Raw genomic sequence first — 127291 nt, 5'->3', positions numbered from 1 at the left:
AAAGCATAGCAGTGTGAACAGACAACACAGAGTTACACATGGAGTAAACAATTAACAAGTCAATAACACCGTAGAAAAAAAGGGGAGTCTATATACATTGTGTGCAAAAGGCATGAGGAGGTAGGCGAATAATTACAATTTTGCAGATTAACACTGGAGTGATAAATGATCAGATGGTCATGTACAGGTAGAGATATTGGTGTGCAAAAGAGCAGAAAAGTAAATAAATAAAAACAGTATGGGGATGAGGTAGGTAAAAATGGGTGGGCTATTTACCGATAGACTATGTACAGCTGCAGCGATCGGTTAGCTGCTCAGATAGCAGATGTTTGAAGTTGGTGAGGGAGATAAAAGTCTCCAACTTCAGCGATTTTTGCAATTCGTTCCAGTCACAGTGTGACACTCGAAATAACAGAATTCTTGATAAATGTTACGGAAATGTTAAAAATGCATACACAGCTTGAGCCAAACCACCCCTGTCTAACTCTGATCACAACACTGTCCAGCTCATTCCCACCTACCGTTCAGCTCTCGAGCAGTAAACCACTTGTGAAATCTGGGAATGTGTGGAAAGCATAGAACCACTTAAGGGATGTTTTTTGTTTAGAGATTGGGACATTTTTCATGAGTTAGATGTGTACAAGTCAACACAGATTGTCACAGTCTTTATACATTTCTGTGTTGGCTCTGTGATACCCAAAAAGTCAGTAACCGCCATTCCCAAACAACAAACCATACATCACCAGGCAAGCATTGAAAAACAAGGACAAAAAGGAGTTCAACCAAAAGCTCAGGAAGACAAGGAACCAATGGGAAAAATAGTTCCTTACAATGAATTCCAAAGAACTGTGGGAGTCGATGAGAACAATTACCAGCATGAACCCTGCAAAAATAATCCTCGCACACACCAGATGAGCTGACCAAAGACAATTAATTATATGTTTTTCGCGATATTTGATGTACATGACTTCTCTGTTGAGTGTGATAATGTGATTGACATTGTTATTGATGGTTGTGTTCATAGGTTGGAAATCAACCCTATAGTTGTCACTAGAGTCTTCAAGCACACCTGTATGAATAAGGAAACAGGTCCTGATGGTATCTCTGCTTTTCTTCTAAAAACATGTGCAGTGGAACTGACTCTGGCTTGGTGCCCTTTCTTTCAGAGGTCTGTAGACTCCCATGCTGTCCCATCTCTGTGGAAAAAAGGCCATTATCACTCCAGTCCTCAAAAAGCCTTGTCCACAATAAAGTAATGACTATAAACCTGTTGCCCTGACCCTCATCGTAATTAAGTGTTTTGAAAAGATCATGGTGTGTTAGTCTTTGGCTATAAGCAAAGTTGTGGAACTCATGATGCAATCAACACTATTTAGAATGTTGCACCTTATTGTCATTGGAAAATCACAAGGCCTGTGCTAGACTGTTATATATTGATTTCAGTTCCGTGTTTAGCACAATACAGCCACATGTCCTACTCAGCCAGTTAAAGCAGATGGACGTTAACCCCTATAACGTAAAGTGGTACCACTCGTTCCTGACTAGCCTACTCAGCAGGTTAGAGTTAACAGTACCCTCTCTGAGTCTAGAGACAATTGCACAGGGGCCCCGCAGGGTTGTTTTAGTTCACCCATCTTATGCACTAGCAGTAATCCTGAGAACTATATTGTCAGGTTTTGTGATGACACCACCATTCTTGGTCTGCTGTATGTAAGATGGGTGAGCTGTAAGATGCTGATACTACTGTGTACAGGGCAGAGATTCAAAAGGTTTGTCAAGGGGTGTGAAGAGCACCATCTCATCCTTAATGTAACGAAAACGGAGGATATGGTGTTTGACCCCAAATCTGTCGGCGACCACAAGCCTGTGGCTGTCCACAATGCCAACATAGCACAGGTTAGTTCATATAAGCACCTGGGTGTACACATGGACAATGTGCTGAGCTGGAGGGTCCAAGTAGAGAGTGTCTGCTGCAGAGTCCAAAACGCCTCTATTTCCTACAGAGACTCAGGGTTTTTGTAGTTGACCAGAAAATAATGCTCCTGTTCTACCATGTGGTCATAGAGAGTGTCCTGAGACACGGCATCACAGTCTGGTTTGGCAACGTATCAGTCCAACTGAAATCCCAAATTGCTCACCTGATACAAACTGCCATGAAGGTCATGAGTGTGAGGCAACATTCATCCCTGCAGACTATTTTTGAACAAACTGTTATCAGAAGCAGAAAATTATTTCAGATCACTATATGGTCATTCCTCCCTTCAGACAGATGCTATAGGGTCATTCCTCCCTTCAGACAGACGCTATAGGGTCCTTCCTCCCCTCAGGCAGACACTATAGGGTCCTTCCTCCCCTGAGACAGACGCTATAGTGTCCTTCCTCCCCTCAGACAGACGCTATATGGTCCTTCCTCCCCTCAGACAGACGCTATAGGGTCATTCCTACCCTCAGACAGATGCTATAGGGTCCTTCCTTCCCTCAGACAGACGCTATCGGGTCCTTCCTCTCATTAGACAGACGCTATCGGGTCCTTCCTCCCCTCAGGCAGACGCTATAGGGTCCTTCCTCCCCTTAGGCAGACACTATAGGGTCATTCCTCCCCTCAGACAGACGCTATCGGGTCCTTCCTCTCATTAGACAGACGCTATCGGGTCCTTCCTCCCCTCAGGCAGACGCTATAGGGTCCTTCCTCCCCTTAGGCAGACACTATATGGTCATTCCTCCCTTCAGACAGATGCTATAGGGTCATTCCTCCATTCAGACAGACGCTATAGGGTCCTTCCTCCCCTCAGGCAGACACTATAGGGTCCTTCCTCCCCTCAGGCAGACATTATAGGGTCCTTCCTCCCCTCAGACAGACGCTATAGTGTCCTTCCTCCGCACAGACAGTTCCCACATGCAAGTTGAACAGGTATAAGCACTCCTTCATTCCCATGTCCATCAAATACCTAAACAGCAATCAGTAAAGCTGAGCTGTGTTAGTACGCCTCTGACAGAATAAGGGAATATGCAAAGTTTTATGTATGTGGCTAAATGAGAAGGGTATGATGATAAGGGTAACATGCAATGCATGTATTATGAATGTGTAATGCACAGTTTCTATACTGTATACAGCAGTACTGTGTGTTCAAGACAATTTCCCCATTGGGACATTAAAGTTCATCCTATACTATCCTATCACAGACCTCACGAAATGGTCTACATCCCAAATGGCATCCTATTCCCTTTATAGTGTAACACTATGTCCAGGGACCATAGGGGCTCTGGTCTAAAGTAGTGAACTATACTGGGAATAGGGTGCCGTTTGGGGCGCACTCATTTAATTTGTTGCTCTAACTCCTCCTGACTCCTGCTGCCACACTTTGCCTTTCTATCACTGTTCCATCTCCAGCCTTGTTTACCTCTCTGTGTGTCTGAGACTTAATTGATTTACTTTAATATCTCCTGCTCTTTGCTCCCTGCTCTGTATGACTTTCCGAGGCCTCTATAAGTGGCTGTTGTTGTCAGTGTGGGAAATGGAGATGATGTCCATTATGGATTTATCGTCATGATCATCTTACCTTACGTCAGCACAGTTGTTTTTCTGTTTCCAAGAAACAGCTAATTAATGGCATAGTCTGTTTTTAGATGGCAGGCATGTCCATTTGAGTTAGCATGGCTTTTTCAATTTTTTTCAATGCATGTTAATTGAGATGAAAACATGCATGAATGGCATTGTGTTTTGATGTGTGTAATATGTTCCATGTTAACAAGTAGACTAGATGGGGATGCGAAACTAAACACACTTAATTAATGATTGTGTGATGTGAGAGGATATTATGATTTCTATTGTGAGTGTGATAGAGTACTTCTCTAATCACACACATACAGTTCCCTACATATTTATTTGGACTATTCGTTTAGTTCTATACTCCACCAATTTTGGATTTCAGATTAAATGTGGTATGTGAGTCGACATTAGAGAACATCATGTTTTGTTTGACGGTATTTTCATACATATCTGTTTTAACATTTAGAAATTAATGCACACTATGTGTCTACTCCCCCCATTTGAATGTGTCTTAAGTATTTGGACAAATGAACTACTATTCTATTACATTTCGTTAAAAGTTTAGAATTTGGTTCCATATTCCTAGCACACAATGACTACATCAAGCTTGTGACTCTACACACTTGTTGGATGCATTTGTAATTTGTTTTGTTGTGTTTCGCATTATGTTGTGCCCAATAGAAATTAATGTAAATGTATTGTGTCATTTTGGAATCATTTTTATTGTAAATAAGAACATAATGTTTTTGATAACTTCTACATTCATGTGGATGCTACCATAATTATGGATAATCCTGAATGAATTGTGGATAATGATGAATGAGAAAGTTACAGATGTACAAAGATGATGCTTGCCATGTCTGAATCCTGGCTTAGGAAGGCCACCAAAAATTCTGAGATTTCCATACCAAACTATAACATTTTCCGTCAAGATAGAACTGCCAAAGGGGGAGGAGTTGCAGTCTACTGCAGAGATAGCCTGCAAAGTAATGTCATACTTTCCAGGTCCATACCCAAACAAATCGAACTACTAATTTTAAAAATTACTCTCTCCAGAAATAATTCGCCCTCCATCTAGCTTCAGAGTTTGTTCTGTTAGGTGACCTAAACTGGGATATGCTTAACACCCCGGCAGTCCTACAATCTAAGATAGATGCCCTCAATCTCACACAAATCATCAAGGAACCCACCAGGTACAACCCTAAATCTATAAACAAGGGCACCCTCATAGACGTTATCCTGACCAACTGGCCCTCCAAATACACCTCCGCTGTCTTCAACCAGGATCTCAGCGATCACTGCCTCGTTGCCTGTATCCGCTACGGGTCCGCAGTCAAACGATCACCCCTCATCACTGTCAAACGCTCCCTAAAACACATCTGCGAGCAGGCCTTTCTAATTGACCTGGCCCGGGTATCCTGGAAGGATATTGACCTCCTCCCGTCAGTTGAAGATGCCTGGTCATTCTTTAAAAGTAACTTCCTCACCATCTTAGATAAGCATGCTCCGTTCAAAAAATGCAGAACTAAGAACAGATATAGCCCTTGGTTCACTCCAGACTTGACTGCCCTCGACCAGCACAAAAACATCCTGTGGCGGACTGCAATAGCATTGAATATTCCCCGCGATATGCAACTGTTCAGGGAGGTCAGGAACCAATACACGCAGCCAGCTTTTTCAAGCAGAAATTTGCATCCTGTAGCTCTAACTCCAAAAAGTTCTGGGACACTTTGAAGTCCATGGTCCCAGCTGCCCTAGGTAACACGGTCACCACCGATAAATCCATGATAATCAAAAACTTCAACAAGCATTTTTAAACGGCTGGCCACGCCTTCACTCCAACCTCGGCCAACAGCCCCCTGCAGCTACTCACCCAAGCCTCCCCAGCTTCTCCTTTACCCAAATCCATATAGCAGATGTTCTGAAAGAGCTGCAAAACCTGGACCCGGACAAATCAGCTGGGCTTGACAATCTGGACCCTCTATTTCTGAAACTATCCGCCGCCATTGTTGCAACCCATATTACCAGCCTGTTCAACCTCTCTTTCATATCGTCTGAGATCCCCAAGGATTGGAAAGCTGCCGCAGTCATCCCCCTCTTCATGGGGGGAGACAACCTGGACCCAAACTATTACAGACCTATATCCATCCTGCCCTGCCTATCTAAGGTCTTCGAAAGCCAAGTCAACAAACAGATCACTGACCATCTCGAATCCCACCGTACCTTCTCCGCTGTGCAATCCGGTTTCCGAGCCGGTCACGGGTGCCCCTCAGCCACACTCAAGGTACTAAACGATATCATAACCGCCATCGATAAAAGACAGTACTGTGCAGCCGTCTTCATCGACCTGGCCAAGGCGTTCGACTCTGTCAATCACCATATTCTTATCGGCAGACTCAGTAGCCTCGGTTTTTCTAATGACTGCCTTGCCTGTTTCACCAACTACTTTGCAGACAGAGTTCAGTGTGTCAAATCAGAGGGCATGTTGTCCGGTCCTCTGGCAGTCTCTATGGGGGTGCCACAGGGTTAATTTCTCAGGCCGACTCTTTTCTCTGTATATATCAATGATGTTGCTCTTGCAGCGGGCGATTCCCTGATCCACCTCTACGCAGACGACACCATTCTGTATACTTCTGGCCCTTCCTTGGACAATGTGCTATCTAACCTCCAAACAAGCTTCAATGCCATACAACACTCCTTCCGTGGCCTCCAACTGCTCTTAAACGCTAGTAAAACCAAATGCATGCTTTTCAACCGTTTGCGGCCTGCACCCGCACACCCGACAAGCATCACCACCCTGGATGGTTCCGACCTAGAATATGTGGACATCTATAAGTACCTAGGTGTCTGGCTAGACTGTAAACTCTCCTTCCAGACTCATATCAAACATCTCCAATCTAAAATCAAATCTAGAGTCGGCTTTCTATTCTGTAACAAAGCCTCCTTCACTCACGCCGCCAAACTTACCCTAGTAAAACTGACTATCCTACCGATCCTCGACTTCGGCGATGTCATCTACAAAATAGCTTCCAATACTCTACTCAGCAAACTGGATGCAGTTTTTCACAGTGCCATCCGTTTTGTTACTAAAGCACCTTATACCACCCACCACTGCGACCTGTATGCTCTAGTCGGCTGGCCCTCGCTACATATTCGTCGCCAGACCCACTGGCTCCAGGTCATCTACAAGTCCATGCTAGGTAAAGCTCCGCCTTATCTCAGTTCACTGGTCACGATGGCAACACCCACTCGTAGCACGCGCTCCAGCAGGTGTATCTCACTGATCATGCTGAAAGCCAACACCTCATTTGGCCGCCTTTCCTTCCAGTTCTCTGCTGCCTGTGACTGGAACGAATTGCAAAAATCGCTGAAGTTGGAGACCTTTATCTCCCTCACCAACTTTAAACATTTGCTATCTGAGCAGCTAACCGATCGCTGCAGCTGTACATAGTCCATCGGTAAATAGCCCACCCAATTTACCTACCTCATCCCCATACTGTTTTTATTTATTTACTTTTCTGCTCTTTTGCACACCAGTATCTATACCTGCACATGACCATCTGATCATTTATCACTCCAGTGTTAATCTGCAAAATTGTCATTATTAACTCCTCATGCCTTTTGCACACAATGTATATAGACTCTTTTTTACTTTTTTCTACTGTGTTATTGACTTGTTTATTGTTTACTCCATGTGTAACTCTGTGTTGTTGTCTGTTCACACTGCTATGCTTTATCTTGGCCAGGTCGCAGTTGTAAATGAGAACTTGTTCTCAACTAGCCTACCTGGTTAAATAAAGGTGAAATAAAATCAAAATAAATCAAAATGCCTCCAAAACATGCTAACCTCTCACCATTACCCAATAACTAGGAGGTTAGCATTTTTGGGGGGGTCCGACATTTATGATTCTAACTTTTCACTCATCATCATTCATGATTCATTAATGATTATCTGAAACACAGCCAAAACAAACTGCAAATGAATCTAACAAGTTTGTAGAGTCACAAACTTGATGTTGCCATTGCGTGTTTGGAATATAGGACCAAATAGTGAACGTGACTACATTTAATACACTATAAGTGAATTTGTAAAAAATACTTTCAAATGGGGGAACTAAATACTTGTGAAGCGCTTTCATTTCTAAACATTAAAATATGAAAATACCTTCAAAAAAGGTGACATTCTGTACTGTGTCCTCATATAAAACTTTTGATCTCAAATTCAAAATGTTTGAGTATTCAGCCAAATTAAAAGTTTTACCTTCACTGTCCAAATAAATATGCAGTGGAGTGTATTTTGTCCTTATGTCCATTGTTTAAGGAGAAAAAATATATAGTAATTGTATGGAATTTCTACACTACACTAGTTTCATAGAACAGAAAGTGGTATTTTAAATGCATTTATCACAATTTTTGTGAATTGTATTGGAGCATTTCCATGTAAAAGGACCCATGAGCACTAACATGTGAAGTTCATAGGAGCACATCAGATTTCTTGTCAAATGAAAGGTAAGAGTTTATATTTTCTAGAGAAATGAAGGCATACAGTATAGACATTTTCAACCATTTTCCACCCTAAAAATGTGGAATAAGCAGGCTTTTGTTTCTGGTCAAACAGACGGAAAAGGGGTCTAAGAAAACATCTAGCAGAAAAAGTCTTAAAAGGTATTAGATATGATTTAAGGATAAATTATATCAATCCACATCTCTCCTGATTGAACTTTGATACCTTTAGAAACATGGAATACAAATTCACTCCAGGGTTGTTGAACCTCATATAACGGGTCAAGTCAACGTGCTCAGCTCCGCTTGATTATGCAATCCTAGTGAGCAACATAAAAGTCAACCCTTTCAACGACTGGAAGCCAGATAGTGTTGGTGACACCCTGAGTTCCCCCTATCCTGTCAGTGGATGTAACCCTTTGTGACTCTGGGCCACCTGCAAGACACTCAGCATGCCCCCCTCTGCACATTAAAGAGGTAAAAGCAAAACGGCATGGAGGCAGAGGCTGCGCGTCCCAAATGGCACCCTATTCCCTCTATAATGCACTACTTTTGACAAGGACCCATTAGGCTCTGGTCAAAAGTAGTGCACTATGTAGTGAAAAGGGTGCTATTTAAGACACAGACATAGTTTAGTGACTGAGAATATCAGGCAGTAAACGTTGCTAAAAGCCCTTTAAAAGCTGCCACCAATTTACCCGTTGTATGGTGAAATTCTAATAGAACACGTTGAATCTTCATGCAGAGTCTCCTCCTGTGACTATAATAACTACTATTAAAGGAAGCATGACCAAGCTTTTAAAGTTTAATCATATGTTTTGTTGTTGTTGTTTTTTCCCTGGCTCTGACTTTCATAAAATGTTCCTCTGTGGGGAATTAAGTTGTCTACACAGCTACAGGCTGCTTAGGCTTACAGTAGCTAAAATATGGTAACACTTTACTTGACGTCCAGCGTTATAACACATTATGACACGATCATAACCATGTCATATGTCATAACAGGCGACATAACTTTTGATAACACTGGTATTGTGATTACCATCATAACCATATAAGACAGATAGGCCTATCAGGTACATGCCTTAATACAAAAGACAATATCAGCATGTAAAGCACAATATATTTACAAAAGTATGTGGACACCCCTTCAAATTAGTGGATTTGGCTATTTCAGCCACAACCATCGTTGACAGGTGTATAAAATCGAGCACATAGCCATGCAATCTCCATAGACAAACATTGACAGTAGAATGTCCTTCCTGAAGAGCTCATTGACTTTCAACATGGCACCGTCATAGGATGTCACCTTTCCAACAAGTCACTTCATAAAATTTCTGCCATGCTAGAGCTGCCCAGGTCAACTGTTTTTGAGCATGGAAAACGTCTGGGAGCAACAACGGCTCAGCCGCGAAATGTTAGACCACACAAGCTCACAGAATGGGACCGCCGAGTGCTGAAGCCCGTAGTGTGTAAAAATCGTCTGTCCTCGGTTGCAACACTCACTATCGAGTTCCAAACTGTCTCTTGAAGCAACATCAGCACAATAACTGTTCATCTAGAGCCTCATGAAATGTTTTTCCATGGCCAAGCAGCCACACACAAGCCTAAGATCACCATGTGCAATGCCAAGTGTTGGCTCGAGTGGCGTAAAGCTCCATTGGACCTCTGTGCACAAAGTGAGGTCCATACAGAAAAGGTTTGTTGAGATCGGTGTGGAAGAACTTGACTGGCATGCACAGAGCCCTGACCTCAACCCCACCGAACACCTTTGCGATGAATTGGAATGCCGAGTGTCAGCAAGGCCTAATCGCCTAACATCAGTGCCCAACCTCACTAATGCTCTTGTGGCTGAATGGAAGCAAGTCCAGCAGCAATGTTCCAACATCTAGTGGAAAGCCTTCCCAGAAGTGTGGAGGCTGTTATAGCAGCATAGGGGTGACCAACTCCATATTAATCCCCATGATTTTGGAATGAGATGTTCGACAAGCAGGTGTCCACATACATTTGGTCACATAGTGTATACTGTATAGCCACCCTTCCCCCTTCAGTCTATCGCACCAGAAGATGTTGTAATCAGCAATTTCAATGTCCTTATCCATGATACAACTCTTGAGCACAGGAGGTTGGTGGCACCTTAATTGGGGAGGACGGGCTTGTGGTAATGTCTGGAGCGTAATTGGTGGAATGGTATCAGATACATAAAACACATGGTTTTCATGTTTGATGCCATTCCATTCGCTCCTTTCCAGCCATTATTATGAGCCGTCCTCCCCTCAGCCCAAGATATGATTTGAAAACCAAGGGAGTCACCGTTTTGTTCAATTCACGATAGAACTAATAGCACTTGTCGAGTTCATCACTAGCTGCCGGGTTAATCACAAGCTGCCGGATTGGCAGAGCTATTCAGGGGAGTTAGAAGAACATAAATGAGGGTACTTACATTAGCCACACTTGTACGGGACATAACATGCTTTCCATGTCCTCTCTTACTAATTATAATAGGGAGGACTAGAGCGCCAGCAGACCCGGACCATCAGTCTCTAAAACAGTTTGCAATGTTGCTGGAAATATTCCTGGAATCCCTGCGGTTAGGGTGAATCGCGTCTCTTTAAAAAGCGTTGGTTGTTCCCATAGCAAATTAAAATTGTCACAAAAGGAAACATTCTTGTTATTGCAAAGTTCCTTGAGGTATTCATTTTAGGGCAGCGATGCAGCTGAAACGTTTCAAACTCCTTCGAGAGCACGGGAGGGGGCCAGAGATCATTCTTATCTTCCCTGTGCTAATGAGGGTGTTTAAAAGAGCATAACAATTGTTGACTGCTGAAAGTTGTTTGTCATAGAGTCACTATAACAAGCTTCAGACCTCATACACTTTCCCTACTAATGGGTCACTGCGGTGAAGAGAGTACAGGAATTATAGGAATGTCGGTGTCCTAGTCCTGGGCGCTCCACTTGTCTCCAAGTGACTTCTTTGTGGCATGAGTGTTTCATACACAGCAGTATACAGGTAACCAATTAAGCTCTTAATTGACACAAGAGAGAGCTGTGCTCCTTGCTGCCAAAGAGTAGATCCCTTCCTCTTTTTCTTTCTCTCTCTTTCATCTCTTATCAATGCAATAATTGGAGGTCGGTACCTCAGCCCCCACTTTCCAGGGAGAGCAATTGGCACAGAACCCATCAAAACAGATTTGACATCGAGAGAGGTGAACCTTGCATGTGTGCTGTGTTGATGCGGTGCTGCTTGCCAATGATGACAAGCAGAATTTGATGGCATTTGCATTTCTCTTTGATGTTGTGAAAACATATTTTCTCTCATTTTTTTACACATATATTTAGCTTTTTATCTCTGCCCCTACCGATGAAGGCTTTTGCCATAATGCTTGAAGAAACAGATACTTTTTTGAACAAAAGAGAACTTTGGTAAAAAGGCCTGGTTCTGCTTGTGCCCCCTAACCAGACGTATTCCATGTCATGACGTTGGCCTGTTGGGTGAGGTTTATGACCCTCATAAATACCTTTCCCCTTTTCTCTCTCTCTACTTTATAGAGCTGACTCTTGTAAAGCCTTTGTAACATAGAGAGTCTGGTAACATCAAAAGGTGGGAAACGGAACCATATTTTGGTAATCCAACCAGTTGAAAATATGCGTTGGTACTTAATGAATATGATCTCAGATCAGTTGTTGCCTGAGACATTACTACTTACTACTACAGGATGACATAAACTGTATCTTGGAAAGTCGACACATTCTAGTTATCAGATTCACATGGAATTGTTGTGCAGTTTAAATGTTTAAATATGAAACTATTTGTGAAAATATGAAATGTAATTTTAGCTTCTTAAATGAGAGAACGGTTTGTCTTAGAGAAACTCTGCTCACTCAGAGGCCCCGCCTAAGTGAACAGACATTGGTTGTAAACTACGAAACACGCCCTTCTTTCACCACTATATATACCGGTTGACAAAAATTCAACTTTCTGTTCCAAGTACGAGAGGACGGCGGTCCCCACGTTAAAAGGACAAGATCACCAACAGAACTCAGCTAACCTCAGGGTGAGCTCTGGTTGAACGACAAGAAATTAGCATTGAATTTCAACGTGAAGATGATGAGGACAAGAGATCCATGCTGGACAACCCGGCCTTCTATCTACAACCAATCTACTGAAGCGCAGCTCAGATTAAATATTTATTGCATTTTCCTTTTTCAAATGGCTGGTTATTTAGAATGCATAAGATACTATATTTATGATAGCATAGCTGCCTATGGCAGCTATGGTGGAGACACAAAATCTTTTTGTTCCTCAGTCTTCCCGCTCTTTCATTCAAATCCCAAACCCCTTTCTTTGTGTAACCAGCCGTCATATCTGTTCCGTCCGCCAGGAACGTTTTCCTTTATGACATCATTTGTAATTAATGTATGATCCATTCCGTGTAGATGTAATTCTGTGTGATTATTTAGGTATTTAGTAAATAAATAATTAAAACAAATTTTGTATTGCTGATTCAACTTGTTAGCCAGGTTTCGTGAATATTACCAAGAATATACAACTTTCAGATGAGACTGAATAAGGTGAGGATTAAATATTGACTGCTACTGATGTAAAAGATTACTGGGTCTTTAAGAGTTTATTCGGAAGATAACAGCTCTATAAACATTCTTTCGTGGTGCCCCGACTTTCTAGTTAATTACATTTACCTGGTTAGCTTAATCAGGTGATATTAATTACAGAGAAATTATTTTATAGAATAGCATGTCATATCACTTAATCTAGCATAGCCAAAGACACAACATCACGGTTCCCATTTTAGACATGAATGTAGTCTATTGGTTAGACCATAGAGAGATGTAATTTTTCAAAAGCAAAGGCTGTTTGGCTTTTTAGCTCAGCCTTTGGATCAATTCCATGCAATCGATTCCAAGCGAAACTTGGACACAAGTTTAGTCACTCCTCTAGTCACACCGTTTTGGCTGGGACATTACTATTGTTCATTTCACCACAACTCCCCATGATTTTAGAGGTGCTGGTTCATTTACACTCACAGTTGGAGGGCCAGTGGCGCCAACCACTGTAATTGCGCATGGTGAACCACTCTAATCATAGCCTATTTTTCAGGATTTGTGGAATATTTTGCTGCATATGTTCAAAATGTGACTTTTGTGGACGTGGCATACCTATCGTCAGTGTTAACTTAAAAACTTTGTGAAAACGTCCTTGAAATCTGCTCACTCCAGTTTGTCCTTGTTGAACACACTTTTGTTTTCCATTTACTAAGTCCCTGTTATTTTCTAAATTTTTACAGTCAGGCGATATGGCCTCAACAGGCCTTTACCTGTAAGTGCCCATAAACTAACTACCATTATTGATCTATTGGGCTTCTCTTGGCACCCTGTTAAATTGAGGGCCATATTTTTACAGGAACTAATATAGAATAGCTTTTGGTTTGCTTAAAGCAGGGGGTTCAATTTGGCCCTTGGGTGGTTCGAGTAAAAAAATATATAAAAAATAAAACAACTCAAAATACTTTAAAATTAGAAAAATATAAAAATATACAAAAAATATCAGTGCAGCCCCCTGGACCTCGTTGGAGACCGAATGTGTGAAAATGAGTTTGACACCCCCGAATGGACGTGCTCATACACATATACACTTACTAACATGATTAAACCATTTTGGCTTGTTTAGGAACTGTACAATTGAGAACCATATCTATATTGATGCATATAGGAATTAACCTTGGCTCGACTAAAATGACTTCCAGGAAATAGAATAGAATAGCCTTGTCTGTACAAACACAGTAATAGAGGTTTGATTTGATGAGACCCTCGTCTGAAAGAACGATACACAATACAGACCTGAGGGAGAAAAAAAAGAGCTGTCTACAATACACAGTAAATTTACCAATCTCTCTGTACTAGTGACAGTAATGTAAGTAACTTTAAAAGACAGAAATAATCGAGAACAGGGAGCAGTGAAATAACATTTATCACAAGTAAACAGAGAAGAGAACAACAAATATCACTGAGACATGACTGTAATCACTTAAGCCAACAACAAGCCAGACTCTGAGAGAAATTTGCTTTTTTTAAAGGTATTTTTCTAGACTGGATAGAACTCAGCTTGACAAGGGGGAAAACAAAATACTGTTGGCATCCAGACATCTGTTAGTCAGTCAAATGTAATTTTGGATTCAAAAAAAATCATGCTTTGCACAAACAGACACATGATGCAGTCAGTTCCTCTAGCCCTTAGTACTGACTTTAGCCCTCACCTCCCCTAAAGGATGGAATGTCTGATTGTCAACAACTGGGGAGTGTTTGGCAGAAAACATGGATCCTTGGCCCAAAATCACATGGATAAAGCAATAAACATTTGTATTTTTTGCTTGAAAATGTCATGCCTTGGCTACAAAAAGTCAGTCCATGATTTTGTACAAAGATGAGACATGTGTTTTATTGTTTGTTGTCTTACCCCTCAACTGTGGAGTGTTTCTGTGTGTTTGAGTCTGTAGCCTGCATATAGATCCACTGTATGTATCCTGTTCCTGATTCAAACAGTGGCTGTATCATTTTACTGCAAAAAATGCTTAATTCTGCAGGAGTTAATATTAAGGCTATGTGAGAGGTTATAGACCTACAGTCAGTGTCCAGATTTCCTTTTCCATTTAACCCATCTGAACAGTAGGCTACCATTCCCTTGATGTGTCATAGGGCTATTTGAAGTCCCCATCTTGTGACTGTTGAATTTGTATAGCGGCTCACAATCATCACACAACACTGTTATCATCCTCTTTTACCACTTCACCAAATCTTTCCCAAACATTACTTTTCTGGCTCTACCTTCTCTTTATTTTCAACTCTCCCCTGTGAAACGTTTCTCTTATTGAATTAAAAAACTCTGACATTGTCCTTTTTGTCTCAGTGGATCGAGTTAACTTTCTCTGCCCGTTTCCAAAGGTTTTTGGCGATTGGTGTGTAGGTTATTTGGCACACCTACAGCTTAGGTTTACGCACTAATTCCAGATTGCCTAAAATAATGAAAGAAAACCCTCAATGTAGCCTATAGATATGAATGATACATTTATGGATTTTTCAAGGTATTGTTTTCTCTTTATTCAACCCGCCCGCAACCTACCCGCCCTTCATCCACACAATAATTAAGGACCCTAAACCCACCCGCCTTGCAGATATAACCGTGGGGACTGCGGGTTATGAGTCAACCTGCACAGCACTACTACATTTGTATCTCTATGAATGTACATGCGGTTCCAAGTCTAGGGCCAGGAGTCTTTGGTCCCTGTCCCAAAGGCCTGGTGTTTTTTCCAGCCAAGATATATATTATAAAGATTCAGGAAATCCTCCCGCATCTCCCCTTGTCTACAGCGTCTCCTCATCATCATCTGCGGTCATGCTACTGTTGAGTACAGGCAGTGTCTCCTTCAGAGAGATGTCATCCACCTGCTTGGCACTGTCCTCCTCTGGTTCCTCAGGGATGGAGGGGTGGAGGCTGTCTGGGTCTGAGTTACTAATGACGTAGCCAGGCAGGGTGGCATGGGTGCTGAGTGTAGGGGGTCCGTTGCTCCGGTAGACCCGGCTGGAGAAGAGGGTGGTGGATCGGGTGGCAGGGCCAATCCCGGCCAGCTGGGACTGGCTGATGGTGCTGTTGTTGAGCACTGTGAGCACCGAGCCGTAGCGGTACCTGCCACACACCACCGGACCTTTCCAGTCAAATGCCAGGTTCCAACGAGTCCACGTCTTTTTGATCTCTGCCTGGACCTTTGGGGGAGATGAGGAGAGGGTGAGGGGGAGAAAGAGGGTGTAGGTGGGGTGGTTGGGGAGGAAGATGGGAAGAAATAGAGAGGAAAAGGGTTGGGGGGAATCTTAGCCCTTGTTTCTCATATGTTGAAAGAACAGAGATCTAAGGAGCCGCTCTAGGGATGTTCTCAACCTAGAGATGTCTTATGTTGAAGTTACACAACTTATACAGAGTGTAAAATCATCCTCACTCACCTCTCCATTGCAGTAGCAGTAGATGATGGATACAAAGAACCCCTGGAAGAGACAGAAGAGTGTGAGGTGAGAACCAATGTCATAAAGAAGATCAGTTTATTTCTGGGTTGGAGGGGCTTTGCAATTCAATGTTCATATTGTAAATCAATGGAAAGTGTATAGCATTGGGGCTGCAGGTAACCTAGCAGTTAAGAACAGAATAGGTGAACAAATCTGTTGGTGTGCCTTTGAACAAGGCACTTACAGTAACCCTAAATCGCAAAGCCTTTGTCAATCTGGTGACATGTACAGTGCCTACAGAAAGTATTCCCACTCCTTGACTTTTTACACATTTTGTTGTGTTACAGCTTGCATTTTAAATTGATTCACAGTTTTACTGCAGTGGGCTAAATCAGGGTCACACAGAGTGATTATTGGTAGTCTTAAACAAATCTACTTTGAAACAAAAGTATATACCTCACACACATACAGTGGGGCAAAAAAGTATTTGTCAGCAATTGTGTGTTCTCCCACTTAAAAAGACGAGAGAGGCCTGTAATTTATCATAGGTACACTTCAACTATGACAGACAAAACGAGGGAAAAAAATCCAGAAAATCACATTGTAGGATTTTTAATGAATTTATTTGTAAATTGGCTGCATCATGTTATGGGTATGCTTGTCACAGGTTTGACTTAAAATCGTCTTGAAAATCTATGGCAAGACCTGAAAATGGCTGTCTAGCAATGATGAACAAGTAACTTGACAGAGCTTGAATAATTTTAAAAAGAACAAATGGGCAACTATCGTACAATCAAGGATTGCTGTAATCACTGCCAAAGGTGATTTTAACATGTATTGACTCAGGCGGTTGAATACTTATCTAATCAAACTATATTAGTGTTCTATTTTTCATTAATCGATTTTCACATTACAGAGTATTTTGTGTAGATTGTTGACAAAAAATGACAATTTAATCCATTTTAATCCCACTTTGTAACACAACAAAATGTGGAAAAGTCATGGGGAGAGAATAATTTTGAAAGGCACTGTATTCCAGGGGGGAAAAGTGCCCTTTTCCCCTTTATTCTCTCTCTATTCAACACAACACAGACTTCTGAAATGCCATAAGAATGCATGAGATGTTTTGATATGATTCATATGTTGATTTCAACCTTCATTTCTCAAATCATCATTTATAAGAATCATCAATCATAAGAAAAGGTCTTGCATTGATCGGCATCCCTTCTGGTATATCTCACAGCCCATTATATCTGTCCGTCTCTCTTTCAAATCTAGCCCTTTTCTCCACTCTTGCTTTCTTTATGTAAGCAGCAGCACCCTTTTGCTCTCTGTTAAGGTTGCAGATCTATTGCAGTGGTTGGCTTTGCTGTAGACAGAGCTGAGGCATGCATGTGACTTGCTTAGTAAGCAGAGAGCACTAAACTTGCAAAGAACACATGGTGTAATTTACACTCCTTTATCTCATCACCACATTGAGCTGATAAATAGAGAAACGGAATGATGAGTAAAACTAAAATATTGTCACACTGTTAGTTCTCTGCTGCCAATGACTGGAACGAACTGCAAAAATCACTAAAGCTGGAGACTCTTACCTCCCTCACTAACTTAAAGCACCAGCTGTCAGAGCAGCTGACAGATCTCTGCACCTGTACATAGCTCACCTGTAAATTAGCCCATCCAATCTACCTCATCCCCATACTGTATTTATTTATTTATCTTGCCCCTTTGCACCCCAGTATCTATACTTGCACATACATCTTCTGCACATTCTACCATTCCAGTGTTTAATTGCTATATTGTAATTACTTCGCCACCATGGCCTATTTATTGCCTTTACCTCTCTTATCCTACATCATTTGCACATGCTGTATATATACTTTTCTACTGTATTATTGATTGTATGTTTGTCATTTCCATGTGTAACTCTGTGTTGTTGTACGTGTCAAACTACTTTGCTTTATCTTGGCCAGGTCGCAGGTGTTAAGGTTTTCTTCCGATGAAGGAGAGGAGGACCAAAATCGTAACGTGAAAACCCGAAACAGCCCTATCTGGTGCAAACAAACACAGAGTCAGGAACAGTCACCCACGAAACACTCAAAGGATATGGCTGCCTAAATATGGTTCCCAATCAGAGACATCGATAAACACCTGCCTCTGATTGAGAACCACTCTAGGCAACCATAGACTTACCTAGACAACTCTACTATACCACAATCCCATAACCTACAAAAACCCCAAGACAAAACACACCACATAAAATAACCCATGTCACACCCTGGCCTGACCAAAATAATAAAGAAAACACAAAATACTAAGACCCCCCCCTCCCCCCCCAAGGTGCGGACTCCCGGCCGCACACCTAAACCCATAGGGGAGGGTCCGGGTGGGCGTCTGTCCACGGTGGCGGCTCCGGCGCGGGACGTGGACCCCACTCCAGCATAGTCTTAGTCAACTTGCATCGCGTCCTTAGATTGGCGACCCTCGCGGCTGACCTAGGCCTAGTAACCCTAACAAAGGGCCCCACTGGACTGAGGGGCAGCTCCGGACTGAGGGACAGCTCGGGACTGAGGTAGCTCGGGACTGAGGGGTAGCTCGGGACTGAGGGGTAGCTCGGGACTGAGGGGTAGCTCAAGACTGAGGGGTAGCTCAAGACTGAGGGGAAGCTCAGGACTGAGAGGAAGCTCAGGACTGAGAGGAAGCTCAGGACTGAGAGGAAGAAGCTCAGGACTGAGAGGAAGAAGCTCAGGCAGGTTGATGACTCTGGTAGATCCTGGCTGACTGGTGGCTCTGGCAGATCCTGGCTGACTGGCGGCTCTGGCAGATCCTGGCTGACTAGCGGATCCTGGCTGAATGGCGGATCCTGGCTGACTGGCGGCTCTGGCTGCTCCATGCTGACTGGCGGCTCTGGCTGCTCCATGCTGACTGGCGGCTCTGGCTGCTCCATGCTGACTGGCGGCTCTGGCTGCTCCATGCAGACTGGCAGCTCTGGCGGCTCCTTGCAGACTGGCAGCTCTGGCGACTCCTTGCAGACTGGCAGCTCTGGCGACTCCTTGCAGACTGGCAGCTCTGGCGGCTCCTTGCAGACTGGCAGCTCTGGCGGCTCCTTGCAGACTGGCAGCTCTGGCGGCTCCTTGCAGACTGGCAGCTCTGGCGGCTCCTTGCAGACTGGCAGCTCTGGCGGCTCCTTGCAGACTGGCAGCTCTGGCGGCTCCTTGCAGACTGGCGGCTCTGGCTAATCCTTGCAGACTGGCGGCTCTGGCGGCTCCTTGCAGACTGGCAGCTCTGGCAGCGCTGAACAGGCCGGAGACTCCGGCAGCGCTGAACAGGCGGGAGACTCCGGCAGCGCTGAACAGGCGGGAGACTCCGACAGCGCTGAACAGGCGGGAGACTCCGGCAGCGCTGGACAGGCGAAGCACACTGTAGGCCTGGTGCGTGGTGCTGGCACTGGTGGTACTGGGACGAGGACACGCACAGGAAGCCTGGTGCGGGGAGCTGCCAACGGAGGGCTGGTGTGTGGAGGTGGCACTGGATGGACCGGACCGTGAAGATGTACTGGAGATCTTGAGAGCAGGGCTGGCACCAACCGCCCTGGCTGGATCTTCACCCTAGCCCGGCAGATGTGAGGAGCTGAGATGTAGCGTACCGGGCTAAGCATGCGTACTGGGGACACCGTGCGTTCCACCGCATAACACGGTGCCTGACCAGTACCACGCCCGCCACGGTTAGCACTGCTAGGCGCACTGTAGCGCTGAGCTGGCACAGGACGTGCAAGGCTAGGGAGGTGCACAGGAGGCCTGGTGCGTGAGGCTGGCACAATCTTCACCAGCCGACTAGCACGCACCCCAGGACGAGTATGGAGAGCTGACCTAGGTGCCATTAAATCCCCGACATGCTCCGTCGGGCGAATTCCGTGCCTCATGCACCAACACAGCAACTGCCTCATAACTCTCTCCTCCAATTTCCCCATTAACTCCTTCACAGTCTCTGCTTCGCTCACCTCCAACACCGGCTCTGGTTCTGGTTTCCTCATTGGCTCCTTACAATAAACAGGGGGAGTTGGCTCAGGTCTGACTCCTGACTCTGCCACACTCTCCCTGTGCCTCCCCCGATGAAATTTTTGGGGCTGACTCTCGGGCCGCCGTGCTCGTCTCTCTAACTCCATTCTCCTATAACCTTCCTCGCACTGCTCCAGCGAATCCCAGGCGGGCTCCGGCACTCTCCCTGGGTCGACCGCCCACCTGTCTATTTCCTCCCAAGTCGTATATTCCATACTTCGCTGCTCCTGCTGCCGCTGCCTGTCACCACGCCGCTTGGTCCTGTTGTGGTGGGTGATTCTGTTAGGGTTTTCTTCCGTCGAAGGAGAGGAGGACCAAAATGCAGCGTGGTTTTCTTCATACATCTTTAATAAAGATAATGACGAACAATACAAAAAACAATAAACGTAACGTGAAAACCCAAAACAGCCCTATCTGGTGCAAACAAACACAGAGACAGGAACAGTCACCCACGAAACACCCTCAGAATATGGCTGCCTAAATATGGTTCCCAATCAGAGACAACGATAAACACCTGCCTCTGATTGAGAACCACTCTAGGCAACCATAGACTTACCTAGACAACTCTACTATACCACAATCCCATAACCTACAAAAACCCCAAGACAAAACACACCACATAAAATAACCCATGTCACACCCTGGCCTGACCAAAATAATAAAGAAAACACAAAATACTAAGACCAGGGCGTGACAGCAGGTTGCAGTTGCAAATGAGAACTTGTTCTTCTATTTCCCTCACTAACTTTAAACATCAGCTATCTGAGCAGCTAACCGATCGCTGCAGCTATACATAGTCCATCTGCAAATAACCCACCCAATCTACCTACCTCATCCTCATACTGTTTTTATTTACGTTCTGTTCTTTTGCACACCAGTATTTCTACTTGCACATCATCATCTGCTCATTTATCCCTCCAGTGTTAATCTGATAAATTGTAATTACTTCGCTACCATGGCCTACATAAACCACAGGATCATACTCAAACGTACAATATTAAATGGGCGGCAGGTAGCTTAGCGGTTAAGAGTGTTGGGCCAGTCCCTGATTCAAATCCCGAGCCGACTAGGTGAGAAAATCTGTCATTGTGCCTTTGAGCAAGGCTCGTAACCCTAATTTCTCATGTAAGTCACTCTGGATGAGGGTGTCTGCTAAACGACTAATGTTTTAATGTACGAAGGTTTCCACACTTCATATTGTGCTGCATGAAGAATAATGCCTCAGGGTAATGCAGCTATGATGTATGTAGAAACCGGAATAATATTAATGCCCTTTGCTAACTGGAGACAAGGGAAGGGAAAGATATTACAAAACACATCACAAACAAACGTGGAAACAAAAACAAATGGGAGGAAAGCTCTTATCCTCTGGGCAATTCCATAGAAAGACAACCAGACAAATAAGACAGTTCTACATTGTGCGAGGAAAGCCACGCTTTGTAGTCAAATAAAGTGTTTTTCCTATAACAAGGAGGCTAAGATGCAATGAGCAGCTTATGAGGATTAACCAGAGATTTCTAATAATGCAGCTACCAAGCTGTCAGATGTAGCATTGCTCGTTAAAACAACAGTTTGGTGTCTCTATAATGAGCCACTTAAATCATTCAATTCAAAAGCATAAAAGTATGCTTTGAAGCTGAAATATTTCATTAGTAGAATGAGATGAAAATGCTTGGTGGTGAGCCACGACTAAGGCGTCCTACACACTGTTACATTGTCTGGCACAGCTGTGATAAACTGACTGAAAACAGAAGGCTCTCATGTCTGACAGAGTAAAGCTGATCTGAGTGAATTTACCAAGAAGGCATTGAATGTTCCTGAGTGGCCTAGTTGCAGGTTTGACTTAAATTGGCTTAAATCTATGGCAAGACTTGAAAATGGCTGTCTAGCAATGATCAACAAGTAACTTGACAGAGCTTGAATAATTTTTTAAAGAATAATGGGCAAATATTGTACAACCCAGATTTATAAAGTTCTTAGAGACTTACCCAGAAAGATTCCGAGCTGTAATCACTGCCAAAGGTGATTTTAATCTCTACGGGATGGGGTGTCCCTGTCCTGGGATGGTTGAGCTAACATGCACTAATGTGATTAGCATGACAGTTGTAAGTAACAGCAAACTTTCCAGGACATAGACATGTCTTATATGGGCAGAAAGCTTAAATAATTGTTAATCTAACTGCACTGTCCAATATACAGTAGCTATTACTGTGAAAAAAATACCATGCTATTGTTTGAGGAGAGTGCACAGTTATGTACTTGAAAATGTATCAATTGACCAATTGGGCACATTTGGGCAGACTTGATACAACATTTTGAACAGTAATACAATGGTTCATTGGATCAGTCTAAAACTTTGCACATACACTGCTGCCATCTAGTGGCCACAATCTAAATTGCTTCTCGACTCCTAAGTGATATAATAGCCTTTCCCTTGCATTTCAGAGATGATAGAACAAAAAAGAAAATAGAAAATGCATGTTTCTTTTCTTTCTATTACCTTTATCAGATCTAATGAGTTATATTCTCCAACATGAATTTCACATTTCCACAAACTTCAAAGTATTTCCTTTCAAATGGTATCAAGAAGTTTTTTTGTTTTTTTACGTGTTATTTCTTACACTAGTACCCCAGGTCATCTTAGGTTTCATTACATACAGCCGAGAAGAACTACTGAATATAAGATCAGCGTCAACTCACCATCAGTACGACCAAGAATATGTTTTTCGCGATGCGGATCCTGTGTTCTGCCTTACAACCAGTGCAACGGAGTGGATTACATGCAGCGACCCAAAAAAACGACTCAGAAAAAGAGGGAAATGAAGCGGTCTTCTGGTCAGACTCCGGAGACGGGCACACCGTGCACCACTCCCTAGCATTCTTCTTGCCAATGTCCAGTCTCTTGACAACAAGGTTGATGAAATCCGAGCAAGGGTAGCATTCCAGAGGGACATCAGAGACTGTAACGTTCTCTGCTTCACGGAAACATGGCTAACTGGAGAGATGCTATCCGAAGCGGTGCAGCCAGCGGGTTTCTCCACGCATCGCGCCGACAGAAACAAACATCTTTCTGATAAGAAGAGGGGCGGGGGCGTATGCCTTATGACTAACGTGACATGGTGTGATGAAAGAAACATACAGGAACTCAAATCCTTCTGTTCACCTGATTTAGAATTCCTCACAATCAAATGTAGACCGCATTACCTACCAAGAGAATTCTCTTCGATTATAATCACAGCCGTATATATCCCCCCCAAGCAGACACATCGATGGCTCTGAACAAACTTTATTTAACTCTCTGCAAACTGGAAACGATTTATCCGGAGGCTGCATTCATTGTAGCTGGGGATTTTAACAAGGCTAATCTGAAAACAAGACTCCCTAAATTTTATCAGCATATCGATTGCGCAACCAGGGGTGGAAAGACCCTGGATCATTGTTACTCTAACTTCCGCGACGCATATAAGGCCCTGCCCCGCCCCCTTTCGGAAAAGCTGACCACGACTCCATTTTGTTGATCCCTGCCTACAGACAGAAACTAAAACAAGAGGCTCCCACGCTGAGGTCTGTCCAACGCTGGTCCGACCAAGCTGACTCCACACTCCAAGACTGCTTCCATCACGTGGACTGGGAGATGTTTCGTATTGCGTCAGACAACAACATTGACGAATATGCTGATTCGGTGTGCGAGTTCATTAGAACGTGCGTTGAAGATGTCGTTCCCATAGCAACGATTAAAACATTCCCTAACCAGAAACCGTGGATTGATGGCAGCATTCGTGTGAAACTGAAGGCGCGAACCACTGCTTTTAATCAGGGCAAGGTGTCTGGTAACATGACTGAATACAAACAGTGCAGCTATTCCCTCCGCAAGGCTATCAAACAAGCTAAGCGCCAGTACAGAGACAAAGTAGAATCTCAATTCAACGGCTCAGACACAAGAGGCATGTGGCAGGGTCTACAGTCAATCACGGACTACAGGAAGAAACCCAGCCCAGTCACGGACCAGGATGTCTTGCTCCCAGGCAGACTAAATAACTTTTTTGCCCGCTTTGAGGACAATACAGTGCCACTGACACGGCCTGCAACGAAAACATGCGGTCTCTCCTTCACTGCAGCCGAAGTGAGTAAGACATTTAAACATGTTAACCCTCGCAAGGCTGCAGGCCCAGACGGCATCCCCAGCCGCGCCCTCAGAGCATGCGCAGACCAGCTGGCCGGTGTGTTTACGGACATATTCAATCAATCCCTATACCAGTCTGCTGTTCCCACATGCTTCAAGAGGGCCACCATTGTTCCTGTTCCCAAGAAAGCTAAGGTAACTGAGCTAATTGACTACCGCCCCGTATCCGTCATCATGAAGTGCTTTGAGAGACTAGTCAAGGACCATATCACCTCCACCCTACCTGACACCCTAGACCCACTCCAATTTGCTTACCGCCCAAATAGGTCCACAGACGATGCAATCTCAACCACACTGCACACTGCCCTAACCCATCTGGACAAGAGGAATACCTATGTGAGAATGCTGTTCATCGACTACAGCTCGGCATTCAACACCATAGTACCCTCCAAGCTCGTCATCAAGCTTTGATTTGATATGCATATCCTGAGTCCTGAGCTACAAGTAGTTAGATTTGGGTATGTCATTTTAGGCCAAAATTGAAAAAAAGGGTCCGATCCTTCCACAAATCAGGCCTTTATGGTAGAGTGGCCAGGCGGAAGCCAATCCTCAGTAAAAGGCACATGAAAGCCCACTTGGAGTTAGACAAAAGGCACCTAAAAACTCTCTGACAATGAAAAACAAGATTTTAGGGCCCGTTTTTTCAGCAGCAGGAACTCTGAGACTAGTCAGGATCGAGGGAAAGATGAACAGAGCAAAGTAGAGAGAGAACATAGATGAAAACCTGCTCCAGAGTGCTCAGGACCTCAGACTGGGACAAAGATTCACCTTCCAACAGGACAAGGACCCTAAGCACACAGCCAAGACAATGGAGAAGTGGCCTCGGAACAAGTCTCTGAATGCCCTTGAGTGGTCCAGCCAAAGCCTGGACTTGAACCTGATCGAACATCTCTGGAGAGACTTGACAATTGCTCTGCAGCAATGCTCCCCATCCAACCTGACAGAGCTTGAGAGGATCTGCAGAGAAGAATGAGAGAAACTCCCAAAATAAAAATGTGCCAAGCTTATAGCATCATACCCAAGAAGACGTGATTCTCTGATTGCTGCCAAAGGTGCTTCAACAAGTACTGAGTAAAGGGTTTGAATACTTATGTAAATGTGATATTTCTGTTTTTAATTTCTAAAAACCTGTTATTGCTTTGTCATTATGTGGTATTGTGTGTAGATTGATGTTGAGAAAAACTGATTTAATACATTTTACGATATGACTGTAACGAAACAAAACCTTTGAAAAAGTCAAGGGATCTGAATACTTTCCGAAGGCACTGTAACTGTGTACCACTCTTCATACTTTCAAGCATGGTTGTGGCTGCATTATGTTATAGGTATGCTTGTCATTAGGACTAGAGTTTTTTAGGATAAAAAGAGAAGAAGCTAAGCACAGGCAAAGTCCTAGAGGAAAACCTGGTTCAGTCTGCTTTCCAACAGACATTGGGAGACAAATCCTCCTTTCAGCAGGACAACAACTTTAACCACCAGGCCAAATATACACTTGAGTTACTTACCAAGACAGCATTGAAGGTTCCTGAGTGACCTAGTTACAGTTTTGACTTAAATGGCTGTCTAGCAATGATCAACAAGTAACTTGACAGAACTTGAAGAATTTAAAAAGAACAAATGGGCAAATATTGTACAATCCAGGTTTACGAAGTTCTTAGAGACTTACCCAGAAAGATTAAGAGCTGTAATCACTGCCAAAGGTGATTTGAACATGTTTTAACTCGGGCGGTTGAATACTTATCTAATCAAACTATATTCGTTTCATTAATCGATTTTCACATTCACATTTACATTTTCACATTCACATTAGAAATATTTTGTGTAGATTGTTGCCAAAAAATGACAATTTAATCCATTTTAATCCCACTTTGTAACACAACAAAATGTGGAAAAGTCATGGGGAGAGAATACTTTCAAAAGTCACTGTATTCCAGGGGGGAAAAGTGCCCTTCTCCCCTTTATTCTCTCTCTATTCAACATAACACAGACTTCTGAAATGCCAGAAGAATGCATGAGATGTTTTGCTATGATTCATATGCCTATTCATATGCCATATGACAGACAGAGTGCAGCTGATCCAAGTGAACCTGATCTGTCACTAGCACTTGGTCCGGAGAAGGACCTTCCCTGTCTTTATTGGCCTCATCTAGACTCGGCTAGACAGGCAGTAGCAGGAGGGAAGGGAATCTCCCCACCTGCCTGAGGACCTGTCAAACCGCACCAGTCTGAGTGAACTCAACGGAGCGAATGATACGTAGCGAATGCTACACAGCAAAGTAGCTTTCACTTGTTCAGGTCAAACTCCTGTTCCAACTTATTTTCGTGGGATACAACTTCAAAGCTTTCTTTAAAAATTGGATCCTACTTTATTTAATTGGATACTGTTGTATCAGCTTTCGTAGCTACATGTACATTCAACCTTGAGGACCGGTTCTATTGTAGAATTCAAACTGTGTTCTTCAAGAAACAAAGAAAATGTGTAATATTTTTCCCTCATTTAATTTAGCGATTTGGCTTCAACTTTCAGGATATAGTGGCTTATTCTGCCACATTAGTAATTAAAGTAACTATTATGAGCTAGGCCTACAGAACACAGTAAACGCCATCTTCCATTCACAGTGGATGCTATTCAAAAGGAATTATTTAGTACAGAATGTGATTATAGGTGCCAAAAGAGGGTGGGACCCATATGTTATTGACACCACATTTTAGCCAGAGTGCATCCAGAGTGACTAAGAGCGAGTGCATAATTGTTCATACTTTTGTGTATTGGTCCCCTGTGGGAATCGAACCCATAACCCTAGCGTTGCAAGCGCCATGTTCTACCCAACCGAGCAACACAGGACTTATCATATGATTCAGAGCCCATTATTAGCATTACCTGTGGGCCAGGGTTACTGTAAGTATTGCTACTAGAGTACACTAAAGCAGCCTCAATTTTATCAGTCCTAGTAGATTGGCCTTTCTTCAGGGAGAGGAATGCAGGACTAGAATAGAGTAAGAGTAATCTTTCACTATCACCTCAGTAGGAGTATCTCTAGTAGAAACACATTTTCCTCATTTTCCCCCAGGTACTGCATAATTTCTCATACAGGTCTAGACAGTGAGGGCCAGGGAGAGCCAAGGACAAAGATGATACTATAGAAAGTACAGTAGCAATCAGTTGTATTGATCCTCTCCCAATGCTTCTGGCAGAGTTTTGAATCGAGTAAGTGTCACCGACCTGTGGTGACAGATAAAAGTAGAGTTGAAGAAGCTAAATCATACTTTCATTGCCTGATTATTTGTGATGAATGTTGGTGGGACCACAAACAGCCTCACTTTACAGAATAAAGTTCAAGGAGTGTTGAAAAGAAAAGTTCTCCCTGAAGTTATTGAAGTCTCCCTGAAGTTGATAAAAATGTCTTCAACAATATAAGTGTAATACACAAAAAACAAAGTAAAAGTATGTCAGCTTGATAAACCTGAGGGATGTGTACCTCATATCATACATGTCAAGTAACAAATGTAACAAATAACTAATTTTCAAAAGATAGTTAGTTACCTGGAAGGAGTTGAAGAAGAGCTCGAAGTACATCCTGACCTCCCAGCTGAGGCCCTGGAAGGTGTGAGGCATCCCCACAAACACAATGTAGTGGACCCCAAACACCAGCACCAGCACTAGGGTGGACTTAGCTAGCTTCCTGTGGATACAGACAAAAACAGAGGATAGGAGGGGATCAGTTTGAGCAAGACAAGACGAGATGTAGAATTGCTGAATCTTTATCTCATAATAGGTAATTATCTGGGATGGAAGGTGACCAGTAATTGTGCGCAGCCCGACTTCAATGCAATTGTTTTTCTCACAAAAACAAAAGCTGAACATCACCAGTCTTTATATCACAGTGGATTCAGTCATGACATCGACACTCACCAACAGTGTTTCAAGTTTCACAGATGGCCATTAGTCATTTCACATTTGCTGCCTTCTGATCTCCTCTCCAGAGGGGTCTCTGGTGGTTCTTCCCCTCAGATCTGTTCTGCATTAGTTATCTATCCAACCAATCTCCTGATCCATCAGTGAAAATGCCAATAAGCAACAAAATCTACCGGTAATTATAAAGCATTTTTAAATGGCATGTAGGCCGACGTTCCGAACGGAGAATGATGTAAATGGATTGTAAAATGGCACATTTAGTTCAGTGCCTCGTATCAACAGCCATCATCAGTCATGCTACAGTTCAGTGAACACATGACTGACTCCCACAGCAGGGTTGACAGTCTCCAGCAGATTGATGTTATCTGCGTGTGTGTGTTGTGCCTGTGCATGTGTGTAAACGTGCGTGTGTGTGCCTGTGCGCTCCTGTGTGTGTGTACGTCGGCGTCAATGCCTGTGTGTGTGTGTGTGTGTGTGTGTGTGTGTGTGTGGGTGTGTGTGTGTGTGTGCAAACATGAGACATCCCTGGCATCATGTCAGCTGTTAACCGGCCACCTGGTGCCCAGCACTGCACTGTGGTACGCTGCTCAGCAGGGGAGGAGAGGCAGAACCAATTGATCACTGACTATTATTAAGCCTAGCAGTGACGTGGGGTTTGGCCCAACTGCGACCCTTGTGGAAACACTCTGGATCAGTCCCAAATGGCATCCTCTTCCCATTATAGTTCACTACTTTTGACCAGAGCCTTATGGGCCCTTGGCCAAAAGTGGTTGACTATATAGGGAATACTAGAGTGTCATTTGAGATGCACACTCTGAATGAACCCCTGAATAACTATTACCTCCCCAACACACAGCCCTATCATTACAGCGGCTTTCAACATCCACTGTGGACGTTGTTTTTTACCATCATGGGTAATAACAACAAGGCTGATGAGTACATTTTCTAAATGTAAGGATATAGTTAGTACTGAGTATAGGAATTCAACATCCAAATATCATATGGATAAATATGGATAAAATCATAAGGCTTTGGGCCAGGAGCAGACTTTCTCAAAGCATAATGTTCAATTAAGCTTAATTGGTTTTGGTCAAATACACACTGGTACCATAAGTTCCCTGAGGCCTAGAATAAAGAAGATGAAGGCATGGACCTTGCCTGAGGCATGGACCTTGCCTGTGCTCTTCTGTATGCTTTATGACCTATCATCCTATTTTGTAATATTAAGGGGGCACAGAGGAGATTTCAGACAGAACATGAATTGTAAACTAGAGGCAAGACATTTTACACCCTAGACAAAATGTACACCTATCAAGTTATTTTCAAAAGGGAACATGAAAGGAGGAACTAAAGGTCAAATCAAATACAAAACAAAATGCAGAGCAGAGTAAATAGCATATTTAATTTCAAATGTGCAACTCTACAGCCTAAAACACATTGTGCATTTAGAAATAATTAAAGGTAGAATGCCTTCTCTACAGTTGACTTTCATTGGGAAATTCAATTTCACATTTGAATCCATAGCGATTCAAATAACTAGTAGGTCCTTACAGACATCTTACAGAAATATTTGCACTAACTGTAAATTGCTCTGGATAAGAGTGTCTACTAAATGACTAAAATGTAAATGTAAATGTAAATCTTTGCCAATGTCACTGTGACATTGATCTACCCACCTGTACTGTTTTCTTGTGTCGTATCTCCCTGCATTGGTCTCCCTGATCTTTGTCGCCAGCACTCGCACAATGTTCACAAAAAGGATAAAGTTGAGCTGAAAGGACAATTGGAAAAAGTTCTAATTAGCCGAGCCAGAGATACTAGACACTTCATTGCAGAGAGTACAACTCCTCTGCTTGAAACTAATTGCCTCACTTCTTTAATCTCGTCTCAATTCCCTGAAAATACTATTTTCTTAGCACTTAATATCTCTTCATAATCCCATTATAGAGAAAATGGGTTTAACTGTCAGGAAGCAGTTGATAGATTATAGAACATACAGTGGCTGCACTGAAAACACAGGTTCTATCTACCTACCATGTTAATGTACAGTGCAGTACCTTCGGAAAGTATTCAGTCCCCTTGACTTTTTCACGTCACAACCTTATTATAAAATATATTAAATCATTTGTTTTTTTCCTCATCAATGCACACACAATACCCCATAATGACAAAGTAAAAACAGGTTTTTAGAAATGTTTGCAAATGTATAAAAAAAAAAATGGAAATATCACATTGACATAGGTATTAAGACTTGTTGAAGCACCATTGGAAGCAATCAGAGTATCAAATCTTCTTGGGTATGATGCTACAAGCTTGGCACACCTGTATTTGGGGAGTGTCTCCCATTCAGCATCGCTGGACAGCTATTTTCAAGTTTCTCCAGAGATGTTCAATCGGGTTCAAGTCCAGGCTCTGGTCGGGCCACTCAAAGACATTCAGAAACTTGTACCGAAGACACTCCTGCATTGTCTTGGCTGTGTGCTTAGGGTCGTTGTCAAGTTGGAAGGTGTACTTTCGCCCCAGTCTGAGGTCTTGAGCGCTCTGGAGCAGGTTTTCACCAAGGATCTCTCTGTACTTTGCTCCGCTAATATTTTCCTCGATCTTGACTAGTGTCCCAGTCCCTGCCGCTGAAAAACATCCCCACAGCATGATGCTGCCACCACCATGCTTCACCGTAGGGATGGTGCCAGGTTTCCTCCAGTTCAATCTTGGTTTCATCAGACCAGAGAATCTTGTTTCTCATGGTCAGAGTCCTTTCGGTGCCTTTTGGCAAACTCCAAGTGGGCTGTCATGTGCATTTTACTGAGGAGTGGCTTCTGTTTCACCACTCTACCATAAAGATCTGATTGGTGGAGTGCTGCAGAGATGGTTGTCCTTCTAGAAGGTTCTCCCATCTCCACATAGGAACTTTGGAGCTCTGTCAGAGTGACCATTGGGTTCTTGGGTCACCTCCCTGACCAAGGCCCTTCTCTCCCAATTGCTCATTTTGGCCGGGCTGCCAGGTCTAGGAAGAGTCTTGGTGGTTCCAAACTTCTTCCATTTAAGAATGATGGATACCACTGTGTTCTTGGATTTTCAATACTTTTTTTTTGGTACCCTTCCCCAGATCTGTGCCATGACACAATCCTGTCTCGGAGCTCTACGGACAATTCCTTCGACCTCGTGGCTTAGTTTTTGCTCTGACATGCACTGTCAACCGGGGGACCTTATATAGACAGGCGTGTGCCTTTCCAAATCATGTCCAATCAATTGGATTTACCACAGGTGGACTCCAATAAAGTTGAAGGAACATCTCAAGTGTGATCAATGGAAACAGGATGCACTTGTGCTCAATTTCAAGTCTCATAGCCAAAGGTCTGGATACTTATGTAAATAAGGTATTTTTGTTTAGTTTTTTTGTATACATTTGCAAAAATGTCTAAAAACCTGATTTTGGTTTTGTCATTATAGGGTATTGTGTGTAGATTGATGATGAAAAAAAGTAATTTGATCAATTGTAGAACAAGGCTGAAACGTAACAAAATATGGAAAAAGTCAAGGGGTCTAAATAACTTTCCAAAGGCACTGTATATCATTACATAAAGCAATTCAGCACAAGTACGAGTGTGAGTTATAGAACTCCAAATCTAATATAAGGGAGACTATAGGCTTTGTAATGGGCTTCAAGGAATGTTCCGAGTGTTGAGGCAGCATTCGATTCCAAACTCAGAAATATACCTGACTCGTAAACGGAATCAGGTCAATGTTCCATTTATGATGAATGACCGTTTCTCTCTGAGGAAAACCTCTCTGTGACTGGTGAGAATAGCATTAAGAAAATTATTACTTTGGACATATGTGGCAATCAGTTGAATGCCTTTGCCACAATAGAATTAAATTATTGGAAAAATGCAAATAGTCGTTTATGTATTTAGGCATTTCGTTCTGAGAGGGCTTTTGGATTGGGGTTCCTAATGAAACCTAACATCCAATAAACACCATGAGTGGTGAGAATGTTTTCCAAATGCCATACTGGAGAGCTAGTCAGCCCTGAACTAACACACTTTCTTTCAAATGTTCAACTTCTCTAACTATTTAACTAAAAAGTATTCTCCCTGGACCATAATTAAATGACGAGTAGCAGGGCTGGATGGAAATCCTTCAGACCCAGATCCAGTATATTCTCAGAACAGATATAATCTTTTCAGACAACCACTCTCAACCTCAGTTCATTCCTTCCAGACAGATTATTTTAATATGTCCCAAATGGCACCCTATTTATTTTATAGTGCACTACTTTTGACCAGGTAAAAATGGAACAGGGTGCCATTTGGGATTTAACCTTGATCTCTTATTCATTCCACCTAACTTATAGATTCAGATCACCCTCCTCAGATCCCAATCACTTCATACTCCTTCATTTCAAATCAGTGTAATTGTATACATTCCCTCCAGTCTCAGACCCAAAGGGAACAGAGACTGAGACCAAAGCTGCTTACCGGCAGGAAGGATGGGAGAACAACTGATTAAAACAGACAGCCACGAGGCAAAATTAATTTTAATGTAACATTTAACAACGCACCTGCTTTAGAATACATAGTCTGGCTGATCGAGTAAGTGAAATGTGAACAGAAACAACATAAGGATTTAAATTATGTACAGTATGTTATTAATCCTACATGATCCGATCGGGCATTGTGAACTCCCATCGCAAAGGATAACACTTCAAAGTCAGTCAGACAGTCAGTGGAGTGGAAGCTGCAACTGGCAAATTGGCTCTTATGATAAGATACTGTAAGTGTGCCTCCAAAGGAGTTACAATTGCTCACATCGCAGTCTGCATATGATTTCCCAGAGTTAACACAGAGATGACGGGGAAATGGGGGGCAGAGTTGAATGTTTAAACTCCATCAAAATCGATCATATTTTGCCAGAGTGCAATTTTCTTCCAGTTAAAGATTCTCAAATTTCACTAGCTGGCTTCATTCATGCGAGAGACCCCCATAAGACAGTGTAAGAAGCAGACATCGTCATACTGTGTCTGTTTCTTCAGCTTCTGAAACAACTTTGCTTGGTGATGGGTCTCAGCAGGCAGGTCTGTGTGTCTAATCTTTAAAGCTCCCGATAACCCACACACTGACAAAAAAGTAGGTCGTCTGAACTAAATAAATACTGAGGCTGTAAACATACAGTATATACTTCATTGGTTGTCTATATTTTCTCCCAAGGATTTGTGTGCACTGTAGTCATAATTATAAAGTAAGAACAACTCTATAACAAAGGTTAAAACCAATCAGTGAATCAAATTACATATTATATATTATATATATTATATACTCCTACGATAGACCTAAAGTCCCATTATATTCTGGGAATTCGAATGATCTCTCGCTATCCTCCTATCTCCATTTCCTGCCTCTCTGGCCTCTGTCCTGTAGTGTTCGCAATTGTAACACCATGGTCACCCAGGTCATGAGAGACTTCTGAGCTCATGTTGTCCCTGTCTGACATTCATTAGATGCTGCTCAGCTCCTTGTATGGATTTGCATATTAGTGACAATGTTGTTGTTATTTTTCTGGTAATGATATTATTAGACATTCGATTCAAACTGTCAGGAAAAGGAGATGTATTTTTATACTTCATTGTGGGTGTTATCTGCTGAATAATTGGTGGGATCGTCAGATAAGCACATGCACACATGTATACATGCACAAACGTACGCCCACACATACCCACACATAAACAGACGCACACCTGCACACGCGCACGAGAGAGAAAGAGCAATTATCATGTGAACTGAATTTGCCTTTCCTGCCACAGGGGTGTTCAGCTGTGTATTATGAAACAGAGAGAAAAGTTAGGGGGGATAGTTGATCTATTTTCCTGAGGAAGTGTGTCATCCTTAAGCTGCACCAACCCTGAGACTGAGATTGCAGGCAAAAAGCAAAGCATTTCTCTGACTTACTCCGATGGCTGTCAGAATGGGAACCTGGTATATCCACTTAATGTTCCCAGCACTTAACTCCCAGCACCTAGAAAATAGGAGAGTAAAATAGATGGTTAAATAAAGACAAACCATGAGGATAAAGTTAAAGGGAGTGAAGGAATAAATATGGGGTGATCAAAACAAAGAAACAGAAAGAGAAGTGGAGGGATGGAGAGAGTGAAAGAGGTGAAGAGAGAGAGAGATGCAGTGAGCTGGAGAAAGAGGAGAACTGCACTTAACATTCCTGGGATAGGATAATGAACTCCATTAAGAGACTCCTCCATATTCATTACAGTGACAGACAGGGCAGTTAAAGAGAGCTCCATTGAGTTCCATCAGGGCCAATGGCAAAGTCTATGCCTGCCTACCCATTCAATGTGAGAACGTGTTTAGCTTATTCTGTCAAAGGTTTGTTTGAGCACACTTAATCCGGTTAGGGGTGTTTACTTCATGAATCGCAGAACGACAAGCTCTGAAAATAAAACACCCATCCAAAGTGGAGTCATGCTGAGAACCAAGGGAGATTCTGGGTAGACATTCTGCTAACATGATTTGGGAGGTTTTTGAACACACATTAGATAGGAAGCTGTTTGAAAAAGTCTGCAAAAGTCTTATTCTCACTCCAAGAATGTGCCACATTTAGGTATGATAGCTGGCCATAATTGGTATGATAGCTGGCCATAATTGGTATGATAGCTGGCCATAATTGGTATGATAGCTGGCCATAATTGGTATGATAGCTGGCCATAATTGGTATGATAGCTGGCCATAATTGGTATGATAGCTGGCCATAATTGGTATGATAGCTGGCCATAATTGGTATGATAGCTGGCCATAATTGGTATGATAGCTAGCCATAATTGGTATAATAGCTGGCCATAATTGGTATGATAGCTGGCCATAATTGGTATGATAGCTGGCCATAATTGGTATGATAGCTGGCCATAATTGGTATGATAGCTGGCCATAATTGGAATTTGTAGGCGATTTGAGGTATTCAACCTTGCAGTTGTGTTTTTTTCTGCACTGAGCAGCAGTGTGTCTCAAATGGACAGAGTTGACACTTGATTTAGAACTAGGCGGTCTCATTTAAAACTGACAGTGAAGCTGGCTGCAAGTAATCCATGACAGAAAAATCCTTAAAGATGGAATCCGCAGTAGGGGGAAACAGCGCCACTGGCCACCCCAACACAAACAATGATGTTCGAGGGGGAAAACAGCGTTTGTTGTTTGCAGTAACTTCGTTGTTGTTGTAATATCGCAAACAGATGTGGCTGTTTCACCATTAAGGATTCTATCTTTAATGTATTGTTAACTATGATGATACATCTAAAAAGGTTGTGTATTAAGTACATCATCTATGAACATACCAAGAACACAGAAATTAAAATGATCCATTTACACAGCCTTGTTCAAAAGCTGGCTCTTTTTCTAAATGATTGCCCTTTCTACAAATGCTTACTCTCTTAAGGTTGCTTACTGAGAGAATAATTGATGAAAAACGTTGAGAGAGAGAAAAATAATATAGCCCAGGGTGTCATTTAGGTTTAAATAAATATAAAGCAAGCACTTTCAGATTTCCTCAGCTAACATTTGCAGCAGGAGGCCAATTCCCCGCTCCAGTCCTTAATTAAGGAAGGTGCTAAGTAACAGCAGGGAAAAATTAATTTCCATGACTAATAGACAAGCAGAATAGGATTCATATTCCTTTTGGGACATTTATGTAAGCTTGTGTGATGATAACTGCCTTGACACTCACTGTAGGGCACAAACCAACTATTTTGTTTAGCTAATTGGCTACAGGTAAACTGTGTGACCCTTAAAAGGGGGCTTAGACCCCTCAGTTGAAACTTTTCCGACTAGTTTTATGTTCCTATATGTCATTTAGCAGATGCCCTTATTTAGAGCGACTTACAGGATCAATTAGTGTTAACTGCCTTGCTCAAGGGCACATCGACAGAGCACACACACCTTGTTGGCTCGGGGATTTAAACCGGCGACGTTTCAGTTACTGGCCCAGTGCTCTAACCACTAGGCTACTTGCCACCCTGGCGTGAAATCTGTATCTCCACTGCACTGTATCAGCACCATGGACAGAATGTGGAGTGTGTGTGCGTGTGTGTAGGGGTGCTATGGAAAGTCACTGGGTGGTTAGGTATGACTCCTTTTTTCTTTTCATAAAAAGTGAGAAAAACGCTGGTAGGCTATGTGAATAATGTGATATAATCCGCCTGTAATTATCTTGCTTTAAAAAGCATTAGCTCTAAGCACCTACGGCACCCGATGTCACATGAAGCCCAAAAAGATCATCAACGACATCAACCACCCGAGTCACGGCCTGTTCACCATCCAGAAGGCAAGGTCAGTACAGGTGGTCAAAGCTGGGACCGAGAGACTGAAAAACAGCTTCTATCTCAATCAGACTGTTAAATAACCATCACTAGCCGGCAACCATCCGGTTACTCAACCCTGCAACTTAGTGGCTGCCGCCCTATATACATAGACATGAAATCACTGGTCACTAGTTACTTCAATAATGTTTACATGCTGCTTTACTCATTCCACTCCGACATTGCTCGTCTTAATATTTATATATTTCTTAATTCCATTCTTTTACTTTTAGATTTGTGTGTATTGTTGTGAATTGTTAGATACTACTGCACTGTTGGAGCTAGGAACACAAGCACTTCGCTACACCCACAATAACATCTGCTAAATATGTGTATGTGACCAATAAAATGTGATTTGATTTGATTTGAGAGCAATGAACAGCAGTAGCAGCATCAAACCACCAAAGCCTCTGCCAAGCCCAGCAGCGATGAAGCTGTTGAGCTTCAGCTAGCTCTGCGTACCACCCCCCATTATCCTGACGCTGCCAGGATAATTGCTCCACAGCCCCCTCCGCCTCCAACCGTTCCTGACGATCTTGGAACAGAAGAGCATCCTACCCTAGCTGCATGTTTTCTGTCCAAAATCATTTATTTGCAACCGATTCATAGGAAGAGAGTGGCTAGAATACTCGCTTTTTGCAGATGCAGCACTTTGTTTCCCATGTCGAAAGTTCTGTATTGGGTCCAATGCAAACACAGACAAGGCCTTCACCCAAGCTGGAAATTCTACCTGGAAGCATGCGATTCATAGTACCAAAGGATTCGCTAGGCACGCATAAAGCCAGGAGCATTTGTAATGCACTGCACTATTGAAAGAAAAACAAGTTCAAAGTGCTATGGGAACTGAGGTATCGACACTTGTTAAGGTTTGTGCAACTGGCAAGAAATTACATGCATTTGTCGGCGATTGTGGACATTATTGAGTTCCTTGTTTTAAACCAGCAACCAATGAGGGGGACATTGGACGTGATGGAGTCCAGAGGGGAGGCGGACAGGGGAGTTTCTATGTCTATGACCAATCATATTCTCCTGAAGAAAATTAAACTCGCCCAACGGGCCAATGGATGCCAAGCCCTACATCAGAAGCCCCGCCTTCCTGGCGATAATACCAGGGCTCGCATTAATTTCCTCAATTCAGTACCGCTCTTCAGTGAGACAAAACCCCTGATGGCGCAGGGCAAAAATATGTTAAACCTCGTTCCATCCTTCAGAGTTCTATTCATAATTGTACATTCGCTTTCAGTCGGTCACTCAGTATAACATACTATGGGGACGTATAATCACACCCCAAGCTGGCTCAGAGGGTGCCAAACTAGGTGGCCCATGGCAGCACAAGCACATACAGGTTCTACCAGCTCCAAAAGTGGTTACAGAAGCCACCTTTTTCCCTAATACTTACCGGAGCAGCCTGAACTGTCAGAGCCTCATGAGGCCTGAACTGTCAGAGCCCCATATAGGGAACCATAACCTTCTGCAACTTGGCGCACGGACACACTCCTACTGCAGACCAAGTCCATAGACCCTACGTTTACAACAACAATCACAACTCAGAACAGAACATCGTAACTTGGTAAAATATACAGGCGTAAAGAGCGCACCAGACACAGGTCACGCAACCCCTGTTGTTCACAAGAAGCAATTGGAGGAGGTGTGAAAGGGAACAGCTCGAAAGCCAGGGCGTAACCTTGGAAGAAAAAGCTGCATTAGGACATAACATCACTTTGGAGTCGCCAAGCGCAAACTCCAAACAGAAAGGGTGTACTGATAGCGCGTGGAGATCCCCAACGTGCTTGGCCGATGCCAGCCATGAGGAGGACAGTCTTGTAGGAAAGGATCTTCAGGAAATTCAGAAAATTTATGTTTGAGGCATGCGTTACTGAGCCAGAAAAACTTCTCTCTTCCATGAAAGCCCAAGCACTTCCCCAGTGGTTCCCCAGATCAAGTATGCAGACATTTGCACATTCTTGCAAAAACATTTTCGCACAGGCAAATTTTCCGGCTGGCGCTCAGATAGCCTTCATTGTTGTTTTCTTTACAAATAATAACTTTGGACATGTATGCATGCCTATCAAAGTAAGTTAATAATTTTCTGTGTATCGTGTTGTCGTTCCTACTGTAGCATACCTACCGTATAATGCATAATGTATTCACTGTTTTATTTACGTTTTCAAGTACTGGTGACAAATTATGCATTATTGCATAGATTGCAATGGACACAAATGTGTGTAACATACTTTTTTGAAGGTTGTACTGTACTGTAGTCTACTCCCCCTCTCCGGCGCTCAACGTCAGCAGAGATGCATTCTGGGTGTCACGTAAACATCTGTCAGAACAACGATGTTAAACAAAATGAGCTGAAGGGATCTTTCAAGTAAACTTCCAGAAGGGAAGTGAATGATGTTGTCTACTCCTGCTCCCCGGCGCTCAATGTTGCCAGACTACTAACCACCGGTCCTGGCAACCAATCTATAAGCACACCTGCGTCTCATCATCAGTCACATCTGGACTTCATTACTCCATGATTACTTACCCTTTATATAGCACTCTTTTGTTATCAGGTACTATTGGTTATTTTTTCTTGGCAGATGTTTCACTTGTTTTGTATCGTTCTATGTTCGTTATTATTAAATTCACCAATGGCACCTGCTTCCTGACTCCCTGCGTCGACATTAAAGATGGTAGAAGACACACCCCCATCAATATGAATACTGCAGACCAAACTCATCTTGTCTCCTCTTATCTTCGTTTGACATGAAAAAACAAATATGGTGGCAAGCACACACTATCTATCGTCAGATTAGAAAGTGTTTTACTCAATTATTTTTATCAATGGTGAGCTCACCCGTGATGATATGAATTGTAAATAGTAATTGCTATTAGCTAATTCATATGGTTTCTGTCAGCCGAACAAGAATAGACTGACGAGTTTCAGAAGAAAGTCCTTTGTTTCTGGCCAATCGAACCCATAAATGCTGATGCTCCAGATACTCAACTAGTCTAAATAAGGCCAGGTTTTATTGCTTCTTTAATCAGGACAAAGGTTTTCAGCTATGCTAACATAATTGCAAAAGGGTTTTCTAATGATCAATTATCCTTTTAAAATGATAAACTTGGATTAGCTAACACAATGTGCCATTGGAACACAGGAGTGATGGTTGCTGATAATGGGCCTCTGTACACCTATGTAGATATTCCATTATAAAATAAGCTACATTAACAATGTCTACACTGTATTTCTGATCAATTTGATGTTGTCACGTTCGTAGTATTGATGAGACCAAGGTGCAGCGTGATATGAATACATACTTATTTTAATAAATAAAGAACAGTAAACAAACTAACAGAATAACAAAACGAACGTGAAGCTATATAAACCGAGTGCTGACAGGCAACTACACATAGACAATAACCCACAAAACCAAAACGATAAACAACTGCGTCTGATTGGGAACCAATTCAGGCCACCATAGACCTGCATTACCTAGACATACGAAAAACCCATAGATATACAAAAACCCTAGACAGGACAAAAACACACATACCCACCCTCGTCACACCCCGACCTGACCAAAATAATACATAAAACATAGATAACTAAGGTCAGGGCGTGACAGATGTTATTATAATGGACAAAAAATTGGCTTTTCTTTCAAAAACAAGGACATTTCTTAGTAACCCCAAACTTTTGAAGGGTGGTGTATATATATTTTACCCCCTTTTTCTCCCCAATTTCAATCTTGTCTCATCGCTGCAACTCCATAACGGGCTCGGGAGGCAAAGGTCAAGTCATGCATCCTTGGAAACATGACCAGCAAAACCGCACTTCTTAACACCCACCCGCTAAACCCAGAAGCCAGCTGCATGTGTTGGCGGAAACACCGTTCAACTGACAACCAAGATCAGCCTGCAGGCGCCCAGCCCACCACAAGGAGTCGCTAGAGCACAATGAGCCAGGTAAAGCTCCCCCTCCAGCCAAACTCTCCCCTAATCCAGATGACACTGGACCAATTGTGCACCACCCTATGGGACTCCCGGTCAAGGCCAGTTGTAATACAGCCCAGGATTGAACCCGGGTACGTAGTGCAATGCAGTGCCTTAGACCGCTGCGCCACTACGGAGGCTGGAAAATGTGTTTATGTCATGCTTGTTTTCATATCCACCACTCTTGACAACCATGTGTCTGAACGTGGGGAAGGAACTGTGTTTATTATTCCCACACCTAGATGATACTGCACTCTCGATACCCCTGAATAATCTGCTTTCGTGGAACTGCCGTTCTGATCCCCGGTCCACACTGGGTTTGGGTACTTCGGCAACTAGTAACTTGTCCCCATTGACCAAGCCACTTGTGAGCACTGTTGCCACAGTTAATGCTTGGGCAGGAGGGCCCAGAGAACACGCCCCCTCCCCTGGCCTCCAGATAGGGTCGCAAGGTCTGCTACACTCCCCGCACCATGGAAGAATCTGCTTTCACCATGCTCTCCTTCAACCCAGACATCTGCCGTTGCCCAGAAGCACCAAGATGGTCATAAACTGACATGGAAGCCACCCCCTGGCCCGGGGAAACCCGCTTCTGGCCTGGACCGTTTCCTTCATGCCTCGGGAACTGCCGAGATGCCTCCACAAAGGATTTTCATGGGAAAAGTCACGGAAGAGCTTCGTCCTGTTTATGTTTCTCCTCGAAATGGCCAGTAAGTACTCCATAGCCGAGCCAAACAACCTTGCTGGGGAAACTGGCTCATTCAAATATTGCAACCCCTTCTCCTCCATACCCTCTACATTCATGAACTCGCCATAACCTGGTATTACCAGATGGGTAAATGAAGGGAATCCCAGGAAATATTTTTGAACTTACTTTTACCACTGGCCATCTTACTCAAGCACTGGCTACACAAGCAGAGCAGAAAGTAGTGAGCTTTTAACAAACACAAAAAACAATACCAAGACCAAACTCGCAACATCTAGGGGGACGAGTACGCTCTCCCCACTAACAGACACCTAAATCGGAGCTGAATCTAGTCTTCGAGTACTTAAAGTGTTTAAATTGCTTGACACATTCTTCCTTCAGGCGACCTGAAGAGCGAAGAATTAAGGTAATGAATTATAGCCAGGAAGGCGGGGCTTCAGAGGGCAGGCTCAGCATTGAATGGCCTGTTGGGTGTGATTTTAGTTTTCCTCAGGTTTTGATAATTAAATATCATTCCAATGCAAGAACCCCAAAATATTGTGCCCACTCGCAGATTTCAACTGCCCCCTTAGTCACTCTATCCTGGCACCAGGTCTGAATAAAACCTGTTGCCCAGCCAGCAGAATTTGTCTCGTACATGTGTTGTCTCGCACATGGCCCTGACCTCACTCTCCGAGGGTGTCTCAGGGGGAATGGGATATGCACTTGTACATGTGTGAAACAAGACAAATATAAGCACCCCTAATTGACCTTTGATGACTCAAAGCATAAAATAGTTTGTCTAGATTCATCCAACATATCATGCTGGTACAGATGCTCAAATGAAGGCTGAGGGTGTGACATGGCAACATCTGGAGCAGAGAGCAAAATAATGAAAGGGATGGAGGCGATACATCGATGGCCTATGTTCCGCAAAGAACAAAAAGGCCTATATAAGTAAGTACAACATGCTCAAACCAATATAATTTTCTAGAAAGCTATGAAACAGATGTAAATCTATTCACTACGGCGATGTTAATTTAAATGTATTCACTATTGTGATGTTGAATATTATGATGTTTTGCATCCCAATTCCTTGGAGGAGATATGGTGCACTTGCTACTGGTAAGGGCACTCTACATAAAATTCATATTTATATAGTGCATATGAAGAGCAGGGTATGTATAATGGAAGCCTGCCAAGGTGCTTTCAAGGGCCATAGCTGGAGGATTCCATCTGGTGAGAAGATCATTGAAGATAGCTATTAGATACTGTATCTACATTAATTACCTAAATACTGAATTTGGACTGGTGACTCACTCACCTTCCATCTGCCAGTGTTGCCCGGACAACTGCCCATGTTGCCACGAACAGAGCTGGAACCCCTGAAATTGTACATGAGGAAAAGAACATCAGCTCTCTACAAATGTTCTAAACACTTACTAAACATAATGCAATTACTTAATTACTTGTTGCATTATTCTGTTCTTAGCTCACTAATAGCAGCTCTAATACCTCAGGAATAGGCTAGTTAGACAAACAATGAGTTACTCAACTCAGAAATGGCACTCTGAGCATAATATTTGAAAGCAGGATAATTGAGTGCATAGGATTTCTCTTCCAGTGAAGGTATTTTAGAGCCAGCTAGCTAGAAAGCAGGAAGTTGTGACTCATACTCAACAAATATGTCTCTCTTCCCGTTGGAGCTGAAACGTGTGAATAAGGACAATGCTGGGCCTAAATAGTTATACGATTAGAGCATAAAGGTCTAAGTCATTGTTTTGCATTAGAACAGCAAGTATATAATGCGAGTGTAAAAACTATTGAAAGAGAGAAGATTTTCGGAGGACAAATTTAATCTTGGAATCTTACATAAGCAATCACATTTGCATTTTTTTAAACTTCAAACAAGAAAACATGCCGCTCTGCTGAACATAACAGTTCAATCATAACTTCTTTACTCCAATAACCTCATATTTCCTTCATATAAATGTAATTACATGGTTCGCTGGATTGACATGGATTGCAATTGTGTGGTTTAACCAAAGAGAATCATCAAAATCACACTGATTGACTGTGATAGAAAGGATTGTTTGTCTGTTTGTTTGTTTTTGTGTGTGTGTCTGTGTATAAGTCAGTGTAAGTTTTTGTGCCTGCCTGCTTGCCAGCTATCTGCACGTGTTGGGTTTGTCAACAACAGGGTTTGAGGATCCACAGATTTTTTTCAGACCAATTTGTTTGTCAAAAAATATATATACATAACTTCTACATACTGTATATCTAAACTCAGTAAATATTTGTATGAACATAATAAGATTCAACAACAGACATAAACTGAACAAGTTCCACAGACATGTGACTAACAGAAATGGAAAAATGTGTCCCTGAACAAAGGGGGGTCAAAATCAAAAGTAACAGTCAGTATCTGGTGTGGCCACCAGCTGCATTAAGTACTGCAGTGCATCTCCTCCTCATGGACTGCACCAGATTTGCCAGTTATTGCTGTGAAATGTTACCCCACTCTTCCACCAAGGAAAGCCCAAGCCCTCACTCTCCGATCCAACAAGTCCCAGATGTGCTCAATGGGATTGAGATCCGGGCTCTTCGCTGGCCATGGCAGAACACTGACATTCCTGTCTTGGTGGCATTGTCATGCTGGAGCGTCATGTCAGGATGAGCCTGCAGGAAGGGTACCACAAGAGAGAGGAGGATGTCTTCCCTGTAACGCATAGCGTTGAGATTGCCTGCAATGACAACAAGCTCAGTCCTATGATGCTCTGACACACCGTCCCAGACCATGATGGACCCTCTCTAACCAATGTGAAATGGCTAGCTAGTTAGCGGTGGTGCGCTCTAATAGCGTTTCAGTCGGTGATGTCACTCACTCTGAGACCTGAAGTAGTTGTTCCCCTTGCTCTACAAGGGGCTTTTGTGGCGCGATGGGTAACGATGCTTCGTGGGTGTCAGTTGTTGATGTGTGCAGAGGGTCCCTGGTTCAAGCCCAGTTTGGGGTGAGGAGAGAGATGGAAACTATACTGTTACACCTCCACCTCCAAATCGATCCCGCTCCAGAGTACAGGCCTCGTTGTAACGCTCATTCCAGCGACGATAAACAGCAGGGACCCTGGGCATCTTTCTTTTGGTGTTTTTCAGAGTCCCTAGAAAGGTCTCTTTAGTGTCCTAAGTTTTCCTAACTGTGACCTGAATTGCATACTGTCTGTAAGCTGTTAGTGTCTTAATGACCGTTCCACAGGTGCATGTTCATTAATTGTGGTTTATTGAACAAGCACGGGAAACAGTGTTTAAACCCTTTACAATGAAGATCTGTGAAGTTATTTGGATTTTTACTAATTATTTTTGAAAGACAGGGTCCTGAAAAAGGGACGTTTCTTTTTTTTGTTGAGTTTCGTCTTAGACATTCAAGAGTGGCCTGGAGTTTTTTTCAAATCCCAAATAATAATTTCCCTCCAAAATACACAAACCTCCGGAGCACATCCATAGGCCACGTTTCTCGTTAGCGATGGGATTTAGGCTTACGAGTGTTTTAACGATGCATCTTTACTACAAAGATGTACATAAAATGTGTTTCCCAAAACACCACGCAGAAAGAACGTTTGTTAAGTGCGTCGCTGGACCATGTACTATACCGATACTGATAGGATTGAAAGAAAGGCAGAGCTGCTCTCTGATAAGCTTTCTTCAGTCAAATCTTAATTTAACGTTCTAATCATTCCACAATTCTGCCGATGGTTCAGCTCCTAGAGAGATGTCACCTTTTTGTAGGGGCTATATCAGCTTAAATATTGCAGATAGATTGTGGCTTCCATGAATATAATCGTCTGCATCATTTCCAATTGTGCACATTGTAACACATCATGAAATATAGAGGAAAAAATGTGACAGTGTAGCATACAAAAATAGAACTCAATTGACTGAACATTATATTTATTTCAATATGACTGAAATATACACTGAATGTACAAAACCTTAGGAACTGTCACGCTCGTCTGAATGAGTGGACCAAGATGTAGCGTGGTATGGTCCCATCCTCTTTATTTTGAAGTGAAATTCAAAGAAAACAATAAATACAAAACGAAACGTGAAGCTGCTATAGTACTCACATAGTCAAGATCCCACCAAGGTTAACTGGCTGCCTAAATATGATCCCCAATCAGAGACAACGATTAACAGCTGCCTCTGATTGGGAACCATACCAGGCCAACATAGAAATATAATTACCTAGATGACCCACCCTAGTCACACCCCGACCTAACCAACATAGAGAATAAAAAGCTCTCTATGTTCAGGGCGTGACAGGAACATGACCTGCTCTTTCCATGACATAGACTGACCAGGTGAATCTACGTGAAAGCTATGATCCCTCACTGATATCACCACCTGTTAAATCCACCTTAATCCGTGTAGATGAAGGGGAGGAGACAGGTTAAGCCTTGATACAATTGAGACATGGTTTGTGTATGAGTGCTATTCAGAGGGGGAATGGGCAAGACAAAATATTTAAACGTCTTTAAAGGGGGTATGGTTGTAGGTGCCAGGTGCACCAGTTTGAGTGTGTCAAGAACTGCAACGCTGCTGGGTTTTTCACGCTCAACAGTTTCTTGTGTGTATCAAGAATGGCCCACCACCCAAAGGATATCCAGCCAACTTGACACAACTGGGAAAGGGAAAGGGGGATACTTAGTCAGTTGTACAACTGAACGCATTCAGCTGAAATGTGTCTTCCGCATTTAACCCAACCCCTCTGAATCAGAGAGGTGTGGGGGGCTGCCTTATTTGACATCCACGTGATCGGCACCCGGGGAACAGTGGGTTAACTGCCTTGCTCAACTGTGGGAAGCATTGGAGTTAACATGGGCCAGCATCCCTGTGGAATGCTTTTGACACCTTGTAGCTTATGCCCCCCAAAGCTTTATGAATTAAAGCTTTTCTGGGGACAAAAGAGGATGCAACTCAATATTAGGAAGATTTTCTTAATGTTTTGTACACCTAGTGTACGGTGCATTCGAAAAGTTATTCAGACCCCTTGACTTTTTCCACATTTCGTTATGTTACAGCCTTATTCTAAAATTGATGAAACTATTTTTTTCCCTCATCAATCTACGCACAATACCCCACAAAGCAAAAACAGGCTTTTAGAAATTTTTGCTAATTTCTAAGAAATTAAAGACAGAAATACCTTATTTACATAAGTATTCAGACCCTTTGCTATGAAACTCGAAATTGAGCTCAGGTGCACCCTGGTTTGATTGTTCATCCTTGAGATGTTTCTACAACTTGACTGGAGTCCATCTGTGGTAAATTAAATTGATTGGACATGATTTGGAAAGGCACACATCTGTCTATTTAAGGTCCCACAGTTGACAGCGCATGTCAGAGCAAAAACCAAGCCACGAGGTCGAAGGAATTGTCAGTAGAGCTCCGGGACAGAATTGTGTCGAGGCATCAATCTGGGGTAGGGTACCAAAACATTTCTGCAGCATTGAAGGTCCCAAAGAACACAGTGGCCTCCATCATTCTTAAATGGAAGAAGTTTGGAACCACCACCCAGAGCTGGCTCTCCGGCCAAACTGAGGAATCGAGGGAGAAGGGCTTTGGTAGGGGACGTGACCAAGAACCTGATGGTCACTCTGACAGCACTCCAGAGTTCCTCTGAGGAGATGGGAGAACCTTCCAGAAGGACAACCATCTCTGCAGCACTCCACCAATCAGGCCTTTATGGGAGAGTGGCCAGACTGAAGCCGCTTTTCAATAAAAGGCACATGACAGCCTGCTTGGAGTTTGCCAAAAGGCACCTAAAGACACTTAGACCATGAGAAACAAGATGCTCTGGTGTGATGAAACCAACATTGAACTCATTGGCCTGAATGCCATGCGTCACATCTGAAGGAAACCTAGTACCATCCCTACGGTGAAGCATGGTGGTGGCAGCATCATGGTGTGGGGATATTTTTCAGCGGCAGGGACTGGGAGACCAGTCAGATAATGCCACTTTAAGAATATTTACATCGAGGGAAAGATGAACAAAGCAAAGTACAGAGAGATCCTTGATGATAACCTGTTCCAGAGAGTTCAGGACCTCAGACTGGGGCGAAGGTTCAACTTCCAACTGGACAACGACCCTAAGCACACAATCAAGACAATGCAGGAGTGGCTTCGGGACAAGTCTCTGAATGTCCTTGAGTGGGCCAGCCAGAGCCCAGCCCGAACATCTCTGGAGAGACCTGAAAATAGCTGTGCAGCGACGCTCCCCATCCAACCTGACAGAGCTTGAGAGGATCTGCAGAGAAGAATGGGAGAAACTCCCCAAATACATGTGCCAAGCTTGTAGCGTCATACCCAAGAAGACTCGAGGCTGTAATTGTTTCCAAAGGTGCTTCAACAAAGTACTGAGTAAATGGTTTGAATACTTAAGTAAATATGATATTTCAGTCATTGTTTGTTTTATAAATGTGCCAAAATGTCTAAATCCTGTTTTTTTCTCTATCATTATGGGGCATTGTGTGTAGATTGATGAATTTAAAAAAAATACATTTTAAGAGATTTAAACGTATTCTACAAGAACCAATATCACTCCCTAAAAAGAAAACCCTATGGAACAATCCTTGGATAGCTTTTCAGAATTCACGGATAAATTGGTCCACTTGGAAAACTAAAGGCATTGAAACCATAAATGACTTGGCCATAGGAAATGCATGTATTTCCATGACAGCATTAAAAATACATTTTGGATTCACCAATGCAGTTATTTTCAAATACATGCAACTTAAAAGTTTTATATCTGTCACGTTCTGACCTTAGTTCTTTTGTTATGTCTTTGTTTTAGTATGGTTAGGACGTGAGTTGGGTGGGTTGTCTATGTTAGTTTTTCTATGATTTGCTATTTCTGTGTTTGGCCTGGTATGGTTCTCAATCAGAGGCAGCTGTCAATCATTGTCCCTGATTGAGAACCATATTTAGGGAGCCTGTTTTCTATTGTGTTTCTTGGATGATTTTTTTCTGTTCTGTGTTTGTATTTCACCGTTTAGGACTGTTTTCGTTTCGTTCTCGTGGTCTGTTGTTTTTGTTCGAGTATTCGTTTTCATTAAAAGAGAATATGAATACTTACCACGCTGCACCTTGGTCCTCCTCTCTCAACAACAAGCATTACAATATCACAAAATATCGATTTTAAATATTTTAAATCGAGAGCCTATCCAACTCACAATCTCTTAGAAAAATATAAACTATTGGAAGCAAGACTTAAAAGGAACAGATATTGGCACAAGATGGAGGGAATGTTCAAATCAAATCAAATTTTATTTGTCACATACGCATGGTTAGCAGATGTTAATGCGAGTGTAGCGAAATGCTTGTGCTTCTAGTTCCGACAATGCAGTAATAACCAACGAGTAATCTAACTAACAATTCCAAAAGAAAAAAAACTACTGTCTTATACACAGTGTAAGGGGATAAAGAATATGTACATAAAGATATATGAATGAGTGATGGTACAGAGCAGCTTAGGCAAGATACAGTAGATGGTATCGAGTACAGTATATACATATGAGATGAGTATGTAAACAAAGTGGCATAGTTAAAGTGGCTAGTGATACATGTATTACATAAGGATGCAGTAGATGATATAGAGTACAGTATATACGTATACATATGAGATGAATAATGTAGGGTATGTAAACATTATATTAGGTAGCATTGTTTAAAGTGGCTAGTGATATATTTGAACAGGCAGTGGCTCGGGTGGTTGTTGTCCTTGATGATCTTTATGGCCTTCCTGTAACATCGGGTGGTGTAGGTGTCCTGGAGGGCAGGTAGTTTGCCCCCAGTGATGCGTTGTGCAGACCTCACTACCCTCTGGAGAGACTTACGGTTGTGGGCGGAGCAGTTGCCGTACCAGGCGGTGATACAGCCCGCCAGGATGCTCTCGATTGTGCATCTGTAGAAGTTTGTGAGTGCTTTTGGTGACAAGCCGAATTTCTTCAGCCTCCTGAGGTTGAAGAGGCGCTGCTGCGCCTTCTTCACGATGCTGTCTGTGTGAGTGGACCAATTCAGTTTGTCTGTGATGTGTATGCCGAGGAACTTAAAACCTACTACCCTCTCCACTACTGTTCCATCAATGTGGATAGGGGGGTGTTCCCTCTGCTGTTTCCTGAAGTCCACAATCATCTCCTTAGTTTTGTTGACGTTGAGTGTGAGGTTATTTTCCTGACACCACACTCCGAGGGCCCTCACCTCCTCCCTGTAGGCCGTCTCGTCGTTGTTGGTAATCAAGCCTACCACTGTTGTGTCGTCCGCAAACTTGATGATTGAGTTGGAGGCGTGCGTGGCCACGCAGTCGTGGGTGAACAGGGAGTACAGGAGAGGGCTCAGAACGCACCCTTGTGGGGCCCCAGTGTTGAGGATCAGCGGGGTGGAGATGTTGTTGCCTACCCTCACCACCTGGGGGCGGCCGTCAGGAAGTCCAGTACCCAGTTGCACAGGGCGGGGTCGAGACCCAGGGTCTCGAGCTTGATGACGAGCTTGGAGGGTACTATGGTGTTGAATGCCGAGCTGTAGTCGATGAACAGCATTCTCACATAGGTATTCCTCTTGTCCAGATGGGTTAGGGCAGTGTGCAGTGTGGTTGAGATTGCATCGTCTGTGGACCTATTTGGGTGGTAAGCAAATTGGAGTGGGTCTAGGGTGTCAGGTAGGGTGGAGGTGATATGGTCCTTGACTAGTCTCTCAAAGCACTTCATGATGACGGAAGTGAGGTAGTCGTTTAGCTCAGTTACCTTAGCTTTCTTGGGAACAGGAACAATGGTGGCCCTCTTGAAGCATGTGGGAACAGCAGACTGGTATAGGGATTGATTGAATATGTCCGTGAACACACCGGCCAGCTGGTCTGCGCATGCTCTGAGGGCGCGGCTGGGGATGCCGTCTGGGCCTGCAGCCTTGCGAGGGTTAACACGTTTAAATGTTTTACTCACCTCGGCTGCAGTGAAGGAGAGTTTGCATGTTTTCGTTGCAGGCCGTGTCAGTGGCACTGTATTGTCCTCAAAGCGGGCAAAAAGTTATTTAGTCTGCCTGGGAGCAAGACATCCTGGTCCTTGACTGGGCTGGTTTTCTTCTTGTAGTCCGTGATTGAAACGAAAATGTACACCTAATCCAGTAAAAATGTATTAAGAAATGATAAAGCACAATGGCAGAGTCATGTCTTAAGTGTAAAAACTAACAATGACTCAATAATCCATGCCTTCTTGGAAAAGTCAACAAGTTATGGGTGGAGCTAGAAAGTTGGCTGTCAGAAGTATTACAATGTAAATGTACTTTTAATTCATCTGTCTGCATATTTCAAGACATGGCGTATGAGGGTGCAGTGAGATACCCGATGAGTTGGATGATACTTTTTTGGTCAATCATCTTGAAAAAACATATACTTAAAAACTGGAAATCAACCAATCCTTTGTCCTTAACACAATTGAAAGGTTAAATGCTTTATTATCTAAATGTTGAAAGTGCGTGGGCGAGGGACAGAAACAAAATAGTGCCGTTTGAGGCCGTGTGGAGTAGAGTGATGAGGACGCTGGATAATTGGGGTGTGAGAATGTGTGTCTGGGCAGATATGATGTAGTTGCAGTACTTAAGTACTTAAGTAAAAATACTTTAAAGTATTACTTAAGTAGTGTTTGGTGTATCTGTACTTTTCTATTTATATTTTTGACAACTTTAACTTTTTCCTCACTACATTCCGAAAGAAAATAAATGTATTTTTTATTCCATTCATTTTACCTGACACCCAAAAGTACTCTCTACATTTTGAATGCTTAGCAGCACAGGAACATGTTCCAATTCCCACACTTATCAAGAGAACATCCCTGGTCATCCCTACTGCCTCTGATCTGGCGGACTCACTAACACATTCTTTGTAAATGATGTCTGAGTGTTGGAGTGTGCCACTGGCTATCCATAAATACAATTTTAAAAACATGGTGCCATCTGGTTTGCTTAATATAACTTGAAATGATTTATACTTTTACTATTTAAAAAGTATATTTTAGCAATTACATTTAATTTTGATACTTAGGTATATTTAAAACCAAATACTTTTTCATTCAAATAGTGTTTTACTGGATGACGTTCACTTTTACTTGAGTCATTTTCTCTTCAGATACAGTATCTTTACTTTACTTTTTCCACCATGGTGTAGTTCATGTTTGTGTGATGTTGTGTGATGTTTGTGTGATGTTGATTGTTTGTCTGTGCATGTTTTGTATTTGGTAAAAATACAAATTTAAATAAATATATACACTACATCATAAAAGTGACCCCTCACATTTTTGTAAATATTTGAGTATACTCACTTTTGTTGCCAGCGGTTTAGACATTAATGACTGTGTGTTGAGTTATTTTGAGGGGACAGCAAATTTACACTGCTATACCAGCTGTACACTCACTACTTTACATTGTAGCAAAGTGTCATTTCTTCAGTGTTGTCACATGAAAAGATATACTCAAATATTTACAAAAATGTGAGGGGTGTACTCACTTTTGTGATATACTGTATATTTATAAGGTATACATATACACATATATATATATATATATATATATATATGCATATATATATGCATATATATATATGTGTATACCTTATAAATACCTTAAAATACCTTAAATACCTTAAAGTTATACCTTAAAAAGTTTGGGGTCACTTAGAAATGTCCTTGTTTTTGAGAGAAAAGCACATTTTGTTGTCCATTAAAATAACATACATTTGATCAGAAATACAGTGTAGACATTGTGAATGTTGTAAATGACTTTTGTAGCTGGAAACGGCTGATGTTTTATGGAATATCTACATAGGCGTACAGAGCCCCATTATCAGCAACCATCACTCCTGTGTTCCAATGGCACGTTGTGTTAGCTAATCCAAGTTTATCATTTTAAAAGGCTAATTGATCATTAGAAACCCCTTTTGCAAATATGTTAGCACAGCTGAAAACTGTTATTCTGACGAAAGAAGCAATAAAACAGACTTTCTTTAGACTAGCTGAGTATCTGGAGCATCGGCATTTGTGGGTTCGATTACAGGCTCAAAATGGCCAGAAACAAATAACTTTCTTCTGAAACTCATCAGTCTATTCTTGTTCTGAGAAATGAAGGCTATTCCATGTGAGAAATTGCCAAGAAACTGAAGATCTCGTACAACACTGTGTACTACTCCCTTCACAGAACAGCGCAATCTGGCTCTAACCAGAATAGAAAGCGGAGTGGGAGGCCCCGGTGCACAACTGAGCAAGAGGACAAGTACATTAGAGTGTCTAGTTTGAGAAACAGATGCCTCACAAGTCCTTGACTGGCAGCTTCATTAAATAGTACCCGCAAAACACCAGTCTCAACGTCAACAGTGAAGAAGCGACTCCGTGATGCTGGCCTCCTGGCAAGCATACACCAGATTCACAGCCTAGTGCAAATAAACTTAAACAAAGCAGAATCAGGATATGATTGCCTACACTCCATTGTTATTCACTGCAGATCCCTCCTTCATTCCGCTTTGACCAACTTTTTTTTTGACTGTGTGTGATTCCAGGCTGGTGATAGGCTACTTTGCTTTACAGAGGTGCCGGTATGCATTTCCTGAAAAAATGGGAGGCACTGGTAGGGGCTCTGGACAGCTCCGCCCCAAGTCAAGCACTGCCTTTCCTTCTGAAAAAAGTTTATTCAGCATCTACATTTCAAAGGTGTCTTTCATGCCTCCTGCTCCCTACCAGAAGGAACACATCAAACGAGGATGGGCATGAATAAAGCACAATTTACCATAAGAGACCTCTTATGGTAAATTGTGCTTTATTCATGCCCCATCCTCGTTTGATGTGCTTTATTCATGCCCCATCCTCGTTCTGATGTTTAAAAACAAACAGAGCAACAGTCAGAGGAGGTTGTAAGTGGATTTGTATCGATGCTGCTTCTGATGATTGTTTTCTGAATGTGCTTCTTACACAGCATTGGTGAGAAGAAACTACTCTAATAGTAGAGTTGTGAGATCAACAATCAATTCTTCCTGGGGCAGGACTCACTATCTGAGCATTTTATGAAATACAGACTAAAAAGAGTGTGAAGAAAAATTCTCCAACAAATGATATTCAGTGTGAATAGAGGAGTGCAGTTACAAAGTAGAGAATAAGTTTAAGTTAGGAGTGAATCCGATGTCTTCATGCCAGTAGACTTGCTTATGCTCAGCTAGCTTTGCTGTATGTGTTGGTAGAGTTGTCTCCCTGCAGAGACAGAGGCATGCCATGAGTTTCTGTGATGCTCACCGATTAAGAACAACATTGAAGTGTCCTATGGAGGGTCCTTTGGGGTCATAAAGTATCGTGGTTTCTAGGATCATAAAAGTAAGGATTTGATATTGGCCAAAATTTCAGTGGCCGGGCGCCCTAAGGGGCCAGGGAAAGGTTCTCAACATCTCCCCTTGTCCTGTGGGTATTGTGGTTCCAAGGATAAAATGAAGACCAAGATAATTATTTAATATTATGTTGAAAAAAATAGAAAGGAATATTAGTTCTTAAGATCTACACCACGTCCAACCAACTTCATAGTCTCATATCCAATCAGCAATGTGAGACAGGTGGAAAAGAGAAGTTTGCCTCAAGCTAAATAACCAACATCACTATCACCATAATTGCCACAACACACCTATCTGAGCAGCACACCTGAAACTGAGTGGTAGAGGAGAGTATTAAAACCACAATCATCCTGTCTCAGTTATAGTAACTCTACTCAGAATGTCTTTTTCCCTTCAAATGGAGTCCAACCTTTACTCCAATAGAGAAACTAGTAGGACCTGATCCTATAGTACTAGGGACTCAGTGGGAATCTATGTTATGAGTACTTGTCATCAGCAGGTGGAAAACACACACATAGTGGGAGAGATGATGACCTTGGAGTCTGTGATTCAGATGCGTCGGCGACAGGCTGGCGTGGGAGCACAGAGTGATGATTCAATCACAATTTATGGCACTGTCCCAATGGCTGGCCATATTATGTTTGCTATCACAGGAGGGAAGCAGACCTCCACTGTGGCAATTCCCAGAGAAAATCGTTCCCACAGACCTTGGGAGTACGGACACCGTCTGAAGTGTGAAGACTGATGAAAACTTGAATCGACAAAATTAATGTTACTGTGTGAATGAAACTGTTGTGTTTGGATTGTTTCAAGAGTTCATAAAGAGCTGTACATTTTTACATGTCTTATTACATTGTATGTTTTCCGGTTGATGCATTTTCAGAGAGACAGGGCTGAAATTGTATGTTGGGTTTTTCGGTTTTCAGGCACATTTCTGTTGTCCGTAACATTCAAATTGAATTGAGTTGATTCGATTTTAATCTGGGTGTGATGTCCTGCCTTTTGTCTTCCCCCAGAAATGTGCAAAGTAATGTTAATTCATGTTGGGGGTGAGTTTCCGTTTTCTCCATGGATAAAAGGTCTAAGTCTAATTGTGAACTTGTTTGCAAGCTCCATGTGTGTGCAGACAGACACACATTAAACTTTTTCACTTGGAGATTATTAAAAAAAAAGTTGGAACCACGTACGTCTTATTAGTAGAGTTATTTACTCTGTCTTATACTATAATGAATGCTCCACTACATGTACACTGGAAGTGTCAATTAATTTGTGACTAATACAACGTATTAGTTGATTGGAGTAAATGCATGCCTCATTTAAAGAGTAAACTCTGATTGATTATATGTTAAAAATTGTGTTGGTCTATTGGTAAATGTGATTTACACTATACACATAGCATTATGCATAGGTTTTAACTTCACATCTCTGGCTAAAATAGATTTTATAAATTAAAGCTTGGACTGTGGATGCTATAAACAGCTCATAAGTCCGATAAGCCTCTTAATAAATCACATAAAGTTATGTTAGAATACAGGTACTTAAAATATCAGAGTGGGGATGCCGAAACTCGCAAAATGGTCTATTTGTCTATTTTGGTTTACGTTTGACCTATAGCATTTATTCAGTCAGATGAATGTAGTTTATTGTTACAATGTGCGCTGAAAGTTGAGAGTGTTTTAATAAATAAACACAACATAATACAAAACAAGGAAAAACGAATGACGCACAGACATGACACTGGAACAGAAACAATGACGCCGGGGGAAGGAAACAAAGGGAGGGACATAATCAGGGAAGGTGATGGAGTCCAGTTGAGTCTAATGACGCGCAGGTGCACGTAACGATGGTGACAGGTGTGCTCCATAACGAGCAGCCTGGTGACCTAGAGGCTGGAGAGGGAGCACACGTGACAGTACTCCCTGCCCTACACGCGGCTCCAGTTGCAGGACGCCGACCAAAATGACGATCCCAGGGATCAGGAGCGGAACTTTCACCCCTTCTGATGCGCGAGAACCTGTCGCCGGCTGGGCCGCGGGAACCTGACAGACCAGCTGAGGCAGGGGAGCCTGGCGATCCGCCTGAGGCATGAGAGCCTGGCGAGCCGGCAGAGGCAGGGGAGCCTGGCGATCTGGCTGAGGCATAAGAACCTGTAGCGGCTCCCGGACCCGACGTCATTCCCACTGACACAAAAAAAATAAACACTCCCTGATGCTTCCCTTAGGTGAGGAAAGTGCAGGGAGGGAGTGCTTTAATAAATAAACACAACATAATACAAAACAAGGAAACACGAACAGCACATAGAGGCCAGAGAGGGAGCACGTGACATTTACAATTATCAACAATCTTTTTAATCTCAACCACACATGCACACACAAAACTATATGTACTTATGCACACACACACACACACACACACACAATTACTGTTTAATAACCATGTAACCGACGGTTCAAGACTGTCATGACCCTTTTTTGTTGTTGCGTGGAACGAACAGCTGACTGTAGACGGGACGGCCGGGCATTCGTGCGGTTGAGTCTGTTTCTGCTGTTACATGGACTCTACAACGTGACTAAACTTTGTTGCTCTTGGCTGAAACAAGCACAGTGTTGCAGCAAACAAGTCTTACCAGTCTTACCAGTATATCTTACCAGTATAAAATAAAAAATAAAAAAGGTTATTAGGGGGACCGCAGTCATTTGGCTGACAAATAACCATCATCCAAAATTGCATGACCGTCACAGCCCTAATAAACACACCCACACACACACAAACAAGCATGTTATTTTATGGGTTGTCATGGTGGACTGAAGTGTGGTTCAATTCAACTCTGCTTGAACCACGCTGTTACTGGTAAATCGTTTGGGCTGGACACAGCAGAGGGGTATACTACGATGCAAGCTAGATCTGCTCAGCGTCTTCTAAAGCTAGCCAGCTCCGTATCTCGACGGTGGATACTGCGCGTCTGTCACGACTCCGACCGAGGGACAGTGGTCGTAGTCGCCGGCCTACTAGCTGCCACTGATTATTTCCTCCCCCTTCTTATGTGTTTATTGAGTGCACCTGTTTTGAGTTAGGTAGTTAGTAGTAAGGCTTTATTAGTCAGCCGGCCCGCATGGTTCCTTGTGCGGGATTAATTATTGTGACTGTCTGTTTGGTGTACTTGTGTGCAAGTCTATGGGTTTTGTGTTTTCCCATTTTGTGGGTTTTTTCTGGACAGTTTAAGTCCCCCTGTTTGGGGCATTTGTAAGTTCATTACGCCCTGTGTTTTCGTGAGGGTTGGCTTATGTTCGCAGTTTCTCTGTGCATTAAAATAGCACTCCTCTGAACTCTGCTTCCTGCGCCTGACTCCTCACCAACTACACTCAGACCGTTACATCGTCTGTCTTCCGCTAACTCTATCAGGCTTGGAATTGTGCAATCATGTTGCACGTGAATAGCCGAATGCCAAACTCAAATCAAATTAAATTAAATTAAATTAATTTGTCATATGCGCCGAATACAACAGATGTAGACCTTACAGTGAAATGCTTACTCACAAGCCATAAACCAACAATGCAGTTTTAAGTTAAGAAAATAACTAAAAAAGTTACATAATTAAAGAGCAGCAGTAAAATAACAATTGCGAGGCTATGTACAGGGGGTACCGGTACAGAGTCAATGTGCAGGGGCACCGGTTAGTCGGTAATTGAGGTAATATGTACATGTAGGTAGAGTTATTAAAGTGACTATGCATAGATAATAACAGAGAGTAGCAGCAGCATAGAAGAGGGGATTGGGACACTGCAAAAAGTCTGGGTAGCCATTTGATTAGATGTTCAGGAGTCTTCTGGCTTGGGGGTAGAAGCTGTTTAGAAGCCTCTTGGACCTAGACTTGGTGCTCCGGTATCACTTGCCGTGCGCTAGCAAAGAAAACGGTCTATGACTAGGGTGGCTGGAGTCTTTGACAATTTTTCGGGCTGACACCGCCTGGTGTAGGGGTCCTGGATGGCAGGAAGCTTGGCCCCGGTGATGTACTGGGCCGTACGCACTACCTTCTGCCGTGCCTTGCGGTCAGAGGCCAGGAAGTTTCCATACCAGGCAGTCATGCAACCTGTCAGGATGCATCTGAGGACCCATGCCAAATCTTTCCAGTCTCCTGAGGGGGAATAGGTTTTGTCATGCCCTCTTCAGGACTGTCTTGGTGTGCTTGGACCATGTTAGTTTGTTCGTTATGGGGACGCCAAGGAACGTAAAGCTCTCAACCTGCTCCACTACAGCCCCGTCCTGTAGTCCACAATCATCTCCTTTATCTTGATCACATGGAGGGAGAGGGTGTTGTCCTTGCACCACACCATCAGGTATCTGACCTCCTCCCTATACAGTAGGCTGTTTCGTCGTTGTCAGTGATCAGGCCTACCACTGTTGTGTCATCAGAAAACGTGCAGTCATGAGTGAACAGGGAGTACAGTAGGGGACTGGGCACGTACCCCTGAGGGGCCCCCGTGTTGAGGATCAGCGTGGCGGATGTGTTGTTACCTACCTTTGCCACCTGGGTGCGGCCTGTCAGGAAGTCCAGGATCCAGTTGCAGAAGGAGGTGTTTAGTCCCAGGGTCCTTAGCTTAGTGATGAGCTTTGAGGGCGCTGAGCTGTAGTCAATGAATAGCATTCTCACACAGGTGTTCATTTTGTCCAGGTGGGAAAGGGCAGTGCGGAGTGCAATAGGTATTGCATCATCTGTGGATCAGTTGGGGCGGTATGCAAATTGGAGTGGGTCTAGGGTTTCTGGGATAATGGTGTTGATGTGAGCCATGACCAGCCTTTCAAAGCACTTCATAGATGTGAGTGCTACGGGTTGGTAGTCATTTAGGCAGGTTACCTTCATGTTTTTGGGCACAGGGACTATGGTGGTCTGCTTGAAACATGTTGGTATTACAGACTCGGTCAGGGAAAGGTTGAAAATGTCAGTGAAGACACTTGCCAGTTAAGACGAATCCTAGAGTGTCAGCTAAAGACCTACAAAAATCTCTGGAAGATGCTAACATTTCTGTTGACAAGTCTACAATACGTTAAACACTAAACAAGAAAGATGTTCATGGGAGGACACCATGGAAGAAGCCACTGCTGTCCAAAAAAACATTGCTGCATGTCTGAAGTTTGCAAAAGAGCACCTGGATGTTCCACAGCGCTACTGGCAAAATATTCTGTGGACAGATGAATCTAAAGTTGTGTTGTTTGGAAGGAACACACAGCACTATGTGTGGAGAAAAAAAGGCACATCACACCAACATCAAAACCTCATGCCAACTGTAAACTACAGTGGAGGAAGCATCATGGTTTGGGTCTGCTTTGCTGCCTCAGTGCTTGGACAGCTTGCTATCATTGACGGAAAAATTAATTCCCAAGTTAATCAAGACATTTTACAGGAAAATGTAAGGCTATCTGTCCACCAATTGAAGCTCAACAGAAGTTAGGTGATGCAACAGGACAGTAACCCAAAAGACAGAAGTAAATCAACAGCAGAATGGCTTGAACAGAAGAAAATACATCTTCTGGAGTGGCCCAGTCAGTCCTGACTATTTACGCAGTGTGTTCAATAAAGACATAAAAAATTATAATTGTTTGTATGTTATTAGTTTAAGTAGACTGTGTTTGTCTATTGTTGTGAATTAAATGAAGATCCGATAAAATGTTATGACCAATTCATGCAGAAATCCAGGTAATTCTAAAGGGTTCACATAATTCTTCATCCCACTGCATGGCAAACTGTTTTGTTATATTTCGATCTTCCGTGATGTACACAACTGGCCAAAAGTTTTAGAACACCTACTCATTCAAGAGTTTCTTTATTTGTACTATTTTCTACATTGTAGAAAGCTTTGCACACTCTTGGTATTCTCTCAACCAGCTTTACCTGGAATGCTTTTCCAACAGTCTTGAAGGAGTTCCCACATATGCTGAGCATTTATTGGTTGGTTTTCCTTCACTCTGCGGTCCGACTCATCCCAAACCATCTCAATTTGGTTGTGAAGGCCAGGTAATCTGATGCAGCACTCCATCACTCTCCTTCTTGGTAAAATAGCCATCACACAGCCTGGTGGTGTGTTGGGTCAATGTCCTGTTGAAAAACAAATGATAGTCCCACTAAGCGAAAACCAGATGGGATGGCGTATTGCTGCAGAATGATGTGGTAGCAATACTGTTTAAGTGTGCCTTGAATTCTAACTAAATCACAGACAGTGTCAGCAGCAAAGCACCCCCACACCATAACTCCTTCACCTCCATGCTTTACGGTGGGAAAAAACAAAATTGGAACCAAAAATCTCCAATTTGGACTGCAGACCAAAGGACAAATCATTTCCACTGGTCTAATGTCCATTGCTCGTGTTTCTTGGCCCAAGCAAGTCTCTTCTTCTTATTGGTGTCCTTTAATAGTGGTTTCTTTGCAGGAATTCGACCATGAAGGCCTGATTCACACAGTCTCCTCTGAACAGTTGATGTTGAGATGTATCTGTTACTTTAACTCTATGAAGCATTTATTTGGGATGACATTTCTGAGGATAGTAACTAATGAATGTATCCTCTGCAGCAGAGATAACTCTGGGTCTTCCATTCCTGTGGCGGTCCTCATGAGAGCCAGTTTCATCATAGCACTTGATGGTTTTTGCGATTGTACTTGAAGAAACTTGGCATTTTCCGTATTGACTAACCTTCGTGTCTTAAAGTAATGATGGACTGTCATTTCTCTTTGCTTATTTGAGCTGTTCTTGCTATAATATGGACTTGGTCATTTACCAAATAGAGCTATCTTCTGTACAGAGAGGGAAAAAATTATTTGATCCCCTGCTGATTTTGTACGTTTGCCCACTGACAAAGAAATGATCAGTCTATAATTTTAATGGTAGGTTTATTTGAACAGTGAGAGACAGAACAACAACAAAATCCAGAAAAATGCACGTCAAAAATTTTTGAAATTGATTTGCATTTTAATGAGGGAAGTAACTATTTGACCCCCTCTCAATCAGAAATATTTCTGGCTCCCAGGTGTCTTTTATACAGGATACGAGGTGAGATTAGGAGCACACTCTTAAAGGGACATCTGTGCACAGACGTAATCAAATCAGATTCCAAACTCTCCACCATGGCCAAGACCAAAGAGCTCTCCAAGGATGTCAGGGACAAGATTGTAGACCTACACAAGGCTGGAACTACACAAGGCTGGAATTGGCTACAAGACCATCACCAAGCAGCTTGGTGAGAAGGTGACAACAGTTGGTGCAATTATTTGCAAATGGAAGAAACACAAAAGAACTGTCAATCTCACTCGGCCTGGGGCTCCATGCAAGATCTCACCTCGTGGAGTTGCAATGATCATGAGAACGGTGAGGAATCAGCCCAGAACTACACAGGAGGATCTTGTCAATGATCTCAAGGCAGCTGGGACCATAGTCACCAAGAAAACAATTGTTAAAATACTATGCCGTGAAGGACTGAAATCCTGCAGCGCCCGCAAGGTCCCCCTGCTCAAGAAAGCACATATACATGCCCGTCTGAAGTTTGCCAATGAACATCTGAATGATTCAGAGGACAACTGGGTGAAAGTGTTGTGGTCAGATGAGACTAAAATTGAGCTCTTTGGCATCAACTCAACTCGCTGTGTTTGGAGGAGGAGGAATGCTGCCTATGACCCCAAGAACACCATCCCCACCGTCAAACATGGAGGTGGAAACATTATGCTTTGGCGGTGTTTTTCTGCTAAGGGGACAAGACAACTTCACCGCATCAAAGGGAAGATGGACAGGGCCATGTACCGTCAAATCTTGGGTGAGAACCTCCTTCCCTCAGCCAAGGCGTTGAAAATGGGTTATGGATGGTTATTCCAGCATGACAATGACCCAAAACACACGGCCAAGGCAACAAAGGAGTGGCTCAAGAAGAAGCACATTAAGGTCCTGGAGTGGCCTAGCCAGTCTCCAGACCTTAATCCCGTGGAAAATCTGTGGAGGGAGCTGAAGGTTCAAATTGCCAAACATCAGCCTCGAAACCTTAATGACTTGGAGAAGATCTGGAAAGAGGAGTGGGACAAAATCCCTCCTGAGATGTGTGCAAACCTGTTGGCCAACTGCAAGAAACGTCGGACCTCTGTGATTGCCAACAAGGGTTTTTCTACCAAGTACTAAGTAATGGTTCGCAGAGGGGTCAAATACTTATTTCCCTCATTAAAATACAAATCAATTTATAACATTTTGACATGCGTTTTTCTGGATTTTTTGTTGTTATTCTGTCTCTCACTGTTCAAATAAACCTACCATTAAAATTATAGACTGATAATTTCTTTGTCAGTGGGCAAACGTACAAAATCAGCAGGTGATCAAATACTTTTCCCCTCACTGTATACCCCACCACCTTGTCACAACACAACTGATTGGCTCAAACGCATTAAGAAGGAAAGACATTCCACAAATGAACTTTTAACTAGTAACACCTGTTAACTTAAATGCAGTCCAGGTGACTACCTCACGAAGATGGTTGAGAGAATGCCAAGAGTGTGGAAAGCTGTCATCAAGGCAAAGGGTGGCTATTTGAAGAGCCTCAAATATAAAATATATTTTGATTTGTTTAATACATTTTTGGTTACTACATGATTCCATGTGTGTTATTTCATAGTTTTGATGTCTTCACTATTACTCTACAATGTAGAAAATAGTAAAAAATAAAGAAAACCCTTTAATGAGTAGGGTTGCGGAACTGGTGGCAGTGAAGTTAGACGCAGGAGAGCAGAAATAGGTAATAGCCGGAGCAGTTTAATTTCAAAACCAATGGCAAATAAAAAGGACCTACATAGGTACAAAACATGACGAGCACCAGTAACATAGTGCACAAGCACTTACAAACAAACAATTGCACACAAGGGCATGGGGGGAACAGAGGGTTAAATACACAACACTTAATGAGGGTAATGGAAACCAGGTGTGTTGGAAAACACGACAAAACAAACGGAAAATGACATTTGGATCGACGATGGCTAGATGACCGGTGACGCTGACCGCCGAACACCGCCCGAACAGGTATCTTATTTTTTCTAAACCCATAACCATGTGTGTGAGGTGTATAATTTTGTTTCAAAGTAGATTTGTTTAAGACTAACAAGAAACACTCTGTGTGAACCTGATCTATTCCACTGCAGTAAAAAGGTCAACATTTTAGCAACCAGGAAATGGCAAAGCAATTTCTTCATAGTGCACCTTTAAAGAATATATTGTTAAGATTACTAACGTTACTGTCCCCACTACAAGAAAAAACATTCAACTGAAATATTGTAGAATTCCATTCATCCCTATGGAGGACTGCTGCTACTGGGGAGTGCCAATATGGCTGACCGGTGGCTTCAAAGCCCCTCAATGGCCAATACATAGATGCAGTAAAGGGGTCAATGGAACACACATTCAACATGGAATGCACATACAACATGTCTAATCTAACAAAGTGGATATTCGTCAAATCCGTCATGATATATCTATTGTAACAGGTCCACAATGTGGTTACTCAAGTCCGATTTTGATACATTTGGCTGTTTTCACGGCATAACATTTCGAAGTTGTCCCTTTTCAGGTTTAGAAAAAGTGACTGTTAAATGCTTACTCCCGTTCATATAATCTGGTTAGAATAGATGGTCATTATAGTCGTTTCAAAGTAATTTTTTAAGGTTTAAGGTTTAAAGTGATATGAACATGTGTTGGGGTTAACATCCATACAAGCGTTATACTCAGATTTTTACCTCAACATAGTGTGAAATACACAGAAATAATAGCCAAAATGTAGGCCAATTCTGCTGGGGGGCAATGAGGATATTCGGGATCTTTCCCCAACGGCCCACACATTTCCATTGCAAATCGATTGCTTTGGTCGAGTTTGACTGTCCTCTTTACTGTATCTATAGCATCAGTAATCCAGGGTTTATATACATCATTGCAAGATCTGCGCAACACACTCAAAATCAACTGTAAATTTCGGTGTTCCTCAAGGTTACGTTTTGGGACCACTATTGTTTTCACTATATATTTTACCTCTTGGGGATGTTATTCGAAAACATAAAGTTAACTTTCACTGCTATGCGGATGACACACAGCTGTACATTTCAATGAAACATGGTGAAGCCCCAAAATTGCCTTTGCTAGAAGCATGTGTTTCAGACATAAGGAAGTGGATGGCTGCAAACTTTCTACTTTTAAACTCGGACAAAACAGAGATGCTTGTTCTAGGTCCCAAGAAACAAAGAGATCTTCTGTTGAATCTGACAATTAATCTTAATGGTTGTACAGTCGTCTCAAATAAAACTGTGAAGGACCTCGGCGTTACTCTGGACCCTGATCTCTCTTTTGAAGAACATATCAAGACCATTTCAAGGACAGCTTTTTTCCATCTACGTAACATTGCAAAAATCAGAAACTTTCTGCCCAAAAATGATGCAGAAAAATTAATCCATGCTTTTGTCACTTCTAGGTTAGACTACTGCAATGCTCTACTTTCCGGCTACCTGGATAAAGCACTAAATAAACTTCAGTTGGTGCTAAATACGGCTGCTAGAATCCTGACTAGAACCAAAAAAATGTATCATATTACTCCAGTGCTAGCCTCTCTACACTGGCTTCCTGTCAAAGCAAGGGCTGATTTCAAGGTTTTACTGCTAACCTACAAAGCATTACATGGGCTTGCTCCTACCTATCTCTCTGATTTGGTCCTGCCGTACATACCTACACGTACACTACGGTCACAAGACGCAGGCCTCCTAATTGTCCCTAGAATTTCTAAGCAAACAGCTGGAGGCAGGGCTTTCTCCTATAGAGCTCCATTTTTATGGAACGGTCTGCCTACCCATGTCAGAGACGCAAACTCAGTCTCAACATTTAAGTCCTTACTGAAGACTTATCTCTTCAGTGGGTCATATGATTGAGTGTAGTCTGGCCCAGGAGTGGGAAGGTGAACGGAAAGGCTCTGGAGCAACGAACCGCCCTTGCTGTCTCTGCCTGGCCGGTTCCCCTCTTCCCACTGGGATTCTCTGCCTCTAACCCTATTACAGGGGCTGAGTCACTGGCTTACTGGGGCTCTCTCATGCCGTCCCTGGAAGGGGTGTGTCACCTGAGTGGGTTGATTCACTGATGTGGTCATCCTGTCTGGGTTGGCGCCCCCCCTTGGGTTGTGCCATGGCGGAGATCTTTGTGGGCTATACTCAGCCTTGTCTCAGGATGGTAAGTTGGTGGTTGAAGATATCCCTCCCTAGTGGTGTGGGGGCTGTGCTTTGGCAAAGTGGGTGGGGTTATACCCTTCCTGTTTGGCCCTGTCTGGGGGTATCCTCGGATGGGGCCACAGTGTCTCCTGACTCCTCCTGTCTCAGCCTCCAGTATTTATGCTGCAGTAGTTAATGTGTCGGGGGGCTAGGTCAGTTTGTTATATCTGGAGTACCTCTCCTGTCCTATTCGGTGTCCTGTGTGAACCTAAGTGTGCGTTCTCTAATTCTCTCTTTCTCTCTCTCTCTCTCGGAGGACCTGAGCCCTAGGACCATGCCCCAGGACTACCTGACATGACTCCTTGCTGTCCCCAGTCCACCTGGCCGTGCTGCTGCTCCAGTTTCAACTGTTCTGCCTTATTATTATTCGACCATGCTGGTCATTTATGAACATCTTGGCCATGTTCTGTTATAATCTCCACCCGGCACAGCCAGAAGAGGACTGGCCACCCCACATAGCCTGGTTCCTCTCTAGGTTTCTTCCTAGGTTTTGGCCTTTCTAGGGAGTTTTTCCTAGCCACCGTGCTTCTACACCTGCATTGCTTGCTGTTTGGGGTTTTAGGCTGGGTTTCTGTACAGCACTTTGAGATATCAGCTGATGTATGAAGGGCTATATAAATACATTTGATTTGATTTGAAAATAACGACGACCTCGAACATGCCCCCATGTATTGACACTGAGATCATGCAAAGGTGAGAAGGTCAGTGAAGGTTGGGTCGAGATGGTCAGTGGGCAAAATCCAGACATGAAAGATTTCCTTGAAAGAGACAGTGTTGTAGGTCAAAAACGTCAACACAGGAGAGAGAAATCAGATTTTGCATTCTTGGATACATGAATTCTGCTGGACGATTTAGCATAGGTAGCTGGAGTCTAAATATAGAGGACAAGGATGGGAGGTTGATAGGCGTCAGGCACAGAAATTGAAAACCATATTTCAGTAGCTCGGAAGAAAACAGGAAGAAAGCGGAAAAATTGATGAAAGATGAAGATGTGTCCAGGGCGATTGATCCTAAGAGACTACCAATGAATAGGCCGAGGCCAATAGAGAGTGATAGTGAAGAATGTTATTCCTAAGGTTAGTTTCTTAGCATTCACAACCATGGTTATCAACTGTACCAATGAAATGGAACGTAAATCATAGAAAATATGTTGTGGTGGCAGCTGCAGAGAGGTACTTAGGTGTAAAAGATTTTACTGCAGAAGAGTTACAAGGTGTGTTGAATGACAGTGTCCCATCCTCCCAGGCTGCCAGCCTGGTGTATGATCAGATAGGGCCAAGTAGTGAAATAGTGGTGAGGTTTTAACCCTTAAGAATATAAACTCTGCCTAAGCCGGAGGAGTAGTGGTGGTGGGGGAGGGGGGTGTCTACTAATTATATGGATTTTTTAAAGAAGTCATACCAAAGATCATTTAGCTATTTGAATTTGAATTTTAAGACCCTTTGAAGTATCCCCCCCCAAAATCTAAAATTATTTTTGGCTTTACCACTATTAGCCCATACAAATGGAATAACAATCACTACTTGGAACAACAAAGTCCCCCCCAAACAATCTAATGGAAGTTTGTTCTGAAGTGTCTGTCCTATATCTGAGAGATGTAAGAAAGACCAGGAAACGTTTGTTATTTTCTATTTAACCCCTCATATTTGGCACTAAACAGTCTCTGTTCTGTATATACTCCATAATCTTTTAAAAATGGTACCGGGGGACCTTCAAACGAGTCTAGTGAGTCTTGTGCACATCCTAGAGCAAAAGAAGGTGAGAGTCTCACGTTTCCACAGATGGGGACTATTAGTGCGTAGCCCAAACTGTTTGGACGCTACAGCCGATTTTGTGAAAAGACCGATTTTTGGGATGTCTCATGGTCTGATAAACACGTCTCTACTGTAGCTCTGTCAACTTTTACCGGAAATATGGAAATGAGACATAGGTGCATGAGGTGGATTGAGACGCATCCAACGCAAAAAAACATCTTTAGCTTAAACTGATGGATTTCTAAGGGGATTGTTGTATTAATCTAATTAGATTTCCGCGGTGAGTGAGGACATCAACCTTAGTTATCGACCTTAGTAGGGTTAGTTGGTAAGGCATTTTTCTTCCCCCTTCTCCCCTTCCCTTTTTGTGTCACTAACTGTAATGAATTCACATTCCAGAACAGTAGGCGGAAACAGAGTGCTAGATAAGAGAAATTGATGAATAGGGAGGCCGTGACCTGCTTCACACTGCAGTACAGTAGGTGGTGGTGTATGCACCTCTCGGTTGCGATCCGCCAATACAAATTTAAAGAAGAAGAAGCTTTGCTAGCTAGCCTAGTGTTTTCTTAGCTAGCAAACGTTCACTTGCATTTTTATTGGACCTACCAACTAGGCTATCTTCCCTGAACCTTGTTCTCAGGGTATTACTTTAGACACACCCAGCATAACAATGTTAGTTAGCTACCTACTTGTGTCAACACATTATGAGTAACATGAGTTCCTTTTCAATGTAGCTAAACACTAGCTAACTTTTTATTGTTAGTAAGCACTATTATTGCCAGCTGGATAACACAATAACTAGCTATATGCCTAAACTATAGAAATCATGATGATGATAACTAGGGGTAATGTAGAGTGTCTATACTAAATCATCATATATTGTTCTTCTCTACCACAAACTCTTTGACTCCAGGATGGGAAAATGCTTACAAAAAAAGAAACAGATGAAGACAGAGTCCGAGACTGAGTTGTCAATTTCCCTTGTTACTTGTAATGCTAAAAAGGGAAGAAAAAGACAAGACTAAGCTACTCACCATACTACAGGCTACAGATTTGAGTCAACACTAGAATAGTTATTTCTATGTTATTGAGTAGGACAATATCTTTGTTTATTCTAATTAATCTAATTATTAATCTAAAAATAAAAATCCTGTAAGGTATTTTACATTGCAATAAAATAGTTTGTAGGTATTTTCACTTGGTACTGAGTAATAAGTAAATATATAGAAATTGCTCATAGGTAACTATAAAGTTACACTTAATTTAAATAGTTAAATCCTGTGTAACAACTAGAGACAACCATGTACTTATTCAGATATTACAGATATGTACTCTGGTGTATTAGTGTGTTTATTTTCTCACTTGGCGCGCAAAACCGGCCAATCAAATCAAACTGTGCACACAAACTGAACGATAATGAAGATATTCAAAAAGACAAAAAGAAGAAGACGAAGAGAAGCATCTATGGCGGCATTTCAGTGACCAGGGCTCCTTTAAGTACAGGAGAGGCGAGAGTGTAATCATGCAATGCAAGCTGCATACCCAGGATGGCGGAGTTGACTTCCTGCTAAAACAGAGGTAAGATAGCTAGATATGAATAATAAAAAATGTAGCAGTTAGTAGCTAGCTATCCTTGCAGCTAAGTTAGCTAACTAGCTGCATGGCTAACCACCAACCAATGATAATAGCCATGTGGCTAGCACGTCATTAATTGCACTAGCTAGCTAATGTTAGCTTGCTTGGTCATGACATACAGTATTTAGAGAGACCTAGGATTTTTAGCTATGCAATTTGTCTGTGTAAATAAGGATAACGTTCATTTAAAAGCCTCAGTAAGTCTCAATAAGTCTCCGATAGAATCTGGGTCAAATTGTATTCTTCTTTTAGCTAATTATATTTGGTTAGATCATGATGTATGAAATCATACATGATGATGTATGGTCATTATACATGATGATGATGAATGAATACATCAATCATGAAGGTTAATGTAATGATAGGCCTACTTCAACTCTCATTAAGGTTTCATGAACGGCTTCATAACGGTGTTATGAATACTTATGTAAAGTTTAGGCTTCAGGCCTCAGTTAAAGTAACGTTTTACCCAGCAAACATTCATTCTATGTGATTGAATTCTTGATACACATGGGAAACTGTTGTAACGGCAGATCTCCTCTTCGTCTGAAGAGGAGTAAGGATCGGACCAAGATGCAGCGTGGTAAGTGTCCATAACTTTAATCAAAAAAAAGCACTGAAAACTGAATACAAAAATAACAAAAGAAACATGAAGAAACGAAACCGAAACAGTACCGTGTGGCGACAAACACAGAAACAAAACACCCACAAACCAACAGTGAAACCCAGGCTACCTAAGTTTGATTCTCAATCAGAGACAACTAACGACACCTGCCTCTGATTGAGAACCATCCTAGGCCGAAACAGAAACCAAACATAGAAAAACAAACAGACTGTCCACCCCAACTCACGCCCTGACCATACTAAATAAAGACAAAACAAAGGAAATAAAAGGTCAGAACGTGAAAACTGTTGTGAAAAACCCAGCAGCATTGCAGTTCTTGACACACTCAAACTGTTGCTCCTGGCAACTACTACAATACACCATTCAAAGGCACTTAAATATTTTGTCCTTCCCATTCACCCTCTGAATGGCACACAAAGTCCAGCATCCATGTCTCAATTGTTTCAAGGCTAACATCCTTCTTTTACCCGTCTCCTCCTCGTTATCTACACTGATTAAAGTGGATTTAACAGGTGGTGACATATGTAAGGGATCAAAGCTTTGACCTGGATTCACCTGGTCAGTCTATGTGTAAGTGGTGCGTACTGGCGGCAGAGAAGTCAGGCGCAGGAGAGCAAAAACTGTTACAACGGCGCAGTTTAATAATAAAAATCACCGTAAACAAAACGATCAAATACAATGGGTTCAAAACCCGTGGCACACCAGACATAATGTGCACAAGCACTTACAATAAACAATTCCGGACAAGGATATGGGGGGAACAGAGGGTTAAATACACAACATGTAATTGAAACCAGGTGTGTGGGAAGACAAAACAAATGGAAAATTAAAAGTGGATCAATGATGGCTAGAAGACCAGCAACTCCGACCACCGAAAGCTGCCCGAACACGGAGAGGAACCAAATTCGGCAGAAGTCGTGACACTATGTCATGGAAAGAGCAGGTTTTCCTAATGTTTTGTACTCAGTGTATTTCCTCTCTTCTTTTTTCTATGTATTGCATGGAAAAGATCATGTGGAACAACAGCGAAGGTAAACATTTTTACACAAAAGTAACAACATTATTTTTACTCTGCATACTTCAACAAACTACATTTTACTTAAGTAGTTTTTACACCATTAGTTTGCCTTCTACTTTAGTAAAATGTTATTACAGTAACAGTACATCTACTTAAGTAGGATACTTCAGTACTCTTTCCACTTCTGGTTATCCCGAGTTGAACTCAGAGTTGATCAAAGTTAACACAGTAACTCCTCAAACCAAACACGTAGTATAGGTCTCTGGTGTCAGAGTGCATTATCAATGTGTACTGGCATTTATAAAACAAATATTACAGCATGATTACCAAAGCTCTTGATGAAATGAAGTAAACAATTTGGGTACTACATTTGTTTTTAGAATGCACACCAACCCAATCAAATTCCATAAACGCTGCAGTCCTACAATGACATCCTCAAACACAGGTCTCTCTTGCAAAATAGTTTTAATCTCAATGAGAATAACCTGTAGCGACATAGGTAAATTAAAATAAATTCATGACACACACTCACCCCATCCGATGAGGGTGAAACCCCACAGGTACTTTGTGTCAGAGAGGAAGGCCATGAAGATGAGACTATGGAGGTACAGGCCCTCCACTAGGATCCAGTAGTAGTTAGTTGCCAAGAAATAGATGAACAGCAGCACTGTCACTTTACAACCAATCTGTAAAAAGAGAGAGAGACAGACAGGGAGACAGAGACAGTGAGAGAGATAGGGGGAAGAGATGGAGAGAGAGACTCAAAACAATTGAGAAAGAAGAATGATTAATAAATAAATGACAATATAGGAACGCAATAAAGCTTTGGAATTGCCCAAGGTTTCACTGTCTGAAACGCATCCTTCCCCCAAAAAATTACTTGTTCTCACTGCAGGTACTTTATAAAAGTTCCCTTCTTCTGTAGAGAGAACTGGTTCTGGTTCTGTGATTTCCTTGTATCAGGGAGGCCTATACTGTCTCAGATGTTGAGACGCAACACTCACATGTTCAGCGTCTGCAAAAGGTCTGTTAGGTGCCAGAGGAAGCTAGAGTCTAAATGGAAATAACAGCTCCCAAGAAACACTATAGACATGTCTATCACAGTGGGAGACAGCGGAAACATTACAATGTGACATTTCTCTAAATGGCTTCCCTGCCAGCCCACGTTCCAGTAATGCCAAGCCATTCGAAAAGAAAGGGACACATTACTGTTGCTCATTGGCTGCTACCAGTGATGACTTCTCTAGTAAACTATACTAGTCATTGATCAGGGTTGGGTAAGTGACTTACTAAATGTCATCCATTAGTCAGGGGATGGTTGGAACTGAAATTATTTTCAAATTGTTTCCTTATGAACAGAAGCATTATTTTTTAAATTCCATTCCACTGTTTCGACCAGCAAAATACATTTCTGAACGATTAGAAACCCCCAAAAAGTACTGGTTTATTCCGGTCCTTCCTGTTTCTTTTTAAACCTCTGAAATCGTATTTATTTTTACATTTAGCGCAACAGTAAATTACTTCACCAATCACGCAACGCAGATAGAACAGCTTGCTATGGGGCGGGCAAGCTATGTCTCAGCAAGTGTAGGTTGGGGAGAAAGGGAGTGAGGGGGGAGAGAGGAAGTGAGGGTGGAGGAGGAGGCTTGGTTTGAAGCGCTGGGCATCTTGTGATGAATTATACCTATGGAGGAACTTTGAACATCTTTTAACTTCAGAGTTGGCTTAACTTCTTTGGGACAGGGGGGCAGTATTGAGTAGCTTGGATAAAAAGGTGCAGAGTAAACTGCCTGCTACTCAGTCCTAAAAGCTAGAATATGGATATAATTAGTAGATTTGGATAGAAAAAAACTCTGAAGTTTCTAAAACTGTTTGAATTGACAGCTTTTCAACGATTGACAGCTGCCTCTGATTGAGAACCATACCAGGCCAAACACAGAAATCCCAAATCAAAGAAAAGAGAACATAGACTGCCCACCCCAACTCACGCCCTGACCATACTAAAACAAAGACAAAACAAAGGAACTAAGGTCAGAACGTGACACACATCTTACAATGAGAATATATATTGTATTAATATAGTATTCTTTTAAAAAGCTATTTGAAAAAAAATGGGGGATTCATTGCCAAAAAAAACTAACTAATTAGTCTTCCAGAAGAAAACATGATAAGTTCATTAACAGGTTTGTTAGAACCTGTTTGTGTCTCTAATCCAACTATGCCACAGTGCTTTTAAGTTTGTTTTAGGATAATTGCTGAGGAGAGGTCAGATGATGATCCCGTAAGAATTGGTGCCTGTGGCCTCCTTATGAAATAGCAAATAGCTGCTGCCTGACAAATAAGAGTAGAAGCATTCCTCTGTGTTGTCTTAACGACCCCAGGGGAGCCTATACTTTGTAATGTGTTCAGTTCGCAATATTCTCTCCCTCTGTTTCTCCACAAACTGTTGATGGAGCTCTCTCTCTCCCTCTATATTTCCTTTCTCCCTCTACCTCCCTTTCTCTCTCGCTCTCCTTTTATCTCACTTAATTTCTTTGTTCCCTCTGTCTCTGCTGACACAGTGCTACTAGAGACCTTGAACCTTTTTCTCACATTTTATATTACCCAGAAAGTTTGAGTTTTGAAGCTCTGACACCTCTTTCATTATCACAACAAACTATGGTGAATGAGGAGTTTGCCCCACCGTACAGAAGATCAGACTGAAGCGTATCCTCAGATTACTCAATACAGTGGCCTTCAAACACCACACTAAGACATTCAATCTCTCTCGGTCCTCCCATTTACTCTGTTCCACTGTTATAAATATACTGTATAATATGTTCCAACAGCTGCCTCTGACAGTTGATCTGCAGCATTCAGAATAGCATACAGTATTTTTCAGTAACTATTTTTCCTCACCAATCTGAGGTAGAAAAGTCATCAAAGTGTCACTCATACAGTATGTTACACCTCTCTGAGGCATGGTCAGTACGGTCTCTGATCAACCTGGGCTGATAGCTGCTTCTCCACACACTTAGGTCAGTTTCTCTGTCAGGGAGGAAGAGGACCCAGGCAGTTGAATTTATCCTCAAAATAATGGTGTCACCATCTGAGGCTCACTTCTTGGGTGTTTCATGTTAGTGGTATGTGAACGCTCAGCTTTTTGAAGCTGGCAGGTATGATATGATATGAAAGTGTGTCATTGCACATGACATCTGATATGAAAAAACTGCATCCTTGCAAGGAGCCTTTAAGTATAAAACAGGGTAGAGGAGGACGAGGAATAGAAGGAGCAGAACGAGGGGTAGGAATGGGAGGAGGAGGGGGGAGAGCAAGAGAGGGAGGAGATTAAATTTAGCTGATTCTGTTGTTAATCACCAAAGTCAGATCAGTCAAAATCATTTGACAAACATCCTTCTTTGAAGTCTCAAACAAAAGCCTACTCACAATTCAGCCAGAGATGAAATCGCATCACAAATTAACTGAAAACAATTGTCTTCTCTCAATAGACTGCTGTCATGTTGTATAAATTATTGGAGACAAGTGCCGGGTTTTAATACTCCACCCAAAAATACAACATGCCATGAAAGACACAGGGACGAAGCCCAAAACAAATACGTATACAAAAACACAGGGATGTAACCCAAACACATGAAATACACGTGACAAGAACAGTAATGACAATACACGGGACGAGACCCGTAATAACGAGTACAAAATACACGCAGCACAAAAGCCAAAACAACAAAGCGCAGGTACTCACAAGACCAACGGACATGGGAACAATAACCGACAAGACAATGGTGAACAGAGTGCACACATATACAATTACTAATCGGGGGAATTGGAATCAGGTGTGCGTAATGAGACAGTTCAGTGACGCCTAGAGGCCGGTGACGTAGACCTCCGGAACTGGTGCATGGAATGAGCATTAGTACCGGGGAATCCGTGACAGCTGCAGCAATGCACATTTAATCACAGGGTAAGCAAAAAGCATAGAAATATTTAATCAAGATGCACATACCATGGGAAGAACCATTGAAACTGCTTTGTTGGCCAAGCTCTGAGCAAAAGCACTGCGACATGAGCATGTCACGCTGTGCCATAGTGCTAATAAAAGTTCAGCTGGTTTCTCACACTTGAAAGGAAAACGACTCTGTAAATATATCTTGTTATGTTCCAGCCCTCATTAGACATGCAACAGACAGCCTTAAGGCTTAATGACTTAAGACAAAACAGAAAACAAAATACGGTACAGTAAGAAGCACAAACCATTTTAAATGGCCCTGAGGAACTACTATACAAAGGAAAGAGATTAAAGTAAAACATGGCAGTCTCTATAGCTTTGAACTCTTTGAACCAGCTATCCCTTATAGAAAATACACATTTTCTGTGTAACACCTGTAAAGCCTATGGTAGCGGGCTAGCAATCTATAGCGCTAAGCTAGTGCTCCCTGTGGTATATCCTCCCTCGCATGTTTGCTGTATTTATTCCTGTCTATACAGCAATTACAGAGCAGAGGAGGCTACAGTAGGGGAACAGACAGACTGACAGAGCATTTTCAGAGCTGGACAATTAAAATCACAGACAAGTGGAAACTATAGCCTTGGGGTACTGAGCATAGCCAGTCTGATTAGCTTTTTGAGTGCAACAGCATGCATGATCTTGAGGTGTTGAGGAAAGACCAGGAAAACTGAAATAGCCCCCTGGCTCGAGCTCTTCATTAAATGTGCAGTGGGTTGAATGGGCATGAGTCATGGAAGACTAGTCTGTATATTCAAACGCACATCACAGGCATGGTGGACTGAAGAAAACATCTAGGAATGAAGTAGGTCCCTGACACAGGGTTGCATTTACTAGCCTAGTTAATGGTATGTGTTGGAGCAATCGTGTCCAGGTTAGGGAAGTGACAAAAACACATTTTCGTTTAAACTGCCAATTTTTAACCGGTTTTCTGTTAAAACCGGAAAAAATCATCATAATTCCACGTGAATTCACAATGCACCTGCGCTGTTGCCAGCAATGGTTTGGGTCTCATGGTGCATCCCTTTCAGATGGTTAAGCATTGCACCTGTAATACCATTACTGTACCTCAATTCCACCTCGCAAAGTTTGCATTTCCTTCTCTTTTAACTTCTCAAAGTATTGCCATACAGGACTCTGCTGCTGTTGCTTGCCTTCTCTGCAATTTTTCAAACTGTTAACAACGTATTTTTGGAACAGAGGAGACTGATTAGTTGCGATACTTCCGAGTACACAAACAATCGCATCTTTCATGGCGAGCTAGTGAGGGATAGAGAGAGAGGGTAAGGGCACACTATAGGCAGGTCAGCCACGAGGCAGACAGAGTCAAAATCATGCACTAGGCCTATGTATCGGCAATCAATCTGTATTTCTCAAAGGAATGCTGTATCTCGCAATTTCTTGGCTTGCTATGTCTCGCAACTTCGGTAAAACAGGCCTCATCATCAATGAATAGGCTAGGATATTTTACATACAAAAGACTGAAGACTGAACACAAACTTGCTTCATTAGCTAAGAGAAAGAGCAGGCTAACCAGCACGAAGGAAAGAGAGGAGGGGGCTGGCAGAAAGAACTGTGGTGTGCTTATACAGTATCTTGGTAATCTGTATCTCTTGTCTTGCATGCCTCACAAATTCACAGAAATAGCCTATAGTTCACCTCTCTGTTTTTATTTAAATTACACAACTTTCCCCAGGCGTTCATAGCATATTATCTAGTTAGGCTATAACACGAAAAATTATCTGTTTTGTGATAACTGCACTATGAATTAAATTTTGTGGGGGGGGGACCAAAAATGTAGGTTTTGTTTAGGGATTTTTCTTAACGTTAAGGATCCCAATTTCATTAAAATATTTTACTCTATTTCACTATTTAATTTCTTCATGAGTCCTGTAAGAGCAGGGTTTATTGGGATCTTTAGGGAGAATTAGTGGAGGAGGGCAGGAGTGGATGCAGAGGAGTGGAGGAGAGGAGGAGGGGATGCGCTGGCAGGAGGTGCAGCACCACTACTCACATATTGAGAGTTGTCCAGTGGCGCCATGGCCACAGTCTTGAAGTTGTCCATGAGCACCGCATCAAACTCCTGCAGTCCGGCGCTGGCGTACACCACTCGGTCCTTGACGAAGATGCTGATGGCTCGGAGCATGAAGGAGACAAACAGGTGGATGTGGATATAATTCCTGGTACAGTGGAGACGCCTGAAAGAGAACACAGACCCAGTAAAAGTTAGCAATAGTCCTTAAAGTCTCTTATAGCTGAGACAAAATGCAAGTAAGAACGTTGAAAAGCAGCGGGTGGCTGCGGTGTGTTAGCTATCACTTGCTGGGTGTCGACGAACGGTCATGATCCAACATATAAAATCGCCTGGAAATGAACAGAAAATGACAGCAATATTCTTGTCAGAGGCCTGCTGGTTTTATCTGTTCGCCGTCACGGTGTGTCTCGTCTTGTAGCCCTTTCCTGCAGTCAATGACCAAAAGTGCCTTCTTTGGCCTTTATTTAATATTAATATGTTATTAATATTTTTCAAAATGTAATCATTCATAAAGATTATTTAGAAGAAACAGATGAAAATCTGGTGTTTCTATGTCAAACAGTTTTGTTATATTTCAGTCTTCTGTGATGTATATAATGTCAAATTTGGATGCAAAATCAAAATGGAATACATATCTGATATGGTACAGATGTGGTACAGATGTCTTCATTTTTTAAACCCATAACCATGTGTGAGGTGTATACTTTTGTTTCAAAGTAGATTTGTTTAAGACTGATTTAGCCCACAGTAAAAGGTTAAGGCCAAGACTTAAAGCCATTTCATCTCGGCTATTAAATCTGAACAAGGCATAATAGTCTCCCACACAATTTAGCTGGATTATAGACAAAATCGGTTACTCTTTGCTCAGAGGAAAGATACACTTTCCAAGCCACCCACTCACATTGATTCTGGGGACCGTTGAGTCAGTCCCTGAGTGTGCTCTCTGCAGTCTCTATTTCACTCTGTTCAAAAGCTCCATTAACTGGAGAAAGAGTATTCTTTCATCCAGAACTACTCTTAATAAAGAGATGTCTCCCAAATCCATATAGTCCATATAAGCACTGGTCTTATACACTGATCATTCAAAACACCTCTTTACATGACATAGACTGACCAGGTGAATGCTATGATCCTTTATTTGTGTCACTTGTTATATCCACTTCAATTAGTGTAGATCAATGGGAGGATACAGGTTAAATAATGATTTTTAAGCTGAGACAATTGAGGCATTATATTTTTAACCTTTATTTAACTAGGCAAGTCAATTAAGAACAAATTCTTATTTACATCAACAGCCTACCCCAGCCAAACCCTAACCTGGACAATGCTGGGCCACCCTATGGGACTCCCAATCACAGCCTGCTGTGATAAAGCCTGGAATCGAACCAGGGGTTGTAGTGATGCCTGTAGCACTGAGCTGCAGTGCCTTAGACCACTGCCCCACTCAGGAGACATGGTACCACGAGAATTTTTATCCCAATCTCCTAACTGAACTATTTTATATGTTTGAAAGACCCTGGTTAATGAAGAATTAGACAAAGCCCCCAGTCTGCAATAGATCAATTCTTTACTCAGAGAGTACTCTGACTTCAAAATGAGAACCCAGTCTTTTTATAACACACACACACACACACACACACACACACACACACACACACACACACACACACACACACACACACACACACACACACACACACACACACACACACACAACATGGACCATTGTTGCTTCTGGGTTAAGTGAGCAGTGTGTCAAGAAGCAGTGCTGCTTGGCAGGGTTGTGTTTCGGAGAACGCATGGCTCTAGAACTTCACCTCTTCCAAATGTAGGGGAGTTAACTACCAATTGTGGAGAAAAAGGTGTAAAAGTAAGAAGAAGAAAAGATAAAGGCTGGGCATTCACATGCAATCCAATAATTGGAGTTCCTCTGTCCAGTGTTTGTGTTCTTTTACTCATCATAAACTTTTCTTCTTATTGGCGAGATATGGCTTTTTCTTTGCAACTCTGCCTAGAAGGCCACCATCCCGGAGTCGCCTCTTCACTGTTGACGTTGAGACTGGTGTTTTGCGGGTACTATTTAATAAATCTGCAAGTTGAGGACATGCGAGGTGTCTGTTTCTCAAACTAGACACTCTAATGTACTTGTCCTCTTGCTCAGTTGTGCACTGGGACCTCCCACTCCTCTTTCTATTCTGGTTAGAGACAGTTTGTGCTGTTCTGTGAAGGGAGTAGTACACAGCGTTGTACGAGATCTTCAGTTTCTTAGAATTTCCTCGCATGGAATAGCCTTGACTTCTCAGAACAAGAGTAGAATGATGAGTTTCAGAAGAAAGTGCTATGTTTCTGGACCTTTTGAGCTTGAAATCGAACCCACAAATGAAGATGCTCCAGATACTCAACTAGCCTAAAGAAGGACAGTTTACTTCCCTCTTTAATCAGGACAACAGTTTTCAGCTGTGCTAACATAATTGCAAAAGGGATTTCTAATGATCAATTAGCCTTTCAAAATGATCAACTTGGATTAGTTATCACAACGTGCCATTGGAACACAGGAGTGATGGTAAATTATTAATGGGCCTCTGTACGCCTATGTAGATATTCCATTAAACATAAGCCACTTACAGTTATAATAGTCATTTACAAGATTCACAATGTCTACACTGTATGTCTGATACATTTTCAATCATTTTAATGGACAAAAAATGTGCTTTTCTTTAAAAAACAAGGAGATTTCTAAGTGACCCCAAACTTTCGAATGGTAGTGCTGCACTGCTCAAAAAATTTAAGGGAACACTAAAATAACATATCCTAGATCTGAATGAATGAAATATTCTTATTAAATACTTTTTTCTTTACGAAGTTGAATGTGCTGACAACAAAATCACACAAAAATGATCAATGGAAATCAAATTTATCAACCTATGGAGGTCTGGATTTGGAGTGACACTCAAAATTAAAGTGGAAAACCACACTACAGGCTGATCCAACTTTGATGTAATGTCCTTAAAACAAGTCAAGATTAGGCTCAGTAGTGTGTGTGGCCTCCACGTGCCTGTATGACCTCCCTACAACGCCTGGGCATGCTCCTGATGAGGTGGCGGATCGTCTCCTGAGGGATCTCCTCCCAGACCTGGACTAAAGCATCCGCCAACTCCTGGACAGCCTGTGGTGCAACGTGGTGGTGGATGGAACGAGACATAATGTCCCAGATGTGCTCAATTGGATTCAGATCTGGGGAACGGGCGGGCCAGTCCATAGCATCAATGCCTTCCTCTTGCAGGAACTGCTGACACACTCCAGCCACATGAGGTCTAGCATTGTCTTGCATTAGGAGGAACCCAGGGCCAACCGCATCAGCATATGGTCTCACAAGGGGTCTGAGGATCTCATCTCGGTACCTAATGGCAGTCAGGCTACCTCTGGCGAGCACATGGAGGGCTGTGCGGCCCCCCAAAGAAATGCCACCCCACACCATGACTGACCCACCGGCAAACTGGAGGATGTTGCAGGCAGCAGAACGTTCGCCACGGCGTCTCCAGACTCTGTCACGTCTGTCATGTGCTCAGTGTGAACCTGCTTTCATCTGTGAAGAGCACAGGGCACCAGTGGCGAATTTGCCAATCTTGGTGTTCTCTGGCAAATGCCAAACGTACTGCACGGTGTTGGGCTGTAAGCACAACCCCCACCTGTGGACGTCGGGCCCTCATACCACCCTCATGGAGTCTGTTTCTGACCATTTGAGCAGACACATGCACATTTGTGGCCTGCTGGAGGTCATTTTGCAGGGCTCTGGCAGTGCTCCTCTTGCTCCTCCTTGCACAAAGGCGGAGGTAGCGGTCCTGCTTGCGGGGTTGTTGCCCTCCTACGGCATCCTCCACATCTCCTGATGTACTGGCCTGTCTCCTGGTAGCGCCTCCATGCTCTGGACACTACGCTGACAGACACAGCAAACCTTCTTGCCACAGCTCGCATTGATGTGCCATCCTGGATGAGCTGCACTACCTGAGCCACTTGTGTGGGTTGTAGACTCCGTCTCATGCTACCACTAGAGTGAAAGCACCGCTAGCATTCAAAAGTGACCAAAACATCAGCCAGGAAGCATAGGAACTGAGAAGTGGTCTGTGGTTACCACCTGCAGTACCACTCCTTTATTGGGGGTGTCTTGCTAGTTGCCTATAATTTCCACCTGTTGTCTATTCCATTTGCACAACAGCATGTGAAATGTATTGTCAATCAGTGTTGCTTCCTAAGTGGACAGTTTGATTTCACAGAAGTGTGATTGACTTGGAGTTACATTGTGTTTTTTAAGTGTCCCCTTTATTTTTTTGAGCAGTGTATATATACACCATTGAGATCCTCACTAGGATAAAGACCTCCTCCATTCCTGCCATTATTGAAAGAGATCGTGATACCTCACATCTCAAAATAGGGCGACTTAATGTTAGATCCCTTACTTCAAAGGCAGTTATAGTCAATGAACTAATCACTGATCATAATCTTGATGTGATTGGCCTGACTGAAACATGGCTTAAGCCTGATGAATTTCCTGTGTTAAATGAGGCCTCACCTCCTGGTTACACTAGTGACCATATCCCCCGTGCATCCCGCAAAGGCGGAGGTGTTGCTAACATTTACAATAGCAGATTTCAATTTACAAAAAAAAAAGACGTTTTCGTCTTTTGAGCTTCTAGTCATGAAATCTATGCAGCCTACTCAATCCCTGTTTATAGCTACTGTTTACAGGCCTCCTCGGCCATATACAGCGTTCCTCATTGAGTTTCCTGAATTCCTATCGGACCTTGTAGTCATAGCAGATAATATTCTAATTTTTGGTGACTTTAATATTCACATGGAAAAGTCCACAGACCCACTCCAAAAGGCTTTTGGAGCCATCATCGACTCAGTGGATTTTGTCCAACATGTCTCTGGACCTACTCACTGTCACAGTCATACTCTGGACCTAGTTTTGTCCCATGGAATAAATGTTGTGGATCTTAATGTTTTTCCCCATAATCCTGGACTATCGGACCACCATTTTATTACGTTTGCAATTGCAACAAATAATCTGCTCAGAACCCAACCAAGGAGCATCAAAAGTCGTGCTATAAATTCCCAGACAACACAAAGATTCCTTGATTGCCCTTCCAGACTCCCTCTGCCTACCCAAGGACGTCAGAGGACAAAAATCAGTTAACCACCAAACTGAGGAACTCAATTTAACCTTGCGCAATACCCTAGATGCAGTTGCACTCCTAAAAACTAAAAACATTTCTCATGAGAAACTAGCTCCCTGGTATACAGAAAATACCCAAGCTCTGAAGCAAGCTTCCAGAAAATTGGAACGGAAATGGCGCCACACCAAACTGGAAGTCTTCTGACTAGCTTGGAAAGACTGTTCTGTGCAGTATCGAAGAGCCCTTACTGCTGCTCGATCATCCTATTTTTCCAAATTAATTGAGGAAAATAAGAACAATCCAAAATGTATTTTTGATACTGTTGCAAAGCTAACTAAAAAGCAGCATTCCCCAAGTGAGGATGGCTTTCACTTCAGCAGTAATAAATTCATGAACTTCTTTGAGGAAAAGATCATGATTATTAGAAAGCAAATTATGGACTCCTCTTTAAATCTGCGTATTCCTTCAAAGCTCAGTTGTCCTGAGTCTGCACAACTCTGCCAGGACCTAGGATCAAGAGAGACACTCAAGTGTTTTAGTACTATATCTCTTGACACAATGATGAAAATAATCATGGCCTCTAAACCTTCAAGCTGCATACTGGACCCTATTCCAACTAAACTACTGAAAGAGCTGCTTCCTGTGCTTGGCCCTCCTATGTTGAACATAATAAACGGCGCTCTATCCTCTAGATGTGTACCAAACTCACTAAAAGTGGCAGTAATAAAGCCTCTCTTGAAAAATCCCAGCCTTGACCCGGAAAATGTAAAAAAATATCGGCCTATATCGAATCTCCCATTCCTCTAAAGATTTTAGAAAAAGCTGCCTTCCTGAAGACAAACAATGTATAAAAAACGTTTCAGTCTGGTTTTAGACCCCATCATAGCACTGAGACTGCACTTGTGAAGTTAGTAAATTACATTTTAATGGCGTCAGACCAAGGCTCTGCATCTGTCCTCATGCTCCTAGACCTTAGTTCTGCTTTTGACACCATCGATCACCACATTCTTTTGGAGAGATTGTAAACCCTTGTTCTACATGGACAAGTACTTTCGGAAAGATATCAGTTTGTCTCTGTGGATGGTTTGTCCTTTGACAATCAATTACAAGTTTCAGTGTTACTCAAGGTTTCGTTTTAGGATCACTATTGTTTTCACTTTATAAAGTGCATTCGGAAAGTATTCAGACCCCTTGACTTTTTCCAAATTTTGTTATGTTCAGCCTTATTCTAAAATGGTTACGTTACAGCCTTATTCTACCTCTTGGTGATGTAATTCAGAAACGCAATGTAAACTTTCACTGCTATGCGACAACACACAGCTGTACATTTTGATGAAACATGGTGAAGCCCCAAAATTGCCTACCCAGGAAGCCTGTGTTTCAGATAGAAGAAAGTGGAAAGCGGCAAATGTTTTACTTTTAAACTAGGTCCCAAGAAACAAAGAGATCTGCTGTTGGATATGACAATTAACGTAACAATTTTTTTACCCACATTTTCTCCCCAATTTCGATCTTGTTTCATCGCTGCAACTCCCCAACGGGCTTAGGAGAGGCAAAGGTCGAGTCATGCATCCTTCAAAACATTTTCAAGTGTACTGTGATCCTGCCGCTACTGTTTCTCAGTAAAGTATTATGTTTATCCTTAACCACTGATTCCTCGTCTGGTCTCTTCTCTACACCTGAGTCCAACCTCACCAGATCACAGCAAGCTTCTTCCTCAACATGGACCCAGCAGAGATCACCCAGATCCAGAATGCTATAACCCAACAAGGAGCACTGCTGGGGCGGCAGCAAGAACAACTCTCCCAAATATCAGAGACCCTCCGGGCACTTACCGGTTCCCTCCAACCACGGCCCAACCCCAACCCAGGAGGAGCCAATGCCCAAGTCTCATCGCCCAGTGCTACAGTCGTCGCCGTATTTCCTCCAGGGAACCTGCACCGGAAACCCAAGATCCCAGCCTCTATGGCTTATTTATTGCCTTCCCTCCCTACTCTTCTACATTTGCACATACGATTTTTCTATCGTGTTATTGACTGTACGTTTGTTTATGTGTAACTCTGTGTTGTTGTTTTTGTCGCACTGCTTTGTTTTATCTTGGCACGGTCACAGTTGTAAATGAGAACTTGTTCTCAACTGGCCTACCTGGTTAAATAAAGGTGAAATAAAAAATATTTTTAAAAGAAATGACCAAGACTTCGCCAGAGAATAACAAATCCCCTGCGTGGAATGTCCCATCCCTCTGCAGATTCAAGCCCTCAATGGACGCACCATCGGCCAGGTGGAATATCAGACCAAGCCCATTCTACTGCAGGTTGGGGTGAACCACTCAGAGACTTAGTTTTCTTTGAATCACTGCTCCCAAGATCCCCCGTATCCTAGGGTACCCCTGGCTAGTGCTACATAACCCATAACCTTCCGACTGCCTCCCTTCCTAAGTCTCTTCCAGAACCTGAACCCATGCAGCTCGGCCGGGCCTGTCTCTCACCTGAGGAGAGGCAGCAACAAATCAGCACTAGGAGCTGCCTATACTGTGGCCGGGTCGGTCACATCATCTCCACTTGTTCCTCAGCAAAGGAGGTGGCTTGGCAGTAGTGGGGCAGCTCCCCCCAGACCCTTGCTAGACGGCACCCTTGTGTGGCGCAAGCCAGGCTTTTCCTCTGTCTTCCCTCATCAACTCGGGCGCCAACAAGAGTTTCCTGGACTGAGGTGTCGTTATCCAGTAGGGCCTGGACACTGTTCCACTCGATTCACCCCTCAATGCCAACGCTCTCAATGGACAGCTCCATGCCTGTGTCTGTGAGAGAACGGTCCCTGTCATCCTGCGTCTCTCTGGGAATCACCAGGAAATAATCCTTCTCCACATAATCAACTGCCCTCGCTCTCCCCTGGTCCTGGGTCATCCTTGGTTAAATCTGCACAATCCACAGATTGACTGGACCACTGGAAAGGTAACCACTTGGAGTACATTCTGTCACTCAAAGTGTCTAAGTTCTGCCCTTGCCCCTGCCTTGTCTGTGCACCAGTCCATTCCAGAACCTCTGGACCTGTCATCAGTTCCTCTCGAGTATCACGATCTAGCTACTGTGTTCAGCAAACACCATGCCCCATCGCTGCCGCCTCATCGGCCATACGACTGTGCCATTGACCTCCAGCCTGGAGCTCCTTTCCTCTGTAGCCGGTTGTATAACCTCTCTCGCCCCGAGCAGGAGGCCATGGAGGGGTACATCCAGGATTCCCTGTCTGCAGGACATGTCAGGCCTTCTTCCTCTTCGGTGGGTGCTGGCTTTTTCTTTGTGAAGAAAAAGGATGGGTCGCTGAGGCCATGCATAGACTTCCGTGGGCTGAATAACATCACTGCGAAGAACAAGTACCGCTTGCCACTCATCAGTTCTGCTTTTGCCCCCCTCAATGGTGCTGTGGTGTTCACCAAACTCCACCTCCAGAATGCTTATCATCTGGTCTGCATCAGAGAGGGGGACAAGTGGAAAACGACATTCAACACACCACTTGGACACTTTGAGTATTTGGTCATGTCTTTTGGGTCTCACTAACCCCCTGCTGTTTTTCAGAGCCTAGTCAATGATGTACTGAGGGATGTGATTGGATGCTTCGTTTTTGTCCATGTGGATGACATTCAGATTTTTTTGAAGGACTCTGAGGCTCACCAGCAACACGTTCGCCAAGTTATCCAACGGCTGTTGGAGAATATGTTTTTTGTTAAATAAAGCTGAAAAATGTGAGTTCCATCCTTCCTCTGTGTATTTCCTGGGTTACATTATTGCACAGGGACATTTACGCATGGATCCCACCAAGGTCAGGGCAGTCACAGTGGCCTGCACCGAGTTAAGAATTTGTTCTTAACTGTCTTGCCTAGTTAAATAAAGGTTCAATTAAAAACATTTAAACCTGAAGCAACTACGATGTTTCCTGGGGTTTGCAAATTTTTACAGATGATTGATCCACAACTACAGCCATCTGGCAGCACTTCTCACCACTCTCACCTGCACCTCCACTCCGTTCCACTGGACCCCTGAAGCAGAGGCAGTGTTCCTGGAACTCAAGTGCCGCTTCACTTCCGCTCCAGTCGTCACTCAGCCAGACCCAGAACTCCAGTTCATCGTGGAGGTGGATGCCTCCGTCAACGGGGTAGGTGCTGTTATGTCCCAACTCTGATCAGAAGCTCCATTCTTTTCCCGTAATCTCTCACCTTCCGAGATAATTTTTGACATCGGTACCCAGGAACTCCAGGCAGTTAAGCTAGCTCTTGAGGAATGGCGTCACTGGATGGTTCTATTCTCCACTTCATTGTGTGGACGGACCACAAAAACCTGTCCTACATCCAGACCACCAAGCGTCTAAATTCCCGGCAAGCCAAGTGGGCATTGTTCTTCGGGAGATTCAACTTCATACTCACTTATCGCCCTGGTTCAAGGAATACCAAGCCTGACGCCCTTTCCTGCCAGTTCAACACCGACAAGACTGGTTCCGAGATCGAGTCCCGCATTCGCCAGGCTCAGCAGAACCAGCCTGACCCCAGTAACGATCCTAGAAATGCTCTGTTTGTTCCAGATTCAGTTCGCCCATTCTACTCACCTGTCACTGGAACATTGCCTTCCTGCATCAGCGCTTTTGCTGGTCCAACATGGAGAGAGATGTCCGGGAGTTTGTCTCAGCCTGCTCGGTCTGTGCCCGGAATATGACCTCCACTAAACCCACGTCCGGCCTGCTTCACCCTCTTCCCATACCCAGTCGCTCCTGGTCACACACAGCTCTGGATTTCGTCACTGGCCTTCCCCCATCCAATGGTAAGTCAGACATCCTCACCATAATTGACAGATCTTCCACAGCGGCTCTCTTCATTCCGTCCTCCAGGGAGACTGCGGACCTGCTGGTGTCCCATGTGTTTTGTCTGCATGGCATTCCTACTGACATTGTTTCCGACAGGGGACCCCAGTTCACATTTTTTTTTTTTTTTTTTTTTTTTTAGAACACACTCAAGAACCTCCAGAAGCTAACCAGCTAACTAGCTACAAGCTATTTAGTCATTGTTAACTTTTTTCAACCTGGATAACACTCGCCAGTCCAGCTTCCCTGCCCCATCCACCGCTGCCCCCTGGACACTGATCTCTTGGCTACATAGCTGATGCACTTTGGACTGTCCATTAATCACGGTACTACTCCATTCTGCCTGTTTATGTTTTATCTGTCGGCCCCCGTTGCCTAGTCAACGCCATTTTACCTGCTGTTGTTATGCTAGCTGATTAGCTGTTGTCTCACCTACTGTTTTAGCTAGCTTTCCCAATTCAACACCTGTGATTACTGTATGCCTCGCTGTATGTCTCTCTCAAATGTCAATATGCCTTGTATACTGTTGCTCAGGTTAGTTATCATTGTTTTAGTTCACAATGGAGCCCCTAGTTCCACTCTTCATACCCCTGATACCTCCTTTGTCCCACCTCCCACACATGCGGTGACCTCACCCATTACAATCAGCATGTCCAGAGATACAACCTCTCTCATCATCACCCAGTGCCTGGGCTTACCTCCGCTGTACCCGCACCCCACCTTACCCCTGTCTGCGCATTATGCCCTGAATATATTCTACCATGCCCAGAAACCTGCTCCTCTTATTCTCTGTCCCCAACGCTCTAGGCGACCAGTTTTGATAGCCTTTAGCCGCACCCTCATACTACTACTTCTCTGTTCCGCGGGTGATGTGGAGGTAAACCCAGGCCCTGCATGTCCCCAGGCTCCCTCATTTGTTGACTTCTGTGATCGTAAAAGCCTTGGTTTCATGCATGTCAACATCAGAAGCCTCCTCCCTAAGTTTGTTTTACTCACTGCTCTAGCACACTCTGCTAACCCTGATGTCCTTGCTGTGTCTGAATCCTGGCTCAGGAAGGCCACCAAAAATTCATGGATTTCCATACCCAACTATAACATCTTCCGTCAAGATAGAACTGCCAAAGGGGAGGAGTTAGCCTGCAAAGTAATGTCATACTTTCCAGGTCCATACCCAAACAGTTCGAACTACTAATTTTGAAAATTACTCTCTCCAGAAATAAGTCTCTCACTGTTGCCGCCTGCTACCGACCCCCTCAGCTCCCAGCTGTGCCCTGGACACCATTTGTGAATTGATCGCCCCCATCTAGCTTCAGAGTTTGTTCTGTTAGGTGACCTAAACTGGGATATGCTTAACACCCCGCCAGTCCTACAATCTAAGCTAGATGCCCTCAATCTCACACAAATCATCAAGGAAGCCACCAGGTACAACCCTAACTCTGTAAACAAGGGCACCCTCATAGACGTCATCCTGACCAACTGGCCCTCCAAATACACCTCTGCTGTCTTCAACCAGGATCTCAGCGATCACTGCCTCATTGCCTGTATCCGCTACGGAGCCGCAGTCAAACGACCACCCCTCATCACGGTCAAACGCTCCCTAAAACACTTCTGTGAGCAGGCCTTTCTAATCGACCTGGCCCGTGTATCCTGGAAGGACATCGACCTCATCCCGTCAGTTGAGGATGCCTGGTCATTCTTTAAAAGTAACTTCCTCACCATTTTAGATAAGCATGCTCCGTTCAAAAAATGCAGAACTAAGAACAGATACAGTCCTTGGTTCACCCCAGACCTGACTGCCCTCGACCAGCACAAAAACATCCTGTGGCGGACTGCAATAGCATCGAATAGTCCCCGTGATATGCAACTGTTCAGGGAAGTCCGGAACCAATACACGCAGTCAGTCAGGAAAGCTAAGGCCAGCTTCTTCAGGCAGAAGTTTGCGTCCTGTAGCTCCAACTCCAAAAAGTTCTGGGACACTGTGAAGTCCATGGAGAACAAGAGCACCTCCTCCCAGCTGCCCACTGCACTGAGGCTAGGTAACACGGTCTCCACCGATAAATCCATGATTATTGAAAACTTCAATAAGCATTTCTCAACGGCTGGCCATGCCTTCCGCCTGGCTACTCCAACCTCGGCCAACAGCTCCTCCCCCGGCAGCTCCTCGCCCAAGCCTCTCCAAGTTCTCCTTTACCCAAATCCAGATAGCAGATGTTCTGAAAGAGCTGCAAAACCTGGACCCGTACAAATCAGCTGGGCTTGACAATCTGGACCCCCTATTTCTGAAACTATCCGCCGCCATTGTCGCAACCCCTATTACCAGCCTGTTCAACCTCTCTTTCATATCGTCTGAGATCCCCAAGGATTGAAAGCTGCCGCAGTCATCCCCCTCTTCAAAGGGGGAGACACCCTGGACCCAAACTGTTACAGACCTATATCCATCCTGCCCTGCCTATCTAAGGTCTTCGAAAGCCAAGTCAACAAACAGGTCACTGACCATCTCGAATCCCACCGTACCTTCTCCGCTGTGCAATCTGGCTTCCGAGCCGGTCACGGGTGCACCTCAGCCACACTCAAGGTACTAAACGATATCATAACCGCCATCGATAAAAGACAGTACTGTGCAGCCGTCTTCATCGACCTTGCCAAGGCTTTCGACTCTGTCAATCACCATATTCTCATCGGCAGACTCAGTAGCCTCGGTTTTTCGGATGACTGCCTTGCCTGGTTCACCAATTACTTTGCAGACAGAGTTCAGTGTGTCAAATCGGAGGGCATGCTGTCCGGTCCTCTGGCAGTCTCTATGGGGGTACCACAGGGTTCAATTCTCGGGCCGACTCTTTTCTCTGTGTATATCAATGATGTTGCTCTTGCTGCGGGCGATTCCCTGATCCACCTCTACGCAGACGACACCATTCTATATACTTTCGGCCCGTCATTGGACACTGTGCTATCTAACCTCCAAACAAGCTTCAATGCCATACAACACTCCTTCCGTGGCCTCCAACTCCTCTTAAACGCTAGTAAAACCAAATGCATGCTTTTCAACCGATCGCTGCCTGCACCCGCATGCCCGACTAGCATCACCACCCTGGATGGTTCCGACCTTGAATATGTGGACATCTATAAGTACCTAGGTGTCTGGCTAGACTGCAAACTCTCCTTCCAGACTCATATCAAACACCTCCAATCAAAAATCAAATCAAGAGTCGGCTTTCTATTCCGCAACAAAGCCTCCTTCACTCACGCCGCCAAGCTTACCCTAGTAAAACTGACTATCCTACCAATCCTCGACTTCGGCGATGTCATCTACAAAATGGCTTCCAACACTCTACTCAGCAAACTGGATGCAGTATATCACAGTGCCATCCGTTTTGTCACTAAAGCACCTTATACCACCCACCACTGCGACTTGTATGCTCTAGTCGGCTGGCCCTCGCTACATATTCGTCGCCAGACCCACTGGCTCAGGTCATCTACAAGTCCATGCTAGGTAAAGCTCCGCCTTATCTCAGTTCACTGGTCACGATGGCAACACCCATCCGTAGCACGCGCTCCAGCAGGTGTATCTCACTAATCATCCCTAAAGCCAACACCTCATTTGGCCGCCTTTCGTTCCAGTACTCTGCTGCCTGTGACTGGAACGAATTGCAAAAATCGCTGAAGTTGGAGACTTTTATCTCCCTCACCAACTTCAAACATCAGCTATCTGAGCAGCTAACCGATCGCTGCAGCTGTACATAGTCTATTGGTAAATAGCCCACCCATTTTCACCTACCTCATCCCCATACTGTTTTTATTTATTTACTTTTCTGCTCTTTTGCACACCAATATCTCTACCTGTACATGACCATCTGATCATATATCACTCCAGTGTTAATCTGCAAAATTGTAACTATTCGTCTACCTCCTCATGCATTTTGCACACATTGTACATTGTATATAGACTCCCCCTTTGTTTTCTACTGTGTTATTGACTTGTTAATTTGTTTATTCCATGTGTAACTCTGTGTTGTCTGCTCACACTGCTATGCTTTATCTTGGCCAGGTCGCAGTTGTAAATGAGAACTTGTTCTCAACTAGCCTACCTGGTTAAATAAAGGTGAAAGAAAAAATAAAATAAAAAAACATCCCAGGTATGAAGATCCTTCTGTTCAGCATTGGGTATCACCCCCAGACCAATGGCCAGACCAAACGGGCCAACCAGGAGATGGAGACAGCCTACGCTGCGCAACTTGGGATAACCCTTCCTCCTGGAGTGCTCAGCTACCCTGGGTGGAATATGCCCACAACACCCTCACCAACACCTTGTCAGGTATGTCACCCTTCGAGTGTGCTCAGAGTTATCAACCCCCCTTATTCCCCGCCCAAGAGTTTGAGGTGGCGGTTCCTCAGTCCATGACCATATGCACCGTTGTCATCGCACCTGGAGGAAGGCCTGGGCTGCCCTTCTTCGTGCCGCCGCCAGGATCCAGTCCAAAGCCAACCGTTGCCGTGCCTCAGCCCCAGTCTACACTCCAGGCCAAAAGGTATGGCTCTCATCGAAGGACCTGCCATTGAAGATGGCTTCTAAGAAACTTTCCCCGATTCATTGGTCCCTTTGAAATTGATAGTACCACTAACCCCTCTGCTATGCGCCTGAAACCCCCAGCCTCTCTCAAGATCCACCCTACCTTCCATGTATCCCTGTCAGTTCCAGTCCCCTGTCTCCTCCTGCAACAGCTCCTCCACCCCCTCGGCTCATCAATGACCATCCTGCCTGTATCATCAGCAGCTTCTGGACGTGTGCCGTCGGGGCCACGGCTGGCAGTACCTGGTGGACTGGGAGGGATATGGCCCTGCGGAGCGGAGCGCCTCCCTCTTACGTGCTTTCAACACCTCGCACCCAGATAAGCCTGGTCAGGCACCAGGTGGCACCCATAGAGGGGGGGGTACTGTTACATCTGCTCCTGCCATGCCCTCTACTTCTCATCCTGTGTCCCCCTAAACTGCCGCCACTCCCCCAGTGCTCTCTTCCTCTGTGTGTGTGGTGTGTGTGTGTGTGTGTGTGTGTGTGTGTGAGTCACCGTGCCTCAGCCCCAGTCTACACCTGGAGGAAGGCCCACTCCACAGCCATTTCCACGCTGCCAGATCGTAATCTCTGCTCAGTCAGTCTGCTTTTTTTTAGCCGTTTGTTCCTGCTTAGATCCTGTTTTTGTTTGAGTTTGAGTTTATTTTTATTTTTACAGGGACAGTGCACATTAATCAACGTTTCAGTAAAACTGCCGGTTTTAGCCAGCCGGCTAATTTTCAACCGCAGTCCCTGGGCAGGTTATTAAAAACAATTACAATATAGACAATAGCAACATAGAACAAGCAAGACATAGCAACATAGGACAAGCAAGACATTGTGTCATGCCTGTTTTCCCTTGCCTTACGCTGTTTTCCTCTCCGCTACAGTTCTGCCCGCTCTGACTTTGGCCCCTGTCTCTAGTCCCACGTCTCATCAGTCCTGATACCCTGTCCTGGACCCCCCACTCTACTGCTTCCTTGGATTCCTCTCCGGACCTGCTTACCCAGTCCCAACTCCCCTCGCTCCAGCCTCAGCTTCAACATCTGGCTTCCTGTATTCCGCTCGAGCTTCCCGCTGTGTTTCATTAAATATCTTGGTTACCTCATCCTAGCCTCCTCGTCTGAATCTGCTCTTGGGTTAACCTCACTAGGGTATGTGTGACGCGTCCCACCTGGCCAACTTCCAGTTAAATTGCAGAGCGCCAAATTCAAATACAGAAATACACATTATAAAAATTCAGAAAACATACAAGTATTTTACATAGGTTTAAAGATTAACTTCTTGTGAATCCAACCACGTGTCAGATTTCAAAAAGGCTTTACAGCGAAAGCATACCTTACAATTATTTGAGAACATCGCCCAGCAGACAAATAATTACAAACAGTAACCAGCCAAGTAGAAGAGTTACACAAGTCAGAAATAGAGATAAAATTAATCACTTACCAATTGCTCTCAGAAGACATTAATTTACTCAATAAATTTTTGTTTTATTCGATAAAGTCTCTTTATATCCAAAAACCTCAGTTTTGTTCGTGTGTTTTCTTCAGTAATCCACAGGCTCAAACGCAGTCACAATAGGCAGACAAAAAAATCCAAATTGTATCCGTAAAGTTCATAGAAACATGTCAAACGATGTTTATATTCAATCCTCAGGTTATTTTTAACCTAAATAATCGATAATATTTCAACCGGACAATAACGTTGTCAATATAAAAGGTAAACAAGAAAGGCACTCTCTCGTTCGTGTGCATGAAAAAGATCTGTGACACTGCAGGGTCCACTCACTCAGTCTGCTCTTACTCCCTCATTTTTCAGAATACAAGCCTGAAACAATTTCTAAAGACTGTTGACATCTAGTGGAAGGCAGATGAACTGCAATTTGAGTCCTAAGTCAATGGATACTGTAATGGCATTGAATAGAAAACTACAAAACAATAACAAATCCTACTTCCTGGATGGATTTTTCTCAGGTTTCCGCCTGCCAAATCAATTCTGTTATACTCACAGACACTATTTTAACAGTTTTGGAAACTTTAGAGTGTTTTCTATCCAAATCTACCAATTATCTTCTGGGCCTGAGTAGCAGGCAGTTTAATGTGGGCACGCTTTTCATCCAAAATTCCAAATGCTGCCCCCTACCCTAGAGAAGTTAACTTGTTCCGCTCAACGTGACACAAGGTTTTCTTGCAGATGGCAAATCGTTAAACTGGCTACACAGTTGACATCAGAAAGACAGAGCTTACACCGAGGTACAATTTTACAGTGCATTTGGAAAGTATTCAGACCCCTTGACTTTTACCACATTTTGTTACGTTACAGTCTTTTTGTAAAATTGCTTGTTTTTATCCCTTCACAAATCTACACACAATACCCCATAATGTCAAAGCAAAAACAGATTTTTAGAAAAGTTTGCTAATTTATAAAAAATGAAAATGAAATATGACATTTACATAAGTATTCTGACCCTTTACTCAGTACTTTGTTGAAGCACCTTAAACAGTGCTTACAGCGTTGCGTCTTTTTGGGTATGACGCAGCAAGCTTGGCACACCTGTATTTGGGGAGTTTCTTCAATTCTTCTCTGCCGATTCTGTCAGGGTGGATGGAAAGCGTTGCTGCACAGCTATTTTCAGGTCTCTCCAGAGATGTTACATTGGTTTCAAGTCCGAGCTCTGGCTGGGACATTCAAGGACATTCAGGGACTTGTCCCGAAGCCACTCATGCGCTGCCTTGGCTGTGTGCTTAGGGTTGTTGTCCTGTTGTAAGGTGAACCTTTGCCCCGTGGGGAGGTCCTGAGTGCTCTGGAGCAGGTTTTCATCAAGGATCTATCTGTACTTTGCTCTGTTCATCTTTTCCTCGACCCTGACTAGTCTCCTAGTCACTGCCACTGAAAAACATGCTGCCTCCACCATGCTTCACCATAGGGATTGTGCAAAGTTTCCTCCAGACGTGACGCTTGGCATTCAGGCCAAAGGGTTTAGTCTTGGTTTCATCAGTCCAGAGAATCTTGTTTCTCATGGTCTGAGATTCTTTAGGTGCCTTTTGGCAAACTCCAAGCGGGCTGTCATGCGCCTTTTACTGAGGAGTGGCCAGAGCTTCCGTCTGGCCACTTTACCATAAAAGCCTGATTGGTGGAGTGCTGCAGAGATGGTTGTCCTTATGGAAGGTTCTCCCATCTACACAGAGGAACACTAGAGCTCTGTCAGAGTGACCATCGGGTTCTTGTTCACATCCCTGACCAAGGCCCTTCTCCCCCGATTGCTCAGTATGAGAGAATGGCTTAAGATACGAAAACGCTGGACAATCTTTTCCAAAATCGTGAACAATTACGCCGCTGGGGGCTTCTATCCTTAAGACATACCCAGGGTCTACATGCAAGACGTTTGATCTATCCATGGAATGAAAACTTACGGAAGGTGGAATGTGCGGGATATCCAGCGAGCAAGAGAGCCTGTCTTGACGATGGTGATTTGGAAACGGATGGATGTCAGGGCTAACCCTATAGCTGGCCCCTTCATCTGTAAGAAAATAATAGTAAAATTGTTTGTACTAATTATAGCATGTTTTAAAAGGTCTGTACTAAAAATGTTGAATTAAATAAAGGGTTTTAAAATTGTATCTCACCTTTAATGCCTGGAATATCACGCTCCCTCTCTCCCTGTGTGTCTCAGAATAAAGGCTTTCAGGAAAGACAGGAGTGTGTGTGCGTGTGTGTGTGCGTGCGCATGCAGGCGTGTATGTGTGTGTGTTTCAAAATTATTGAGTTTTTCAAGGGTGTGTGTCTGCATGGGGTGTTTGAAACCAGGTAGGCACTTTCGTGTCATTAACACATAAGCCTCTCAAATCCAAATGTATTTCCCCCCAGTGGATGTGGTGGCTCAAAAGTCAAACCCCACAGCCACAATATAATCGGTCTAGACACCCCCTAAGGTTTAAAAACAATGTTATTTCTAATCAACACAGGTACTAACGGTTCATTATGCATACTGGGTTTCACCAAAAACAACAGGTGTAATATCCCCTGAGGATGTAGGAAGCAAAAGACAATCCAGCCAACCCTGCATATAAAAGGTCTAGACAGCCCCCTAAAAACAACGTTTATTTCAAAACAATACCGTTACTATCGGTTCATTTTTGCATAGAGGATGTCGCTCGAAAAACACTAAACTTACCCATCGCTCTGTAAATTAATCCCAGCTGAAAACTCTTCTCCTGCTTTTCTGCAAGCCTATACACATGGAGAATTTTGGGTGTGTTAGGTATTGTTTGGGAATTGTTTGATCTTACGAAATTAATGCACTGTTGGGAACTATCTCTCTCTCTTTCTAATATTAAACCGGTGTTATATGTTTTTACAGATATTCTAAAACAGGTGGACATCCATTTTTCAGGCATGTATTTATGACAATTGCACATATTTTTACAAGTTCAAATGTATATATTTCGTATAAATATATGTTAATATTATTTAACGTCTTTAGGATACCCAGCTGCTACCGGGACTAAATTATTTGGATCATTCAAAACTTCTATAGGATACCCAGTTGATACCTGGCATAATTGATTTGGATCATCCCCATAAAATGAGGAAATCGCCATCGCCCGATCTCGCTGCTTTCTCTTCCTTAACTTGTTGAGGATAGGGGGCAGTATTTTCACTTTGGATGAATTGCGTGCCCATAGTGAACTGCATCCTACTCTGTCCTAGATTGCTAATATATGCATATTATTATTACTATTGGATAGAAAACACTCTGAAGTTTCTAAAACTTTGAATTATGTCTGTGAGTATATCGGAACTCATAGGGCAGGCAATCTTCCAAACAAGAAGTGAAATTCTGAATGTGGGGCAACTTTGACTTCAAACCAAGCTGCTTACCTATTGCAGATTCAGTCTTTCCAGCCAGGTGCAGGTCTACAATTTTGTTTCTGGTGTCCTTTGACAGCTCTTTGGTCTTGGCCATAGTGGAGTTTGGAGTGTGACTGTTTGAGGTTGTGGACAGGTGTCTTTTATACTGATAACAAGTTCAAACAGGTGCCATTAATACAGGTAACGAGTGGAGAACAGAGGAGCCTCTTAAAGAAGAAGCTACAGGTCTGTGAGAGCCAGAAATCTTGCTTGTTTGTAGGTGACCAAATACTTATTTTCCACCATAATTTGCAAATAAATTCATAAAAAATCCTACAATGTGATTTTCTGGATTTTTTTTCTAACTTTGTCTGTCATAGTTGAAGTGTACCTATGATGAAAATTACAGGCCTCTCTCATTTTTTTAAGTAGGAGAACTTGCACAATTGGTGGCTGACTAAATACTTTTTTGCCCCACTGTATCTTTTGTCAAAGTTTATGAAGAGTATTTCTGTTATCTGGCGTAGCTTTCTATAATTCCTCCGGATATTTTGGAGGCAGTTCTGTACATGGTGTCAATGTAAACCAAGATTTGTGGATATAAATATGCATATTATCGAACAAAACATAAATGTATTGTGTAACATGTCATATGAGTGTCATCTGATGAAGATTTTCAAAAGGTTAGTTATTCATTTTATCTCTAATCCTGCTTTTGTGACTTTATCTTTGGCTGGAAAAAATGGCTGCGTTTTCCCTTTGATTTGGTGGTGGTCTAACATAAATATATGTTGTGTTTTCGCTGTAAAACATTTAAAAAATCGGACATGATGGGTAGATGAACAAGATGTTTATCTTTCATTTGAGGTATTGGACTTGTTAATGTGTGAAAGTTGAAAGTTAAGAAAGAATATTTTTGAATTCCCTGCGCCACCTTTTCAGCTGAATGGGGGGGTGCCATAACAGGTTTTAACTCTGTCTAATCCAGAAGTTCTGTGCATCCATGAATCCACGTAAATCCACCAAATCTGTTACATTTCAGCTGAACTCTCTGTTGCAATCGGGAGAGTGGGCCATCAGTTATTGTTTATAGTTATTACCGCGGAGAGCGGCTTGGAGCGCACGCTTCAAATCTATTGTGTAATGTGAATGGTCCATGATCACGGCCCTACGGATCATCACAGGCCAATTAGGCCAACGATATATGGTTAATATGTCATTAAATTACATATACACATGAAGACACTTGAAAGGGTGAAATATGAAACGTCATTGTCTGCTGAACTGATCAATTCTGATATCAAACTAATGGGGATTATAGATTGAATAACCGATCACTGTATTATTCTTCTCATGATTATGATAAATAGTTGCGAGCATAAATGACTCAAGGATGATTCCTATTGACTTCTTAAGGAACTGGATTGTTGAATTCCCTAAATATGATAATAATGAATGATTGTTATGATTTGATCTTTGTGATTATGAATTTGATTGGATACATGTTTTGAATTTGATTGGATACCTGTTATTCTGTTTCCTGTGTTATGCAGCACAGACTACTCAGTAAATATACCACTTTATGGTTAAAGGAATTCCTGCCTCAGTCTCATCCATTCCTCTGTCACCTGTTCACCTTCACTGTCAGTCATACTACCTGTCCAGCTACCAACACAGATTCCACTCGTCTTTCAATTATTTAAAACATCTATAGGAACCCAGCTGAGACCAGGAATAATTGATATGGGTCATCTAACATTAACGGTTGTAAATATTGAAGATGCAAAAAGGAGTTTTACGAAATACATTTGTTTCATTGACAGATACGTATTATTATAAATAAATAAATAAATAATATAACATTATTATTATCATAATCTTTATTATTATTATTATTATGTTACATGCAAGACATACCCAGAACCAGGCAGTGATGAAAACATTTTTAAAGGAGCTCTAATTCAAACATGCAAAGATATATATTTGATACAATTACCCCATTAAAAACTGTTGTTATAATATCACTTCTCATTGTGTACATTTCAAGGTTTCACAAACATAAAACTACTATCTAATTAATGTTTCTCAGACTAAAACACTGTTGAGTTTCCTATTTACTAAAGAACAATCACTAAGACAAAACACAAAAAGTTGTATACATGTCATTCTATATTGAAAACAGGTACATTCTGTAAGATTTTGATGTTGATGTGATAAAACTTTTTTTTAAATTCATCTCGCAATTTAGGATAATACTGTTTATTTGATACTTTACTTAAATTGTATTATTTATCTTGTCTCATACCATGCTAATACACTACCAAGCAATGCAAACAGATGTGGAATTAACGCCATAACAGGTGTGTGTCTTTTTGGATCAATAATTGATCAAGAATACCAATAGGGGTGATCAGATCCTCTTCCCTATTACGGCATCATATAATGCACAGTCATATGCAAATCCATAAAACTCTGTCAATAAAACATTTCAAACCTTACAGGACTACCATGCATATCCTACCTTCTGAGCCTGAGTAGTAGGTAGTTTACTTTGGGCACCTCAGTCATCCAAACCTTCGAATACTGCCCCCTATCCCTAACAAGTTAAAGGTTTTGTAAGTTGTAACAGGTCTCATTCAGCAGTCTAGAGATCGGATAAAAAGGGCTTCCATCTAAGGAATGCCCCACTTACTAAAAACAATCTCGTCATAGACCACCTTGCCCTTTGGCTACTGACGTATGTTACAAACCCCACGTGTCTTAAAGCATAAGATATAATGGCTGCTGCAGAAGGATTTGACCCCAGTTTGCAACTACCATTTTTGGCCTTAATCGCAGGCACATCCAATAGCGGTAAAACTGGTTTTGTAAAAAGTATTTTCGAGAATTCTGAACATGTATTATCTCAGAAACCTGAAAATATTGTTTGGTGTTATTCATGTTATCAACCTTTGTATGATGAGCTGTTGAAGAAAATAAAAATCAAGTTTGTTGAAGGAATACCCGCATCCCTGTCTGATGATTAACTTTTACCTCCTTATAAAAACAATCTGCTGGTTTTGGACAATATGTTATTTGCAGGTAGCGAACATCCTGAAATTGCACAAGCTTTTACCCAATATACTCCTCATAAAAACCTGTCCGTGCTTTACTTGGTGCAGAATGTGTTTCACCATGTAAATGCAGTAAATGCAATAAGGTGTTGTTGAGGTCCAGATAGTTGTCACTGTGGCCTGGTATGAAAAATTCTATAGGACCGTTTCTGTAATGGCAGAGAGTGGGGCTATCTCCACATAACAAGACCTATCTATTGAAAATTGGGTTATGGGGATAGTGAAAAATTTGAGCTCTGTCTTTATAGCTTCAGAGGACATGTGGTGTAAAAGAGCCATGTTGCTTGTTTTGTTAGAAAATACTTCAGAGTATTCTTTTTGTCGTTTTTGGTCCAGACCTCCACACTTTACCACGTCTTTCACTTACTGAGTTTCTTTTGGTCTTCAAGACAACAGCATAAGCCCCGTGCCTTCTCGATGCTCGGCATCTGATGACGCCTTTCTGGTCATATCATTGGCTACAACCTCACTTACAATATTTTTAGCCGCTGATTTTAAATGTGGTTTGGCTATGCTGAGGCCTCTCTTCATAAACGGTAAAACCATCCTAAAGAGTTTACAAAATATGTGTCCTATCCCTGAACCGTACATGGTCGGGGATCCGTGATAGCCGGGTAATCCATTACCCACCTGATCAACATAATATGAGGCATAGCGGTTAGGGTCGAGATGTTGGTTGTGTTCCATAACCATTTTAATTTAGTTGTATTATGTTTATAAAAAAAATATTTATATAATACTAATAATATATTAGATATGTAGAGAGGTTTTGGTGGGTCTAAAGTGGAGTTTTACAATCATTTTACCATAAGTAAATTCAATGTTTTCATTTTTGATCCGTTTTAAGCTCAACCAGAATGTTTTCAATATATTTTTGCTTACAGGTACATAGTGTGGCTTGTCATAGTTAACACTGACTACATCACCATCCTTTCCTTCTATATGAACTGTTCTCAGGAGGGGCACATAACTGTCTCCTACCCTTTGATAGGATATGATGTCGGTATACACAAATCTGTTGTAAAACCCTGCATGTATATCCACAGGGAATGGGAATAATTTATCTCTCACATACGTCCATTTATTAGAACTCATCCCCAACATGTAGGCTAAATTACCGCTGGTCTTTATACCCCCATCAGCAGCCCCTGAGATTTGTACACGTTTATGTACAGGGTTGTAGTTCAAGAGTAGTATATTGTTCAGGGTTAGGAGTTGGTTCAACTCTGAGACAATAAGTTTCGGGGGTTCCGATATCCTTTTGCAATAAAAATCATGGTCCTTATCCTTGATATTATACCAACTATGGGGGTATGTAATCTCTCTGAGTCCTACTTCCCAGGCCTCTGATAACTCTATACGCTTTGGAAAATTGGTTGTATAATTAGAATTTTGGATTTTCATATATATATGTGCAGACGCATTACTGGGGAGAGTCAGGTAGAAGCCTTGTGTTCCATGACGCATCCTGTGTTTTTCAACATCTGCTCCGCCATCCTTCTTGCCTCTCTGAGGTACAATAACGTTAATGAGCCCCTTTCAAATAACGAGAACATTTCATTTTCATTTTGAATTTTTATTTTTGCAAACATCAAGTATTACGTATACAGAAAATTCAGGATACATAGCAGGATATTAGTCCCAGTTTTCTCAATGATCCATGCATGTAACACCCTGTATATTTGTTATAGATTTACAGGCTTGTGTCGCTGAATTTAAAAAAAAATACACATCTGTTATATAAGTATATAAACAACAAATATGATACATGTTACAATTAAACGGTGTTTCAAACAAATAGAGTAAAATCTTAGACAAGGTTGTTTCTAGTTCTTCAGAATCATCCACAAGACGGGATACCAGTTGTGTCCATTGTAGACTCTCGCCCGAATGTCGTACAGGATTCAAAATTTTATCCAATTTTAGCACACGCTCTGCATTAGCCCATGTATTGTGGGTTGTGTAGAACGATACATTGTTCACTTTATTTTCAATAATTTGCTGCTTAACATTTGTAAGTTCTCTCAAAATAAATGTTTTATTTATTCTCTCTAACATCGTATGCATATAGTTACCCATTGCTTTACATCTAAATAAAAAATATGTATTGTTACTCGGTCTCTTGCGGTTTATTGAGCAAGAAAGTCACCACATCCGCCACCAAATCTTCCTTGTATTTGTTGTCGTCCATCAGGGTGTGCCGGATTCCTTTGAGGTTCTCGTGGATGTAGATCGCCTCCTTCAGTTCATGTAGGAAAGCCTCGGTTACCCCGTAAACTCTGGGAATAGACGGCACAAGACCGATAGATTCCAGGGCTCTGACCATCAAAGGTATAAACCGGCTGGACCACAGTCTTTTCACCAGCTCCTCAAAATGGTTGAAGAAGTAGTACCGTGGGGGGTCGTATAAACACGGATGTCGTCGTTGGCTGGGTTGATTGATCTCACAACCGATGCATTTTTCTCTTATAAACTCTCCAATCACCACATCTAAAAGTGTGGCTACAGAGGCCTTGATGGTGTCCACAAAAATAGTATTGACCACCCCATCAAACACATCCTCAGGCGGTGTACATGTAGGGGGTGTCGGGGGTCTTGCCTGGGGGGAGTAGAATGGAGGGCTGTGAGGCATAGAGTCCTTAAGGTCTGGTACCCTTGATGTATCGGAGTCCTGGTATGGTATATGAATATCCATGGTATATGCTGAAATGAAGAACCGTAGGCTTTATGGGGACTCCTTTTATTGTTGAACCAGTCATTTGGTATCGGGGCATGGTTAACGCAGCAGACGCGTACTTAGTTTTCTTAGGGGGCTGACCCTTCTGAGGATGACCCTTCTTGAGGTTCCTTTGAATCATAATCCTCAGGATTTGTATATATTATGCACTTCCTTACATGAACAATGTTCTGCCATTGTTGGCTCTGTACAAAAAGAGCATCCACCAACTCTAACATTTTCAATTCCATTAAATCCCAACTTTTAAAAAGAATAAGCATACGCAACCTAAAATCCCCAGTCAGGCTACCCTCACAAATGTTTTGGTTACAGATTTCCTCATTGCTGATAGAGAACTCCACGCACCCACATGGAAGTCCATTCTTTCTTTGTATTTTCACCCTCTGAAATATTCTTCCTGAGGGGTCAGGGGCACCTTTCCAACGGGTCTCATATCCCGTGAACACACTATACCCCTTTGTGATAACTCTAAGTTCGGGACACACCACCTTGCGAAAAACCTGCCAGTCTTCAAGCCTGTAGTCTACTTCTAAAGTCTGGTCTGCATATTCTTCTCCTTCAGCTACGGTATAGAGTTTCACTCTACAGGCCGGGTAATCAAACAGATAACCCCATTGCTGTCCATTAGGCATCATCACTTGATCTTTCAGCGCAGTTGCGGGCGGCATTTGGGTTCTATACATATTTAGAAACCGCATCGTATATTGATGCTTTATACTCGGACCTTTCTCTATGTTTCAACCGAGGTCCTGCTTCCGTTGTTACGGTCATCACGGGTGTGTCACTGATCACAAAATCCATGTTTCATTTCTTTAGTGGTTTATCGTGGGCGCTTGGGGTGTTCTGGGGCTTATTTATTATGTGTCTGCCCCCCCCCCCCCAATATCCCTGGACATTCCTGTTTCATAGACAACAGCCCTAAGGTCACTAAAACAGGGTGAGGGCCATACTCTTTGAAATGTTCAAACACATCCCCCAGTTCAACAAGGTCCCTACACATCAATCATCATGACAGCTTCAAAGGAACAGATTAAATATATGCATAAATTAACACCCATTCTAAAGCGTGAGAACAGGAACAACAGCATGCCCATATATGGGCACTCCCTAGAGCATGTGATAATTTACCGTCAGGATGTCCTGACAGGATGCCCATATATGGGCATACACACGTGACCCGTGACATAGGGTCATAAATCACACGTTTGACGTGTGCCGTCTACTGTATTCTCTCTTGCACTGTACCTCCAGTCTCTCCTATATCTCTCACAGTATTACGGAATCACACACAGTAGCCTTAGAATCACTGGATGTAGGACCTGTTTGGAATGAGCACTCCCTCACCTGCTTGGCTGCTACAGGGTAAAGAGATATCAGTTTGCCCTGGAGAGAAACAACTGTCCACAGGTGTCAGAGAAGGGGACTGTCAGTTACGACATATCAGTGATTTATATCTGCTGCAGAGTACCTTAGTGGAATGGTAAAGTGTTTAAATACTTATGGAAATAAGGTATTTCTGTTATTTTATTTTTAATACATTTGCAAAAAAATGTGGCTTTCATTTTGGATTACTCTGCAGTCTATATTTACATGTTGACAAATATATTTTCACCCTTGCAGTACACAGCCACGGAACAGCTATATAGTGCTCAATTGCACAAGTCAAACCAAAATTGGTTTGGCACAGTGTTTGTATGCAAAACTGAGTCTTTATTGATCAAATGATTATAACTGGCAGCCTCTCACACTCTTTCAGAAAGACACACACACACACACACACACACACACACACACACACACACACACACACACACACACACACACACACACACACACACACACACACACACACACACACACACACACACACACACACACACACACACACTCACCTGAAGTATCCAATGATGAAGATAGCCACTAGTAGAGAGCTGAAGGACACAGCATAGCCCACAGTGTACATGACATACAGCCGCTCAAAGAAGTTCTGCTGGAAGAGAGGGAGGGATGTATAACCGTAAAGCTGCCCATACAGAGGTGTTACTAGATAAGCTGAAACTGTCATGTAGTGGTTCCAGTGGGTTTGAGCATGGTTCTGGCAACACTAGGGTTGTGGGTTTGTTCCTCGCATGGGCCACATATACTGATATATTCTATGTGTCACTGTCAACTATAAGTGACTTTAAATGAAAGCACATGATTTTACATGCAATATATGGTGACATGGAGGGTTTATGTTTGGGTTTAAGATTAATCTACAGTAGCTAAAGAACAGTACCCACTTTCCCTCTCTCGTTGCTTGGCTTCATAAACCCAGGGCCCAGACACTCTGAGTAGTTAGGCCACGTCCTGTTCAGGCTCTCCACAAACACCCACGACCCATTGATGTCACACTTCCTGTAGGTGTGACCTGGAACATATCAACAACACACTGTAGAGCTTCACTTGGTTCCACATGTTACATGTAAGATAATACATATGGTAATTCAAGCATTAACATTCACAAAAAATGTACAATATTATCAATAATTCACTGGTAAAGAGATATTGTGTTCTAATCCTATTTATATGTGCAACCCATTCTTCCATGCATGCAGAGTAGAGTTGGGTGTTACCTTTGTGGTTGAAGTCGTAGACATAGCTGGGGCAGGGGACCTTGGTGACAGCTCCTGGATAACCCTGAGGCCAGCAAATCAGGCCGTCCCAACCAGGGGGGCAAAGGTCATCTGGAGGAGAGGTAGAATGCTTCACATTCAGAGTTTACTCATATCAACTACAGTATGTGACCGGTGCACAACCTCAGAAATATGAACACGTTGGGAATGGAAGTTGTTCGGAATACTGATACTTTACTGTATTGATATATCAGCACACTTCCCCATGCAACACAAGGAGTGCACACTTTGGCTGATTTTATGCCTCGATCATAACGGTTAAATTGTTTACCTGTAAAACTTAAATTAATAGCCTGGGTGTTTATTTGCTTCAATCACTGAACATAAGTGTTTTAATGTCATGTAATATTTAAAATGGTATATAACTGCCTTAATGTTGCTGGACCCCAAGAAGAGTAACTGCCGCCTTGTGGATGCTTAATAAATAGAAATACATAACTGCCGCTTATTGGAGACAGACTTGTATTTCAGGTAGGTGTCTATTCCCTTAATGCACCCACCTTGCAGTCTCGCCTTCTTCTGATCCACCACAGACAAATGTTGAAGCCTGACTTTTTTTTTTACATCTCTCACTCGTTTGAGATCCATTCCTAAATGTCTGGCTGTTGCCTCGCACAAATTTTGCTCTGCAAATGTGATCACTGCGAGCTTGAATTTGATGTTTTATTTTATTTTTGGTGGCACCATGGCTAGCAACAATGACAGCTTTAAAATATATATATAATTGAATGCATAATTAATTGACCGTGGGAGTATAATTAATTGACCGTGGGAGTATAATTAATTGACCGTGGGAATATCAAAGCGCATCTAACCACTAGGCAGGTAACCTAGTGGGAAGAGTGTTGTGCCAGTAACCAGAAGGTTGCTGCATCAAATCCCTGAGCTGACAAGATACAAATCAGTTGTTCTGCCTCTGAGCAAAGCTGTTAACCCACTGTTTGTTGGGTACTGTGGATGTTGATTAAGACAGCCCCCCGCACCTGTCTGATTCAGAAGGTTTGGGTTAAATGCAGAAAACACATTTCAGTTGAATACATTCAGTTAGACAACTGACTAGGTACTTCCCTTTCCCTACATATGAAAATTAAAAAGGTTTATGTATGAATTACTATTAGTCAGACAAAACCTGCCGAGTTTAGCAATAAATAGTGGTTGAATTTATCCTTAAACTTACTATCTTGATGTGTACATTTTATAAAAAGTTTGTAAATAGCACCTAAATCGTAGCAAAAATGTTTTTTTTTTCATTTGAACCTTTATTTAACTAGGCAAGTCAGTTAGAACAAGTTGTTATTTCCAATGACGGCCAAACCCTAACCTAGACAACACTGGGCCAATTGTGCACTGCCCTATGGGACTCCCAATCACGGCTGGTTGTGACACAGCCTGGTTGTGACAAAGCCTGGAATCAAATCAGGGTCTGTAGTGATGCCTCTAGGACTGAGATGCAGTGCCTTAGACCGCTGTGTCACTTGGGAGCCACCAATCTTGCAGGCCAGAGCTCCATCTTGGGGTTTTTTCTTCCGAGACTGTTCATGTATCTCGATGGCCTTCTCTGGTTACAGACGGTATATACAGTACAGTGCCTTCAGAAAGTATTCACACCCCTTGACTTTTTTCAAATGTTGTTGTGTTACAGCCTGAATTTAAAAGCATAAAATGTTGTTGTAACTGGCCTGTACACAATACCAGATAATATCAAATTGGAATTGTGTTTTTTAACATTTTTACAAATTAATACAAAATAAAAAGCAAAAATGTCTTGAGTCAATAAGTATTCAACCCCTTTGTTATGGCAAGCTTAAATACGTTTAGGAGGAAACATGTGCTTAACAAGTCACATAAGTGGCATGGACTCACTCTGTGTTCAAAAATAGTGTTTAACATGATGTTTGATACCTCATCTCTGTACCCCACACATAAAATTATCTGTAAGGTCCCTCAGTCAAGTAGTGCATTTCAAACACAGATTCAACCACAAAGACGAGGGAGGTATTCCAATGCCTCGCAAAGAAGATCTATTGGTATCTTTAAAAAAATGTAATATCCCTTTGAGCATGGTGAAGTTATTAATTACACTTTGAATAGTGTATTAATTCACCCAGTCACTACAAAGATAGAGGCGTCCTTCCTAACTCGGTTGCTGGAGAAGAAGGAAACCGCTCAGGGATTTCAGCATGAGACTGATGGTGACTTCAGAACAGTTACAGAGTTTAATGGCTGTGATTGGAGAAAACTGAGGATGAATAAACAACATTGTAGTTATTCCACAATACCAACCTAAATGACAGAGTGAAAAAAGGAAGGCTTTTCAGAATAAAAGTATTCCTAAACATGTATCCTGTTTGCAAGAAATGTGGCAAGCAGGACAATAAACTAAAACACAAAGCCAAATCTACCCTGGAGTTGCTTACCAAGAAGACAGTGAATGTTTGGACATGCCTAGAGATGAGTTCGGATTGGTCTGCCATGTAGCACACTTCTGTCTATAACATGAGCTGCACCGTATGTGTAGGTTATCCTTTTTCACACAGCTTTTTTTAAAGATATCATGATGAACTGCAAAAGTGGAAAAAAATCAATGGAATGCCCGTGGAAGCATGAGTATGATAGCTTAGTAGATGGAGACAATTCTGGCATTTGACTGCAAATATGCGGAGAGAGTCAAAAAGAGAACGCAGAAGGCTGTTGTATAAAACACCTGTCTCCGGATTACATCAGATAGGGAGAAGCGTTCATCCATGTATACATGTATACGGGTAAGACAGTCTAGCTAGGTACATTTTCAGATATTATACATTTGTAATTTAGTCAGAAAGTTGTTTTGATTGCAAGTTAAAGCATACTGTTAGCTAGCTAACTAACGTTAGCTGGCTGGCTCGATAGCTAACGTTACGTTAATGATCTGTGTAGTAATATTATTCGTATCTCAGAGCCATTGGCATTGCTAGTTACAGCCTAATGTTCGCTAGCTAGCTAACGTTGAACCTAGTTGGTTAGCTACCTGCAGATTCATGCAGGGTAGTAACTTTATGAGCTGGGATTATGGTTCAATGTTTAACTAGCTAACTACATGTCTAAACAAAAGACTCCACTATGCAAGTATCCATTTCACTATCATTTACACCTCTGTATCCTGTGCATGTGACAAATAATCTTTGATTTGATTTGATATAGTGTGTAGAGACGGCAATGAGACGGTAACGTCAAGAACAACATGACCTGCCCCAAAGTCAAATTAGGATATAACGTTTGGCCAACGAGACAGTGTCCATACTGCATACTGATTTACTATTTCCTTGACTTGCATTGTAATTCTGGAAGTCAGTCAGGAGGCAGACGTCTTATTTTACCACATGTACGTTGGTTTCAGGGAAAACGTATTTACTTAGAGTATGTCTGCTTAACTATGACTCACAGAAGCAATACAGCACCACAGAGATATGTCAAGTTAGGGCAGGTTTAAGGTTACAGTCCACAGTATATGTTGTTATTACCTGCAGGGTCGCGGGTGGAGAGGTTCTGGTGGCATTGGAGTTTAATGTCATACAGAATGTACATCTGCTCCTCTGCTGTCAGACTCTCATCAGATCCACCCTGCAGACGACAAACAGTGGCTAGTGTCAGTCTCACATTCTTCTGAGATAAATAGAGGTTTACAAGTTACAAGTTTCTGACAAAAAAATACTAAGTTAACACCTCTTCTGAGTGGTTGTCTAATGTTCTCAAAGACCTGTTCTGATTACGGCCTTACAGTATTTCACACAGCGAAATAAAGATTGGTCACAAGTAATGAAAGAGATTGGAAATGCAAAGAGATCGGAAATGTTTAACATGAAGAAAACATTTAAAGCAATGCACTCACATAACAACCAGACCTGGGTTCAAATACAATTTCAAATATATTAATTACTTTCATGTACATTCAAAGTAAGTACTCAGATATATTTTATTTGAAAAGGCAAGTGGTGGAATATTTTAATGTATTTGAAAATACTCAAATACATCGACTCAAATACACTCCCATGCATTTATTGTATTTGAAAATAGTATTTGAAATAAACATTTAAAAATACTCTTCAATACAATTTTGTAAGATATATATATATATATATATATATTTTTTTTTTTACAAATAACCAGTCAAATACTCAAATAAAAGTACTTGTTTTGGGCTGTGTTTTTGAAAATACTAGTATTTTAAATACCAGATACTCAAATACACATTGAACCCAATAACAATTAAAGTAATGCTTCCCTTTCAAATCCCACACAAAATATTGAACCGTGTTCAAACAATACAGAATGCACAATCATTACCATATTGTGAAGGATATTTACTTCAAATGTTTTGGAACTTGTTCTGTTGTTATATTTGTGTCTTATGGAATAACAAACATATTCTAAGTATGTGTATGCTTTCCTCAATTATTTTTCATTAAAATTTAACCTTTATTTAACTAGGCAAGTCAGTTAAGAACAAATTCGTATTTACAATGACGGCCTACACCGGCCAAACCTGGACGACGCTGGGCCTATTGTGCGCCGCCCTATGGGACTCCCAATCACAGCCTGTTGTGATACAGCCTGGATTCAAACCAGGGTGTCTGCAGTGATGCTTCTAGCACTGAGATGCAGTGCCTTAGACCGCTGTGCCACCTGGGAGCCCAAAGTAGCCTAAAGTACTTTGAATGACTCTATGCCCTTTTGAGTTCAGTTGTACGGTGTCAGTTCAGTTGTACTGTACGGTGTCTTCAAATGCCATATCACTTTTGAGTTAAGAAAACGATTTGTGGATGTGGATGACTCATTGAATGGCATGAACCAGAGTCAAGATAAATTATTAATTTATTTTCATTTTGATAATAGATTTTTCTCAGAAAGTAAAGTTTGGTTGTTGCCATGACATACAGACAAGGAAGGAGTTGCAAGAGTTTGCCTTTTTGTTTGCGGTTGTATATCCTTTTAAAAGAACATTATGAATGTGTTTTATATTACCATGGAAATCACTATTTAAATGGTGTACGTCCTCATACAGAACACATTTTTCAATGGCACACAGTCCACATGCATATCTTCAAATTTAATTTGAATTGCAAGCATATTCCTGAAAAAAATAACTGACATTGTCCATCAAGGCCTGGAGCTGAATGGCCCTTCACAGATCACTGGCAGTCTGCATTACATGTACACCTACAGTAAATGATTGAATGGTGTTGACCAGGGGTCAACCTCATAGATGCTAACAACTTCAACAGTTACAGACACAGACACATTAGGAGCATCTAATGGAAATGGAAATGATAGGAAGGTGAATGTGTGCTATCTGTGATGAACATCTCTTGCCCAAGGGGCATGTGGAGCACTGGGGACCATTGGGACCATAAACCTTCATTGATGAGCAGATGGAATGGATAGATATTAGAATTACAGGCTGTGACGATATGTGGCATATCCCACTGTCTATCACAATTGCCACTTGGCCCCTGCACCCCTCTCATGCTGATGTTACAGTCTCCTGCACGCTACACTACTGTTTTAGCCTTAAGCATTAACTTGGGGAGAGAATGCAAGTCTTCAGGTTTCAGGCAAGGTTACTCATCATAGCCTGGACCCAAGATCACTCATCATGCGAGCGTGGTTCATTGAACCCTCGCCATTCCACTAAGGTACTCTGCAGCAGATATAAATTACTAATATGTCATAACTGACAGTCCCCTTCTCTGACACCTGTGGACAGTTGTTTCTCTCCAGGGCAAACTGATATCTCTTTACCCTGTAGCAGCCAAGCAGGTGAGGGAGTGCTCATTCCAAACAGGTCATACATTCAGTGATCCCAAGGCTACTGTGTGGGATTCCGTTATACTGTGAGAGAGATAGGAGAGAGCAGAGGTACAGTGCATTCTGAAAGTATTCAGACCCCTTGATTTTTCCACATTTTGTTATGTTACAGCCTTATTGTAAAATGTATTGACTTATTTTTTTCCTTATCAATCTATACACAATACCCCATAATGACAAAGAGAAAACAGGTTTTTAGAAATGTTTGCAAATGTATTAAAAATTAAAAACATCATAAATATTTCATTTACACAAGTATTCAGGCCCTTGCTATGAGACTCGAAATTGAGCTCAGGTGCATCCTGTTTCCATTGATCATCCTTGACATGTTTCTACAACTTTATTGGAGTCCATCTGTGGTAAATGCAATTGATTGGACAAGATTTGAAAATGCACACACCTGTCTATATAAGGTCTTATAGTTGTCAGTGCATATTAGAGCAAAAACCATTCCATGAGGTCGAAGGAATTGCCAGTAGAGGTCCGAGACAGGATTGTGTCGAGGCACAGATCTGGGGAAGGGTACCAAAACATTTCTGCAACATTGAAGGTCCCCAAGAACACAGTGGCCTCCATCATTCTTAAATGGAAGAAGTTTGGAACCACCAAGACACTTCCTAGAGCTGGCTGTCTGGCCAAACTGAGCAAACGGGTGAGAAGGGGAGGTGACCAAGAACCCGATGGTCACTTTGACAGAGTTCAAGAGTTCCTCTGTGGAGATGGGAGAACCTTCCAGAAGAACCACCATCTCCGCAGCACTCCACCAATTAGACCTTTATGATTGAGTGGCCAGATGGAAGCCACTCCTCAGTAAAAGTCACAACAGCCCGCTTGGAGTTTGCCAAAAGGCACCTAAAGGACTCTCAGACCACGTGAAACAAGATTCTCTGGTGTGATGAAGCATAGTGGTGGCAGCATGATGCTGTGGGGATGCTTTTTAGTGGCAGGGACTTGGAGACTAGTCAGGGTCAAGGGAAAGATGAACAGAGCAATGTACAGAGAGATCCTTGATGAAAACCTGCTCCAGAGCACTCAGGAATTCAGACTGGGGTGAAGGTTCACCTTCCAACAGAACAACAACCCTAAGCACACAGCTAAGACAACACAGGAGTGGCTTCGGGACAAGTCTCTGAATGTCCTTGAGTAGCCCAGCCAGAGCCCAGACTTGAACCTGATCGAATATCTCTGGAGAGATAGCTGTGCAGCAACGCTCCTTATTCAACCTGACGGAGCTTGAGAGGATCTGCAGAGAAGAATTGGACAAACACCCCAAATACAGGTGTGACAAACTTGTAGCGTCATATCCAAGAAGATTTGAGGCTATAATCGCCCCCAAAGATGCTTCAACAAAGTACTGAGTAAAGGGTCTGAATAGTTATTTTAAATGTGATATTGAAGTTGTTGTTTTTTTCATATGTATTTGCAAAAATGTCTAAAAAAAACAGTTTTTGCTTTGTCATAATGTGGTATTGTCTGTAGATTGATGAGAAAAATAACAATTTAATCCATTTTAGAATATTTTAATTTTCAATATATATACTTCTTCAGCACCAGTACCTCTTATAGAATACTCAGAGGGGAGTTCATGCATAATAAATATTGTGTAGGAGGATGGTTAACAAGGGTTATCATTCTGTTACGTGAGATGCATAGAGGCAGAATGAGAGACTCTGCAGACACCAAGGTGGGGGAGAGGTGGTACTGGTTGATCAGATGTGAGAGGTGGTACTGGTTGATAAGACATTACAATTATTATGGTTTAATATGTGCAAAGATGAGTACATATCCTACACTCATCTATGGCCTATTCTGTATCTTTTCTATTTCCAGATGTGTGCCTGCAAAGTTGATCTCTCATGTGTCTTAAGAAACGTATTTGAGATCACGAGGAGGAGTTGTACTCCATTCTCTACAGTGCATGGCTGATAAGTTTGAAGCACAACTAAACCACACTACTGACTGACAGTGAGCACAGATAATTATATACCCCACAATCCCTTAATTAGATGCATCATACACACTCTAAGAAAAAATAAGGGGTATCTTTCCTGTCTTATATTTGAGTAAACATCACAAATGTTGTAATTACATGTAGAAAAACACAAGGAAACAACATCCTTCACAGCACTGTACAATAGTGAGTCACACACTGCATTCAGTGAGGTGGGGAATATCAACACTGTTAAGGGGTCTCCATAATGCCTACATTATAACAGGGGTCTCTAAATTGAACCAGATCAGTGAGCCTGCTGCCCGCTGATGACGAATTTCAGATTTCTCATTGTATGAATGAGATGACAAATGGAGTGAATTTTCACAACTGAATGACAACCCACTGGGCACAGACTGGTTGAATCAACGTTGTTTCCACGATAATGTCAATGAAATTACGTGGAATATACATTGCATTAACGCCTGTGCCCAGTGGGAACTGAGTCTATTAAATATTTGATTCATTGATTCAAACATAAATATGATTTTCCACAGCTGATAAAAATTGTTTGCCGACTCAATGTTCAACTTTGGCAATTTATACTATTCTAAACATAATGCACTAATAAATACAAAATCGGACATTTCGTGTCCTATTCTGACCACAGCTGAACAATTAGGACTACGTTTTGTTTCTTACCTGTGCGTTAACACATGTCCAGCACAGGGCGAATGAGACCAAGTTCCATAAGATCCACTTCACCATACTTCCAAACAGGGCAAATGTCATAACTGTTTGTAGAAAAAGCGTCACCTATCTATTTGAAACTCTAAATGTAGTTAGGTTAAACGTAATTTCAAGTAATAATTATTTGCTATTCCGACTCCAATAGTCGTTGTCTGGTTCACCTTTCCATATAGGGCACATGACAAATGTCTGACTTTTTTCGACTATGACTGAAAAATCTTCAAAATACGTTTTTACGATAATAAATATAAGGTAACATGTTCATATAATGTCAATAACAAGCGCAAAAAATATGAAAAGGTCAGAGAGAGCTCGCAAACACATTTAACAATAATTCCGTATCCATAATACACATTTATTTTTTCCATATAGTAGGCTAAAGCATATGCATTCTGCCACGACTTCTCAGAACAAGTTTGTACATTCCAGTTGTCTTTTCAGAGAGAAGGGCGCGAATTCTCTTTCCGTCCTCAACAAGCTTAGTGAAGACGTGAAAAGGCACGTGCTGTTGATACCGCTAAACTAAAGCGCAGGGATCTTTTGGTGGTTCGGCAAAATCACCCGTACTCTTCTTTAATTTCCAAAGAGTCCTTGTACATTCAGTGCAGTTTTATCAGCATCCAAATGACTGAACAGTAAATTAACAGCGTTGCATATCCTGACACGAAATTCCACCTAATACCTATATCACATTGCAGGTTTGATCGCGCAATGCATCGTAAGCAGAAACACAATTTGAAGCAACTCTTGACTAGTGAAATATTTCAGTAATCGCAGTAAAATATCGCGTAATTTGGTCAAATGCGCAGAATCTGCCCACAGGAGATTATTATTTCAGAAACTCTTCTATTCAAGGACCGTTTAACTTAATTTGGGATGTGAAGCGAGGTTTCCTCTGCTGTCCTCGTTCTGCAGTGCTAAAGTGGCTGATGAGCTATCCTTGGTGCTGAAACTTCGTTCGAAGGACTGACTCGAAAGTTGGCATGGGCGCTATAAATGCAGGAAATAATCTCTGTCTTTAGCCGAGTGGAGAAAAAATGTCCGATGTCATACCAGGACAAATAATTTAAACACTAAATAGGCCTACTCTGCCAATATATTTGAAATCACATTCATATGTGACCAAGACAGGTTGTACAAGCTGTGGAGTTCAACAATAACATGACCGCTTCCATTGATATTACTCACCATACCACTGCGAATGGAGGCACGCACAACCGCTGGAAATAATACAAGCAGACTGTAATCAGAAGCTACGCACGTGTGTGTGTGCATCACACTAAACCATCCTTTCCTTATAGAAGATAGAAGCAGCATGTGCTCAACTAGTATTGGCATGGTGCCTTCCGAGCATCCAATTATCAATGCTAATTAAAATATAACACTTGATGTCGTCCTCTGTACTAGTTCCTCCAGATACACAGGCCACATCCCGAATGTAACCATATTCCCTCTATAGTGCACTACTTTTGACTAGAGCCTTACGGGCCCTGGTAAAGTGCACTATAAAGAGAATAGTGTGTCATTTTAGACACAGGCAATGTACAGAGCAGGAAGTCGGCAACTTATCTATGAACTGGGTATGAAGCAGGATCAAAAAAGTGAAACATCAATAATTGCACAATAAAACTCAGACTCTGTCGATGCTGCCACCAAAGTGTGTGAGAGAGGGTGTTCTATTTTATTTTGTTCCCTTCCATCTGATGGTAAAATAACAGAATAAACTTGGCCTGAACTCCACATATGTTGTCTCCAAGATGTTTATCAGCCTAGCATGTGAATGAATCCACAAACATCCGTTCCCCCAAAGCATCAGTTCCCCTACAGCTCTAATCATCAATCATCTCAACTCAATTAACTCCCAATGCAACTACAGTGTGGAATAACTTTTGAGTGGTGCATCACTTCATGTCATATTCTGGAAAATATACATAAATACAATTGTATTCCCAATATTGTAATATTTCATTATTTCTGTCCTGGGCCGATTGAATTGAATTGCTCACTCTGAGGCTTGTCGGATTAGAAACCCCTGTTGGATTGAGTTAAACTCACCTCAACACATTTGTAGGGTACTAGGGGGTAACTAGCCCACCCTAATAACAATGTTTAATTGCTGACACAAAAAAAGCAATGTTTGGAGAAAAACAATTGGTATGTGGACGAAGGTCATGCTTAGGCAAATAAACTATAAAGTGGAAAAAAATGGTTATCGTTTACATTTTTCAGTTTACATTTCATGAAATGTTTGTTTTAGAGAAGGGGCACTTTTTTAAAGTACCGGGGTTGAAGTATCCCCCATTTAATCAGTTTTATTATTAATTAATTAAATTCTTTAGTAAGTAATACTTAAAAGCTAAGTTTAGTTGTCTTATTTTAAATATTTAAATAAAATATGGGGGAAAATGGTGTTCAACATGTCACAATTAATATCTGCACCCTGAGGAGATTGTCACGACTTCCGCCGAAGTCGGCTCCTCTCCTTGTTCGGGCGATGTTCGGCGATCGACATCACCGGCTTTCTAGCCATCGCCGCTCCATTTCTCATATACCCATTTGTTTTGTCTTATTTCATATACACCCGGTTTTCATTCCATAATCACACTACATGTATTTAGTCCTCCGTTCCCCTCCATGTCTTTGTGTGTGATTGTTTATTGTTAATGGTGTATGTTCACACGCTATACTTTTGTTTATTGTTCCGTATAATTTGGGCACTTAGATGTCATTTTGTGCCCATTTGTTGATCGGAATAAAAGTGTGCCTGTTTACTCTACTCTGCTCTCCTACACCTGACTTCGCCTCCCTTACACAGCTTTAATAACAGATATTTGATGTAAAGTCCCTCTTTTTAACTCACCTGCACATTCATCTTCTTTGTTATTTCATTGTTGTTCCTTTTCCTTACAATCCATTATGTACAATTGCACTACATTTTATTGGAATAATTCAAGATTTTACAATCCCAACAGTCTTTAAAATGACATTCAAGAGCAAAAGGTTTTCAATAGCTGTTTTTAATTCATAAAAATGCATTGGTATATAATATTGGAATGGAATATAATTAATAACATTGAGAAATAACTTTTAATAACAATAAATTACTACTGCACTAATTGTGTTGCAACAACCTTATTTGAGATAACCTTTATTGGAAGAACCTGCTTCGTTTTCTTATTCTCTTTTCTTCTTGTTGATGTTTCTGTCTAGCATTTTCCTCCAGCATCCTTTTGTAAGGTGAGGCTTTCAGTACAGCCGCAGACTCTGTATTCCTCTTCCTTGGTCTCGCCTCCTGAATCCTCAGCTTTGGGGACAACTCCAATAGAACTGCTGCAGCTGCATCTGTTGGTTGCTGGTTTAAACAAAAACAAAAACAAATAACAAGAACACATGAGTATTGGTACAATAAACACTTCTAATCACTATATGCAAATATAGATGGTACGTTCTAGCGGCTGTAGCGTGTGGCTGCAGTGGGGTGGCAGAGTGATGTGAATCACTCTATGGTGTCACACCCTGACCATAGAAACATACAAAGCAAACTATGTTTTGTTTGGTCAGGGTGTGATCTGAGTGGGCATTCTGTTGTGTGTCTAGTTTGTCTGTTTCTGTGTTTGGCCTGATATGGTTCTCAATCAGAGGCAGGTGCTAGTCATTGTCTCTGATTGGGAACCATATTTAGGTAGCCTGTTTGGTGTTGTGGGTGATTGTTCCTGTCTCAGTGTTTGTTCCCCATGGGACTGTTTCGGGTTTACACGTTTGTTGTTTTTGTAGTTTATTCATGTATAGTTTTCTTATTAAAAACATGAATTTCAACCACGCTGCATTTTTGGTCCCCCTCTCCTTCTACGGAAGAATCCCGTTACACATGGCCTCTTGCTGTCAAAACAGCCTCCAGGGTCTTATGGGAGTGGTGCCCATCGAGGATGAGGATGTGGGGCTACTCAGGGGTACAACCAACACTGTGGGCGAAGTGGTGGAGCCAGCCGACAAATATGGTACTTTCCACCTAGCCTGAGTCACTCACCCTTCCAATGGACCCTGGAGGTGCTCCAACCAGCAGGTGTTCGTTCATCGTCTTCTGGGGGAAGATGAAGAGGGGCGGGACGTACTGCCCCGCTGCACTGATAGTCCAAATTACTGTGACTGTGAAGCACCTCCTGTGCTAGTCATCCGTGAAACCTATTTTGCTCCCTTGGTGGCCACCACTGGCAACGGTTTCTGGATGTTTCCTATTCCTGTCTCGTCCATGTTCCAAATCTTTGTTGGCCCAATGTCCATGATCCTGTTTAAAATGTCCTCTTCGGCCGTAAAAAAATGGTCAACCTTAAGCTTATTAATTAAAGCCCAAGGCCCTCGCAAGACTGGTTGCTTGCAGTACTCGAACTGACAGTTGAGGGTTGAGCTTCATGAAGTCACTGAACCAATCCACCCCTGCATACCCCTTTCCTTTGCTGAACCTGTGCTTGATTCCCATCCTCTCTGCCAGATCGAAGGAGAGTCTTCTCATGTCCCATGATGTTAGACCAAATAGGGCTCTTTCCATTTGTTGAATGTGGTTGACAAGGTAACTTTCCTACATGGAAGACAAGACTGGCACTATGCGCATTTGGCTGATTCCTGGGGTTTTCACCTCCTTTCCACTGTAGACCGTAGGGTTCTTGGTGGAATGTTGAACACCCTGGTGGCCCCCTTTAAGTTCTGCGCATTTTGTACTGCCTTCAGGGCATGCTGTATCATCTCAGAGACATAGCTTCCACAGTCTGTTTTCTTCTTGTATATTCTCATCTGAAAATAAAAACATGAAATTATATTAGGAACTGACCATTAACCTAAACCCTGACCCCTAATCTAACAGATGGCCCCTAACCCTTACCCAAAACCCTCCCTAACCCTAACTGCTAATCTAATAGATGGCCCCGAACCCTATTAACCTGCAGGGGGAAAAGGTGCCAATTTAAAAGCTCTCTTTTAAAAATGTAGCTAGCTGTCCTCCCGAGTGGTGCAGCCTGTCTAAGGCACTGCAGTGCCTTAGATCCGGGTTTGATCCCAGGCTGTGTTGCAGCTGGCCATGACCGGGAGACCTATGTGGTGATGCACATTTGGTTAGGGGAGGGTTTGGCTGGCATGCCCTTGTCCCATTGCGCTCTAGCAACTCCTGTGGCGGGCCGGGGACATGCACGCTGACATGGTCACAAGATGGACAGTGTTTCTTCTGACACATTGGTGTGGCTGTCTTCCAGGATAAGCGAGCAGTGTGTCAAGAAGAATTGCGGCTTGTCAGGGTCGTGTTTTGGAGGATGCATGGCTCTTGACCTTCGCCTCTCCTGAGTCTGTACGGGAGTTGCAGCGATGGGACAAGACTAACTACCAATTGGGGAGAAAAAGGGGGTACATTTTAAAAAATGAAAATAACCAACAAAACAATAATAAAAATACAATTAAAATAAACACATAGCTAGCTATAAAGCTATATGTCATAAAATCAAATCAAATTTATTTATATAGCCCTTCGTACATCAGCTGATATCTCAAAGTGCTGTACAGAAACCCAACCTAAAACCCCAAACAGCAAGCAATGCAGGTGTAGAAGCACGTGTAAAATGCTGTGTAAAATAGCTAAAAGGCTATAAAGTAAGATTAACTGTAAAGCTATCAGTCACTAGTGGAAACATTTAACTGCAATTAAGTTATCTTTTTTAATATATTTTACCACAGACGATCTTGTAGTAAGGTTGCTCGCTAGCACTGCTAGCATCTTATGTTAACTAGCATTTACTGCTAGTGTGGTTGCTGAGTGGTGCAGTGGTCTATGACACTGCATCTCAATACAAGAGGGATCACTGCAGTATCTGGTTCAAATCCATATAAATATATATAGATCTAACTTCATTGGAATATAGCTACAACTTTTTCACTATTAAAAAAAAATGACAGAGGACATTTTTGGTTGAGCAAGAGCAGTGTCAACCAGGGAAAATAATAAATAATTTGGTGACATCTTGTGGTCTTTTAATGTGAATTCCGGGGGGGGGGGGTCAGTTACCCCCTAATACCCTACCATGTGTTCTACCTTTCTCCTGTTGCTCACTGTACAATAGTTGTGGCAGGCAACTATAATTAAACTTAAAGCATCTTAGAGACTGTTTGCCTTATTGTCCACCTATGGTCAATTAAGCTTACAAGAGATTACTACTGTAGGATACACAGTATATATTCAGTATTATAATTATGTCCTGTGTTCCTTGTGAGTATGCTTGCTATATACAGCGCATACGGAAAGTATTCAGACTCATTGACTTTAACATTTCGTTACTTTTATAGCCCTGTTCTAAAATTGATGAAATAGTTTTTTTCTTCGTCAATCTACACAACATACCCCATAATGACAAAGCAAAAACAGTTGATTTTTTTTGCTAATTTATTACAAGTAAAAACTTCAATATCACATTTACATAAGCATTCAGACCCTTTACTCAGTACTTTGCTGAAGCACCTTTGACAGCGATATGAGGCTACAAGCTTGGCACACCTGTATTTTGGGAGTTTCTCCCATTCTCCTCTGCAAATCCTCTCAAGCTATGTCAGTTTGGATGGGGAGTGTCGCTGCATTCAGAGACTTGTCCCGAAACCACTCCTGTGTTGTGTTGGCTGTGTGCTTAGGGTTATTGGCCTATTCAAAGGTGAACCGTTGCCCCAGTCTGAGGTCCTGAGAGCTCTGGAGCATGTTTTCATCAAGGATCTCTCTGTACTTTGCTCTGTTCATCTTTCCCTTGACCCTGACTAGTCTCCCAGTCCCTGCCGCTGAAAACCATCCCCACAGCATGATGCTGCCACCTCCATGCTTCACCGTAGGGATGATGCAATGTTTCCTCCAGACTTGACGCTTGGCATTCAGGCCAAAGTGTTCAATCTTGGTTTCATCAGACCAGAGAATCTTGGTTCTCATGGTCTGAGAGTCCTTTAGGTGCATTTTGCCATGTGGGCTGTCATGTGCTTTTTACTGATTGAATAGCTTCCGTCTGGCCACTCAATCATAAAGGTCTGATTGGTGGAGTGCTGCAGAGATGGTTGTCCTTCTGGAATGTTTCCCTATCTCCACAGAGGAACTCTGGAGCTCTGTCAGAGTGCCCATCGGGTTCTTGGTCACCTCCCTGGCCAAGGCCTTTCTCCCACGATTGCTCTGTTTGGCCGGACAGCCAACTCTCGGAAGAGTCTTGTTGGTTCCAAACTTCTTCCATTGAAGAATGAGGGAGGCCACTGTGTTCTTGGGGACCTTCAATGCTGCAGAAATTGTTGGTACCCTTCCTTAGATCTGTGCCTCGACACAATCCCGTCTCTGAGCTCCACAGACAATTCCTTCGATCTCATGGATTGGTTTTTGCTCTGACATGTACTGTTAACTGTGGGACCTTATATAGGCAGGTGTGTGCCTTTCCAAATCATGTCCAATCAAATGAATTTAACACAGGTGGTATCCAATCAAGTTGTAGAAACATGTCAAGGAGGATAAATGGAAACAGGATGCACCTGAACTCAATTTTGAGTTTCATAGCAAAGGGTCTGAATACTTAAGTAAATAAGGTATCTGTTTTTTATTTTCAATAAATGTGCCAAAATTTCAAAAATCCTGTTTTCGCTTTGTCATTATATGGTATTGTGTGTAGATTGATGAAGAAAAAAATAATTGCATCCATTTTAGAATAAGGCTGTAATGTAACAAAATGTGGAAAAGGGAAAGGGGTCGAATACCAGATTGCAGATTGTTACTGTAAGGCTACAGTATATGCATTTCATTATGTCCAACTTTCCTGTCCAATGTTCCTGGGTTAGATCAAAGTCTAAAAAAGGGAAGCTAATGGGTACTAGAAGAAAATTATCTGGCATTGTCACATCCATATGGTACACTATGTAAGACACATCAGCTGAGTTACGTACATAACTTCACAATACCCAGTAGAGTCACCGGAACATCTTCTTCGGGATAGGGTCTATTTTTCTTCACTTCCTGTCTGACTGACGTGCCCAAAGTAAACAGCCTGTTACTCAGGCCCAGAAGCCAGGATATGCATATAATTGGTAGCATTGGGTAGAAAACACTTTGAAGTTTGTAGAAATGTTAAAATAATGCATGAGACTATAAAACAATTGATGTGGTAAGAGAAAATCCAAAGATTTCTTTTGAGATCCCATGCTCTTACATTACAACGTATAGGGACAATGTTAACTCCGGCTCCCAGATTGCAATTCCTATGGCTTCCAAGAGATGTCATCAGTCTTTGTTCAAGTTCAGGCTTGTTTCTTCCCAAACAAGAATTTTGAGTTTTGGCACCGTGAGTCACAGTTGGAAATCAGTCTGCGGGCGCAAGATGAGGAGGATGCACACTTGCTAATTTTACTTTTCTTTTGAACATACCAAATACCACCAAGTACTGGAAAATATCCATTGTTACCACAGTTTCTTAGTTGGTACCATGTAACAACATGAAGCATTATCATCTTCCTCAAACAACCAGTACACAAACAGGTGATGACGTAATGGCAACCTGTTTTGCCAGCTGGGCACAATTTCCTCACTTCTGTTTGCATTCTTGGGTAAACAGTTGTGCACTCAAGTCCACAATCCACATACTGTGGCTTTGTGTGAGTACGCATAGTAGTATCCTTGAAATGTAGGTGAATGACTGACAACAGCCTTCAACATTGGTTATTACTAGTATGGTAATTATAATTCATTGTTTCATAACAGAGAGCCCTATAATCCAAAGAATCTCTTCTGATTGGTTTACTACTCATTGTGTTCCAACAATACCAGTACTCAAATAACATTAAAAAAAACAGACTAATATTTTTTAAGAGCTTGCTGCTCACCAGTTAGTAACAGCTTTAACTCTTCCTTGCCTAAAACTGCTCATGGTATTTTAGTCCTCAAAGACGCAATTAAACAAACAGCTAAAACCAAAGTCTCAAAATGGCTATCAATGATATACAAAAAAGTAGCATCACTGAACATTTGCATGCCTCAAGAGAGATCTTGTCACACCCAGATCTGTTTCACCTGTCCATGTGCTTGTCTCCACCCCCTCCAGGTGTCGCTCATCATCCCCGGTGTATTTATTCCTGTGTTTTCTGTCTTTCTGTGCCAGTTCATCTTGTTTGCCAAGTCAACCAGCATTTATCTCCTAGCTCCTATTTTTCCTAGTCCTCCTAGTTGACCCTTGCCTGTCCTGACACCGAACCCGCCTGCCTGACCATCTTGAGCCTGCCTAACACCTTGTACTGTTTGAACTTGGACCTGGTTACTGAACCCCTGCCTGTCCTGACCTCTAGACTGTCTAATGCCCTGTACTGTTTGGACTCTGACCTGGTTTATGAACTCTCGGCTGTACCCAACCTGCCTTTTGCCTACCCCGTGTGTTATAATAAATATTGGAGCTCAACCATCTGCCTCCTGTGTCTGCATATGGGTCTTGCCTTATAGCTCTAGCATATGAAGCTGAGAAACTGAAATATGTGACAATTTGCCAAATTGAAAGGTAAGCTCCTTACATCCAATGATACATTTTTTTTGTCTAGACACAACAAGTGACAAGTCTATGAATAAATGACCCACTTTTAATTCTTTAGATTTCAATGAATTTTTTATTTTAATTTTTTTACACAGCAGTGTTTCTGTGGCTTGCAAATCATTACACAGCATGTTCATTTGTGGAATAGTCTCTCGTAGTTTCTACTCTGTATTTAGGCTCATTGTAAACATATCCTACCAATGTCCTTATCCCACCCCCTGAGCTAAATGCAAATATGCTGTGGAGAAACCATTTGGGCTGCTTCCAACACTGACATGTTCTTGTTGGTTCTTTTGTCAAAAGTAGACGTAAACAGATTTTAAACAAACTGAAGTACACACACACTCCCTGAAGCACTCTCTCGCTCAACCGCACAGAATGCATGCACGCATGCACACACAAGGATGCACGCACGTTGAGAAAAGGCCAACTCAATTCTTATTGGACCAAGATAAGCCTTGCTATTTGGTGTTTGCTTTCTGGTTTCCCTGTGGTATGCTGCATGATGAGATGGTGTGAACCTGGGTATGACCCTCTAGTCTAGTCAGTGTTACTACTTTCGTCTTCCCACCCAGTAGGTGACGTAGTGCACCGTGTTGTCCCTGCCTTCACAGCCTCCGCAGCCCAAACCCACAGGATAATTGCCGTCTAAGGGCTCTATTCAATCTGTAGATCTGCTTTATAGCGCGATTGACCAGTAAAGGCAATGTTCCCGTGTCACGGAGACTGCCTTCACAGTAAACGCTACATATGTCGGACCAATCAAAAATTACCTTTACATTTTAACGGGAATCTTCCTCCATACTTCGTCAAGTCGGCTTGAATCCAGCCCTTAAGAAAAGATCAGCCAGTCCCGCCTACACCCGCCTGGGCAAACTGCTCTGCCAGAGTTCTGTAATAAGGGCTCCCACATATAATATGTTGTTCTTCATCAAGTTGGGGCTGCTTTGCTTTCACTAGTATAATTTTGCTTAAAACTTAAACTAGCCACCAAATCTATGCTCAAGCTTATTAGCTTTCTAGATGGATTTTCATTTCACAGCATGTACAAATGTTTATTTCTGTGTCCAGTAGTCTAGTCAGCTGCCAGTACAGCCTTGTGATGCTGTCACAGCCTTATTCCCAGTATACACAAATATATTTCTCAGTCACTTGAGAAAAGCAAATGTACTGTGAAGTTTCACACAACAGTGAAAAAACAACCTTTACACCTTAGGTTGGCAATACTTGTATTGTAACAGTCAGTCAGTGTGGTAACTGGCAAGACATGCTTCTTAAATCATTTGATTGATGTTCCACTTTCAAAGACTAATTAATCCTCGCTTCCATTCATTTGTTCAGTACACCTGGCAAAAATGACCTCATTACTTTTCAAACTGTATCTGTGACATACTGTAATCGTGGTAAGAGATAAAGAGAGAAAAAGACAGAGAAAGAGAGGGATAGAGAATGAAAGCAAGTGTGTGAGAGAGAGAGATTGAGGGAGAGCAAAGAAAGAGTATGCTATGGTGCTCAAATGTTAACTCCATGTGGCCTATCTTTGAAGGGGTCATGAAAACATAGTTGATTCCTTTCACCTGTAGCTAGTGGGTCAGGAGCCATGATCACACCATGATACCATGACATTAAAGACAGTGACAGATCATAGATACGGCCACTAGAAAACGAATACAACTGCTTGTAACGCTCGTCTGAAGAAGATGGACCAAAGCGCAGCGTGGTATGTGTTCATGATTATTTATTCAAACTGAACACTGAAACAAAATAAAAGTGGAACAAAACGAAACAGTTCTGCCTGGTTCAAACACAAAACAGAAAACAACTACCCACAAAACACAGGTGGGAAAAAGCTGTCTAAGTATGATTCTCAGAGACAATGATAAACAGCTGCCTCTGATTGAGAACCACACCAGGCCAAACATAAATAAATAGAAAACATGGAAATAAAGAAACTAGAATGCCCACCCTAGTCACACCCTGGCCTAACCAAAATAGAGAATAAAACCCACTCTATGGCCAGGGCGTGACACTGTTGACATTCTACTGATGTCGGATCTTAATTTGAGACCGTTTGCTACAGTCAGAAAATAATCCTGCAGCAACAGGAAATTAGAATTATTATGTGGATTATAATTCATGAACATTTTTGTAAGGTTTGATACATTTTTCAAAAAGGGAAAATGGAAATGACAAAGTGGAAATTACAAACTTCAGAAGCCTTTTTAAACCTCAAATACACTGCAAGTTTTACAACTAAGATCCTACATCTGTATGTCAAGAAAGCCGTTGCAGGATAATCATATCTTCATCCAAAGAGAATTATAATATTTTTGTCTTAGGGGAATGGTTTCATCTTTGTCCAATAATATTCTTATAATGCAATAGGATTTCACCAACCTCTCAGGGGAAGAAAGAAACGTTTTTTTTCCAACAGGTGTCTTAAAAATAACCAACATTTTGAAACCATGAGGGACACGTGTGTGCTGTTTTATCATGTGGCTTTGTGCACCAGAGATCAATGAAGAGTAAGAAAGAGCAACAAATGCCATTAAAGGAAAAGAACCATAGGGGCTTCATTGAATGGCTTTGAATTCTATTATTTGTGATTGACAGTTATGTCAAAGGTTGTTTGGTAGGAGCTAATTTCCCAATCATGCTATTTTAAAACCCCTAGACTAGCAATTTGCGTTCACTGCACCCTGCTACAGACTTTGCCTTCCCTACATTATGTATATGAGCTGGTTCAAACATACGAGTCGTTGAACATTGACTTTCTGATCCTGATTTTCCCAATGGGAAAGGAACACTGTCACTATCACGCTTTCCATCAAAGAAGCATGAATTAAGGAGTAATCTGAAGTGAAGAGGAACAAAAATCTGATGAAGGTTAAGGGCCAAAACATGTTGGTTTTACTTTTAACAATAAAGAAGCACTGTCCTCCAAGAGTTGATTCATTTCCTCTTCACTCCTGATTTTCCCAATTACACGGAGGGAGAGTGTCACGCCCTGACCTTAGTTATCTTCGTTTTCTTTCTTATTTTGGTTAGGTCAGGGTGTGACAAGGGTAGTTGGCTTAGTTCTTGTATTGTCTAGGTGATTTTGTCCTGTCTAGGGTTTTGTATATCTATGGGGTTTTAGTATGTCTAGGTATATGTAGGTCTATGGTGAACTGAATTGGTTCCCAATCAGAGACAGCTGTTTATCGTTGTCTCTGATTGGGGATCCTATAGAGGTTGCCATTTCCCATTTTGGTTTTGTGGGTTATTGTCTATGTGTAGTTGCATGTCAGCACTCGTTGTATTAGCGTCACGGTCGTTTTTGTTAGTTTGTTTAGTGTTCATTATTTAAAGATGTATTCATATCACGCTGCGCCTTGGTCTCCTCACTATGACGAACGTGACAGAATAACCCACCAAACAAGGACCAAGCAGCGTGAAAAGGAGGAACAGCGCTTAAAATGGGGAGATGGACCTGGGAGGAGATATTAGATGGAGCAGGACCCTGGACACAGCCGGGGGAGTATCACCGTCCTAAGGAGTAGTAAGAGGCAGCGAAAGCAGAACGGCGATACTACGAGGAGAAATACAGGAGAATAGAGGAACAGCGAAGATATGAAGGTACACGGCTTGCACGGAAGACGTTTTTCTGGGGGGTGGCACACGAGGAGATTGGCTGAGTCAGGTAGGAGACCTGAGCCAACTCCTCGTGCTTACCGGTGCTCTATTCTAGCCCGGTGCGCTCTATTCCAGCTCCTCGCATTTGCCGGGCTAGAATGAGCATCCAGCCAGGTCGTATTGAGCCAGCTCTATGTTCTGGATCTCCAATGCTTCTCCACGGTCCAGTGTATCCTGTGCCTCCTCCCCGTACTCGCCCTGAGGTGCTTGTCCCCAGCCCGGTATCACCAGTTCTGGCACCACGCACCAGGCCTACAGTGTGCCTCCAGGGTCCAGTACGCCCTGTTCCTCGCACTGAGGTGCGTGTCCCCAGCCCGGTACCACCAGTGCTGGCACCACACACCACCCTACAGTGCTCCTCGGCAGTCCAGTACACCCTGTTCCTCCTCCCCGCACTCGCCCTGAGGTCTCTCCGGCCCGGGGTCTCCAGCGACGGCCCCTGGTCTCCAGCGACGGTCCCCGGTCCAGACCATCCTGAGATGATCCACACAGAGAGGGTCCCCAGCCCGGGGCCTACGGCGAGGATCCGCTGTCCAGAGCCTCTGACGATGATCCGTGAGTCAGTGATACAAGAGCGGACTCAGTGTAAGGAAGGGGGGCGGCATCCAGAACCAGTGCCGCCACCGAGGTTAGATGCCCACCCAGTCACTCGTTTAGGTCCGCACCTTGGAGGGGGTGGACCTAAACGAGGGTTTAGGTTAGGGTGTGACAAGGGTGGTTGGCATAGTTTTTGAATTGTCTAGGTGTTTGTGTATCTATGGGGTTTTAGTATGTCTAGGTATATGTAGGTCTATGGTGGCCTGAATTGGTTCCCAATTAGAGACAGCTGTTTATCGTTTTCTCTGATTGGGGATCCTATTTAGGTTGCCATTTTGGTTTTGTGGGTTATTGTCTGTGTAGTTGCATATCAGCACTCGTTGTATTAGCATCACATTCATTTTTGTTATTTTGTTAGTTTGTTTAGTGTTCTCCATTAATTAAAGAAGAGGTATTCATATCATGTTGCGTCTTGGTCTCCTCACTATGACGAACGTGACAGAGAGGACAACCATTTAATGCAAGGTACTATATCCTTATTGCAATATGAAAAGTTTGGTTACTCTAACTTTGTCACTCAAGTCCAGTAAATTTTGTTTTTTTGTTCTAATAAGAGCTCAATAACTGTGAATAGAGTTGAATCACCACTGAGTGGCATTGATTCAAACAATTATGATTTGTTTATACAACGGATGGGTCTAATCCTGAATGCTGATTGGTTAAAACCGCATTCCAGCCGGTTTCTATTCCACAAGTTACCACCAGCTTAATCTATGACGTTAAAATGCCTATTTACTCCATTCCATATGGCTGTTTTTTTGTTATGATAAGAGATCAATTACTGTGATTGGAGCTGATTCACCACTGAGTGGCATTGATTCAAACAATTATAATTTGAATAAACACAATCCATTGGCCGCCAAAGTCCAGCAGGTGTAATCACAAAGAGGAAAATTACAGTTGTCTTACTTCAACACAGTGATTTCAGCAACCCAAGACATGTAGCCTCTGATTCTACAAAGTGACACGCTTTAAGAATTCCAAGTTTCACCCAATCAATT

At 42.5% G+C, this 127291-nt stretch overlaps 1 protein-coding gene across 1 annotated transcript; it reads right to left on the bottom strand.

Moving 5' to 3' along the window:
* Nucleotides 1-14020: 14020 nt before the first annotated feature.
* Nucleotides 14021-115321, bottom strand: LOC112246682 (parathyroid hormone 2 receptor-like). The gene is made up of 13 exons (XM_042320087.1): nt 115310-115321; nt 107426-107567; nt 103866-103976; nt 103533-103660; nt 103143-103237; nt 75958-76141; nt 70473-70626; nt 42564-42624; nt 34163-34229; nt 29894-29988; nt 27846-27984; nt 16061-16102; nt 14021-15826 (listed from the first exon to the last, which is right to left on the bottom strand). The coding sequence occupies exons 1-13, from the start codon at nt 115319-115321 to the stop codon at nt 15428-15430; spliced, it is 1629 nt and encodes a 542-aa protein (XP_042176021.1). The 3' UTR covers nt 14021-15427.
* Nucleotides 115322-127291: the final 11970 nt, after the last annotated feature.

Source organism: Oncorhynchus tshawytscha, linkage group LG03, assembly GCF_018296145.1.
Source record: "Oncorhynchus tshawytscha isolate Ot180627B linkage group LG03, Otsh_v2.0, whole genome shotgun sequence".
NCBI classification, from domain to species: Eukaryota; Metazoa; Chordata; class Actinopteri; order Salmoniformes; family Salmonidae; genus Oncorhynchus; species Oncorhynchus tshawytscha.
This window is presented reverse-complemented; position numbering and strand designations above follow the sequence as displayed.

Excerpts from the sequence above, each read along its gene's own strand:
- LOC112246682 (XM_042320087.1), bottom strand. Across the intron at positions 70,627-75,957 it reads CACTGGACAACTCTCAATAT|ATTGGTTGTAAAGTGACAGT; the intron begins GTGAGTAGTGGT and ends CTCTTTTTACAG. Across the intron at positions 15,827-16,060 it reads ACTGCTACTGCAATGGAGAG|GTCCAGGCAGAGATCAAAAA; the intron begins GTGAGTGAGGAT and ends TCTCCCCCAAAG.